Below are 144,179 nucleotides of genomic sequence, written 5' to 3' on the forward strand. Positions count from 1 at the left end.
TTTCTTTGATGTCTTAACCAGGTAAGGCAAACGATTTCAGTAGTATCAAATGGTTGGACAGCGGGAGCAGATCTGGAAAGCGGTTACAACTAACTTACTTTTTTTTTACCTACTTCAACTAAGAACTTACCTTTCTTAATTTTGAAGAATCTCGAGAAGATAAAACTAACTCCTGGCTGTTTCACTTCAGGACTTAAAGGTGCAAATTCTGTCAGTTTAGTTGGAGATTGTAAATTTCGGCTCATGTTAAGCTGTAGTTATTTTCAGCTCTGTACACTGAAAATAATAATAATATTAATATTAGCATTACAGAAAGCCACAAAAAAAAAAAAAAAAAAAATTAGAATTCAAATCGTAAATAGTACTATTTACGTTCTTGAATAAAATAACCTTATTTGACTTTTGATACAAATGTGAAAAGTATTATATTAGGTTTTATTATAACTAGTAGTCTAGAGTCATTAATATCTACCATTCTCTTAAAAAATCATTTTGCACGATCAATTTTATGCTGAAAACGAAGCCGTATTAAATATTATATAAATCTGAAATCATTTTATACAGATTTTTATTTTAAATATTTAGCTTAAACATCAGACAACATGATTTCACAATAAAGGATTACTGATAATTACTTGGAAACACCCTATTCTATCTGCATGGAAAGCAATCTAACTCAATGAATTGGAATCTTTACTTAATTGAAAAGTAAGTTCAAAAGTCTTTCAAATTAAATCTTAATTTTTTATTGACAATACACTTTCAATTCTTATTGAAGTTGCCTTTATTCAGATTTAACCTGGCTTCCTTCGTTCTTATATAACACGGTTAAAACATCTTCCTTTCAATATGAATTGTAGTTTACCTGATGAATTAAAACTTTTAGCTTCCTGTAAATACCAAGATAATTCTTGTAATATTTCGTGCACTAAGTTTCCAGTTAGTCTAGAATTTCTACAAATCATTTATTGGTACTGGAGAAATCATCATCTCCACGATTTGCCATTTTCTTACCGACAGTATGGCCAATTGTGTTAGATTGTTAAACACTTGTCTTCAGAATATAGTAATAGATTTTGTTGATGTTAGTGTTATAATTGACAAAAAGGTGGAATTTACTGTTAGTTATTTATTCAAACTCAAAGTTTAGGGAATTGCAGAAAAATTTCCAATTAACAAAACCCTACATTTTTTTAAAGCATTCATTTCTTTACATATAAATGAAATACCATTATTACTTGAATAGCTACAATTATAAATTGAATTTTATTACGCTTGACTAGGATGGGAATAATCCTTGGTATTAACCACCACTTTATATGGGTTTTAGTCATTTTGTACAGATAAACACTACGTGTGGTTTGACTGGTTTCACTATATACTTTCATATTACTGCATCTTTAAACGAACAGTTTAACGCCTTAAAAATTGTTATTACATTTATGACTTTTCCATTTTAACAAACTACGCTTGCCAGGAAAGGTTTGTTTTGTAACACCTTAAGGGGAAAGTTCTGAACACACGTCCCTGAATATAAGTTAGTAACTAGGTTGGTTCTTTCCTGTACCAAAGTTTAATATTTAATTCACATAGTATTGAGACAACAGGTCCCCCAATATAAGTTACTAACTAGGTTGGTTCCTTTCTGTACCAAAGTTTAATATTTAATCCACATAGTATTGCCGAGCAAGCGTCAGCGAGTGAGGGCAGGCTAGCCTCGCACGGCACGTTGTTTTCTGTCATTATTACAACTGAATGGGAAAAGTGGGACCTGTGTTCTAGAGCCTTGCCCACATAAAGTGTAAAAGCTGGAGAGAGGCAACCAGCACAGAATTAAACAGCCGGGGCTGGCGCTATTTGCTAGCATTATTATAATATAATACAGTACATCAATTAGAGTGTTCGATTGTTTGTTTGTTTACCAATTAAAGCTAACAATCCCTTTTCAGTACCTAGGCTTTAATGTGTTTAAATGTTCTTTTACCGGGAATCGAATCCATAATCATGTACACAAGGGTGCGCGCGCTTGCAAATAGACCAGCGAAACAGGTGTAAGTACAGTGCTACTCTTACGCTTTTTAGTTAGATGTGTGTCGCTTCATAACAGTTCCTTGCACATTCGTCTTCGTGATGTAATAAATAATTGGATAAACTTTATAATGCTCGTCCTAGTTGGTATCCTTACACAGACACGAGAAATTACACTCGATTAATTTTAACAGAATGCTTCCAAACATCCCTAAACCTAAGCTAACCCGACCCTACCTTACTCTATTCTGCACTATCCCACTCTATTATACCCTATTAAAGCAACCCTAAAAATAGATAATTTTTAAACTTTCATAATTCTTAAGCTATTTTTGGGAGGGGGGGTCGAAAGCAAGGCGGATGATCAACTTCGGAATAAGTGCCGTTTTTTAGTATATCTTTTACATTAAAAAAAAAAAAAAAGTCCTTAATTATGACACAGTGAGCCTGATAGGTTGAAATGAAAAATCAATACTTTTCCTTCAAATTCCTCATCATTATAACTTTACATCTGTACATGGCAGTACGGACGATTGAAGTTAATATACTGATTCTATTTCAACTTTATGCGATTCAGTTACTTGGTAAATTATTACCAATGATCGTTTCGCCTAAAGTTGTATGGGGTTTTCAATCTAGTCATACAATTTGCCTGAAGACACGGGTTAACTGCTGTATCGCCGGCCCAATTTTAGGAAATTTACCGGGTCAATTGGAGAATTTATTTAAGTTGATGAGGAAGAGTGAGTGAAAGTCAGGTAAGAGGAATAGTAAAAGTTCAGAAAAGGATTGTATTTGTTGGTTGTTTTTGATGTTGTAAGCGGCATTGTATGTGGAGGCGGATGGACTATTTCGCGGAGAGGTACACTTGTTTTACTGTAAGGATCCACAGATTGAAAAATGTACAGAAAAATTTGGGCAAGTCTTTAATTTGAATATTTCATGTCGAGAACAGAACCCAACCAATCCCTGTGGGGCTTCTAACCCATTCCTACTACTGCCCCTATTGCTCCTCCTACTACTACTACTTATACTATGGATCCGTATAGTAACACTGCACCCCTAATAACATAATCTAACGTCACTTAATGTAATAAAACCAAATATAACCAAACAAGTGCAGTATATTTTGGTCCATTTTTTCGATTTTCAAATTGGTCCGACGATACAGTAGTAATGCCGAAGAACTGACAGAATTAACATACATAATGTTATAAAATGCATGAAATGAGTAGCGGCTGCTATTCCATTCAGTGGTGCTGTACTGTTCTGCAATGACGGTATTCTGGCTAATGTCCAGAGATCAAAACACAATTATCAATCAAAACACCTCAAATTTGTGTCAGTGCGAACAGAATAAAAATATTAGAACCTCCAGTGAATATTACGTTTCTATATAAAAAATATGTAGTTCAAAATTTTAAATATACATTATTTATGCATGTGTTGATATAATTTTCTTCCACAATTAAAAGTACTGTTTGTCAAAGAGATGTGGGCTTCTGTATAGCCCGCTCCCCCCAGTTCTTTGTCACCGGAACTGTAAGAGTCACTACTACTACTACTACTGCTATTACTACTACTACTACTACTAGTACTACTACTACTATTACTACTACTTCGACTACTACTACTACTTATATCGAGAACAGAACCCAACCAACCCCTGCGGGGCTTCTAACCCGTTCCTACTACTACTACTACTACTACTACTACTACTACTACTACTTATACTAAAGCCTGCTTACCACAAGATTTACATCTTAAATCTTTATAACATGTGATTCCGATTCATTATGAACTAATATGAACCGTTAGAATAACTATGATTCGTTAAAAATCACTGGGGGGAGCGGGCTATACTCAATCCGAGATGTGAAACATTATTTTTCATACTAGTAAACAGAAATACATTATACTCCCTAACAACCACGTACATACGTATGTTTATAATGAAATAGAAATTTCAACCTGTAGGTGTGGTATATCGCAATTGGCAAGTATTTACTTTGGTTATTTCATTCGATTCTTCAATTAAAACACATGTGAACCTCAGATCATCTTCCCATAAAGAGTTACCCGTTATAAAGTTAGCTCGTCATTTCTGCGATTTGAGCAATTCTACTTACGAATTCGCAGCTAGAGCGTGTATTGTAAAGTTCACCCAAATAATTTTATTTGTACTTTCCAAATCTTGGCAACCTTATTAATTATTAGTGAGAAAACTAGTATCGTAATTGTGTTAATCAATAAGTTATTAATGTTATGATGAGATGTAATTTTATTAGTTCTCGAACAGTGAATTTTGATTTAGGTGACATTTCCGGTTCGCACATCAATAAAATATATGAAACAAGACACTGATGTACATTCAAAACTATTCTTCTCTCTTACATTTAAAAGTAGACGTACACACACACGCACACACCTCACTTCACAAGATACACTTTTATGAAGCAATTCATTGTGATCATTTATTTTATACTCGAAAATAGTTAATTTTTTCGTAGTATTAAATTATTCCCCCATTATTTTCATTATTCTGCTGGCTACATGAGTACGGGAGGAAGTCACGTGACACTACAGCTGATTAAGAGTTTTTAAAGAACATTACAGCCGAAAGCAGACTTCCCAGATTTCTCTCTGTGTTGTGCGAGTCATTCCGTACCAGTCATTTCAAATTCTGCTTGCAATAAAGCAACGCAAAAAGTCCTTATAATTAGCATTTACATGCTATGCTCATTATTGTAAACTATGGAAGTTCTTATTTGCGTTGACGCAAATCGTTAGGGAATATCTCCGCATGTCCCCCATCCGTAACAGTTTAAGCCAAAACTGTATTTTAGCTTGCGATACTATACATAGGAGTTATAGCATCGGAATATTATGCGTACCGCACATCAATGCCACGCAAAAATTATAATGTATATATATAACTGTTATACCGACTATAGCAACTAAATTGCAAAGTTTGCGTTCTATTGACGTGAACTGTTACTGAAAATGGATGCAAGAATCTGTTGGAAATGTAAGGGTTCTATAGAACAGCCTTTCCTAACCTGGAGTTCGTCGACCCCCAAGGGTACGCAAGACAATCTCGGGGGGCCCGTAAGCCAATTTGAGAAAGGCATACATACTAGTGAGAAATACACGATCGAATTACTAATAATTTGTGTGAGAATTGATTTTCGATCTACAAGAAGTTACCTATAGTCCATCGACATTCCATTTTTTCTGACAGTCAGAAACTTGTAGAGACTGATGTAGTGTTTGTAAATATCTTCAAACGAAAATCTTCTTTGACACAATAGGCGACGCGAAAAGGAAAGAGGGAGTGAGAAATTCTTGCTCGGCATTCTTTTAGTTGTCAAAAACTCTTGATTAAACTATTTTCTGTGGTCCAAACGTTTTCTTTATACACTGGATTTATTCATTTATATATTTGCAAGATCTTCAAGGTGTCCGGCCGTAGGTTTGAAACCCAGGGCCATCCGGTCACTGAGTAGGCATCATACTTCTCTAACATGATTATACCACTGGGAAGAAAAGTAAAAACACTTATATTTACACCCATATATATGGGGAAGAAATATAAATACTAACCATGTAGATTGCAAGTGGTCCTTCATACGTATTTTCAACTCTAAAGGGGCCGCAATGTGGAAAAGGTTGGAAAAGGCTGCTATAGACGAAATAGAAGGAGTTCGACTTTTTAAATTTGAGAACATATTGTAAAAGTTTACATATAATAATTTGCTTTCTACCACCTACGTTAAAGCAAAGTCTTATGTGAAAATTTTAAATGTAGTACTCATGTCTGAGTTGCGTGAGTCTTTTAGAGTTCAGTAGTTTTTCCTAATTTCACGAATAGAGAGACAGGCTTAAAATATGTTATTATATTAGTTATTGAAGCTCTTAACTATATGGAATATTTACCAGATAGAAACTCTAAAAATGACGAATCAAATTTGTTAGGATTATTTTTTTTTAACAAATTAGCTTCGTATTACCACAACTAATTTATATTGTAAATTTTATATCGTAAATTATCATGAAATAAACATAATTGACAAATCGAGCAATAGACTAACTAACTAACTCTATGCCCTATGGAACCCGGAGGTTCAATGCCGCGTTCACAAAAGCTCTCCACTGACTTCTATCCTTAGCTAACTGCATCTAGTTTCCACTTTGTATTCCAATCTCTGCGAGATCCATCTTAATATTGTCCTCCCATCTGCGCCTAGGTCTTCATAATGGTCGTTTCCGATTGGTCTCCCAGTTAAGACTTTGAAGGCATTTCTACTTTCTTCCATTCTAGCTACATGACCTGCCCACCTAAGCCTCCTAGACTTGACGACCCTAACAATGTTGGGTAAATTATGTAGTTCCTCGTTATGAAGTTTCCGCCATTCCCCATTCCGGTTCCTCTTGGGTCCGAATATTCGTCTCAGGATCTTGTTCTCAAATACTTTCAGCCTATGTTCTTCCCTCAGAGTAAGTGACCATGTTTCGCAACCATACAGAACAACAGGAATGATTATCGTTTTGTATGTTTTAAGCTTCAAATTCCTCGACAGAATTCGCGACGACAAGAGATTTTGAACCGAATAGTAACACCAATTCCCAGCTTTTAGTCGACATTTAATTTCTCCGTGAATATGATTTTCCTCTGTTAATATTGATCCTAGATATTTGAAAGTATCCACTTTATCAAAACTATTATTTAATATTTTAGCGCATCCATAATTTGCTGTATTACGGTCCCGACGCACTTCCATGTATTTAGTTTTCTCTGCATTTACTTCTAAACCCATGTCCCTGCAAGCGTTTAATAAGATCTCTGTATTTCTTTCTATTGTTCTCCTATCATCACCTATTAAATTTACATAATCAGCATATGCCATAACCTGGTGAATACCGTTCAACTCTAGGCCCCGGTTGCTATCTTTGATTTTCCTTATAGCGTATTCCAGAACAAAGTTAAATAATAATGGCGACAACGCATCTTCTTGTTTCAGGCCATTTTCGACGTGAAAGCTCGTGGACAAAAATTTTCCTACCCGGACTTTGCTTTGTGATTCATTTAAACATACCTTAATTAATCTAATTAGCTTTCTCGGTATTCCAAGTTCTGTAAGAACGTTGTATAATGTTTCTCTCCTAACCGAGTCGTACGCCTTTCTAAAATCAATAAATAGTTGATGTACCGGGGTATTGTATTCCCATTTTTTTTCGAGTATTTGGCGAATGGTAAATATTTGGTCGATAGTTGATCGATTTCGTCTAAATCCACACTGATAATCTCCAATAATTTCATCTGCGTATGGGGTCATCTTGCTAATAGAATATTTGAAAAGATTTTATAGGATGCTGACAGAAGAGAAATGCCTCGATAATTATTACAGTCAGTTTTGTCGCCTTTCTTGTGAATTGGAACAATGATTGATTCTTTCCACTCTTGTGGCAATTCTTCCTTGTTCCAGATAAGGAGAATGAGTTTGTGTATCTTGTTCTACAATTTTTCGCCTCCAGCTAAAATTAACTCAGCCGGAATTTCATCTACACCCGGAGATTTGTGTTCCTTTAATTTCTTTATAGTGGTTTCTACTTCTATTCGGTTGGGTTCTGGAATATACGGTTCTGCGGTGTGTATCTCCTTTTCTCCACGCACACTAGTTTTTGGTTGCGTGTTAAGCAAAACGTCAAAGAAATCTTTCCATCTATTTAAGATGCTATCCGTATCAGTGAGAACTGTACCGTCAGATTTCTTTAATATATAAGCATGAGGTTGATAGCCTTTCTTAAATTCGTTGATTCCCTTATACATGTCACGAATGTTTTTATTTTTATTATTATCTTCAAGTTCCTTAATTTTAGCTTTCAGAAAATCACGTTTCTTTGTTCTAAAAGTTTTGGAAGTTTCCCGCCTGATATCTGCGAAATTTTGTGTAGTTATTTCATTCGGAGTTTGTAGCCAGCGTAATTTTGCCTGTTTTCTCTTCTCTGCAAGTTTTATGCATTCCTGGTCGAACCATGGTTTGTTCCTACGTATTTCCGCGTGTCCCAAATTTTCTTTTGCTGAAATTTTAATACTATCCCTAATTTCAATCCAGATATCACCACTAGTGCACTCCGAATCTTCTAAGCCGAGAATCTATTTGAAACTTCAATCTGGTATTTCTCTCTTACCTGGCTCTCTTCTAATTTCTTTAAATTGAATCTCTCCGTTTTCGGACAATGAATATTACCTTTATTCAACGATAACCTCTCTCGTATTATCGCTGCTACCAGGTAGTGGTCAGTGTCACAATCAGCCCCTCTACACGACCGGACATCAATTATGCTAGATTGCCTTCGTCTATCTACTAAAACGTGATCAATTTGATTGTGTGTTTTTCCGTCTGGTGATGTCCAAGTGTATTTATGAACATAGCGATGTGGGAATTTTGTACTCTTCACGATTAGGTTTTTGGATGTATCAAAGTTCACGAGTCTAACACAGCTGTCATTACTTTCTTTATGTAGTCTTTCGTTCCCTATAATCGGTTTGAAAATGTCCTCTCGGCCTACCTTCGCATTGAAATCCCCTAATAGAATTTTCTTATGATATCGCGGGAGTTGGTCAAATATCCGTTTCACTTCTTCGTAAAAACTGTCTTTTATATCGTCATCCTTATCTTCAGTTGGGGCATGTACATTTAAAACAAGCGTACGCGCCTTTGGCGTGGGAGGCCCGAGTTCGATTCCCGGCGGGAGCTCATGTGGTTCGGATTCCACGTTAATCAGTAGGTCCACGTCTCATATAGCCTCGCTGCTGAACGGGACGTAAAACTCAAAATCAACTCAACTCAACATTTAAAACAATATTATCACACCACCGTCCCTTTAGAGTAATAAAAGAAAGTCTGTCAGTAACAAATTCAACCCGTTTAATTGCTGGTAGTATACGTTTATGTACGAGAAACCCTGTTCGTAACTGGTGATTTTTATTTCCTTCCCCGTAAAAGAACGTAAAATTTCCGGAATTCACAGTTCCATTTCCTTCCCACGTAACTTCCTGAACTCCTACTACGTCCATTCTGTATTTCTTTAACTCATTCGTTGCGGATTTTAACGCGCCTACCCTATGAAGACTCCTAATATTCCATGTTCCAAATCTCATGTCCATTTTCTTTTGCTGAGGTCGTGCCAAGTTATCAGTCCTTGTCCGAGGCTTTTGTGAATATTTCTGAATAAGTGTTTTTTTTTTTTTTTTTTTTTTCAGGATGAGGTTGTTAGCCCTACCCAAACCCCCAAGCTGGAGAACCACTCCTAGTCGGCTGTCCGCGACTGCTTATTCAGTATATTCGCAGCTAACCTCTATATCTAGAGGTCTTCTCCTCGATCCGCAACCTGAGGACGAGCCATGCCGTAGCTATTACCACATTTAAGATTCAAAAAGTAATTAAATTCTTCAGTTTTACGTTCTACGATTATGTCGCACAAGCTAGAAAAGACTGTAATAATGAGAATGAATGAAAGGGTGCAATGAAGAAAGTGGAAGGAAACTAGATAATCCTCACGCACACAATGTTTGTCCATAATTAAACTTACATAGCGCGAGCTGGGATTGAATTAGAGACCCATGTACCAGAGGTGAATGATCTACCACTGAGCCATCTCGGCTCCTATAGACATTGCAAATAAACAAGTTTGACAATCAAATAATAACAAATAATATTAGATTTTAGAAAATCTACACATAGGTTCAACACCGATGCTTTGTGAGATTTGGACTTACAGCTTAAGATGGTATGTAAACATCATGAGCTCGCAGGAGAAAGTAGGATTTTTGCTCCATTATTTAGTCAATATACATAGGTTTGAAACACATATCCAGTTATTTTCGTTAGAGTGATCCAAAGTCGAAAGGTTACATAGATTCAGGGTTCCATGAGTGTGTCTTAGGCAGGCAAAACATAAGCATTAAATAAAGGTACTAAGTGTTAGGAGGTGTATGCACCCAGTGGATGTGCGTATACATTATTATTATTTCCAAAGATCTTGTGGGGACACGGTGGCTTAGTGGTAGAGCATTTGCCTCTGGTATGTGGTATCCCTGGTTCGATCCCCGGTCAAGTAAGTACGTGGTGGACAACATCGTATCCGTGGGTTTTCCTGGGGTTCATTCCCTTAGCTTAAATGGCATAATTATGGGACGTTAAACTGAAAGATTTCGTTTCATTTGAAAGATCTTGTATCGTTTTTGCTATTGCACGTCACTATCGGACCTCTGTCAATAAATTTTCGGAGGATAGCGTTGTTCAGTTGTCATGCAAAACAAAATCACGAAGTTTTGTATGATAAATTTGGTTATCGCGTAGCAGCCATAGTGGAATTGATACTTAAAAGCGGTCTGAATGAAATGACAGTGTAAAGTTGATCGGTATTAGCAAGTTGTCTTTCTTACGTCTTTTAAGTGCACAACAGTTTTGTAAATATAACATAAGAAGGAATTTCACTATGGGAAAGAGAAAACGTTTCCGCAGCAAAGACCATAACTTCGCTGAAAAGAGGAGAAATAGGGTATGTTTTCACTGTTAAAGCATGTTAATTTACAACAGTTTTGTAATATTTTCTGTAGTTGTCATGATGATATTGTTCCTGCTTTGTTGATTTTATATAATGATAGAGATGTAGTAATCACTGGAGAATCCTGCACTAAAATCTTCGGTGATCTGTAAAGAATATTTATATTTTCCGCTAGTATTCACCAACATTACAAACAGGTGTATATGCCCTGGCTGGTATACGGCCATTGAAAATGTGGTAATAGTTAAGAACAGCTACTTCTCATCTCCCGTGCACGAGGATACATCTTACTGTTGCACTACCTAAACACCCTAAGTACAAGGGCAAGAACTCAGTCTATTACCTACTTTTTAACATCCTAGATAGTCAATGAATAATGCCTGAAAGTATGGCGTTTCTCGTCCTTCCCTAAATGGGAAGTGCGGCTCCTTAACTATAAACGAATTGGACATTACTGCTGTATCGCCGGACCACACAAATATCGAAAAATAATGAATAATGCGTGAAGGTGTAGGTTTGGCGCACCACTAGAAGTAATTGTTGAAAAATTGTAATTGTTTCACTAATTTACGTCTTATTGTTTCCTGAACGATTTGCGCTGGACGACATGAAAAATCTCACTTGACATAGATAAAATTCAAGAGGGCCACCAGAGAGAATTGTTGAAAATTTACAATTCTTTTTCCGTATGCGCTGTGAATACGGTTCCCGGATGTACGGAATGAGAACTACAGTGCAAAAACACAAATCAGCCTGTGCTAGGTGGCCATTTAAAAGCACGACTGCTATCTAACCGAGTCAAAGTAGGGTGAAGTTGGTTGGACAGTGCGGAGGTGCGTCCGAAGGGAGCAGGCGCGTCAGCGATGGTGCGTTACGCGTAAGCGTGGCCAGTGAAAAAGAAGTAGATTTTGCGAAATATGTGAGTTTCAATAGAATTTGTCATGGCTTTACGCTAGTAACGTTCCAGTTGTAAACCTAAAATACATCTTCTGTACATTGTGCAGAAATACACCGCCTATGAAAAATAACATGTAATAATCATCTTTCATATGCACTCGCTTATTTTTTTTCCTCCGTAAAGCACTGGTAATGGTTTTACACTAGTAACCCTACACTTGTAAACCTGAAATACCTGTACAGTTGTATTGCTTTGTATAAAATTTTGTCGCCCGCAGAAATATGTTCCTTATAAATATATCTTTTCATGAAAAATATTCAATTTCACTGTAAATCTGCCAAGTTGTGGTGCGCCAAAACTACACCAGCAGCGAATATTATTTATTTTTTCTCCGAAAATACTAGGTTGTGTCCCTGGCTCACTTGATATTTATTATTGTTCGAAATAATATTCTGGTGTGGACGTATAGTATAAAAACTAAATAACACACGAACCGAGTCAGGGCAGGAGTACAGCAAGAGGGCCTCAGCAGTAGCAAAGAATTGCGTCCGTATTGAGCAGGCACGTCAGCGGTGATGGGTATTCGCATAAATAGGGCCAGGGGAAAAACACTTTATATGTCATAAATTGCATGGCTTGTGTGTTGCACAGCTTTGGAGGAGATACTAAATGCCGGATGTCGGGGGGTCAATTCGGGGCATTTGCCCAAGGGCGCATCTCGTTGAGAGTATGTATCGTGCGCCATTTCAATGCAAGATTGGGAGGAAGGGGGTAGATGTACGTCTTTGCCCCGGGCACAATACTTCGTAGATTCGGCCCTGCTAATGGCATCTGAGAAGTTCCAAAATGCACCAAATTAGGTTAGATTAGTTTAGATTTTGTTAGATATTCTTTTCTATGGATTCAGTTCATATCCACACTTACGATAAACTGTTCGCCCGTTTAGTAGATCATGCCTTTCACATAATTCAGCAACTGATGCTCCTTGCTTTTGTATAACTCGATAAAACTCAAACATGATATGTCACAATCTTGTCATTTACTCACTATTTGCACACTGCCTCAATATATACTGCCGCTTATAACATCAAAAACAACTAACAACAAGAAGTATTTTCTTTACTCCAACTATTCCCCCTCATCTTACCTACACTCACCGTTCCTCACAAACCAAAATAAATTCTCCAATTCATCTTGTAAATTTTCAAAAATTGGTCCGTTGATACAGCAGTTAGCCCTTTCAGTTTGCCTAGATTATAACAGAATGAGATTGCGTTTTTCTTTTTTCCCCTCCCAACATCTCTCGATCAACAACTATGAGATCATATGTCATGCAAGTGAAAAAAATGCAGAATATGACCGCGAATCGAACTCGGATTAAGTACATTTGAAGTTTCGCGGACTGAGTCCGCCTAGCGTAGTCGCCAATGCTCTCGCCTTTGGTGCGACCGGTCCCGGGTTCCATTTCATTCGAGGCATTCAATTGGAAAGCTGTAACATCTTTCTCAGGCTAGCATCGTGCGTTTTTTATCCATAGTTTTCCTCATTTACACCAAGCAAATACTGGTATGGTACCGAACATACATAACTCGCTCGCCGAGGAATGTCATCCCTCATACGTCATGGGCTTATGCACATAGATGTCGGTGATGTCCAGAAACACGTATAAATAAATAAAACTAAAATATCTCTGATTAATCACCAACCTCTACATGGCTGTTCAGGATGCTGACTAGGTGGCATAGTGGTAAATGCACCAACATAGTAATACCATCCACATCAGATGATTGCAAGTGGCTCCGCGTAGCGTGGTCGCTAACGCTCTCGCCTTCGGTGCGAGCGTTCCCGGGTTCGATTCCCGGTGGGGCACTTGCGAAGGAAAGTGTAAAACGCTTTTTCAGGCCAGCCAACTCGAATGGGGTTTTCCTTATTCCCACCAGGCAAATGCAGGGGTGGTACCTAACTTTTAGGTCCCAGGCCGCTTCCTTCCTTTCCCAATCCTTTCTTCCTGCTCTTTCCCCGGATAGTGTGCTCGCCGAGGGACGTCATCCCTCAAAACGTGACGGGCACAATGGCCTTAGATGCCAAAATCCAGAAATCTAAGTCCTAAATCCTAAATCAGATGATTGCATCAGAATAGTCAATTGGGGACCTGGGTTCTATTCTCTGGCCTGTCTTTTTTTTATTTTATTTTATTTTTATTTTTTTTATTTTTATTTTTTTATTTTTATTATATATATTTTTTTTTTTACATTTTGTACATAATTGAATTAGGACATATAGAGGAATTTGTGTCATATTAATTCGATTATTTCCTGTATTTTATCTATAACAACACCAATAACATACAGATTAAGAATATGGACGCCACATTTTATATTTCTCTAAAATAATCTCTATTATAACTTTAAACAATATCTTAAAGCACTCTAGAATCATATTTTCCTTTCGCATGCTTGAACAATTGCGTACAGATTGATAATATGCCTGCAAACTAGGACTAGTCATGCGAGAGACACATCCATCAATTTGTGCTAGGGGTTACTACAAGCAAGACTTAGGTTAGTAAGTTAGATTAATACCAGTAAAATTTGTAAAAAGTAGCGCCCATTTTCTTAATCTGCACTAAAATTATAATATAGCAAAACAAAAAAAAACTTTATTTTATCAGTAAAGAAGTGCAGTTTCCTTCCATTACCGTTGTGTTAGTTTCCTGGCCTTCTACTATAAATATTATAATTAGCATACATTGCCCTGTTTTGACGTTGATTAAGACACGTATTGTTAGCATTTCTTGCTTCCAGTGCTGACAGATTCTTTTTCAATCTCATTCTTCTTCCCCAAAGTGCATCTGCATATCCTTCACAATACACTACACAAAGATTATCTTCAAATATACCAACTACTTTATACTGATGAATCATCAGAAGTTAATTTGGCGGCTCCTACAGAAGGAAGCGGGAAGGGGAGATGCGTGCCACGCAGGTATACAGTCGTTAATCATGATAAGCCTTTGCCTAAGAGAGAGAGAGGCTTAATTTTCAGATGTGTGTATTTATTAATTCTTTGTGCTTTAAAACTGAAGTGGCAGACACTTGTTATTAGGGTATACACTGTAAAATACGATTTTTTTCTTTCTTTCTTTTCTGGGATTCTTGGTTGGATCCCTGCTTGTGCCAAGTGAGCTTTGTGGTGGACAAACATCGTGTGCGTGGTTTTTCTCCCTCCCACTTTCTTTATTGCACCAATTTATTCATTTCTCATTATGACTATCTCTTTTAGCCTAACCGGTACAACTGTGGAACGTAATAGTTAAGGATTTCATTTTCTTCCTTCCTTCCTTATTTATTTATTTATTTTTCTCATTTTCAATTATGAACTGGAATTCAACTGCTAATTATCGGACTAATTAACTTTCATGACGGAAATACTCAACTTTGGATAATGAATATCTATTTATAGAAGCTATAGGGCTCATAATAAAACTGACTCACCTAGTTTTTCCTCCTTTATTTCTTTAATTTTGTTTCGTCTCGGGGAATGTCAACAGTATCATTTCTATTTTTATCACTGTTATCATTGCATTTACATTTCCTATTGTAAGCTTTGTTTTCTAAAGAACCATTAATGCAAAGTATTCACTGACTTAATTTCGGTTTTTGATTGCCCTTAATGATTGTTCCCTTATTTCCCGTCAGTTCACTGTTTACAAAAGCACTATTCACAATAATTTATGCGGAATTCTACAATATGCCTAGGCCTGGCTTTAATTTATACTTTATATAATTGTCCCTAATTTTATTTTTAGCAGGAAATTCAGAGGTAATTATTAAGGGCAATCAAAAATGGAAATTAAGTCACTTAATACTTTGCGTTAGTTGTTCTTGAAAGAAAACAAAACTTGCAATAAGAGACGTAAAAGTAAGAATTTTTATAATACGACAATAAAAGTGATGCTGATGACGTTTCCAAAGAGGAATCAAAAATTTAAAGCAATTAACACGGACGCTGATGACATTGATACCTATCCAGTTCTCTGGTATCTTTCTCGAGACAAACGTAACCTTGCGTAACACGCAAAGTACTTGACTTCACTTTTTTCTATACATAATTGAGTATTACACTAAAAATTTAAACTTTAACCTACCTTCGTACATTCATTAGTGTGTTCTTATTTTTATTTTCATTTGTGGATTGCGATCTTGAAATCAGAAATGATCAATACAGTCTTATTTGCGGTATTTTTTAATAGAGTTATCTACTTCAAAGTTAATTTTTCTCTCGTGTTTAAGTTTATATTAGATCGATGTAAAGAACATGTAGCTTCACAGTTTCGGCAAGTTAAATTCGAAAAATGTGCCAGTGGCGTGGCCCGTAAAACATTTTGTAAGATAATTCGATTTTATTTTTCTTTCAGAAAGAACAGAATGATAAAGCACCGGAAACACAGCGAATATCCTACGAAGACATTGTGAAAGAGAATGCAGATTTTGAAAACTATTACAAGGTAATATATATATTTTGTAATTTTGTTTTAATGACTAATAGAAGGTGTATTACTGATATTATAGAACAGTTGACTTATCTTCATACCACTGTTTTCTAATATCTATGCACTAAATTAGTAGTTTCAACACCTTTTGACTGACGACCGACACCCATGACATAGCGACATAATTGTTTGATTTTTAATTGTATAATACTATAAGCCTATAAGTTTATATAAAGAAGTGACTATGTAGTACTCAGCATTATTGCTGGCGCTCGAGACGTTGACTCCTATACTTTTTCTCTAAAATTTCGCGACACACTGTATGGGACTCCGCGATATATCAATGTGTCACGATACATCGGTTGGGAGGGGGCACGGTGGCTCAGTGGTAGAGCGTTCACCTCCGGTGCTTGGGGTCGTTGGTTCGATCCCAGCTCGCGCCGTGTGGACTTTGTGGTGGACAAACACCGTGCTCGTGGGTTTTCTTTTCACTCATTTCTCATCATCACCGTCTCCTGTAGCCTAACTGGCATAAACGTGGGACGTAAAACTCAAAGATTTCATTTTTACACCGGTTGGGAACCAGTACACTAAGTAATCTCAGTATCTCGATCGTCTCTGTAATCTTGCTTGCTGTCAGGTACTCCGCTTCACTGGAAATAGAATTATTACTCTATCCGTGTGATTTATTGCAGTATTCTATGGAAAAAACAAATGAGACTACAGATATTCTGTTTAAGATTTAAACTCAAATGCTTGCTTCTCCTAGACATATTGAGTTCTGAGGAGTTATCGTTCGAACGGCTTCCTCCACAATTTCGCGTGATTTTTTTTATCTGTTGTGTCCTCCTTGCTAGTCTAGTAGCTAGCACGTGCATCTTTGGCATAGTGGTACCGGTTTCGATTCCTGGTGGAAGAGCACAAGAGAATTGACTATACATTCACTTTTAGTAACCGCTCATCTCCTTTACCCTAAAGGGCATAACGTGGGACGTTAAGCTAAAAAAAATAAATTCATTTGTCCTGTACTGATGATGAGAGATCAGACATGTGATTTGAATATTGGCCTGGCTCAGTGGTAGAGTGTTTATCTGTGGTGCATGTGGGGTCCCTGGTTCTATCCCCGGCCAAGTAAGTTTGTGGTGGAATACATCGTGTCCGTGGATTTTCTCGGGTTACTCCCGTTTCCTCCCACCCATGACATAGCGACATAATTGTTTGATTCTCATTCCACCCATTGTTCCATTATTCACTTGCCTTAATCATCGTCTCCCTTAGCGTAATCGTGAAACGTTAAATTGAATTACTTCATTTCATTTAATTTTGAATATTCCCCACCATGAGTAATTTATTATTATTATTATTATTATTATTCCAGATTGGGCCTCGTTCTCCATTTCTGTTCCTTAATTGTGCAACTGTAGCCACTCACATCTATCATGGCATCATAATTAGAATGCCCCACCTGACCTTGAAAGCAAGGATACCACACATTGCTGTCTGTGACCATGAAAGCAGTGTTGCCAAAACTGCAATTAAAATTACACGAACATTATTCTCTGTGATACTCAAGCTTAGGAGTACGGGGACTTCTTGGATACCTTACCTAGTTGGCGGAAATTCGCCATTAATATGAGTCCGCAACAAGTTAGAAAATAGCAAGGTGTATATTTCAACGTAGTATTTTCTGTAAAAGCCCAAGTTGTTTACCTGAGTGGTGCGTCGTGATGTTTGAAAAAACAACTGCAATATTGAATGGAAGCAGTTCAAGAAATATCCCTGAAGTAATAGCATGCTTGACAATGTAAACAGAAATAAAGTCAACGAAGTATCGCAGTTTTTCAAACTTCACGATGCATCACTCGCGCAAACAAACCTTTGAAGTTTATTTATGAGAAAGCTCTTCAAATTAGTTTCATTGAGAATGTAATTTTATTTTTTATCTTATTTTTTTCTCTCCCTCCTAGGCGCAAAAAATCTGTCCAGAAGAAGAATGGGGTGAGTTTATGGATGCGTTGAGAAGAAGTCTTCCAGCAGCTTTTAGAATCACCGGTTACAAATCGCAAGCGAAAGCTGTGTTGAACATTGTCGAGGGTCAGTATTTCAAGGAGATCCTGGCTGGGGGAGGAGAGCAGAACGAAAGTGAAGATTTTCGACCTGTTTGTTTGCCGTGGTAAGTTCATATAAATTGTTTTCTTCCCAAAAATTTTAGCTGCGTTTAAGATCATAGTAAAAATAGTAAGTCATGATATAATAATTATATTTCTTCATCACAAAAGGTTATTTACTACAAGTTGAGAAAATTGAGTACCGTATCATCCTTCGCTAATCTATTCGTGTTGACGTAGGCGTTACAATCTTTAAGCCTACTATCATCCATCAGTTATGATTCTCCCTCCTCCCCTCCTCTTTTCTGTCTTTTTGTACAGTCCGCAGCAAAAAACCTGCAACATGAGCATGTAAGTTTATTGTGAGACGACGGAGTCTTTTATTCCAAAATAAGTATGCAGGGGAGGACACCGAGGTTTCTCCTGGCGTGATTCGTGCCACTTAGACGTTATGTTGATTCCCTGGGCTGTTAGGCGTAGTTTCACAATAAACTTACATGCTCATGTTGCAGGTTCTTTGCTGCGGACTGTACCATATTTTGTATCACACACCCAAACTACTCCTTTCTCTCAAACAATACCTGACTATCAGCTTGGATGATAGTGCAGTAGATATGACTAACGATTGCAAGACTTCTTTGTATTTATTTCGTTATTTTTCCTCATTGTTTCTTTAAGTCTAAATGGTGAAACTGTTAAAAATAATCTTTAATTTTACCTTTATATAAGTGGATTGAATAAATTTGACGAATAACTACTATATTTGTTCTATGATATGCAAAGAATGAAAATAATTGATCGACTGGACTGTGATTCGAACCCGGTCTCTGTCTTACCGTGTTGATGAATTAACCACTACACTACCGTCTCCGCTTCCTAAGCAGCATACATTCTATCACACTTCAAATCGGCGCTGAACTAATCAGACTACTTGGAGTTCGCATCTATAGAGGAATAGGTGTGATATAAAATTCACTATTTTGTCCATTTGTCATATATATTTGTTATATCTAAAAGATAAAAGACATCCTATCCTGATAAAGGTAATGTTTTAGCACAAAGTATTTTAAGGTTTTATCTCAGTGTTTTGTTTAAATATTAAATATGAATCATATAGCATCTCTTAGTAAATTACATTTATTCCAAGCCCTTGTCAAGTTCTTATATAATTATTATATTTGACGTTGCTAGTATAATTTGGGTTAATTCTGAGGTCATTCCTCATGAATTCCAAAGAAGTTATCCGGTTTAGAGTATTGTCCTCTTTTGATAACGAGTCAAACTAACAAAACGCATCTAACCAAGCTATTCTGTTCAGAAATCCAGAGCATAAGAAAAATCTACCAGAAACTAACGCTCAGCTTCTAAACTAGTGCTGAATGTACTGGTGATATGCAAGTGGTTAAATTTTTTCAAGCAGGCTGCTCGGCTATTGGATCTGTAAATGGGATTTTTTACCATTGTTGTTTGCTTCATAGTTAAATTAGGAAGATTGTAGGGTGGTACTTTGTAAATGCATGACTCTTTTCATATCTTTCTGCTGGGTATAAAAGTCAGCAATGAAGCACGGCACGTTATATTTAAAAAGAAAATCTAGAAAGCAGAAACCTGAGGACTTAAATTGTAATTACCGTCTTTGCCGGTGCATAAGATGAACTTTTTTTTTTTCTCCTTTAATAATAAATCCAAAAATAAAATGTGCCTTATACGCCAAAAGAGATTTTATAATTATTTTAGTTTCAATAAGTATTCCCGATTCTGTCTTGTTCAATGTCTTCCGGTTTCCTTACTGTACAAAACAGCGTTCTGACTGCACACAGTTTATTGATTTAGTAAATGTAGTTTGGATAGAATTGCATTATTTAGCGCTTCATGATCTCTGAATATACATGCGATTGTATGTTTAGTTGAGCATTATTAATCCCACATATTTTCTTGCTAAAATATCACGTTTTTTTTCTTTTAATATAATACGCAACGAAAATATTTTTTCCTGAAAATTGAATACAGGAAATAAGATCTTATACGTCGGCAAATAGGTATATATAATTTTGCCTTGTAGAGTAGTTATCTCTACAAGTTTATTCTGTGTCTATTGAGTGACAAGAATGTTATTCTCTTAATGTAAATGTTGATGTTGAGGAGCACCATGACATATTGTGCGTTAAGAATATAACGAGAGAAAATAAGAATTTGTAGTAAAATTGAAGATTAGAGGTGGGGAAAGTGCTTAACCAAGAGACGGAAACATGACATCTAAAGTCCTCCTAAATTTCCTAGACATGATTTATTTTGTTTCCAGTGGAGTCGTTCGTCCAAGAGTGATTTACCTACTATGTAGTGATTGGGTACTGCGATGAAACAAGTTAGCAATGAATTTTTTTCAGTTTGTCACACGATTATGCCTTTTGGGCTAAGCAAAACGATGATCAAAGCAAGTGAATAATAATAAAAAAATAGTGGAATGAGAATGTGCGAGGAAACTGGAGTACTCCGAGAAAACCCACGGACAGAATGTTGTTCACACTTACTTGCTAGGGAATCGAACCAGGGACCCCAAGCACCAGAGGTAAGCGCTCTGCCAGTGAGCCATCGTGTTCCCAAAATCACATTTTGAGAAGAAATTTTTTTCAGTAATAAGGGGAAAAAATTGTTTCTGAAACAATGAAAGGGGAACAGGTAACCTCTCAACTTTGAAATTACCGATTAAAAGAGTGACGCACCTGACAGGTACAGTCGGAAATTGATTTTCTCCTTTGAACGGAGAGGCAGGTGTGCTTCATTCTTTTAAAATAGATCCTTTTACACATTATGTCATACAACTACTGCCTATATTTTTTTATTGTATAGCGTTAATTTAATTGCAGGTATCCGGACAAGCTGGCTTGGCAGCTGCATTTGACAAGGAAAGACATACGTCGTTCTGAAGCATATTTTCGACTTCACAATTTTCTTATATCTGAAACTGAGAGCGGAAACATTAGTCGTCAAGAAACTGTCAGCATGATACCGCCCTTAGTATTAGATGTACAGTCACATCACAAGGTATCTGATGATGTTCATATTCTATCTATTCTTGTGGTTTGTTTAAGCTGTTGGTAATAAATATTGTTCTAACTTATGCAATTATAGTGTTCATTGCACACTGTTAGTGTTTGTGTATTATTATGGACGTTAATTATTAATTTATTTAGTGCTGTTACTCTAATTAAACTTCGGAAGTTATATCTTCAGCAATTATTAATTATGAGTTGAGTGTTCGAAGGAAAGTAAGAAAATAGTGTTTGTCAGTTTTACAAACTTGTATTCTAATGGAGTGGTCAAGCACTTTTTAATATGTAGAGAAGAAGGGAGGCACTGAATTCGTAACCTCAAGTAGCTTGGTAGGAGAACAACATCTCATTCGGAATATCGGCAATATTAATTATGAATATTCCCTCAAAGCATTCTCTGTAAGTACCATATTTATTTTATAATACTCCGTGCGCTCGCGTCCAAGTTGCTTCGAATTTTCCCATATTCGCTATGAAATGATCGTTAGAATTCGCTTGAGATCAGTCGAACCGTCTAGAGATCAGAAAAGCTAGATCAGTGGTGTCCAATTATAATGAGCCTGAGGGCCATAACCGTCTTTACTAGTAAAGTGGAGGGCCGCAGCTTAATAATAATAATAATAATAATAATAATAATAATAATAATAATAATAATAATAATAATAATAATAATATTATTATTATTATTTCGCTACAAAAGATAAATATAAAAAAGGTATTTGAAATATTACTTATCCAATCTGTGACAAATGAGGGTGACTAGCAGCGTTTACAAGGGCTGGAATATCTACATCCACTCCTATTGTTGCGAGCCGCAGGAGATGTAAAAGAAAAGAATCTCCAAGGCAGTTTCTGAACCGATTCTTCACAATTTTCATGGTGGTAAATGCACTTTTACACAAATAAGTACTATGAAACATCGATACTCTTTTCCAACCCAATTCAGTTTTTAGGGAAAGCTGTTGCCGTGGATGCCCGCGCCCTTTTTGTTGTACAGAAGCGCTAAATGGATGCGTTATTTTGAAAAAAGAGTGGGAACATTAAACAAATGAATAAATATAAATGAAAATACTATTAGTAATAAAACTTGTGAATCGTAAAAGCTTTGTGGGCCGTAGAAAACGGTTTGGCGGGCCGCAATTTGAACAGCGCTGAGCTAGATGTATGGTTCGTTCGGCTAGTAATAGAGCTTCAGTCGCTATCATTCGGAAAATGAAATGAAATCTTTCAGTTTAACGTCCCACGACTATGCCCTTTAGGCTAAGGGAGACTATGATTAAAGCAAGTGAATAATGATGGAATAATTTGTGGAATGATAACGTGGGAGGAAACGAGAGTACCGCGAGAAAACCCTGGGACAGGATGTTCTCCACCACAAACTTACTTGGCCGGGGATCGAACAAGGGACCCCCACGCACCAGAGGTAATCGCTCTACCACTGAGCCACCGTACCCCCCCTCCCCCTCTTTCCGCTATCGTTCGGTTCACTTCAATAATGTAATTCTTAATAAGCAAATACTGGACCTATTCTCCAACAACTATTTTAAGTGATAGTGTCAGCAACTTCTAAGCATCAGTGGTAGATCGCTCATTTTGGGTGCGAAGGGTCCCTGGTTCGATCTCTGGCCATTTGAATTTATGATGGACAATATTAAACTCTTGTGTCCATAAGCTTTCTTGGAGTTATTCTGCTTCCTGCTGTAAACATCTTATATAGATTAAACACACAACTTAATTCTTCTAGTACCTTCAGTCTTAATCTGTACCTTTCTGGAACACAGTTCACCATATCAATCGTAATCCACAATTACACTAATCGTGTTTCAACAATTCAATCTATATCTTCATAGTCTCTAACTTTATAATCTATCTTCATTTGCACATGCTCTCTCTCTTAACTGCGTAAGAGTCTGTGTGTTATTTGTAAGCACTTTGTGCTCTGTTCCCATATTCTACACTTCCCACGTTATTTTTCCACCAATTGTTTCAAAATCAGTCATTTTTAACCATCTGCTCTTTAGCCTCAAGGGTATAATGTTGCAGGTGAAACTAGACATTTCATTTAATTTCCCAAGATATTGTAGTTGACTGCAATTAGTGCCCACCCCTGAATCTTAGGTGCTCTAACCATTCAGACTACTCGTCTGCCTGCTCATTCCGATTTCTGCACTTTCCAGTAAGTAATGAAGAAAATCTAGAAATATTACAGCACTGATAAACATACTTACATAAACTGTTGCGTATATCTAGGCGTCGCTTCACGTAATTGACTTCTATGGGAGAATGATTTTTCTAAGGTTATTTCTACGTGGCTTAAGCTATTTAAGATTTTTTTTTTTCTAAATCTGGTCATCAGTAGTTTTGACAGCATGCAAAATTTGGTCAAAATCCATCAATAGTTTGGAAGGAAGAAGCTTGAAAAATATGTTGCGTTTCTCGGGGCTAATATCAGGAGTAGAGGTAGTAGATTTTCTTCGAACTTGTATACATATATACGTATTCAAAGAAAATAATAATTTGTTCTTGGAAGCAAAGATTCGTCGACTTTCAGGCACTAATTACAAAACCATACGGATGGAGCTAGGCACTTCTTCCAGTGCGAGTACTATATAGAAGGTGAAATATACGCCGTTCTGATACGTATTGTGAGGCTAGATGTAGCAGATTGCATTATTATTCTAAGGATAACCACAGTTAGCATCACAATTTCACCTGCCACATCTAGCCTGATAACTTTAGAACGTCATATATTTCACCTTGTATATCGTTATCGTACTGGAAGAAGTACCTAACTCCATGAGTTAGTGACTTCTACCTTAACGCCGACGACATATATTCATTCATTAACTAATGGCTTAATTGTGTCAAGTTTAGAGCCTGATTATTTCCTTTTCACATGAAAATTAATTAACTAGTATAACTTTAAGATTTTTTTTTTTTTTTTTTTGCCAATGCATTTTTAAAGGCATTAGACTTATAATTTAGAATGCTTTAACAAAATTTAGAATGTTTTTTTTATATATATGTATAGATAAACAAATTATGTATATTATGATTTAGAGTGAACAATCTATATAATCTATAATGATCTTCACATCTAGTGCAAATTATAACTAACTAGCAAAATGTTCGTTCTTCGCTCGGAAAGATGATGATTTATGGAAAATATTTGAGAAAGATATACACTTTTAAAAAAAAGAATTGTTGATTCAAGTCCAGTTTTACTGGTGTTACATAAACACTCATCCCCGTTTTCGTCTTTAGGGGACTCATTTCGTAAAACTCCATCTTATCAGCCTACGGTACGTAGGGAGTATATACATACAAAATTTCAAAATTCTACGCCTAGTAGTTTTGGAGATCTGAAGAACAGCAAGAAAACTTTCAAGATTCCTTGCCAGTAACAACAGAACGCTAATGACTATTATATCGTACTTAAAAAGGTTTCTTTTACAGATTCTGGACATGTGCGCTGCTCCAGGATCGAAAACGGCTCAGTTGATAGAATTACTTCACGCGGAAGAAGGAAAAGTTCCAGGTTAGTCTATTACTTGGCTATTTTCTATCTTTATAATGTTATTCTGGATATCTTCCGTTTGCAACTGTGTTTATATATACTATATATATATATATATATATATATATATATATATATATACAGAGTGTTACATAAGTGTGCCAATATTTTTGGAACATATTCTTCACATCAAAATGAGAATATCCATCTTTCAGAACCTCCGGTACTTGCACAATCATTTTTAGAGAGGCTGTTTGGGAGTACTTGATCACCCTCCACCCACCTCTCTAAAAATTGGTGTGCAAATACTGTAGCGTTCTTAAACATGGATATTTGGATAGCTCACGTAGACCTACCAGTTCCTCAGTGATGTCTTGATCCAACTACGATAGGTCCCATAGTAGTGAAGCTATGAACTTTTCAAGTTCACTTGTTTCATGTTTTCAGCACCCTATAACTCCGAAACTATCCACTTTTGAGCACAGGTCCATATGAACATTTTTTCTTATTTTGATGGGAGGAATATGTTCTCAAAATATTGTGAAATATTTATGTAACACCCTATATATATATATATATATATATATATATATATGTACTACTTAAATCTTGGATCGAGTATTTTCATCTTGTAATGCACCATCTTGAAGCAGTACAAGTGATAAATGTACAAGTTTTCTTTTAATTGTATCATTATGTTAATTGCTCTGATTATGGTATACAAAAAGTGAACCTGCACCTACTTTTATTGAAATACTATTTGTTTTATGTTCCAATTGCACTTACAATGTTTACATATTATTTCCAATATATAATTTTCTTCTGTATATTTGGCTATATAATTACTGGCAAGAATGAGTGTAAAACATTGCCATTGGGAATCTGAAATTAAAGAGAAAATACTTTTAAAAGAATGCACAAATATATATAATATGTTCACAATCGAAATGATTTGAAAGTAAATTAGATAAGTTTTGAGAGCGAAAATTAGCTTCTAAATGTAAAGTAGAAACCGCTGTTACCTATAAAGAAGTAAACAATACACAAATTGATATTTGAAGACATGACATAGCTGCTGAGGTAGCATAAGTTTAAGCTCATTTGAATTGAATTGAATTGAAAATGCCTTTATGATTATGTCCCTACTGCTACTGCTCAGAATATGAATCATTAAGTACCAACCCCCTGGTTAATCATATAACTTGATCTCTGCGCAGCTTCATGTCAATTATGAATTAAGCAACAGATAAGCAAATTTTTTGTTTAAATTTTAACTTTATTTCTTTGAGTTGAGTTGATTTTGAGTTTAGTTTCCCTTTCAGCAGCGTGGTTATGTGAGACGTGGATCTACTGATTAATTTCTAATCTGAATCACATGAGCTTCCACTGAGAATCGAACCTAGTTTTCCCACGCCACAGGCACGTACGCTAACTGCTTAGCCATGAAGAAGCTCTATATTGCTTCTTTCGAAGTCATATCATTCCTGCATTACACAGAAACATCCCTTTTGTCAGATGGATAATGAATCGTTTGTGGATGTGTTATTTACGTTGCCCTGACTAAAATACAAAAATACAACATACCCTGGTACAGTAGCTAATTTCAACGGAAGGGAATACAGATATAAATACTGTAAATGAAAAACGAAATATAAGTTATGCTACTAAGAATCTGCATACATAAATTATTGAGTTGAGTTTATTTTGAGTTTCTTTCAGCAGCTACGCTATATGATTCGGGATCTACTGATTAACGTGAAATCCGAACCACATGAGCTCCCGCCGGAAATTGAACCTTAATCTACGCCAAAGGCGCGTACGCTAACCGCTTAGCCACGAATGAGCTCATACATAAATTATGTCCGTAATTGCTAAGTAAATAGAAGCTCAATTAAATTTAATATAAATACTAGCTAAACCTGCGCTGTCTACTCAGCGCATCGTTCTGTTATGACCATGACTCTCCTTCTTACTGTCCATGTCTCCTTATTCACACAAGTAAAGGATAGGAGATTCACAAAGGAAGTGAATTGCTATCTATGGATGTTGGAGTGAGTTTGTACCAAATTTGTAGAAGTAACACGATATCAAGTGGAAATATTTTTTTTCTCCTAATAAATCCCTATTCGTTCTAGTATGCCTCATTGCGTCTCTTGAGGTCTTTAATGTTGCCAGCATGCAATAGGTTTTGCCATTCAGATTTAAGCAAAGCGCCGAGCAAAGCGTATGTTCGTCAACCCGCCATACGTACAGTAACTTCTCTACTGATTGCCTAACACCATAGTTTCGGCCTGCAACAATGCTAATCTTATGGGCTCAAAATTACCCATAAAATGTTGAATAGAACAATAACGACAAGGTTTTTGAAAATTTGAATGAGAACTGGAGAATCTACATAAAATTTGGAATTGGCCAGTGGAAACGGCACGTTTCTGGCACTTGTGGTTTTCGAGATCTCAGTGTCGAAAGGATGGCGGACAATATATAAACCTAAGATTTTAATATATAGGTGACAAATTCTGACATTAGAGTAATCATGTGTTCACATGATATATATAATTCTGTTCAAACTTCGTGTGTTGAGATAAATACTACAGAAAACGCAACCCATCTACAGTACAAGCAAGTATATTCTAGTCTAATTTACAAGGAAACTCTGTTCGCTACTCTACGAGACGGTACTGCTTGCAATTCCATACGGAAGTTTTTCACTTACTCTACTGCTACTCTAAAAAGCCTATGTAATAGTTATCGTACTTACTTAGAACGTTGAAAAATTAATATTAATAGTGAACTGCTTGGAGGTTACCTGAAAGAAGAAAGAAAGAAAGAATGCATTAATACGAAATTTATTATTATTTTGAACCATACAAACTCAATTTAATTTAAATTGTATACTTACCATAGTTTGGAGATAATTATTGATTACACAAGATATTCATTCTGTTGATTTATATAGCTGTTAGTGCTTTCGTGTGTGTAGTATTTCAGCTTCGGTGATGTTGTCTACTGTCATGCCTCTTGAACATTTTCCGTTGCCTGAACGTTTTCCCAAGGTTGAACCTTGGATAGCAATCTTGGGTCATTGTGTCGCCGAACTTTGCAGTTGTTGTATATAATATCGTGCGCGGTTGTGAGACACGGATAGATCCGTATATAATCGCTACTCGGTTACTTGTACGCGTCAGTTGTGGTGAAATCAACTTGCTGATAGGAGTGTAGGACATTCTAAGATTCAAAAATGAACTGGTTAGCATGTTTAATTTAAAGGAAAAAAATCCTCCCCCTCATACAAAAGTGCAAATTACAATGACATTTCAGAACCAATCAGACTATTTTGCTATCAGGTGAAGAAATTAAAAAGAAGGTTTAAATGTTAGTAAAAGCATATGCGATACTTATCCTAGCCTGCTAGATTAAAGATCATATATAGTCAGAACTGCATCTGAGTCTACAGTACGTGTTTCCTATGCGTGTGAACTAATTTTTCATTTTTAGGGTAGTCATATCTTAGATGCTTTAGCAAGTGTACTGTTTTCTTCATGTAGTTCTATAACTGTGTTCCAACTCTTGTCCAAATTGAATTTGGATTCTTGTCTTTTATAAAATGGATTTATTATTTTTTCCCTATTACTATCAGTCCGATTCTAGTCAAGCTTTCATTTCTTTACATCACTTTGTAAATGTTCGGACAGTTCGGAGATACTACTTTCTTTACTGCGGTCAAGACCGCAGTAGCTCAGTGATAAAGCAGTCACCTTTGATGTATGGGATCCCAGCTCGTACTAAGTGGGCTTTATGGTGGAAAAACATAGTGTGCGTGGATTTTGTCGGGGATTTTCCGTTTCCTTCCACTTTATACATTCCATTCATTCTCACTATCACTGTCTCCTTAAGCCTACATGGCATAACCGTAAGACGTAAAACGAAAGATTTCTTTTTATTTTCTTTACGGCTGTTATATTAAAGATTATGATAAGCAATCAATAACTGATTCGAGAATGCAGTTCACATAGTCTAAAACATTTAAGTAGAATTTTTAGTTAATTTGAAATAAATGTGGCCATGAAACTATTCAAAATCATTGAAAGGACTTAACTCAATATAAGGATTATTTTACAGAACTGTTATAGCGCAATGAACTATACCAGTTTGTTTGTACATTTAAGAAATTTCACATCTGAAAGAAATATTAATACAAGAAAGAAAGGAAAAAGAACGAACTAGAGACAGCAGTAAAGAACCCTACGTCTCAGGACTATCCCAACATTTAAAAGTCCATAACTGCCATGATATAAAATAAACGAAAATTTACTAAAATCGGATAGCGACATTCTATATATAGAACATGTTTTATTAAACAAAATTCATCCAAATTAAATTTGAACCAAGATTGGAACACACAGACTTATATGGAAAAATTCCATACACATATTAAGCGTAAGATATTGACAGCCATAAAAAGTGCACAACTAAAAACGTAATATAGATTATATCGCAACTCTGTCCGTATAACTTTTTTTTGAGTTAACGGGCCACCGTAAATGTCCTACGTGTTTTTAATAACATTTAAACCTATGACAACTCGATTGACTGGTACGTGATTGCATTTCACTTTCAAATGGCGAGTCTGATAAGGTTTTTAACTTAGGTAATAAATGCTATTCTAGCATTCAATTCCATTATGATAGTATGTTATTTCAAATAATGTTCTTTTCTTTCGTAGATGGTTTTGTAGTAGCTAATGATGTTGATAATAAGAGGTGCTACATGTTGGTTCATCAGGCAAAAAGACTGCAAAGCCCGTGCGTAGTAATCACGAACCATGACTCATCCGTTATGCCAAATTTTAATGTTACAAAAGAGGGTAAGTATAACTACATATTTTAAAAATGGCGTAGTTTTTACTTTTTTCTTTCTTTCTTTGTGGAAATTACAAGTTCGTTTTGTTGTTTTCGTGTTACAAGTGATTGAGTAATACTGTCGATAAGTTGCGATTTATATTGCTTAACAGATAGAGATGTAGGCACTTAGAATGTGAGAAACAGACGTAAATTTCAGGACAGATCGTAAAATTAAACAATATGCTACAGATTATCAAATTGGTACTAGGGCAGTCAAAAAGTTCCCGGAATGTTGTAGTTTTGGGATTTGTGATGCAATTACAGTGACCCTTGTACAGCATAGTCCTTAAATTGTCTGATTATGAATTTGACAAATCGCCGATCCAATGCCAAAACCGCGAACGTGCTAAATTTGATTTTGAGTTATAAGCATTTTAGTATTCAACTTACTCCGAAAAATCAGTATATAGACTTAGGTACATGTTTTAGGAATTGACGATAACTTCTAATATACGTACTCATATTTCACAAGTGGGACTTTGATATTGGGATCTGTGTGCCCCAAACAACATGAAACTGCACTTAGGTGAAAAATAGCAAAATTTGCACATTCGCGGTTTTGGCATCGGACCGACGAAATGTGAACAGGTCATAATAGGTAGTATACGAGTAGTGTAACTGGACGGAGGAGTGCGTGGTGATCAGTTGGTACAGATACCGTTAAGGACACAATGTATACGAGTAGTGTAACTGGACGGAGGAGTGCGTGGTGATCAGTTGGTACAGATACCGTTAAGGACACAATGTATACGAGTAGTGTAACTGGACGGAGGAGTGCGTGGTGATCAGTTGGTACAGATACCGTTAAGGACACAATGTATACGAGTAGTGTAACTGGACGGAGGAGTGCGTGGTGATCAGTTGGTACAGATACCGTTAAGGACACAATGTATACGAGTAGTGTAACTGGACGGAGGAGTGCGTGGTGATCAGTTGGTACAGATACCGTTAAGGACACAATGTATACGAGTAGTGTAACTGGACGGAGGAGTGCGTGGTGATCAGTTGGTACAGATACCGTTAAGGACACAATGTATACGAGTAGTGTAACTGGACGGAGGAGTGCGTGGTAATCACTTGGTGCAGATACCGTTAAGGACACAATGTGATCCATGATCTGTGGCACGACGTCACAGTTTAAGCAGCGCACATACATCAAGTGCATGTGCAAATTGGGTAAACCTGCTTCAGAGACTTTGATATAGCCTTAATAAAAACAGTTTACGGTGGCAATGCTTTACGGAAAAATTGACCTCAAAGGTGCCCGTTTCCCCACCGTAGAAGACGATCAAAACTAACGTGACGGCTGAACTGCGGAAGATACCAAAAGAGGAATTTCGTCTGTGTTTCCGTCAATGGTAGGAGCAGTTGAGCAGGGTGTGGGTGTTCTGAAGATGCCTACTTTGAAGGCGATTAAATAAATATGTACTTATATTGAGACAATGAAGGGCTGCAACAAAATTCCAAGAACTTTTTGACTGCTCTGGTATGTTGTAGCGCTTTTAATAATGAAAATCTATAGCTGTAAAAGTACAATTTCTAAATGTAAAATTAATTTTTCTTTATTTATTTATTTTTAAATAAAGCTATTAATATTGATACTTTCTTCGCGAAGGGAAGAACCTCGTCACTGTCGTCCCGATTAAACACTCCCAACAATCAATGTCTATCCGAATTTCCTCTGATTGCATTGAGATTTTGAATCTGTAAATTGAATATAGTGTGGTTGAAATGCGTTCCTTTCAACCTACGATGCTAATTCATGTAAACCATGCATTTATATTATGTTTACGCATAGTGAGGTGTTCGATAAACCTGTGATGCTAGGTGTGTTTTTTAAGTTCCTGATTTATTTCTTGAATCTAGCTTTTATATGGACTTGGTCATACCTATGTAAGTACTGTTTCATTCACATTTTATTTTTTTTGTTCCAAAGTAACTTTGGTGATCTGAAAAAAAAAAGAAAGAAAAGAAAAAAGTTTTAAATGTGTATGAAAGTTGGTATTCCGCTATCCTCTTCTTCTTCACGTACGGGGGCCGCGGTGGCTCAGTGGTAGAGCGTTCACCTCTGGTGCTTGGGGTTCCGCGTTCGATCCCAGCCTCCGCCAAGTGAACTTTGTGGTGAACAAACCGTGTGCGTGGGTTTCCTCGGGGTTCTCCTGTTTCTTCCCACTTTCTTCATTCCACCATTTCATTCATTACTCATCATCACCGTCTCCTTTAGCCTAACCGGCATAATCGTTGGACGTAAAACTTAAATATTTCATTTACATTTTTTTTCTTTACGTACGATTTTTCTGTTTTGATATCGTCCATTAATTGTAGTCGTCTTTGCCCCCGCCCTCTTTCCTGCCACCATATCCTGTGGCACATCCCTCTTGTTACAGTTCCTATTTAGTCAATGTCCCAACCAGTTCCTTTTCCTCTACTTAATATTTAAAATTGTTCTTTTTCCCCCTTCATTTCTAACACACTCTCATCCGTTTTCCGCTCGACCCAGCTAATTCTCTCCATTCTTCTCCACACCCACATTTTGAAAGCTTCCAGTCGTTTTTCATCATTTTTGCGTAATGTCCATGTTTCTAACCCATACAATACAATACTCCACACGAAGCATTTTATTCAAAGTCCCACAAAATAGTGTTTTCTTCCTCCTAAAGGCTTCTTTCACTGATTAGTTTCAGATTGTATAAGCTTAAAATTTTCCATTTTTCCAGTGTATTTATGTCAGTCATACTTTCACGTAAATTAAAAATTTGGTAGATTTTACTGCATTCCTTAAATCGACGTCTGTAGAAACTAATTTGTGGTCGTATGAATAAATTAATCCAAACATTGGAAATAACGAGTGACCTAGTTTCTTGTGAATGTATAATTTACCTAAAGACGTATATTTCTTATAGGTTGCAGGAACACACTTGTTTGTATTTCTGTGAAAAGTAAAATCTAAATATTAAGTTAAACTCAGTAATACGTCTAAATATTTATTAATGTTGAAATGTTCAATGGGAGCCCTCACCTTCTTAGCGGCTTATTTATTTACTTTTTTTTTTTTTTTTTTTTTTTTTTTTACATAAACAGAGTGCTATTTTTGTCGCATTTCATGGCTTCCATGATATAATTAACAACATTGCCATACGGTTTGTATATATCATTGCTATGTTATGACCCCCTCTGGCGAGTTAGTGAACAGATAAGTAGACCGCCGGTGATTTCTGAAATGAAAAGTGGCTTTGAAACCTAAAGAGAGTTACTTTTTATTTCATCACGCCTGCTTTGTAGGTGCGAATACAGGAAGTGGAAAAATGCACGATCCTATTGTCTACGTTGCAGAACACTTCTGACGGTTGAATTGTATTTATGTATGGTAAATGGATGAAAATGACTGATATAATCCAGCTATCAGAGGTGTTCTGTAGTTGTCCAAGTACAACAGAAGTTACAGCTCATATGATCTGAGCGGAAGAGTGATAGAATATTTGTGTTCAGTAAGTAGCGGACTGTAGCGTAGTGGTTAATGCATTAGCACACCAAGCCGGAGACCTAGATTCGAATTTTGGTGCAGTCATGCCCATGTTTTTACTGTATATCGGCTAATGGAAGAGAAATATTAAGAACGTTCATTGTAATCATGTACTTTGATTGGAATCTGACGTTCCTTTGCAGCACCGAGGCTATATGAGATGGTTTCTACTGCTTACAACTGGACACAAACCATTATTTCGTTTTTATCTAAGCCAAGCACCCTTACCGAGAATCGAACTCAGAATCATGCATGCAAAAGGTATGGGCGTTAGTCATTTGGCCATGAAGGGTCAGTGGATTAAATAATTGGAGACTGACATGGATTATAACAGGAAATTGCAAGTTTTCTCCTTATTAATGAAAAAGCATTGGTTACGGTGTACAAAGAATGTGAAATTGCTAAAAACATTCACCGAGTAGTGTTTTACATTCAGCTTTCCTCCAATATTTCTAATGGAAGATTCGCTCACTCATCCTCAGAGGCACACAATGGCTTAACCATTTTTGAAACACTATTATCTTTACATTGCTTTTTGTGTCTCAGAAGTGGTAATTATGAATATTGCGTTGATTTTATTTGATTCTTACGGTCACTTTTCTTTCTCAATAGTTATAGGTTGCTCTTATTAATGAAATTTGTTCTATACGCTTAATTACTCATTTTGAAGAGTGTAGAAAATCTGTTAATTAAGAGTTTGATTATATATTATTAAACTTTTGTTTTCCAGATGGCAGTCAAGGAATTCTGAAATTCGATAGAATTTTATGCGACGTTCCATGTTCTGGTGATGGAACATTGCGAAAGAATCCTGATGTATGGCAGAAATGGAATGCGGCGAATGGAAACAATCTGCATGGGTTAGTTCTTGATGTTGTTATTTAACTAAAATTAATTTATTCAGATATTTTCTAATTTTAAGTAAATTTTCAGATATTTTCTATGCCGGTCTATGACAGCAAATCTTACTTCCTGATTAGTGAAAGCAGTGATTTCGAAACTTTAATTTTTTGTTGTTGTCTGCTTTATTAATGGATTTGGTGTGATGCGCGCACAAGTAGCATTCAGCCAGCACTCACACGCGCATGTATAGCACACCTATATTTCATAAAGCTGAAGAATTTGTTTCTATTGTCATGTATAAAACTGAAGAAGAAGAAGAAACACTAAAAATGGCATGTTTGAGTTAGTATGTATTAAGATACCTGTGAACTAAATTTGTTTAACAATTTTAAATTCTTTGAAAATATAAGTAGTCATTCAAATGGACTAAATTATTATATCATTGGATTATTTCAAATTGAATAAATGAATTAGCACTAGTTGACCCAGATATTCTGTCTACTTCCTTAATGAGGATGGTCGTCTCTTTTGCATAAAAGAAGTTGTATTATTCTTTAAAAAAATTGAAAGGAATATTTATTTTCCGGCATTTTCAGTTAATTTCTTCATTATAGGTTAATAAATAGTTCAGTCAATATATTCTAAATATAATTTTCATTTCCATACCTATGAACAGTGACCTCTCTTGGGAAGTTAGTTCGTTGAAATATAATGTAAGGGAAGAAAGCTTTGTAAAGATTATACAGCTTGTTCCACGTAGGACTGTGCCAAATGGAAGTGGCATAACTTACAAAGATTTGTCGTCCAGATTTCTTAAACACATACTTTTTTTTTCCTTAAATACAAACGAAGAAGACTAACGGACTTCAACGTGTGCAATGTTAGTTGCCTGGCAAATGTCGAAACATAGTTCACCTCAATCCAAATGTTGTCAAGAATCTATGGTGTGAGTGGTGATCATTGGCTCAATGGTGGGCCATTTTACTGTGGGAATGTCCGTAATAGAAGTATTTTAGTTGTATAAACTCTAAACATACGCTCCACTTTCAATTGAAATTCAGTGGACAGTTTGGTAGCCAGTTATGTCAAGTTACGGTAGTTCGGTAACTAAAGTAAAAGAATAAAAATCTGTATGTGCAATTTCACTAAAAAATACAAACATCTCCTCAACTATATTTGTGTGATGTGTTACAAACTCGATTACTTCAATTTATATACATCGATTAAATATAGACGATCGGAAACCATAAAACCATAATTTACTAGTGCTTTTGTAAGTTTGTATGTATATATTTATAAATTTGTTAATCTTTTAATAGCATATTATCAATCAAATCTTTGTATTTTTATGAAATGTCGTACCTTTTTCAGGATCCAATATCGTATTGTGAAACGTGGGGCAGAGCTTCTTACTGTTGGAGGTCGATTAGTGTATTCCACTTGCTCTTTGAATCCATTAGAGGATGAAGCAGTAATGCATAGGCTCATGGTTGAAACTGAAGGTTTGTTTAATATATATATATATTTCTCCACATATATGAGTTTAATAGTAAGACTATCCATGGCTTTGGATTGATTATTTTAACAAAAGAAACACTGACCAAAGCTTAAAACCCACTTTATTTTAAATTATAACAGGGTGTCTACTGACCTGGAAAACCTTAAAAACCTGGAATTAGCCTGGAATTTACTTTCGGACCTGGAAAACCTGGAAATAGCCTGGAATTGGACGAGGAACCTGGAAGTTTTAAATTGTTTTTAAAATGTTTTTGGGATTGATATGGAATAAGTATATTTGTGTAAAATGCAAAAAGCTATATACTACAGCATAAGTTAAAAGCCAATAATAACTTATTCAGTGGAGACGTAGTTGAAAAAGACAGACAGACGTGAGCAGAGTGCAGGCGGTGAATGTTTTTGGAAAGTATGTTGAGGGTACAAGAAGAGACTGAATAAGATTTTGTTTGTTTGGCATGGTCATTGTGAATAACAGGTGACTACAAAAAGAGCTAAATTAGTCCCCGGTGGTGAGAGTAAGGTAATTGAAAAAGTTAAATTTCGTAATCTATTAAGTTTGTGTCTTACACTGAGGGGATAGTGGCATACAAGCCAGAAGCTTTCTTTGTAGTTGCTGCTTATTTGCATAGTATGAATCAAGCTTTGCTGCTTTGTGAAGACATTGGTTTACATGTTTCTGTAGCAAGAGTAGTAGACAGGTCTGGAACAACATTCCACTTATACTCCTGCGCCGAAGCTTTTTAACAGGAGTCCAAGCCCGCGGATGTCGCAGTGAACACCATTCCCGGTGGCCGAAAGGTGTATCACGGGAAAAAAGTAAAATTGCCCACATCTTAACAGAATCACTCTTTGTATTTAGGTTAACATTTTATTTTTCAGCCATTAAAATGGAGAAAAGTAAAACTAAATTCCAGGACTCGTGGAAAGGCCAGTGGAAATGGGTTATTAGGTACAACGATCCATTTAAAGCAAGTTGTAAACTCTGCAGAACTGATTTTGACATTTCAAATATGGGAGCTGGATCATTGAAATCTCATGAAAAGGGAAAGAAACATCAAATAGCTGTTAAAGCTCTTAATGCACAGTGTTCGATCGTAAAGTTCTCAAGCAATGTTAACAAGGAGCCTTCCTGTACAAAATATTTTACAGCGTCTTCCAGTTCAGCGACTGGCACATCATCTACTCCAGTTGTTCAGGTGAAAAATGAAAGCCCAGCAAAAACTATACCAAAGCTAACCTCCTGAAACATCAAACTCCTCTAAAGTAAAAGCCCACATCTCTGATGTACCGTTGCCTGCTAGATTAGGGTTCCTTCAGTCCGGATCTGTAGAATTAGAAGAATTCCTCACTAAGTACCAGACAGACAGTTCATTACTACCGTTTCTATGGAATGACCTAAACACGTTGATTCGTAGTTTAAGCCGCTTCGTGAAAGATGATGTCTTAAAAGTAGCTAAAGCTTAAAAAAAAACCTGGCCTCAATAGATGTTTTTGATAAGGACATCATAAAACCACTTAATTTAGTTGATGCTGGAATTTCTGCGGTTACATCGCTTAAAGGAGTGAAGGATGTTGATATATTGAACTTAAAGAAAGAATGCAGAATATTCTTACAAGAACTGTGTAAAAATCTTATGCTAAAATGTCCTTTAAAATACAGTGTAACAAGAGCCGCAAATTGCTTGTCTCCAGAAACTATGGCCAACGAAAATCTTCGTGAATCACGTATTACACTCGCCCTGGAGACATTTGTCGAGAAGGAGCAAATAACACCTGTAAATGCTGATATGGTGAAACAGGAATATTTAAAATTTTCTTCAGACCAAGACACAGCACGAAAACTGTCAAATTTCAGTTACAAAAATGACAGATTAGACGTTTTTCTCCATGATCTGTTAAGTAAAGGTGTCTCCAATGCGTTTAAAACATTCATGCATAAGATATGTGTACTTACGCAGCAGTGGAAAGGAGTTTCTCCATTAACAAAGAGTGCATTGTTGAAAATCTGCAAGAGGAGTGATTGATTGGCCAGAGAAGTGTGTTGGATGCTGTGCGTGTTGCTGGTGACACACGTAATATGAATATCACAAAGTGTATGATCCAGTATGTGAGAAATGCATCAAGCAGAAGAAATGAATATCTGAAAGACCGCGGTGAAAAAGAAGACAAAGCAGCTCGAGAAAAGAAAGATATTAAGAAGAAAATAAAAGAGTTGGAATTAAAGAAGAAAAGAATACTAACTGACGCCGAAGCAGAAGTAGATGCGTTGGAAGAACAGGCGAAAAAGTTAAAAGGGATGTTGGACTCTAGAAGTTAAATGTCAAAAACTGTTCACTGTGAAAGTTGTTTTCTATATTTGTTCATATAATGTGCGTGGTTCCATAACATTTTCAGTTTTTTAAACTTTCATGTTACAATACATTTTTAAATAAAATATAACCCATCCAAGAAGAATGTGCAGTAACGTTTAACAATATGGACTACTTCGCGTTAAGAAATTGTATTATATATGATCATTTTCTTTTTACTTCTGAACTTATATTAGTTTGACAAAAATGGCGGGAAAATAGCTTACTCACCGCTAAGTCCTATCAGTACTTAGCATAAAATACCACAAGAGTACTTTAAAGGGGAGTGCTTGTAGTAAAAATCTCTTGTGGTATTTTATCCCATAACTTAGCGGTGAGTAAGCTATTTTCCCGCCATTTTTGTCATTGTTCTTCAACACTCACGTGCTACTATTATAATAGTAGTTTATTTGAAGTAATGTTTTTGACGAAAATTTACTATTGTACAGGGTGAACCTTAACTAAACCGATAAACTTCGGGAGGTGATTCCCGAGCCCGAAACAAGAAAAAATGCCTCTAACTTTTCTCCACGGTACATAGTTTTGGAGCTACAAGGTGCCGAAAGTGTGGAAAAATGAACTTCTGAGGCCTATATTTCCAAACCTATCCAACGTAGAGAGTGCAGCTTAATATCTCTTTAAGAAAGTCTTATCTGTTCTGAACATATAATTTCCTTTGTGAGATTTTAAGCAGCACTCTGTACTTCGGATAATTTTGGAAATATAGGCGTCGGAAGTTCATTTTTCCGCACCTTATTGCTCAGAAACTATGCGCCCTGGAAAAGAGTTAAAGGGGATTTTTTTCTTGTTTGGGTGCCGAGAATCATTTCCCAAAGTTTGTCGGTTTAATTAAGGTTTACCCCTGTATAGTATTCCTACATTAAGATATTTAAAGCTACTGCACATTTTTCTCAATCGGCCTTCTGGTAGGAGATATTTTAATTAAACATTTTCTTGTGTAAAATGTTTTGAGAACCTACATTTCACTCAATTTTTTCTTTTCATCTTGTTACTTAAACAAACTGTCACTTGCCATATGCATTCTCTAATTATAACCAGTTTTTGTTAAGAACTATATAAAATTGCAGTAACTTATACGTGTTACAATAAATGTCAGTCTACTGAATAGACCTGGAAAAAAAGGAAAAATAAACCTTGAAAACCTTGATAAAACCTGGAATTTGAAAATGAACATTTAGTAGACACCCTGTATAATTTGTAACGGTTTCGGATATTTAACATATCCGTCTTCAGACACTATTGATAATAAATGAAAATACGGACATATATTTATTATCGATAGTGTGTGAAGAAGGATATGTTAGATATCCGAAACCGTTACAAATTATAATTTAAAATAAAGTGGGTTTTAAGCTTTGGTCAGTGTTTCTTTTGTTAATATATGAGTTTGATAAGGTAAGTTTGATTTCCGTATTTGCTTGTATTTGCTGTTTTCGAAATCTACTTACATTGTAAAATATTAAAGTTATCGATGTGTGTTGATATTTAAATATTGAATGACGTTTTATATATAAGTGATTTGAAAACGGATTAAGAAAGAATGTTCGTTATTCTGGATTAACTTTAAAGTAAAGTGATTGTCAGAAATGCATTTGTGCGAAGTAATTTAAAGAAAGCTTCTATGAAAATAAATTATCAACGCTCATTTCTTTCGTGCAAGTTGTCCTGGTTCGAGTCCCAGTTAGATACAGAGGTTTTGGTGGTGTCTGCGCATGAAGCAGTTTGGGAGGTAATTGAACTAAGAGGTATTGATCTCTAATCTAAAAAGTAGAATTTCGAGATTCAGAATGAGAGGCCAACGTACTGGAATCTTGAACAATCAGTGGGAAAAGAATTCCGTAAGTTCCTGTATTTAAGGCACTATCCTGGCATTCACGTTGTGCAGTGGTGTAATGCTAAATTTTAGTAGGAATATTCTCGACCGTTAAAGGAAAATACAATACGAGCCACTATAGTCCGCGTCACCCGAATTGGCGTGTGGTATCAGCCAATAAGCTCGCAGTGCGCTGTTACTAAACCTTCAGGGAGGAATCTAATCATTCATAATTGCCCACAAATATGAATAAAATTAATTATGAATGATTAGATTCCTCCCTGAATATTTAATAACAGCGCACTGCGAGCTTATTGGCTGATGCCACACGCCAATTCGGGTGACGCGGACTATAACACGCACTATACCCACTAATAAAACTACAGTACTTTACCTTCCCTCAATCATTATCTGTTCGTTGCTCTCCAAAGACAAACTATAATGTACTCCAATATTTGAATATATATATATAGCTTCAGCCTAAAAATACATGTTTTGCTGCAATTTCTAAGAACGAAATAGACGTAACCGATGAGCAAATGTTAGTGATTAGAATTCTTCAACTGAATTGAAATAAAATATTGAAGTTTTAACGCTCACAATTATGCCTGAGGTTAAAAAAGGGAACCCATTTTGATTAGTCGAGAGCAAGTGGCTACAATGTCTCTCATCAATGTATGCTTGCTACAATATTCCCCTTGGTGAATTTTCAAATTTGAAAATTTGCATATAACATTTACATTTATTGAAACATCTTTGGTAAATCCTTAATTATCAGTGGTTTCGCTAAAAATTTAGTTTTAATAAATGAACATTGATCACAAAGTTAGAATAAGAGAGGAAATCACAGAGGAGTGTGTAATTGGAAGGAAAGCTCGACAGGGATACTGTCTCTTGCCAACAATATTTAATGTCTATCTAGAAGAGATGGTGAAAAAGAACCTCCAAAATGAAGACGGTCTTAGTGATTTCAGTAGGAGGTAGAATGATTAGGTGTATACGCTTTGCAGACGGCGCTTGCTGCAGAATCTGAAGAGAAAATCACTAAGATGTTAGAAAACTTGAAGAGGGGCTGTGAAGAATATGGGATGAAAATAAATGTTAGAAAGACAAAAGCCATGGTGATTGGAACGAAGGAGTCGGTGTCAAATATAGAAATATGAGGGGAGAAAATAGAACAGGTGACTAGTTTTTGATATCGGATAGTATTATTAGTGATTATATGAAGTGTGAAGGTGAAATAAAAGCAAGGGTAGGAATGGTGAAAGAAGCTTTAGAAGTAAGAAAATACTATTTTGTGAGACCTTGAACGAAGAGTTGAGAAAAAGACTCATAAAGTGCTTCGTGTGGAGTATTGTGCTGTACGGGTGAGAAACATGGACATTACGCAAAAATGATGAAAAACGACTGAAAACCTTCAAAATGTGGGTGTGGTGAAGAATAGATAAAATTAGCTGGGTCGAGCGGAAGACGAATGAGACAGTGGGGAAGATGGTGGGAAAAAAAGAACAATTTTGAATATTTTTAAGGAGAGGAAGAGAAACTGATTGGGGCATTGGTTAAGGAACGGTATCATGAGGTTTGTTTTAGAGGGTAGTGGCAGGCAAGAGAAGGAGGGACGAAGGAGACTAGTATTAATGGATGATATCAAACAGAGAAATCGTACGTAAAAACAAATAGGTTAGTGGAAGACCGTAGAGCATGGAAGCTTCTCAGTTGCAACAAGTGACCTGCTATGGTAAAACACCTATGATGATAAGGAAAGTATACAATCTATTTATAGTGTATACCTGTATTCTCCGTAAAGTGAGTATACGCTTGACTATATATATAAACCCGCCGAATACTCGTTTATACCCTCTATTACGTTTCTGACCTAGTGGAACTGAGGGAAAAAAGGGGGAAACTCATTTGAACTCAGAATCTCCGATGCAGGGAATACTCATTGCACAGTTCTTGGTACGTCTAGGTGGCTGTATAACTCTTTCAACTGGAACTTACGTTTAGTCTAATATTTAAAATGTTTTCTTTTAGGGGCTGTGGAACTGGTGGATGTTACACATACTTTACCAGGGTTAAAGTACACAAGAGGACTTAGTCACTGGATCCTGATGTCCCGTGATATGGTTCCTTATTCATCGTTCAGCGAGGTTCCTGAGAAATGGAATACACAAATTCGACCTACGATGTTCCCTCCTTCCCCTGAAGAAGCTTCAAAATTCCATTTGGATCGATGGTAAGAATCTTATATGAGAATCTGCTTAAAGGAGCTTGATTCGTTAGTTACAATATATTTCACTATTGTTTTTAATCAATAACTTCATAGTTTTCTTTTTATTACTGCCAAAGACAAAACCTTATATATTGAAAAATTCAAAAGATGATAGTAATTAATGAAAATACAATCAGGATGTATGAAGAGTGCTCTTTTATTTAAACAAATACCAGTGTCAAGCGTACAGCCACGTGAAGGAGTGTGGTTTGTACGGCGTGATATTTTCTTGATAATAAAACTGGAAGAGTTGGTAGATTTCTATCAATACCGGGTCGGCTTTAGTAGAGATATTAAGAGTGGAGATGGAATATATTGTTGGGACAGGTAATGGATTGCAGAAAATAGTATCTCTTTATCTATTTTTGCTCTGATTTGTATAACTTTAAGTTTGAATCCAGGGTTAAGAGTGTGATGAATTTTTGTGTGTGCCCAATCTCAGACAATTTAATCATTTTATTTTAAAGGCTGCTGTTTCTTTGTGCATAGCGTAACTATTCGCTGTATGTTCTCGTAACATATATATATCAGCAGTAAAGCAGACGACAGAAGTCGACGGCCTTGGTCGTCGCCAGCAGCTAGCAACCAATCACAGTCCTGCCTGTAGTTACGTCAATCTGGTAGGTGGGACTCACGTGAGCAGCAGGGACAAAGGGTGTATATGCATGACGTAATAGTCACTTGGGCGCAGTGATGCCAATTGAAGGGAAATTTCCCTTGGCGCAGGGAAATTTTGAGTAAATTTTGGAGAAAAGGGAAAAAGGGAAATTGCTTGTAATCTCTCAATATTGCAGGGAAATTTGAACCTCTCTTCAATCATTTATAGATTGAATGTATTTACGTATCTGATTAATCGCATTAAAATTCAGTATATATTCAACGTCGTATTTATTCCAAACATAATCCGTTGCACACATTTCATATAAATTTTCACAAGTTATCTTGCTTTGCATTCGTTAATATTTATCAACATTACACATCGATCAACATATTCAGTTAAATTCGAAACATTACAACAATGCTTATTTAAAATCGTTTATCAAAATTAATCTTCCCATTGTTGAATTAAATGCAATGCAATAAGATGAAATATTTCTCAATTAAATTATCACTCCAACTATTATAACAGTTTGGTTTTCCCAATCAGAAGATATTTTTCCCAACCAGAAAATTGATTGTGAAGAGGATTAATCGATGTAAGAGAAGAAAATCTGCGTGTCGTGAATGTAAATATGTATATATGGACGAATATTGGGTCATTAGTAGGGCCCGGATAATTATGTACTAAAAACAATGAAAATATGTACATATATATGTACATAAAATCTCAATAATATGTAATAAAACCCTTCCAAAAGAGCAAAATATGTAAAATGAAAATACCAGCATTTTCTATTACGTTTTCTACATTTGATGTGGTAAATACAATATTTATTCAATTACAATGTTTACTACCGGTTACTTTTCAAGCATGATCTCCACAACATTAAGAAACAGAATGAGTTTCAAATTTTCAGTCAGAAAACTTATCTTGTTATCGCGTATAAAAGAGTTTCTATGCACTAAATGGTCGTTTCACTTCACAAAAGTCTTGCTGCATATTTATACTTTCAGAAATCATCCAAAGGTCGTTCAACTGTACATTACGGGAGAATTCTAGAACACTGGCCCGCCTACCTGTAGAACAGATAGTAACCTACCCTAACATAGCCTAACCTCTCTAATCTCTAATTAATCTTAATTAATATTATTTAGGAAGGAATTTTTACGAAAACTTTGTTTATGCCATTGTACATCTAATGGGCGTCCAGCGTTATAGAACCTTCCCGTACATTACACACTCAAAACATTTTAGTAAAAAATATCGTGAAGAAAAAAACATTCTCAATTAATCTTTTCACTATTTCAACAGTCGATCTCCGTAACAGTAAGGAACGAAAATGTGTTTCAAATTTTCAAACACAAAACCTCTCCTGTTATCACGCAACAGAGCTTTGTATTGACTGAACGATCGTTCAACATTTCACGAATTAATTGGTGCATACTTAAACTTGCACAAATCAGAAGGTGCGTATTCAATAGCCACGACATGGATTTAGCTTCACTTAACACTCCACTAATAGCATAGATTGTCTTATAGCCTGGATTTTTCTCCAAAACGAAAGCTATCTTCTTATTCACTGCATCCCCAACCGGTCCTTTCACACCTACCAGAGAAGCAACTGTTGAGCGAACAATTTCAAGATTGTCTGAAAGGCTAGATGATGATTTCTCCAAGGATTAAATAGTACTACTGAGACATAAAAAATTGCTCTGAATGTAGGAAATAGCATGCTTCATCTCAGTAGCGTAGCCAGGATGTGTTTGGGGGGGGGGGGGGCAAGTGCTGTTATAGGTACATATAGAAAAATTACAAACAAAAAATATATAAACATAAAAATATATAAAACATTGCAAACATCAAAGTACCAAAGTACATTGTCGGACCTCTTTGGGGGGAGCCGGCCCCTCCGGGCCCCCCTTCCCTACGCCACTGCTCATCTTCCCGTCATCAAACATTCGTTTCGCTATTTCTATAGAAGATGCATCTTCAGAATCAAAATATAACAATTGTTTCACTGCATCAAAGTTCGTAACAATAACACACAGCATCAATGCAGCTTCCCCACCTCGTTAGTACCGGTTGAGGAGGAAGAGGTAGTTCAGGGAAGAGTTCTTTAAATTTCTCAACTCTACTGGGAGCCTTCAAAAATACCTTCTTTGTATTTGAAATTAATACATCCACTTGTGAAAATCTAGAACGAACAAATTTTGCAACACGATGAAATGTGTGGGCAAGACAAGTTAGATGTAACAGCTTCGGATACAATACTTGCAAAGCTTCTTGCAGCTTTGCACATGTACGGTGCTGCATCAGTCACTAGAAGGAAGACATTGTTATGCTTGATACCATCAGGCCACAAAAGTCCCATAACATCATTAAAGAGTTTTGCAATGGCTTGATGGTTGCATCGCGGCAACAAATCACTAGTTAACAGGATAGGCTAGCTGACTTCATTATCTTTCAACAAATCTATTACAACATTACCAACATGTCGCCCCTCTTCATCAGTTGTTTCGTCAATTGACACCCAAATAGGACCATCATCGCTTTCCCCACGAATCGAGTTCATTGTTTCCACATATAAATCAGGCACGTAATGCTTTCTGATTGTAGATTCATCTGGAACTGTTTCGTGTGTGTATTGTTGCAGAAATTCACGAAGTACTGTATTGTTTAGTTTCAAAATAGGGGTATCAGTACACACCTTAGCACGACACAGATCACTTGAAAACTGAGACTTCCGTGGCCCTGGACTACTTTGAGCTTGAGATTCAGTTACTAGCAACTACTTTTGTGGTTTAGGTTTTGAAGCTCGGATCTGATGGCGTGATGTGGATATGTGTTGCACATCTTGGGAATGTTGAGCGCATGAGACACCCTTCTCACAAACCTAGCAATAAAGAACTTTTCCATGTGTGGAAAAATGCTCAAACTCTTCCGTGAAATGCTTAAGTCTTATTGACAACGGAGTTTTGTCCTTTGGCATCTTGGAAACAGGATTTGCTGACAGCACAGGAGATTAAATATTCAATAAAATAGCTCACACTTTCCCTACGGCGTGCGTTGTGGCGGCAGGCGCTTAACTTTAGTAAATCAAGAGTCAAGCCTTACCAATTGCGTGAATGCAAACTTCCCCATCTGATTTAATATTTTTCGCCGAAGGAAAATATTAGTGGGGCGAGTTTGCGACAAAAACACGATAGGCAATCGTAAAGCCGCGTCGCGATAGTAATTCGATTGAATTATTAATCTCACGTAAGGATGTGAGCGCTACTACCGCGACCGAGAGTGTACGATTGCTAATCAAATCAGGTTGTTTCCAACTCTCTCTACCAATCCGCCAAACTACGCTTCAATACTATTTTAAAAGGGTGAAACGCAGTGAAAAATAAATAAATAAGTAAATAAATAAAAATTAAAAATAAAGCAAGCACTTTAAATTCAAAGAGAGGTGAGTGTATTCTTCTTTTGAAAGTCTATTGTTGAACAGTTTTTGTACGAAAAATCCCTATAAAACATGAAAATACCAAGAAATATGTAAAATTATGTGCTCATGAGTAAAATATGTAATTATATGTACATAAATGTAAAATATGTAAATATATGTACTTTCAAATGGTTGTTTTTAGGGACTATGGGTCACAAATGACATTATTACCCTGATTTGGTATAAAAATATAACCCCTACAAAAATATGTAATTAAATAATTATCCGGGCCCTAGTCATTAGTATGTGTGTGTTTGTGTAAGTTTATAAATTTTCTGGTAACTGTGCGCACAGATTTAAAATTCTTAAGAATTCCGCATCTCTAAACTCTGTATTGTGCTTACGAACATTCCTCGTGTACAGCCAAAGACAATAGCAGCTAGAGTTTTCTTTGTAACTGTTCGTATTTGTTTCAGTAAATGTGGGAGTGCTGTTCTTAAGTAAGTACATACCAAATATATACTTAATATTTTCTTTGTACCTTAGGTTACATTAATATTAAAATCTATCATGATATCTAGGATAAAAATTAAATTTACATAATATTTATTTTATATTCTTTATGATTTATTTAGGCTGTCCGTCCTGACCGAGGTATTTATAGAGTTTTCCCGCAGTCACACCAGGCAAATGCAGATATTGCACCTTTAACATAGGTCCTACCCTACACCTTTCCATATTCTTCCCCCTCCTCTATCGCAACGCCTTAGATACCTAAACAACAAATCAAGTTCAAATTCTGCGTAAGCTCAAAGGAAGGCTGTCAGGTATCTGCTTGTATGTGGTTATAAGATTGGGGTGAGGGGGTGGAAGCGAAAACGATTAAAAATACGTTCACTAAATACAGTACTTGAACGGTTTGGATGAAGGGAAATTTTGTCCGGAAAAGGGAAATTCTGAAACTTGTGAAGGGAAAACGGCTCTGAAGGAATTGGCATCACTGCTTGGGCGCCGAACATGTAATTGAAAAAAGCTACATATTCACGCTGCTAGTAACAATGCCAAGTTAATTTCATCATTATCTGTATTCATTCATAATTTTGCCATCCATACCTTTTATTAACGTAAATTTGTTCTCCTGTAATAAAAAGAACTGTAAGTATATGGAAACTTGGGAAATATAATATTCTTTTCATGAATATCGGATGCACTTTATTTTGATCAGGTATCGTTGCCTCGTACAACTTCGTTGTGTCATGCATGATACAATACATTGATACATATTTTATTCTTCTTGTGTTCTTTTTCAGTTCAGATGATGCTGAAGATTTATCTTATTTGTGAATTCAAAGTTGTTGTTTGAATTTTTGCCCGTGTGTTGTTAGCGGTGAAAGAAGCTATTACTCTAGTGATTACTTGTTTTTTCGTTAATGCTCGAGCGAAATATTCGATCAACGACTACATAACTACTACTCTATATGGATTTCGGGGCCGCGGTGGCGCAGTGGTAGAGCGTTCACCTCTGGTGCTTGGGGTCACGGGTTCGATCCCAGCCCCCGCCAAGTGAACTTTGTGGTGGACAAACACCGTGTGCGTGGGTTTCCTCGGGGTTCACTTGTATCCTCCCGCTTTCTTCATTCCACCATTTCATTCATTACTCATTATCACCGTCTCTTTTAGCCTAACCGGCATAACCGTGGGACGTAAAACTCAAAGATTTCATTTCATTTCATTTTCTATTTGGATTTCTACCCTATGGATCGAACCCGGGACCCCAAGCACCAGAGGTGAACGCTCTACCACTAAGCCATCGCGGCCCTCTTCTACCCTATGGAGTAAACATCACAACAGAGATGGCATTATTCTTGGAACCCTTAATCGATTCGAAGAAATCACTTTACACTTTTTATCACTTTTGTTCTAAGTAGATCAATATTAAAATCAGAAGTTATATAGTGGATTTCTATCACGTTCAGTTTTAGTAAAGACTTAACGGTGGAAACAAAATGTATTCTTGGGACGCGTAATCGATTGCAGAGAACAGCATCTTGCTATTTGTTTTTGATCTATAGTGATAAATTTTGAAACCGGAAATGGTTTATTTCTTCTACATCCGGTTTCATTATCATCATCAACAACGAACTGGATTCCTGACTTTTGATCCCTCTATATCTTAGGCCAAACTGATGGTGATTCATTAACTAGTTCGTGAGATTTATGTATCTCGGACAGACGGACGGACAAATATACGTAAATATATAAAGGAGTTCCGGTAAACCAAACTGTTGAAAAGTGGTTAAGGAAGAACTAGTATACGAGGGAGGATCAGAAACTAAGGTTACATGGCCGATATTTTTGGAGTTTCGTTTGTTATAGAGGAATGAGGAGCGTGCGGTAATTTTAATACATAGAGTTGGCAACTGTGTAGAGTTTCAGCCACCCGCCACATACGGCGCTAGTTGTAGATAAACACAAATGGCGACTTGTTTCGAAAATTGGTCTCGCGCGAAGAAGTGCGCTCAGTTCTTCGATTTATATGGGCGAAACATGACCAACATGGATATTATGACAATATGGCCTTGTGTCCATCTTGAATAAAGAAAAACACAGCTTTCTTACAAGGCTGGCTAGAATATTTATTTTTTAAAAAAATAAACTAGAAAAGTAACGGTTTCGGAAGTATAGCACTTCCTTCCTCAGACTACACTCTCCAGACCACACTCTACGCCAGCCTTGTAAGAAAGCTGTGTTTTTCTTTATTCAGGGCGAAACATGTAACCGAGGCTGAAATTTACCGGGAGCTGGTAGAGGTTTACGGAGAGACTGAAATGGTGCAGAATAGTGTCGAAAGTTCGCGGCTGATAGACAAAACATCACCGACGAGGAGCTGGGACATCATCGACCACCCTCCCTCGCTCTAAGCGACTTTCATCTGCGCTCGCACTTGAAGAAGTATCTAAAGGCCCGTCGCTTTGCTTTAGACGAGGAGGTGAAACATTACGTGAAAACCTGGCTGAATACGCAAGGATAGGATTTTTACCAGGAGGAATCTTTAAACTCATCCCACGATGCGACAAGTGCCTCAACTAATGTGGAGACTATGTCGAAAAATAACCCAATTATGTACTGTTTGTTGCAAGGATGTTATAAAATAGAGGATCTGCCCATACAACAAAATCGTGAAGCCATTCGTTACAGCTTCGCCACACCTACTCTGCCCACTCCGCGCCACTAAGATCGCAATGTTTCGAGCTAACACTCATGGCGGAAGCGAGAGTAGCCAATCAGACGTGCCGGCTCAGACGATGCTCGATTGTTTTTCGGCTTCATTGAGTTCATATGATAAAGATACGTATGGGCAGATCCTCTATTTTATAACATCCTTGGTTTGTTGGCTGTATTGGTTATATGAAATAATATAGGCTAGGTAACCTTACTTTCTAATCACTCCACGTATAAAGGAGTTTCAGTAAACGAAACTGAATTAAGAAAGAACTGATATAGGTGTCTTATGTATCACATTTTGCCAAGACGTCATTTTTTGTTTCAGCATCCGTATTCTCCCTCACCAACAAGACACCGGCGGCTTTTTCGTGGCAGTTCTACAGAAAGTGAGGCCATTGCCCTGGGAGTCTACCGCCAAGACTAAAGATGGAGTAGGTGCCGCTGGTGCTAGCGTACCGACGCCGGCGACTGAAAATGTTGAAGCAGAACCAGAAAACGCTGAGGAATTCTTCATAGATCGTAGAGGAGATAGTCCGGCAAGGAAGAAAAGGAGGGTTCGTGGATATAGAGAAGATCCGTTTTTCTTCTTTGACGAAAATGAGCCTGTTTGGCCATCTATAAGGTTAGGAAAACAATGTTCATTTTATTTTAATTGGTCGTAATCAACGTCATTGTAACAGAATTATCTCTATGTGGATAAATGATTGGAGATCAGCAATATAAGTTCAGACATAATAGATCACATTGAGCCGAATATTTACACTAGAATAATAATAATAATAATAATAATAATAATAATAATAATAATAATAATAATAATAATAATAAAAGAGAGAGAGAAAGTACATGGCATGATCCTGTGTTCATCTCTTGTAGGCGACATAGTATGGTGAAGGAACGGCCTATACTGTAAGGGTTAATCCTGCAGTATGTTGAGGGAATGGCCTATATTGTGAAGGTTTATTCTGTAGTATGGCGAGGAAATGGCCTATATTGTGAGGGTTGATCCTGTACAGGGTTCATACACTACGTGGGAAACCTGAAAAACTCAGGGAAATAGATTTTGGAAGAAAAAATCCTGGATAATTCAGGGAAATCGATCATATCTAGTAAAAAAAAACCTGGAAATATCAGGGAAATTGAGTTCAATATTTTTGTATATTTTGAATGTATTCAAGCATGGAACTAAAGTATTTACTTATTAATTACCTTAATAGACTTCTCAACTTAATATTTTTCCCTTTAACCGATTCGGTACAATATTCATAAATGAATCTTTGTTGATATTTTGGGCGCACTAGTAACCTTTCCACTTTTTCTGAAAGCGATACTGACCTATAGAAGCAGTTCTTTAGAATTTCATCCTTGCAATCTCAGAATTGACTCCTATATTTCTAAGACAATAAGGTATTTCGTGGATGTTGCCAAATTTTTGCTGCTACCTATTTTTCAAAAATTTCCTTTTTGACTTTTGTGGTGTATCCGATGTATTAGCATTTTGTGCAGGTTCATAAAATCGTATTATTTTTCCTATGTTGAGAAATGACTCGTGAAAATTAAGCAGCGAATTTAAAACAGCTAGACAATTCTGTCCTCCAAAGCCAAAAGATCGTATCTATAATTTTGGGCAGAATTGAGTTAGTGACGTCAGCTAGGTCATATCAACGTAATACATCATCTGAAAAAGAGAGAACTTTAAATCTGCAAAATAGCAGAGCTATATGATATAAATTGTTTATCTGATATAGACGTTGTACCATAAGATGCTGGCTTGTTAGTAAACAGTAAATAACTATTTACTCAAAAGCATATTTTCTGTGGATACGACTTTTGTCTTTGGAGGGCAGAATTGTCTAGCTGTTTTAAGTTCGCTGCTTAATTTTCATCTCTTTGCAAGTATATTAACTTTGAATTATAGAAATGTCTGGCCAAAGATCAGTGGTTAGATCCAGCATTACATCCGTAGTGGACGCCTTGGTGGAAAAAGGTTAAAGTGGATGTGCATAGTACATTTTGCGGGGGATGCTTTAAAAGTTTTTCATTGAGTAACATGGGAGTACGGGCAATTAAAAGCCATGCAAAACGACCAGCACACAAACAAAGACTGGAGAGTTACAGTACAGTAAAAAATTCAAAGCAGTGTTTTGGATATGTTTAAGCCAGTTCAAAAACAAGAGGAGCAACCATCACGGAAGTCAACAGAAGAATTAAAACAACCATCTATAAAAGGCTTCGTTGAAAAAGATGAAGTGACATCTGCAGAAATATTGTGGGCAATGATACTTGTAGTGAACAGAGAATCGTACAATTCCTGTAAAAATGATAATATACTGTTTAAACAGATGTTCCCAGATAGTGTAATTGCTAATAAAACTCCAACTGATCAAAGTAGTATATATATTTTAAAATTATATATACTGCTTTGGTCAGTTGGAGTTTTGCACAGAATTTTAGAATAGGCCCTTTGAAGTGTAGTTATGTTATTTGTTACGGCCTCGCACCATACTTTAGAGACAGTGTTGTGATACAGAAAACGGGTGTCAGGATATTATAGTGTGCTTTGATGAAGCGTTAAATAAGGTAGCCCAGAAGGGGCAGATTGACATTCATGTGAGGTTTTGGAACGATACAAAGGAGAAAGTCCTCACGAGATATCTTACGTCAGTTTTTTTTTTAACCATGCTACAGATGAAGATCTCTTATCTAAGTTTAAGGAAGGACTTTCAAAAGTGCCTCTGAAGATGATTTTGCAAGTCAGTATGGACGGACCTTCTGTGAACTGGAAATTTCTGTCAAATCTAAAAGAAGAAATTCAGACTGATTCTATAGATCCACAGTTATTAGATTTAGGATCATGTAGGCTTCATGTAGTTCATGAGGCATTTCAAACAGCAATTGGTGCATGAATTCCTGTGTGAGGCGGCAATCGGATCATCTTCTGTGAGCTTTTCTAACAGCCACGGCTTCGTAGTCACCGTTGCACTTCCGTATTTCATTTCGTATCTCTTTGACAGTGTTCCAGGAACACAACAACTGTCTTGATTACTGAAGAATTTGGTTGGCCGGCATGAATCATCATGTTGCAGATAATTCTTTTCCAATATTCCGGTGGCTTCCACTCGTCCATTGCAATTCTGTTTGACTTTACAAGCTATATCTGAAACCAAAGCGAAATAATATGTGAGAATGCTGGCAATACCTTACGGCAACTCATATGTATATGCAATAAAACCACTTGTCAAATTTACCCCGAACACTCTGTATGTAAAAATAACATCTAACATTCTTTTATCATGTTTGCCATTCTTTATTATTAGCTTTTGTTCGATAGTCAACTATATATATAAAAAAACACTCAAATTTTAATTCGATTGATTCAGTTGTATCACACAAGTTCAATGAATCATCATTACTAACACATACATTATATAACAGATCTTTTAATAGTTTACAGTTTTTAAAGCTATTATATATCCAGCGATGAAATATTTGTTATAGACTAGCTTAGCGTAATTAATCATAATTTACAAAATTAAAGCACCATACTAATGTTTAAAAATGTATTTCTAATTAGGGATTTCTACAACATAGACTCTGCGCTGAATCCAACTCTCTTGTTGACACGATGCAAAGAAGGGAAGAAGAAGAATATATATTTTACTTCAGCAGCTGTTCGAGATATTGTCCTCAAAAATGAAGACAAAATAAAGGTAAGGACCGTATCTAGCGTAAAATTATCATCATCGTGAAGTGTTCAACACATATCCCTTTACTGCATTACAATAAAGCATTCAAGACTAGTATTCACCCATAGATGTGTATCTAGGTATTTGCCTTAGGCTCTGCTTTAAACGTATGAAAGATTTAAGAAGTATGAGTTGGTGTTTTTCACTTTTATCCACAGATGGAAGCAAATGAGAGAGCAAGTGAGCAGGTGAGAGGGATTAATAGGATACTCGTCTCAAGTTCAATCTCAGGTTGTGTGTGTGTTTGTGTTCTCGATTTCTTCTGTTTCTTCTTGCTTCCATTTGCAATAATCATCCATCGTCCTTGGTGTATAAGCCGTAACATAGGATGTTCAACTAAATACGAGGGTCATTTCATAAATAATGCACACTATGGCAACACTGCGGAGTGGATAATGAAATCAATTTCGTCAGTTGAAGCCCAGGTCTTGAGACAGGCGGATGTGTGCTTGTGCGCTCTGTAGTGAACACAGTGTGGCTGTGACAAGTGTTGGAAATGGAGGTGGCAGGTGTCTCCGGTAAGGTATCTTTTGAAGATCAGAGGTCGCACATAAAGATTAAAACTTTATGTGCCAAAAATCCCACAGAAATTCACAGTGCCTTACGTGAAGTTTGTGGTGACATAACAGCGAACCGTAGTACAGTTTCTCGTTGGGCTACTCTTTTCCGTAGTGGTCATGTGAGCATAAAGAATGATGCAAGACCAGGAAGGCCGATATTAACAACCGATGAAAGAAGTGTACGACTTGTGAGAGATGCAGTTGAACAAGATCGCCGTGTGACATGTGAGGAACTTTGTGACATCACATGGATTCCATCTGCGTCAGTATATTGAATTCTGACAAGTGATTACAGAAGAGAAAAATTTCTGTCCAACGGGTCCCGCACTTCTTGACTGCTGAGTAGAAGCAGACACGTCTGGACAATGCAGCGATGTTGAAACAATGATTCAACGTTATCGTATGCTCGTACAGTTCGGACATGAGTCCACCAGGCTACGACCTGTTCCAAAAGTTGAAACAACGTATGCATGGATGTCAGTTTCCATGTCTGGAAGGGCTTTCTGCAGCCGTTATCCGAACCATTCGACAGCTTCACACAGATGGCGTCCTTGATGTGATATAGAAACTAGCCGGACGTTGGGATTCCATCATTGCCACCCAGCCCCCGCCAAGTGAACTTTTGTGGTGGACAAACGCCGTGTGCGTGGGTTTCCTCGGGGTTCTCTCGTTTCCTCCCACTTCCTTCATTCCACCATTTCATTCATTACTCATCATCACCGTCTCCTTTAGCTTAACCGGCATAACCGTGTGACGTAAAACTCAAAGATTCCATTTCAGTTTTTCCGTCATTGCCAGGCAGGGAGATTATATTGAAGATCCGTAAAGAGATCCTCTCCAAACAATGAACGTGTAAGTCACAAAAGAAGTGTGCATTATTTATGAAATGACCCTCGTATTTCAAATCAGTTTAAAAGCAAATCAGAGTTCAGGCTTTTAGATTTATCAAATCGTACGTATTCAGTTTCCGTTTTCCAATAAGAAAGATAGATTTGACAATGCAAAAAATGGCAAACCACTTCAGGTACAACCAAAGTTATTTTATTTTGGAGCATAGTTACATTATGTTTTGAATAACACATCATGTAAGTGCACACGAGCGAATTCTGTGAATCCAATTTTGAATGACTCTGTGCAGTAACTCAGACCCAATATCACAAATTTCTGTCATAATTCAAGGATTCATGGCTTGTTTTCATAAAATTAATCTAAGAAAAGTTAAATCACAACTTGTAAGAGGCCAACTAAGAGTTGCATTTCTTAAAATGACCCTTGCACCAAATTTTCCTCGCAATACATTGATAGTGGCATTTGCAGTGTGACAAGTCTTGTTGAAAGCATATGTCTTCCAACTCAGTTTTATCTAAATTTGGCTACAACAACTGTGTTAACATCAAGCAGTACAGCCCACTGGTCACTGAAATCCCCTACGTGGCCCCTGGTGCCCGTTTCGATTCCCGGTCGGGACACTCGGTCGATAAAGTATAAATGCCTTTCCAGGCCAGCCATCCCGAGTGGGTTTTTTCTGTATTTTCCTCACTCACACCAGGCAAATGCCGGGATGGTATCTAACATACGTGTGTCCCAGGCTGCTTCCTTCCTCCCCTTTCCTCGGATAGTGTGATCACCGAGGGACATCATTCCTCATTACGTGACGGGCTAACATGGCCATAGCTGCCGAAAGCCCAGAAAACTATTTCTTAATCCTAATCCTGAATCTGCTGTGTCATTGCGAAAAAAAAATATATATATATGATCCGACGATGCTATGTCATGAACTACACTATGTTATGGGGATCTAAGCGCTTTTCGTAAATTTCTTCTGTATTGTGTTCACACCAGAAACGTCTATTGGGTTTGTTAACATGTCCACTTAACCAGAAATGAGCTTAATCTGAGAAGGTATATTTTATCTTTTAGTTGTCTGTTCCAAAATATCTGTTTGAAGTTGCTCTAAAGCCCAAGCAACAAGCTCATGACACTTGCAAGGATTCAGTGGCTTCAGTTCTTAGATCAACACAATCTTATACGGGTGTTTTTTTGTTTGCAAAATTCGTAATCTGCCGTTCTGCTAAGTCCTAATTCTTGAGCATCACGCCGAATCGATAAATTTGGCACGTCTGCAACCGTCTCTCCTTCCCCTTCTCTTTCTCCCTCTCTCTCGCTTTTTCTCTGCAGTCTGTGTTTGAAACGTAAGTTACAATAAATAAAACACGGATGGAACACCACAAAGTGATTTTGTTTAATTAGAACCTGCATTGCTTCAGTTATTTTAAAATAGGACAAGGGCGTAACTATACTTGGATTGAGAACATTAATATTTGTGTATTTCTACAGTAATACACAGCATTGTCCCAGAATTTGAACAACTTGGAATACGAACGAAAAATTCCAGCAAATTTCGCCTCGAAATATGAACGGGGGTCGCGGTAGCTCAGTGGTAAGAGTGTTCACCTCTGATGCGTAGGGTCCCTGGTTCGATCCCAGCTCGCACGAAGTGGACTTTGTGGTGGAGTTTTCTCATTGTTCTCCCGTTTTCCTTCTACTTTCTTCATTCCACCGTTTCATTAATTTCTCATTAGCACCGTCTCCTTTAGCCCACACGATATAATCGTGGGACGTAAAACTCAAAAGATTTCATTTCGAAATACGAACGCTAGTTTGGACTTCGAACAGCTAGCTTTTTTTGAAACGTTCTCCTACGCACCCATGCGCTTTGTCGTAGAATAATCAGGAGGAAAAGCATATTGTGTGATTTTCGCCGCTAATTTTATGCCTTTGTATCATGTGTTAATTTTCTTCTATAATGTATACACCATGGTCCTATGAAGTTCATTTTTATTCAAGTGTTGTTATTATTTTACTTTAAAATCCAGTGTATTTTAATGATAAAATCATTCGAGGTCGTGGGACCTAGGAACAGATTAATCCAGTTTTTATTATTGTAAAGAAAAAAGAAAAAGAAAAATGGTGTAACTCGAACAGGGTTCTGGGATGAATTAAGTTCATATTTCAGACGATTTAATTAATTGCAGTTGCTGTTTATTATTAGAATAAGGACGGAACCATATTTAAATTCCAGGATTAGTATTTGTATTACCGTATATTTATTGATGGTGGAAATGCAAGTAAATTTAATTAACCGCGATTTTAACCTATAGCGTACAGGGGGCCAAAGGCTAGAGTGCAGCAACTAGTGCGTGCACTACAAAGAAATCGGTGCGATGTTAAATCCATTATTTCCTCCCTGTATTGTTTATAAACAATGACGTAAGTAAGGGGGCAAACGGGGCTCGTGCCCCGGACACCGGTTTGAGGGGGCACAAAACTGGGCAAATATTTATTTTCACTATAATGCAGGGAAAGAAGTTTTAGCAAACTAAAGATCATAAAAAAATTACCTCAAAAACTTATCAGGACAACGATTCATCAACGTTAGGATCATATCCATCGAGCATAAGTTACCTTCAAATCAATCTTTTGAGGACATTGTGAAAACCTTTGCAACGAAAAGAGCCCGCAAAGTTAAATTTTAGTTCCAGATTTCTGTGTTTTCATTTAACTTCCATCGATTTAAGAAATTTGCAAAATGTCCCGAGTATAATACTCAAGACAACAGCTTGATTGTCGTAATGAAATATTTTATCCTAAAGCAACACTGTTGATACACATAAGCACATCCCGATATAATTCCAAAAACATTGTAATTTGCCGTTATTATGATAAGACTGTAAGAATATGTCAGGCATGCTACTCTCAGATTATTTGGCAATCAAATACTAATTAGTTTGGTGTTTTATCTTGTACTAAAAATTAAATTTTGTACTGCAATTATGAAATCAAGTTTTACCACTTGAAGAAAAAAATAGAATAAGAGAATTACTGTGTGATTCCAATATCAGGTATAATCGGGAAGCGTTTTGGTTTGGTTGGTCAGGCGGGGGGTGCGCTTCCCGACTATACCTGATATTGGAATCACACAGTAATTCTCTTATTCTATTTTTCTTGCACCGGGCGACAACTAGCCTAGTTGTGTCGCTGTATACTATGCTCATTAATCAATATCTGTTTGTCTATCAGATCAAGTTTGATTTTGGAGTGTGTTTTACACGTTGGAATGTGCATAATCACGACAGAATTGGTGAACCAGTTTTGATGAAAGCTTATACATACTTATTTCCGTGAAAGGTTTGATTTTACTTTGATGAATCAGTTTTCATGAGCTAAATTAGAATATACCAGAAACGCTGTTCCTATAGGATTCAATTTTCATAATATTTGTAGTCATCCCTGTGGCATATGGGATGTAAGCAGAAACCGTCATTTTACTTCCTTAATTTATTGTGTTCCTTTATCTGTAAATGGGAAAACAGCCCAAGTATTCTGAAACTCTCTCTCTGTCAATTGAAGTCAACGTATTTCTTATGGGAAAAAAAATCCACAAGTTGTAATTTACTCATGGGGGTGAGTTTTGTTCGGGCTAAGTTTTCCGAAAACATCTTATAATTTTGTCTGTATTTCATGAGAAAATGTTTCATTAATAACTGCAGCGTTAAAATGATTTGATTTAAGGAATTGGTGAGAAAGTTTAATGTGGTGACCCGTAAATTTTTAAACTTTTTTTTTAGCCATTTTAATTGAATTTAACTTTTTCACCACCACCCTATTTTCTATATAATTTTTATACTTTCTTACATATATTGTCATATTAAATTAAATTTTGAAAATGACATTGTCTGCTGTGATAGATTAAGTATTAAAAATACACTATTTTTTGTTTTGTTTTCAGTTGATTAACACTGGAATTAAGTGTTTTGTACGCTGTGATAACAAAGGAATAACCTGTGACTTCCGCCTAGCCCAAGAAGTAAGTTACTTTTTTTTAAATATTTACTTTAAATAAAAGTAAATAATGAAAATATATTGTTCAGTTACTGTCTGCTTATTTGAGTACATTTTGGAATTGATAATATTTTGATCTGCAGTTGTATAATGTAGTCACATCTTTGCTGTAAAAGTATGCTATTTTTTTTAAAAAGTAAACATTGGTAGAAATAATTACCTATCGTATGTAGTTATATAGGGTGATCCGTTTGGAATGTCACGAAATATGTACAAAACGTAAAACAGATGTATTTAGGAGTTTGTAATTTGGTATATTTATCTCCCTATATAAAAGACAAGTGAGTACCGTTTCACAGTGTGAAACTAAAACTTCCAAACTTTACCTAGGTACGAATTTAATGCTCAAACTTGAAGTAGTACATCTATAATTACTGATTGCAATAGAGGAATAAGTTCAAAGATAAAACTTGATCCTCGGACTGTGAATCCATTAAAAAAAAGTTGTTCACTGTACTTTACTCTTTTTATTCTATGGCAATAAAAGTTGAAACCGGAAGCAGTTAATTTGAACAACTTACGTTTCGAATAGAGGATTAAGGAAGGAAATAGAACCTGCTCTTGAAAAGCTGAATCGATTGCAAAAAAAAAAAAACAAAAAAAAAAACTCGATATCTCTCACAGCTTTTCCTCTACGCAAATCGGTATTCGAACCGGAAACAGTAGTAAATCTCAACCACTTCCATTTTCGGTTGAGCGTTGGAGGTTGTGATGTTACGTTCTCTTAACACATTGTAGAAAACCGCTTCTCATTAGATATTACCATTTTCGTTCTGTGGCGATAAAAAGTGTTGAAACCGAAAATGATTAATTTGAACCACTTCCAGTTTGAATAGATGATTAATAAAGATTGAATGTATTCTTGAGACAATGAATCTATTGCAAAAAACCGCATATTGATATATCTCACCGTTTTTGCTCTTTGGAAATCCGTATTGAAACCGGAAGTAATAGTAATTTTGGACCATTTCTGGTTTTGGTAGAGTGTTGTGGGTTGTGATTACATACTCACTTGAGACCCTAACTGGTTTGAAAAACGAATCTCACTGTCACCGTTTTCGTTCTATAGCGATACACGTTGAAACCGGAAATGACTAATCGGAACCACTTCCGGTTTGAATAGAAGATCAATGGAGGAAGTGGAATCTATTCTTGGGATGGTGAAACGATTGCAAAAAAGCACTTCTCAATATCTCACCGTTTTTGCTCTGATACATGTCGAAGACGGGCGGTCGAACAAGGCTGTTCTAACTATAAGACTTTCGACACTCATGCATATCTTAGTTTGGAAGTCTAAAAAAGTCCTGAGTGAGTGAGTGACTGATCAACACTCAGGCCAAACCGTTTACATAGAAACGTGAAATTTGAACTGCAAAGGATTTGTGGCGTTAGATTAAGTAATTCGACGAGAGGGGCCATAGGTGTGGAAATTAATATACTAAATTGTCCATATCTCGGAATCTCTGAAAATGAAAGATATGACATTTGGTATATGGACTTTTCATTTAAAAAGTTAAAACACATGTTTCAGCGTTTCTTGACATTTGACTAGAAGGGAAGGAATAGGGTGAGAAGGAAAAAGGGTAGGAATTTCAATTATTATAATAAAATGCCCATATCTTGGAATCTCTTAAGGTTAGGGAAATGAAATTCAGTAATTGGACTTCTCATTCAGAATTATAAATACGTGTTGATGCGTTATAATAAACTCCTCTTCACCACTCCTTTCGGGATAATGTTATGTGAACATACTGATACCACCCAAAATAACTCATGGCAATAGTAAACGTTGATGCTTTAGTTGTAAACCAATTAACGAGTTTGTTGATCCAGCTTGAAGATCATAAGACACGAATCAAAACACCGAGACTCGTCCGTGGAAGTTAAACGTCAGGTCAAACAGAAATTTTCCAAAACACTGGGACAAGTGTACTCTTATTTTTAATGAGAAGTTTGTATACAGTTTTATCTTTCTAACTTGACAAGCTTATGGTATACTGTGTTCTTGGCATAAAATTGTGAACTCCTTCTACCCCCCCCCCCCCTCCTGAGAGTACGCCTTTTAATGAAAGTAATATGATAAAAGTCTAAACTAAGCCACGATCAACTAATGTCACAAAAATCATCAAAATCGGTCCTGCAGTCTAGAAGGAGTTTCCCGACAAACATGATATATATTCATTTTTATCTATAAACTACCGTCAATTACCTGCTTTCCTGGGTTAAAATAAGAAACATTAGTATTATGTTTCGCTAGTCAGTCACTTTTTACTATTGCTGGAAGCGTTTTTTTGGTATCGGTCGTTTTTGACCATATATGTATCCCTTCCTCCTCCTCCAAGTTGCGGGCTGAATCTGAACTTAAACGGCATCGGAAGTATCATTGTTCATCTCAGCGACCTCGAAAATTATGGATTTGACACCAATATCGGTCATTTTCGATCACTTTTAAATATCTCCTCCCCTCTCCCTTCCTCCCCTAAGTTGCACCGTCAGAGGGAAATGATAAAACCATTCCAGGTCCGAACCTTATCTATGTTGAAAATTTGATCGAAATCGGTTGGGTGGTTCAAGAGTTAAGTCACAAACATAGTCACTTTCATTTTTATTTTTATAAATAAAATTTATTCCCTTATTTTTAATGAACGTATACACCGAGGTTCATCTTTCTAACTTGATGGACTGGTGGAATACTATATTTTTGGCATAAATTTTGAATCCTTCTACCCTCCTTAGGATGCGATCTTTAATCAAAGTAATGTGATATAAAAACGTAGCTCATGTCACAAGAAATCATGAAAACCGGTTCAGCGGTTTAGGAAGAAAATGAAATGAAATATTTCAGTTCAACATCCCACGCTTATACCCTTTAGGCTAAGGGAGACGACGGTTAAAGCAAGTAAATGATGGAAGAATTGGTGGAATGGAAAGTGGGAGGAAACGGGAGTAACCCGAGAAAACCCACAGACACGACGTTGTCCACCACAAACTTACTTGGCTGAGGATCGAACCAGAGTCCTTACGCATCAGTGGTAAGCAATATACCACTGGGCCACAGTGCTCCTCTCCAGCGATTTAGGAGAAGTGCGCGGACAAACATAGTTATATCCACTTTTATTTATATAGATTTACATACGAAGATCACAAGAGTTGTATAAAACTGAACTCCGTAAGCTATCATATCGGGTTGACAGGCTATGCCACGTAGCCTCGAGGATTTCAGGCGTGATTTGTATAAACTCCTCTGCGATTTTTCGTCACAGATCCATTTGTTTTTGATTATAAACTTGTGGCTTGACTTGATGTACATTATACCAAACTGTTAGGTCTGGTGAATGTGGAGGCCAGGAAATGGGTCTATCTTGTGCACATCACCAGTCGTTGAACTTTTCGTTGAAGAATTCCTGAATTCAGGAGTTCAGAAATTACTTAGGAAATCAATCTCTTATCCCTAAATCTGTCCTTGGTAATCGAAGTCTACCACAGTTTACATACAGTGCAGCCCACTTACAACGAACTCAGAAATAGTGAATTATTGGATATTACGAACATAAATGCAATCCCTGTCACACCGCCTATTTAAAACATGGAAGAAAAGACCGTATACTACGAAGTATTTTCCATAAAGACCGCTTATAGCGAAGTTTTCAGAACATGATCATGTTTTCTTTTCTTCTGCTCGTACATAACCAGGTACCGTAAATTGGGTTTTAATAGCTGTTGTCGCTGTGCAAGCCAGGCATGACTCACTCCCCCCCTTCCCGTTTGGATGACAGCAGAAATCACCCCGAGTGCAGATATTTCTGGCAACGTGCGTCCACAAGATTCGTTTCCGTTGATGAGGGAGAAGTGGAAAATGTGAAACAACCCGTGAGTTCCAAAGAAGCGATCCAAAGTTTGGAAAACTTGCAACGTTATCTTTTGGAACACAGCAACACGGTGGCGGACAATCCATTTTAGGCATTTGAGGAAGTGGAAGCGGTGGTGCTACGAACAGCGGCAACAGACATGGTTCAGAAAAAAAATTACATACTCCTTCAAGCGTGCTTGAACAGGTAGGAAGAACTGTAATGTGTACGATAGGCTAGATAACAACCCAATTAATCTTAAAGTTATCTTCAGATGTAATGCTATACTGCTGTATATTATTTTTTAAACGTATCTGCTTGTTATCTAACCCATTTTTTTCATAATTCAGTGAGTTTGTTTATAACGAAGTTCGAATATAAAGAACTCATTGTGTTGGCCCCTTGAAATTCGTTATAAATGTGCTGCACTGTACATCAGGAAGCTAAGTTCTTTCTCGTTTTTTTCTAATTAATTTGGTTTTATTATTTATTTATTTGGATGACAAAATGAATCTTAGATACCGTACTTCATGTTCTCCACTTGAGCTCGTTTGTAATTTCGTTATTCGTATAATAGGCGTTCAACCATGAGACAATTCTTGACATACCAGGAATTCAGTTTAAATGAAACGTTCAACTAAAAATCAGTAGCCCGATTCACACTGCCAGTCATCCTAACTGTAGATAGATAGATTCTGGCCAATTTTAATCCGAAAATTCTCACCAGTCTCTTTGTTAACGGTCTCAAGCCGGATGTATTTGGAGCTTTGCTAAAAAAGTAAATGAGAAAAATTACAGTAGAATGTAAATAGATAATTGATAGAAAGGAGGAAACAATCGACTTATTTTACACACCACAATCCTCTGTAGGTGCGAATTAAACAACTTGCAAAGAGTGAAAAAGTGGCTTAACTGGACGGGGACTCGAACCCGGAAATCACAACCATTAAAGGTGTTCTCAATATATGGACACTGGATTGTCCAAGCACAGCAGCTTAGGCTGTGGTACAAGCCATGTGGTCTGAGTAGAGTACACCGACTGCAAAAGTGGGAGAGGGTTTGGCTGTTCTGGGAAGCGGACTGGGTGGCGTAGTGGTTAATGCAAAGGCACGGTATGCCGGAGTTCCCGTCCAGTCAAGCCACTTTTTCACTCTTTGTAAGATAATTGATTCGCTTATTTTTTTTAAAATAAGGTATTTTCAAATTTTTTATGATAAAGTCATAGATTACTTCTGAAGAAAAAAACATGTTCACATTTGCATATAGTATTGTATTAACAGAGAATTTTTTAAGGTCAGTCAATTCCTCTGATTCACAAACTTGATAGCAGATTTATAAGTTTTGTTATTATGTGTAAAGAAATATTGTAAAAGTTCCTGTAGCATCGTTGTTAGTGTTAGTTATGTTAGGATATCCTTTTACACAAATCATTCATATATTTTCGTAGGGACTTGCAAGTATTCTGCCTTTTGTGAAGAGTCGGGTGATAACGGTGACGAAACAGGATCTCGTTATACTGCTAGCCAATGACGATGACGTGAAACCCCCTGAGATTGGTACTTTGGATAACAACACCCAGGAGCAACTGCAGAAGATAGGTAATTGTTTGTTTTGGTTGCAGGGATTGCGGTGGGTGGCTCCGTATGTGCGGGCGAGAAGACTTGAGCTGACACGACATGACGTTATCACCCTGTGTCACTACCCATCGCCCAATATGAATCGACTGAGTCAATTTTTGAAGCGTCAGCTTTATTGTATGCCAGGTAACATTTAGGCATTATTATTACAGAAAAAAGAGTTCTTGACGTTTCTTCCATTGTGTAAACTGTAGCATAGTCCCAAGGGAAGAGTGTCTATTAATGTCACATCCAGAGAAATTTTAATCTTTGTACTGTAATATTTCGAATGTTACAATCGGACATTCATCCTCAGAGCACATAATGGAGTAAGTCATTTTTTCACAATACGATCTTTCTTTTCGTCTCACTAGTGGACGTGTGAGAACATTAAAAATTTTATCGGCACTTGCGCTCACTTGCCTTTCCTAGTATGTCGTAGGTTCCTCTTATTGTTTTTACTATATACATAGTTCAAAACTGAACACCGATAAAGGAAGCCTTGATAGAAATTGGGACGGTATCGTTACCAATTTTCGCTTCCTTTCACAATGAGGAAGAAGCGACCAATTATACTAACACACACACACACACACAAAAAAAAAACTGCATTTATATTATTTAGATATATAGTACTACAGTACATAATATACTCTGAATACATGAAATAAAAAAAATTGAACTCTGGATGTGGACCCAAAAAAGTAGTGAGACATGGCTGCATTAAGCACATACTGATTTAACCAAGTTGTCTGTTGAGCGATCAGAACTACGTTCTGGATTAAGAAGTATTCATTTCGTAAAGAAAGCTGGACTATAAATTTATAAAACAAGGGTATCAGAAGAAAGGTTAGTACTACTTAGGACATATATATAGTTGTATATAGTAAAACAATAAGAGAAACTTATAATGTATTAAGAAAAGCAAATGACTATAAGTACCGATAAAATGTCCGTGATCTTGAATTTCACTGCTGGAACAAAAAATAAAGTGAAGGCTATGTTGTGAAAAATGACTTAAGCCATTGTGTGTCCCTGAGGATGAGTATCTAATTACAACATTCGAAATATTGGAAGAAGCATTGTCCGAGAAACGTTAGTAGGTGAGTAACTTTAAATATTACTAATATATTTTGGTACTTAGTTTTGGCAAGACATACAGGGTGTTTCAAAATGAATATCGGGGTTTTAAAGGTTTGTAGTATTTATTACAATTAACTTAAAGTTATAAACAATACATCAAATGAAAGAGCAACTCGGAACAGTTTTGTACGCATGCATGTGCATGCACTGTTTCCTCTGTCTGCCGTTAGAAGAGATTGGTTAACTACGTTGTACTCGACGGCTGAATTGGCCTCAAGAGCCCTAATGACAAGAGCTTGTTTCGCATAGCTTCCACGTTGACCAGATGTGCCTCCATGCGATTTTTACCTTTGGGGATTCATAAAGGATCATGAGCATGTGCCTCCGCTACCGAGAAAGAGGGCAGTTGTTGCAATAATTACTCCAACCACACTGATCAAGGTTTGGGAAGAACTCGCCTATCGACTCGATATGTGCCGGGGGGCGCGCTGGCTTAGTGGTAGAGCGTTCACCTCCGGTGCTTGTGGTCCCTGGTTCGATCCCAGCTCGCGCCGTGTGGACTTTGTGGTGGACAAACACCATGCTCGTGGGTTTTCTCGGGGTTCTCCCGTTTCCTCCCCGTTTCTTCATTTCACTCATCTCTTATTATCACCGTCTCCTTTAGCCTAACCGGCATAATTGTGGGACGTTAAAGTTAAAGATTTCATTTCATTTTCATTTTCGATATGTGCCGTGTGACGAATGGTGTTCACATTGAACACTTGTAGCAAAAACTATTTGAGTTGCTCTTTCATTTCATGTATTATTTATAATTGTACGTTAAATGTAATAAATAGTACAAGATCTTAAAACTCCGATATTCATTTTGAAACACTTTAAAATGAACGAAAGACATACGCAGCGAGTTTTCAATAAATTTGATATAAATGAACCACCTGGTTTTGACGTACTTGTGTGTAGGTGATCACTACCATTTAAGAAAGTAATTGTTGATTTTAGTTTTTTCTTTGAAGAGAATTAAGTTAAATAATATGTAAAGATCTTTGTGAAGCCGAAGCTGTCCGTTTAGTGTCTGAAACTCGATGGCAACAAATTTGGTGGCCGAAATTATGCTAGAAAATTGATAATCTATTAGGATTCCCAGAACACTTATAATTCTTTAACAAAATGTGCAAGATTTGGTCTTTTGTTAAAGTCAGCTTACTCATCTTTGTTGTGACTCCACGTAGCGTCGTCGCTAACGCTCTTGCCTTTGGTGCGAGCGATCCCGGATTCGATTTCCGGTGAGGACACTCGGTCGAAAAAGTTTAAAAGCTTTTCAAGCCTGCCATTCCGAGTGAAGTTTTCCTGGGTTTTTTCTCATTTCCACCAGGCAAATGCCGAGATGGTACCTAACATACAGATTCCAGGCCGCTTCCTTCATTTCCTTTCCTCCGATAGTGTGATCGCTGAGGCACGTCATACCTCAAAACGTGACGGGCTAATATGGCCATAGATACCGAAATCCCAGAAATCTAATCCCTAATCCCTTACTCTTCTTTGCTACATTTCAAGTTTATTAAACAGTCATTAATAGTCGAATTCTTGTTGCCTTACTATTAACATTTTCAAGACAAAGGTAAGATAGTACCTTGATATTCACTTTTGAGAGTATAAAATATAAGCACTTCCTCATTACGTGTTTTTAACAGTGTATCTTTTTTGGGGAAGGGAAAGTCTCTTCTTTTCTCTGTTTCTTCATTCCACCAATTCTTCCATTTTTACTTACTTTCATTAATTTTCGTCTCATTTAACCAAAGAATATAACTGTTGGACACTAAAGAGAAGATTTTTTAAGTTGCTTTCTCATTATAAATACTGACAATTGTAGCTTTCTGTGGCATAAAATAAGCAAATTGAAGTTTAACGTTCCACAATTGTACACCGACGCTAAGTAAGACGATGATGATAAGAAATGAGTATGGTAGAATGATGAAAGAGTGAGGAAACTCAAGAACCCACGCACACGGCGTTTGTTCACCACAAAGCCCACATGGCGGGAACTGGGATCAAACCAGGAACCCTACACTCCAGAGGTGAGCGTTCTACCACTGAGTTATCGCGGCTCATGTAAATTAATCTAGTTATTAGCATGCATTCAATTAATACCTGTGAAATAATTTGATACTATATTTTTTTTTCGTGTTTTAGATAGGGAAAAGGCCAGATTATCAAGCGCTGTCAGGAACTTAATGTCAATAATAAGTTACGCGATGTCCAAGGGTAAATTAACGTGTTATGTTTGTTACAAAATAACCGGAAAGCGTGGCAGAACGTGATCCACTGTTCAAATTGTGTGCGACAGGATATTTCTTTAGTCTGAACCTACAATGTTAAATGGAGGCTAGGTAGGTTACTTAACCTAATTCTTATTACATTTTATTCCGTGAAAATAAGATATCTCGTAAGAAGAATCTATTAACTAAAAATTTAGACAAAGGAAAAATTATCAGTTTAGAGTGCTGAAAATTACTCATGTTTGTCCTGTCGTTGTTGGTTGAGAGATGTATTCTGGGTGTTCTGAAGCATTTATCCATCACTCGACACTAAATAAAGTTGTTGCTCACTTGGATGTACAGAGTTCGAGAACCGCCTTGCGTAGTTTCTGTCCACTAACTGGTCTGGGATTAACAGATAGGCTGGAATCATCGTTTCTTCGTGTTCGGGTGCTATACCTTAGTCTTCAGTTTGATGTCTGTGAGGGTCAGTGGTTCAAACCTCGGTCATCACTGGAGCTGCATCGAAATGTGCACATTTGATTGTAAATGTGGGTCATCTCTCAAAAAAAGAAAATTTGATTCTTGTGTTTTTCTTTTGACATAACTCTATTAGTACTATGAAACAAAATTACTAGTCAATTATTTCGTTACAAGTTTTAGTTGATAACTAAAGAGACTTCTGTAAGCTTTTGTAAGCTCAATATTGTCTTGAATTTTTGATTAATAGTAAACACAAAAGTATAGTAAGAAACTAGATATTTATGTTAGATAGTATCGTGCGCAAATCGTTCAATGTATCATTGTTCATTTTCCATTACATTATGCTTATATAGTAAACGTTTATTGTTTTCAGCTACTGGGAGCTGTGTTTTGCATTACGAAGAGAAGAAGTACGGTGAACCTGAAAGTGATTGTTTGAAAATCGATCTTGTTGGCTGGAGAGGGACGACGTCTGTCAGAGCCTATGTTCCTAAGAACGAGAGAGTGCATTACTTACGACTGTGTGGAGCGGACATTTCTAAGTTTGGTAAGAGTATTGAACCGAATTTGAATTAAATGTGACGCATTAACAGTAATAAGTCAGTGAAGTTTTTAGTTTTTTTAATTTTTTTTAAGGCTATTTGAGATAATCTTGGAAAGATTTTCTCTTTTAATATGACGTAGTTCCGGGTTGAATTCCCATTGAGAGCACAGAATAACTCAGTGTGAACTTATCGTCATCATCTTCTCAAAAAGGGTAGTGGGTTCTATGTAGAAAGGCAGGAATAGTGGTACTGAGTGCATGGTCTTTCCAGCACCAGCATGTTAAATGTAGAATTCCCACTTCATGCGTATAACTGTACCGTACATTCGCTATCATAGGTATGTTGGTGACATCAGTAATACGAACAATGTAATACAGAGATTGATACATTTACATTGAGTAAAAGTCAATTAGAGAGCACGGTGGCTCAGTGGGAGAGCGTTCACCTCCGGTGCCTGGGGTCCCTGGTTCGATCCCAGCTCGCGCCGTGTGGACTTTGTGGTGGACAAACACCGTGCTCGTGGGTTTTCTCGGTGTTCTCCCGTTTCCTCCCACTTTCTTCATTCCACCATTTCACTCATCTCTCATCATCACCGTCTCCTTTAGTCTAACCGGCATAACCGTGGGACGTAAAACTTAAAGATTTCATTTCATTTTTTAAAAGTCAATTATGCAATTGTACCTCGCATGCGCAACCCATCTCCATGAGATTGCCACGAGACAAGCAACAATGTCTCTTAGTTAGTCACACAGTAGACCAGCTGTCGAGCGTAGTCCTATCCCATCGAAACTGAACAGATTTTGGGAGGGGTTCATTGTGGCCTTTTCCGACTCTTAAATTCACGGCATCGCGCATCGTAGAATTGCCTCAAGTGCGTACCTTTCGTGTAGGTCGTGCCACTGTGAATCGTATTTATACGGAAATATGCGGCACAGAGTCCTGGGCCCACAACACCGACGCGAGCAGCTAGAAACCGGCCTCCTGTAAAAAGAATCCCGCCGCTATTGCATGTGGTTCGGCGTATGGTGACCTCCCAAAATTTCCATACACTGCGTGCGATGCATCACATCGCAGGCGTCATTCAAAAGGATTTACGTCTCTCTGTTGTTCGCAAGAGCAGTGTGCGCACCTAAAATGTATCGTGTGACTGAACAAAAAAGGAACTGCACTAGGCTATATGAACGTCTCTTGCGGGTGATCGGTGGAAGTTTGTTACACTTGATCAGGCGTGGATTCACTTCACAGACTATGGTAAAGTTTGTGCCATTATATACAGATCTGTTGACGCCAATTACCGAAGCACGTTCTTCCCTCAGTGCACAGAGATTTTTCCAAAAGGGTTCATGATCGTGGTCGGTTTCTGGTACAGAGGCAAACTACATCTCCGAATGGTGGAGCAAAAGGTCAAAATCAATGTTGCGTACTACCAGATTCATGTCATGACTAAAATGTACACGCATGTTCAAAATTATTGTCGCATGCCTGTAAATATGTTGTTGTAGGAATATAATTTGATAATGAATTCGTCCGGTATTTCTTATAATGTTAGTATGTGCATAATCGGCAAAGACATGTATGTGCAAATTTCATGTCAAAAGGGCAGTAAATAAGAACAATAAAACGAAAATAAAACTTTCTTCTTCATTTACTAATATTTTGTTTTACTCAGTCTAATTTTCGTATTTATAATTCTTTGCCTATGAAATTTACCACAAATATACATTTCCCGATTATACACATACTATCAGTATTAAAAGTACCCTGGAAAATCATTATCAAATTGTATTCTTACAAGAAGACAGTTATAGATATGCGACAATCATTTTGGACATGAGTGTACCAGCATGAAATCCCAGCATTATACAGACAAGACGTGAACGTTGAATTGCACTAAGACAAAGCATCCAGCCACACGGCGATAACATCGCTGAAATTCTATCGCTGTATGGAACAGGAAACTGGAAGTTCAGCATTTACCTTCTCTGACATCCGTCAAGTGTCCAGATGCTAGTCTAATGAACTATTGTGCTTTCGGTCTTCTCAAGCGGCGCCTGTCCCATCGTCGAGTACGCACCATCTCCGGCCTGTGGAAAACCCGTAAAAAGAAGTGGGCTTAATACTCATTGTCTAACTGCAATGCAGTCTCCTGCAATGGAAACTCTGATGCCAGGTAATAGTCAATAGAGGTGGCTTACAGATCGAACACAACCGGTGGTGGAAACACGGCATTTCCTACGTAAGTGACGCATTCAAATTCGGCTCAATTGACATTTGCGACATTCTCCTGCTATCTTTTACGAGCTGTGTTCTACGAAAGAAAATGGGGGAGAGTAAATAAAATCAGTTCAACTCATAGTTGGTTGATGTTTCAGCTATTGAGTAAACAAATTAATCATTTTACGAGTTTCTTATATTCGCATCCGGAAATACGCTCATCGAAAGCACGCGCATTGGCTAGGTGTCCACGAAGGAGCATTTTAAATAAACTGAGTTTGGGTACCCACCCCACTAGTAATTGTCCGATAATCGACTTCTCTTGAAGGCGAGATAGTATGGTAAGGAATGACTTATACTGTGAAAATTGATCTTGCATGATGGTTTGTGAATCTGCCAGCTGCACTGGATTCAAACCCCAGTTGTAGTTCAGAACTTACGTTACTAATAGGTCCCATCTTTCATATCCTGGGTGTTGTATAAGCACGCAAAACACAAAATCTCAACCTTAATTCTACTTTTAAATGTAGCAAGCTTTGAATATTAGCAGGTGATGGTCTTGTTGCTTTGCTAGACATGAAATTATAACTACTAACTACACCCATCCTCTTTCCTTTTGGTATGCCTTCCCCTCCGTATAATGAGAAAAAAAAATAATAAAATAAGATACGGATGCCTGATTTCCAGTGGACAGTATGTTTGGTACTTCAAAGCCTGATAAGCTAAATTTCGTAGTCACTACCCAAAGTGAAATCTACTCTACTGATATTCGAACAAACCTGTGTTTTAGACTTACGGAACGTGTCGTCTAATATTCAGTCATCTTCGTAAGGCTACATTTATTACTTCGAGAGCCGTGTCGTAGGTAGGATTGCCAGATTTTTCAGAGAGAAAAAAGGAAGATATGTGGTAGTCGGAATTCAGATCTAACAGACATACAGGTACATGGTTCTACAGGGTGATTTATTTAAAACTCGCGGGTTTCATTTGGGTCTAGAATTTCTAACTGAAGTCCGATTTTCATGCGATTTTGGCAAATGATCAAGGAAGAATTGGAAATTTATGGGACTGGATTTGCTGGTTTAAATTCATCCGGGTATCATCCGCCATGCCTCAAGAAAAACAGCAAATATTCCACAGTGTACCTTACAATTGGAATGAGATGCGGTACGGTGTGGATATTTAGGTTTTCTTCGTTAGATGGCACCTTGCGAAAGTGAATAAGAAACAGGAAACTGGGCCGTTGTATTAGGAATTCTGATGTACAGTTCTGTGCCACTGAGGCTGTGGTGGCTCAGTGATAGAGCGTTCATCTCTGATGCTTGGGGTCCCTGGTTCGATCCCAGCCCCTGCCAAGTGAACTTTGTGATGGACAGACACCGTGTGCGTGGGTTTCCGCGGGGTTCTCCCGTTTCTTCATTTCATTCAAGTACCGTCTCCTTTACCCTAGCCAGCATAAGCGTGGGACGTAAAACTCAAAGATTTCATTTCTTTTTTTTTTTCTGTGCTACTGTCTATGATCGGGACACAATGAGAATAGAGTACTCTTTGGAGCAACACGAGTTTATCGTTAGAAGTTCTTGGAAAACGAAATTTGTTGTTGCTGTGCAAAGGGTATTTAGAAACAAACTTGCCTCGCGTTCTGCCCTAGACAGGAACATAATATGGTCGCTAGTGAATAAATTGGAAGAAACAGTATCGCTTTTGAGTAAGACAGGGAAACATCGGACCCCGCAGGCAGGTGTTGTGGAAGAAGTCAGTTATCGACTCCTTAGGTCGCCCGAGAAATCTCTCCGTCCTTTGCCACAAAAAAGCTGCTATAGCTATTCAACATGTGTTTTATGTGTGTTACCACTAATACTTAATTTGTATTCTCACCAACACTCGAGGGGCCGCGGTGGCTCTGGTAGAGCGTTCACCTCTGGTGCTTGGGGTCCCGGGTTCAAACCCTGCTCCCGCCAAGTGAACTTTGTGGTGGACAAACATTGTGTGCGTGGGTTTTCTCGTGGTTCTCCCATTTCCTCCCACTTTCTCTTCATTCCACCATTTCATTTATCTCTCACCATCACCGTCTCCTTTAGCCTAACCGGCATAATCGTGGGACGTAAAACTCAAAAATTTCATTTCATTCTTTTTCACCAACACTTGATTTGTATTCTGCAATTTCGCTTCAGAAATTCAAAACCTCATTCCAATTCTAAGGTAAGTAGTAGTAGTAGTAAAATAATATGAACTGGCTATATCTATATTCAGGAGATTTGAAGATGGTTCTGAGAAATTTAAGTGTTGTGGAAACAAATGGGAATTTTAAAGGCGTGGAGAATGGTATTTCTTTGGTGGAATGAAAAAAAAAAAAGAAAGAAAGTATTAGCAAAAGTTATGTAAAGGAGAAAGAGGAAAATGAACTGGATACAAGTGTGAGAAGACGCAATCTTATTAGGAAAACAAGTAGTAATAGTATCTAGTGTCCACTAAGTGAAGAAGTTTGGTTCAAAGTCATTAAGTTTCATTTTAGAGTTGTATACCACGGATATTAATATTTTGCATCCTGAGCATTATACTAACCTGCTCATCTCAACAGCACTGCGGATAGTCTATCAAGCAAGGATTATATGAATAATTACTTCTATATGAATACATGGGGAACCAATATATTTTATGTCCATATCTTTGAATAAACTGGGTGGATCACCTCCATCAACAAAATCGATTCTTAGCTTATGAACCTGTACATTCTGGTCAAAATTGATGGTGATCCTTCAAGGAGTTTTTGAGATTTTGTCTCCCGGACGAATAGAGTAAATATATAAAGGAGCGTTGGTAAACCAAACTCCTTAATTATTGTAGTTGCGTTAGAAGATAAGAGAGGAAGAACAATAATTTAATTGTGCAACTGTCGGACTGAGTTAAACAAGGTAGCTCTTATCAAAATAGAGAGATCAGGGGAAGTCCGTACTACATCAAAGCTTCTAAATTTATATAAATCATCTACTAGTGATATCCCAATATAGTGGGGCTGATGATGATATTTTTCTTTTCAATCTCAAGTTTCCTGTGTTCGTTCGTGTATCGTATGTATATTTAACATGTCTGTTTATACAGAAATTTTCGATAGACATGAAAAACTTATTCTTTTGAAACCTAAAGCATTACTTAGGGGGCGTTGATGAAATTGTTCCATATTGCGTGAAGAAATGTAAGGAATACATACCTATATCTTGAACACTCGCCTCTATGTATCCTAATTATATGATTTATACATGATATCTCCTATGTATTTCAGAGGGAAATCGTCCCCCTTCTGACAGTGGCGGACTGCAAATTTGCGTACTCCTATTTCCTTTTAAGTAGCTGATATATTGCAGACCCTTAAAAATATATTATTAAACTTGGGATAAAAATTAGTAAACTTGAAAATAATGAACGTTTTAGCTTGTTCGTAGATTCTATGATAATCGACAAGCTAGCAAGTTCATCATAAAGGGCATGGGTGCATAAGTGTAGTAAAATGGACCCCAGATGAATCTTGGGACAACAAGTGGGTGGTATGTAGGTACCCTTAAGATACATTAATCCCTCACGTTTCAAACCTCAACTCTGATTGGTTCATGATAGGGTTTAGTGGAACCTTAACACTTCATATTCAGGCTATTGATTCATATGAAATAAACACCAATATCAACAGTTTCACTGCGGCCTAAAATAGGGATAAAGACGCCATAGGCCATCAAATGGGATCTCATTGAGTTTGGTGCTTTCAGATGTGCTTTCTCATTCATTTACATAGCAAATATGCAAAAGCTACATCCATAGCTGTTCCTTTTGTAGTTGCTCCGTTATAGATGCGGTATGGTTGGTTTTGGTCAATTTTGACCATAGCGTACCCGCGATACAATTTTGAATATATATATCTAAAACCTATTTGTTCATAATTATGCTTGCAGACCATCATAGGTAAAAAGGAGCTCAAAATATTGCACCAAAAAATGTTTTAATGGGAGAAATGATGGGTGTGGGGAGCTGTTAAATTTTTCAAGTCGAAGCCCTTGTATAAACTTATACATACCTCCAAGTTCAAACAAATTCGATCGAGCCATTCCTCATGAACCAATCAGAGTTGAGGTGTGAAATATGAGGGATTAATGTATCTTGGGGGTACCTACGTACCATCCACTTGTCGTCCCAAGATTCATCTGGGTCCATTTCACTATACTTATCCACCCATACCCTTTATATTTTTAGGTTCACCTAACCATAATACAAATTGTTTCCTACAAACCTTATTGATTAAATTAAATAGTAATATAATTAATATATACATATTCAGCAATGAAAAATAAGAAGAATGATATGGCTAATAATATATATATGTAATCCGCCAGTTTTTTCTATTTACTGTTCCAAATTTCATAGTTGCCATCCAGGGGCGCCCGAAGAAATTTTCTAGAGGGTTTCCATCTCCGTGGTTGCTATATTATGTCTGGTATTTAATATACGTGGTTTACTATATTACGTATAAATTTTCGTGAGGCAGGGAGGGGCCCGGGCTCTATCCTGCCCTCCCCTTCGGGCGTCCATGTTTCTGCCTGTTTGGTAGACTTATTTTTTAGTGATTGTATGTGGTATTAGCGTAACATTGTTTTATATTGTTATACATAGTTGTTCATTATTTAATGCTGATATGAACAGACAATTTCAGTGGTGCAGGTTGCTTTTTGTTTTAGAAGGATCAATTTTTACATGTCTCCCGCAAATTTTGTATTAAAAGGCAGCGTAAGTTTTGAGAATGAGCTCTCCAGTTGTTAATATTTCGTGTTATAAATCAACCTTTTATGACATTCCTTCAGGAATGCGTCCAAAACCGTGTTACGATATGGAGAACGAATATCTTTTCCTCGAGGAGTGTATGACGAGGTGTACTCTAGATCAAGAGTAACAGGTATGGAGGCAAGATTTAAAGGTGAAGGCGTCCTCATGGGAAGGTTTGTATATGAACATTTTTCTTGTAGAGATGAAACAAATAGTAGTTGAGTTACCGCCGTAAGTTTATTTATTTATTTATTTTTTCAGTGTATTTTTCATGTTATTGCAGCTTGAAATGATGGCCGACATTAAAGTTCGACAATAATCTAATTAAATTAACTAAATTGAAAGATGGTTTTAGCAGGTAATGAGCCAGATGACTTCCCTTGAAAAGTTTACTTTTTTGGAAGATAGAACACTGGCCTCATCTCCAGGGTTAGTAGACTTAGGTATGGCTTCATCAGTGAGGCTTCAGTGTGTATGGATAATACAATCGGCCTTTAGCCCTGTATCTGATTGACAGAGCAACCTGAACCTCTGATTTGGGATGCTTTTGAAACCGTGAAATGAAATTAAATAAAATTCAGTTTTTTTTAACGCCATGATGATGCCCTTTATGCTAAGAGAGGCCAATGAATAATGAAAGCGAACGATTATGACAAAATGGTGGAATGTGTGTGTAGGAGGAAATGGAAGAACACCGCAAAAAACGACGCACACGATGTTTCCCACCACAAACACACACACGGCTTGGTTCGAACCCAAAACCCCTTACACCAGAGATGAACGCTGTACCATTGAATCACCGTACACTCATTTTCAAACGTTGTCATCATATGTTGAATGTGATAATTTAAGCACCTATCAATTTCGTTTCCACTTTTATTTTTACCAAAACTACTGCAAGAATCGAAAAAATACTAAAATTTCTGCGCGTAATTTTCAGCAAGTAAAAGTATTACTAAATTCACTAGTTATTGTTTTTGAGATAGGCTTCGTTCTTCTCACATATATCAACAACAATATCATTGTACAACACTGATCTTCAGTAACGAATCCGTGAATATCATACCAAAAATAAGATGAAGACCTGTAAGATCGAAGTGCATGTTACGCGCATGCGTAATACACGCAGGGTACATGAAGTCCTTATTATGAACCCCAGGGAAAGGAGACCTTTGGGTTAAAAAAAAAAAAAAAAGTGGTAGGATAATTGAAAGATGGGTATTAACAGTCTAGAGCGGATTGACTTGACACAAGGCCAGAATCCGGTGGAATAGTTTAGGTTCTGCAGCAATGGATCTTCGGGTTCTTGAAGCCATACAGTTGTTAAAGTAAGTTAATTCATGTGCTTGAGCAAGATTTATAACAGGCGTAAAATTTAAGTGCCATTCACATAACTGCCAAGTGTAGCATATACAGTACGTCGCAGAGCTCCTAAGCATAGCATACCGTGAGGTACGTAAAGATGTTCCATATTGTTGCGTACTTTTTCTTACATGTACACCGGTATCTATAGTCAAGACAATGCCACTGGTTGAATGATAACGCTTCCCAGACGATTGATTAAGAGAAGAACGTTCTGTGAAGTCTTGCTACATAGGAAACCATGAAATTGATACGTATGCTATGAAAATCTGAAATTTCAGTCACTTCCGGGGAAATAGAACTACTAGTGCGGCTGGTTTTAATTCTCACAGGTTGAAGAGGGAAATATGGTGGATTGTTTGCAAATGTGTTGCAAACCGTAGTGGACACTTGGAGCATGCTGTTATCACTTCTCTCATTTGTTCCTGATATTGTAACCACCCCGTGTAAGCTAAAAAAGGATTATGCAAAGTTGTGTCATGTCTCCTTTAACAACGAATGCTTCCTGACTGTAAAACGGATATATCACATCAAAGAAGTAGATTTAGTACATCCAATAAAGATGTGGCTCAACTGCAAAGTTATATCTGCTAGTATAAATGACAAACTTATGTAGGACTTGTGGATCGTGAACTAACACCTTGATACCTACTTAAATCCAAATATATTCAAATACACATAAGCAATTAACGAGTTGACATAGCCTCTACACACAAGTTACCCACTAGTGTTATCACCAATGTCATACATAACTCTTATCCAATATTGTCCATTGGAATTATTCAGGTTATAAACCAAAAAAAGTATATGAGATATATGCCAAAGTATGAAATCAAAAATTATAGTATTATAAAAGACTGCAAGTCAATATACTGAATCTAAGTTTAGTTCTTTCTACTATAAAAATGTAATTAGATTTATTCCCGATTCTACAAGAATAATGTAACGTATTTGTTGGAATTACCAGTCTCAGTGAAATATGGAAAGAGTACCAGTCTTTAAGCAGAGAAGAAACTTGTACAAAAGTTAATCAAATTACATAGTGTAAGTCCTTTTAATCTGATGCAAAAGTTTATCGCAGAATTAGAGTACGTTTGTATTATCTTGACACGCTTCCCGCCTAAAGGATTTATCTGTCTGCAACACGTCCTTGCCACGCCGCAGTTAAGTTGCGAGTTACAATACGCTAGAAAACAAAGCAAAACGCCACACCACTCACAAGTCACTGTAACACACTTGTTCGTATGTGGCAATTAAGCACTTCAAATACCCGCCAAACAGCAATGGCTTCATTTCATGGGCTGGCTGACAACTAACGTCACCTACACTATAAAGTCAATAAGACGCCTATTGCATTAAAACGTTCACGTGAGTGCTAACAGAAAGTACTTTAAAAGCCAACCAAGTGCACTGGCGGGAAGCGTGCCAAAATAAAACAAATCTACTCTAATATACACACCTTGGTCTTCGTGCAATAAGCAGTCTTGTTCTTCTTGAAGATCAAAAACACAATATCGACTTTGCCGGGCCCGGTGACATAGTCTTGTAATCTTTGTAGAAGGGAGGTAGTGTGATGGGTAACGGCCTATACTGTGAGAATTGATCTTGCATAATGGTTTATACACCCATCAATTGCTGGATTCAAACTGGTTATGATGCAACGCCAGCGTCGTATCCTTTATAATCTCGGTTCCATAAGGACGCAAAACAACTCAAAAACCAATATCATAGGTAATGAAGAGTTTCCAACTCGGTAGCAATCTGGGAAACACAAATTTCTCCCAAGCTGGCAATATTGCATTATTTACGACCTTGTAATAACCTACTACTACGTACTAATTATAAAACCCAAATTTCACAATTAATTGCTTACATACATTTGAAAATAATTGGATTCATGTAAAATATTGTACCGTTATTTTGATTCACGCAGAAAAGCAAAGCTAAGCGTCCGCTAGGTAACACTCATCTGGTAACCATCACTGTATGTTTGTTTTAATTCTTTCTTTGCCTTGATGGTTTATATTGTGTGTAGTGCTGTAGTATTTCCACAGTTAACATTATACATATTAAAATAATGTGTTTTTGATTTGTTAACAGAAATTAACAAGTTCAGGTTCCGAGAAGCGAGTGATAAGACTGAGGATTCAGAAACTAAAACTAGTGAAGTGGGTGAAAATTGTGAAGTTGATGAAAGGACTGAATCGTTAGGCGATGGAGAAAAGCCGTTATCAAGGACTGAACAAAATGGCTCCTCCGGCTGAGGATGTGGTGAACTTTATTGTTATTTTCACAGTGAATGTTCTCATCTGTTCACAGCCTACATTGAGTTATACGTTTTTTTAAAAGTCAGTTGACCAGTTCCTGTGTTTTGTTTCATATATTTTAATAAGAACAGGCTCGTAGGAACCTTCAAATTGTTTTTAAGAAAAAAAAAAAAACAGGAAAAAAAGGTAGCATTTATTTTTGTTTTTGTAACTTTGAAGGAGACGATGATGTAAATATTGTTACAACTGCAAAGGTTTAGTCTTGATATTCTGAATGAAGGATTCTTTTATGTGAACATGGGAACTATGTATTACGAAGTTTCATCAATAAAAGTTTAGAATTTTTTTTGTGTGTGTTTTCTTAATTTTATGTTATTACCAGTCTTCGGCTAGTTCTCCACTCATTGCAGATATTGTATGCGTTTCCAGTTCATGGTAATCCTGGATTCTCTCGTGTTGAACAACATACGCATTGCCGTAAGCGTCGGTGGACCACCGATGGGCAAATAGCGATATCTCGCCAAAAATTGGCGGCCCCGCAGCGACGGAGATGCGACGAAACGCCAATGAACCACAAAAATTACTCCCCAAACTATGTTAAATCGCCTAAGTGCGTAATTTGTTTACATTAAGGTGAGTCTAAAGTACTATTCATTTACTTCATTTACTTATGATGATAGTTAAATTACTAAGTTGACCTTCTATTTGAATACTACATTCATAAACCATGTTGAAGGTCACATCGCATTAGTTTGTCACATCGGCAGTGCTAAAACAAATGGTCAAACAAATTCCAGCATGAATTGCTTGGTTGTTGTCAAATACAAGAACTCAATTCTCGAATAGTAGCGAAAACTTGTTCCATTTAGTTAGTTATCACAGTTTTGATATGAAAACTAGTCGTCTTTGTCACAAATAAGTTTCTTATTATTGAAGGTGGAAACAAGTGTTTTTTTTTTTTTTTTTTTTTTTTTTTAACAGATGTAGAAGGAAAATCAAGAAATAAAGATAAAAGAGCTAGTTGCACTGGAATCGGAAACTGATATTATTGAGATTGAATCACGCTATTCAATTCTTTAAAAAGGATTACCATCTTTCCTCTGCAGTAGTGTTTATCTTTCACTAACATAATAGATTATTATGTAAAGAAAGAAAAACCGACACAACGAGGGTTATATTTGTAGTGTTTAGGCCTTTCTGAGTGCAAGTGCTCTTTCCCTCCCCTTCGTAGTTCATGACGATGTAGCATACGTGGCTTTTAAGATTTGTTCTTTCTCGAGGGGCAGGGGAATTTCCTATGGTAATTATAAATTTTGCTTCTCTGCGTAACGGTATTAAAATTCTTCTACTTCTTTAATAAAATGCAAAAGAAAATGGTTTTTCGCTGAAATTACCATTTACATTTATGCACAAACTTATATTTTTTTCAACAAACTTTGGGAATCCCCAGATTATTATTACTTTTTCGATTTGTTAATGTATAAATAAAAATAAATTTGCTCTTTAAACCTTATACAGGTAATGAAAATAAAGTATCTTGAAGTGGAATAATACCAATTCCTATAAGGGTATAAATTCAATGATACACAAAGATGTGTGTATATATATATAAAGGAACGACTGGACCGCGATTCGAACCGGGGTCTGTTTCCTAGGAGTCTGAGTGGTCAAGCATTAACTTCTAGAGTAATAAAACGTGTGGTTAGAGAATAGACTGGGTAGCGTAGTAGTTAACGCATCAGCACTGTAATCCGGAGACCTAGGTTCTTATTTCGATCCACTCGTTCATTTTACTCACTCCAGTATACTGTGTATCTCTTAAGTTCGATATATAATAATAAAAATCCCAAGTAATATTTTATATTTAAATTTATTAAGAAGCTTCTTTATCTACATTACACACAAATCTTTTTTTGTTTTCTTTTCTGAAAAATAAGTCAATAGTAATATCAACGTGCTTTTTTTTTTCTCTAGACAATTTGCTTTGTATGTAAAACAGTAACATTTAATAATTTTATTAAACTCTTCCTAAATTTCTGTCCATTTTTCAGTTAAAAACTTTTGTTTTCTTTTATTTTTTTTTTTAAATCCACGAACATTTGCCAACATTATATCACAATCCTGTTCTTCAATTAAAAATTTTTAAAAATGTTCATAATTTATTTCTAGGAAGCATTACATTCTAAGTTAATACTCTAATGAGGTAAGTAGAGATTGGATTGAAAAGTAATAAAGTATAAAATTGGGAAGTGTGATTGATTCGTTTCTCAGTTTTTCTTTAAAAGTATTATTACAGTGATGTAGTCGTGTTTATGGGCACACCATGCCAGTCTTACATAATTCTTGTCGTATTCTGTACAGTCATAGTATTTACAATATCCCCAAAAAATATAAATTTAATTTGTGCTTAAATAGATAAAGGACGTTGGGATTACGAACCTCAGATGCTCTTGCTCAAGAACTATAAATTTTGAGGCATCCTAAGAAAATATTTCAGGATACAGAAAAAAAAGCATCCATTTCCACCAAGAGTCTGACATACTAAAAATAATACAAAATTTACCATTTTTCTTTTGCTTGTTTTTCATAAGTGAAGGAGATAATGAAATGCAACTTATCACAGTCATATATAATGTTATTCTACAACAGAAAATAATGAAGTTTCAGTATTGCCATCCATAGAAATTATAATGTTGCAAGAATAACATTTCCTCCAAAATCTAAGTTAAGGCAGCGACTAGAGGAACGAAGTCAACTGTATTCATGACGTATCATTTTGTTTTGGTGTCCTGTGAACTACTTTTTAAATAATAGTTGTACTTACTTTGTAATAAACAAACTAGTTTTAACACACAGTTAATTGTTATTACAATTAAACAATAATGTCATTTAAAAAATAGTTCACAAGAAACCAAAACAACATGATACGTAATCAAATTCAGTTGAGTTCGTTCCTCTAGTCGCTCCCTTAACTTAGATTTTGGGAGAAATGTCATTCTGGAAACACTGTAATTTCTATGGATGGCAACACTGAAAATTCTTCAGATTCATATTTTCTGTTGTAGAATAACATTATCTATGATTGTGGTAAGTTGTATTTCATTATTTTGTTTCACTTGTGAAAAACAAGCAAAAGAAAAATGGTAAATTTTGTATTATTTTTAGTGTGTCAGGCACTTAACTTCTGAATAGCAGTTCATCGTGATCCAAATCGAGAAGTGTTGTTAGTAAAGTATCGGAAAAATTACGCATGTTAGGAGAAATTAAGTTCCCTAGGGACTAGTTTTTTATACCTAAGTTGACAAAAATTTTGGACGAATTTAAGTTTATTTGCTCAACAAGACTTTTTTTCTTCAAAAAATATTTTAAGAAACTTTTTAATGCTGTGAAGTATTTCATTGATGCCATTTTTATTTACCTAGATTATAGTTATTTCTTAACGATAGAGAGTTTCCCGGGATACTTCCGTTTCCTCCCACAATTTCATTTAATCATATCTTCTATCAGCATTCACTTGCCTTAATCATCTGTCTCTCTTAGCCTAACGGGCATAATCGTCGGACGTTAAACTAAAGGATTTGTTTTCGTTTTAATACGAGAGGAATTATCTGCATGAATTTCTTAAATTCTTATGCTACGTTTTTTTAAATAAAGTCTGAACTATCGTTTTTGTCTGCGACTTATGGTGTAGCAAAAATTTCTTAACATCAAGTGCTTATAACTAGAAGAGAATGATACAAAATAATAATTTGAACGTAATTTTACTAACAACGCTAAAGGAAAAATATTCAGGAAAAACACCTCGTTGAAAAAAAAAGAAGAAAAAAATCATGTGTACGGTTGGAAATGCCAATGCACAAATAAAATTTCTGTTGTAAAACCACGAACAATAAGCTGTACCCAAGATATCAGCATGAAATCAATATCAAAAAGAGACTTTCTACTGCTGTTCATGCATTGTAACCCTATTTCAAGGGGAAAAATTAGAAAGCTCCATGATTTAAAACGATTAGCGGATGGTTTTAGAACTACGATGGTTGGTATATTCCGGTTTTTATTCTAGAACATTTTCAAACAATTTAAGAACATAGCCATTATTTTTATTTTAGCTCTTGGTGCTAAATGGTTAAGAGTTCTTCTTTCCCAGCGAGAGATTCAGGATCGATCTCAACTTTAAACGGTGAGTCAACATCTCGTGGTTCCGGAGCCAATATAAGATGTTAAATTCTAATAAAGAATCGTAGATTTCGACAATTTTCTTTTATCCCCAAGGATAAAAAACGATTACCCTATACCCCAAATAAGCCAATTCTAACCAAGTTCATGTTTTCTGACCTAGTTGTTAGAAAAGTAATTGTCTTGTTACGGAACGTTAACCGTAACATTGGAATTTTTGTTTTTGTTTTAGTGGCGACCCAGCCAGGATTTTCTGGTTGGTTAAGAGGAGGAGAATCATTATATTAGAGTGAAATATTAGATCGGTATTTGCAATTTTGTTTTAGTCTGTTCATATATATATATTCTGTAAAATAATTTCTCAGGATCAAGAATAATAAAGGTGCATTCGGACCTATTTGCTATACTTAGGTATTTTGTGACTACATCACTGCTGTATTGTTATGGTTTTCACAACCCAAGAAAAATATTACATATATTTAAAGGTAGAGTAATCAACTAAACACATCATAGTATTAAATATAGTAATTTTGAAATCTTTTGAGAGAATTGTGTCAATCTTGTCTTATTTGTTACAGATTAGTTTCTTTATGTTAAGATGTTAAGTGTGTTCTGTTGCATTCATTTTGTTTGCATTAATTAGAAGTGAAACTATCATTTACTTCGCGATTTAATTGGTAAGGAAGAGATAATATATGCAGTCTTCTATTTATAAAGTCTTCTCGACAACAAAAATATATATATGTATATAATATAATGTATCTTCAAATATATGTACATGTATAACTTAATTTACACCTTAAACTGCCGATTCCTTCAACATTTATTTTATATACTTTACAACAAATATTTTTGTGTTAGACACATAACACAAAAAATTAGCAACAATACTTTTTATAAGCTCTGCTTATCACTGTTTGTATTGCTACACAAGAGGTAGGTAGTGTCAAGATTCACTTCAAGACTTGTTTCGTTCTCTGATAGATGTCATTCGATTCCTTCATGTGTATAACAATTTAGCACCAATTCATGTAATGGAAAAGATACTATGTGGAAGGTAAATAGGAAGACATTTTTTTGAATTGTTGGTTTTGACTTAAAACTGTACCGGCATTACGTGTGTCGTTGAAGAAAAGAAACACCTTATGCGAGGTGTGATCAGAAAAATGCGGTGAATAATTTTATTAGAAACAAAGTAATAAATTTACCTGGAATTTGATGTAATCTCCTTCAAAGTACTGTTCTTCACTATCCCAACGTTGAATCCATGACTAGAAGCGTTTCCAGAAGGCCGTTCAGCTGCTCTGTCGTGACCCTCTCAATATTAGAAATGGTGTCAAAACGTTTTCCTTTAAGCACAGTTTTAAATTTTGGGAAGAGCTAGAAGTCGCATGGTGCTATATCTGGAGAGCACAGCCAATATGGACAGACAGGAATATTTGTTCGTTCAAAAACTCGCGGATCAAAAGCAAGATGTGGCACGGCGAATTTTCGTGCTGAAAGAAAGCAATTTGCCTATTTAATCGGCGATTAAAATACTTTCCACGGACCCATACGACATGCTTATTCGTCAGAGATATATCTAATTTTCATTCGCCTGTTTGAACAAATCATTTGTGCCACTTTCTGCACGTTTTCATCTGTTTTTGACATCGAAGGACGTCTGGAGCGTTGCTCGTTTTCAATCGACTCTTTGTCGCTTTTGAATCACTCATACCAGTTGTAAACGATCTCCAATGCCATCGCTTCATTGCCATACACTGACTTGCACATTTCGTGAGCTTCTTTGGCACTTTTTTTTCAGCTTAGAACAAATCTTAATGTTCGCGCGATAGACACTCTTAACACATCCTCACTCTTCTGCCTCTGGAAGCCAAGTAACATGTCCCGACTCGTTCAAACTCGACACTGACTGTATTGAAATAGATACAATATCGGTAGATGGCACTGTGCGACTACATTCACCGTACTTTTTGATCACACCTTGTAATAGGAGAAACACAATTCACCTTGTAAACTTTAGTACGAGCTCGTATGAAATTTTGTGTCAAAATTTCTGTAATTGTTAGATGGAAGCACCATTGAGTGTCGATGAATTTTCTGTGGTCCTTTCTGACTTTAATGGCATTTATCAGTTATTGGGCATGTTACGCCCTATTATTTGAAAGAAAGGAGTGGAATGAATGTTACTAAAAGCCATTGATAGGTTTTTGACATCAATATCAATAGATATGAGTAATTCTAGATAGACACCCACAAAGTATCGAAACATCCTATCTATACCCCAGGCATCACACCCTATGATGGTTCTTATATTACCGGACGGATGTTCAAGTGGAGCGGACTGTGTTTCTTATTCCTGCACACAGTTCATTTGTCACTTGGGACCTTTTATTGTTGTCATATCAGGATGCTTAATCAAAGGATACAAATAGTCCCCAAGTAGAAGCTGATTTCCATTCTTAAAAGCCTTGGAACCATAACCATTTTTAGCCGTGTTTATATACATTATAATAGGAAGGAAGGAAACATTGCAGTTAGTGAATGATATTAAATAAGACTTATTTTTACAACAAGACGAAAACATTGGTGTGAGGACTAGTGTAGTTATTGACTTGTCAATGATAATGGTGATGAGACACTCAGAAATACATTTACCATTCCTTCTATAATTATCTTTCAGCGATGCTGAAACATTTGTTAATTACCAGACTTTCTTTAAAGTAATATATCGTACGTCACATAAAGCAGGGTAGAATTACATTTAGAGAGAGACGTTTCTAGCTTCAGTACGAAAACAGTTTAAGCAAAATTTGCCTCTATTGTGTAGTTATCTTAAATTGACGTATTTTGAAGTGATTCTTCAGTGTTAAAACTTGTTAATGGTTAATAATTTTAAAATCCAAATCTTAGACCCACGAACAACACAATATAACCAGGATTTTTAAAACGTGATTTGTATATATGTGCGAATTGAAGTATTAAGTATAATAAAATCCACTGTTTCTAAAACATCAATATAAGAATAGTTTCGTTTACCAAGGAAACGAGATTTTTGCTTTAAAAGTTCACTACTTTTCTGAACTTGAAAGTGCATTTCTTTTCATAGATTGCTTTTAACAAAATAGCGTTCCAAACCAGAGGCTGTGTGTCGGGAAGGTCGTACAATGCCTCGTCGTTGAATGCAGTAGCAATTCCAGCAATTCTCGTCTTTGATGTTGAAAGCAGGGGCGTCATTTAGGGGGGGCAGGAGGGGGCAATCCCCCCCCCAAGAGTTTGAGGAATACATATACTTTAATAGATTGCCTACTAATATACTAGCACAAAACGTGAAAGTCTTATGTCGGTGGTGCTCTTGCCCCCCCCCCAAGCAAAGTCTGAAATGACGCCCCTGGTTGAAAGTATTATGACATATCACGGCTGCTGATTTCTTCTGTGACATTGGTGTTCATGTTGAACGGAACAAAATGCAACCTCAATGATGTAAATATTGAATTGGTCTCCAGTGGACAATACACAACAATGTACAGGGTCCCAAATGTCGCATTATATTACGGACCGAGAAAAACAAACTTTTATCCTTGGCTATGGCAGATCTGATAGCCATATTCCAAACACTGGCGTACGAATGTGGGGTGGTTGCGGAGCGAGCAGTGTCACCAAGAAGACTTCGATATCGTCTGGTAGAGCAGGACATAACTGCACGGCGCTCATTGTTGCATATCACTTTTGATTGCACAGCATAGCCGTGTACGGGTACAATGCTGCCAACATCGTGCATGGAGAGCCGAATTGCACAATATCCTCTTCGACGAATCCCGCTTCTGCGTGCAGTATTGTGATTACCATATCCGTGTCTGGCGGTATCGTGGAAATAGGTTGGACAACGCCTATATTCTGCATCACTACAATGAGTAGGTACTGGGCATTCTGGTATGACGGTCATTGAATTCGTGCTTCCTTGCGTCAAATACGCATTAATGCCACATCGATGAGGAGCCAGCGGTACATCAATGAGGTGTTGGACCTAATTGAATCCTTTTACTGTAGGTTTCCTGGGTACAATGTTTCACTGCTCTCCTGGCCGCTGTTTGCGTGATCTCTTGCCGATTGAATACGCATGTTTCCTGATTACGCATGGCTTGTCATACTTCAGAACGAGATCCTCTCTCTGCCTCCTCGTGTCACAACCGTTCTGGACGCCTATTGTGGACCCCTCTGGACTTCTTGCTAGGCTGTCGTGCCCCTATCACATCGCACAGACGGGTGAAAGTAATCATTCTACACTTTTACCTCAGAATATCTGTTTGCCACATTTGAGGTTACCACCTCTTCTCCCTAATGTTGCATTTCTAATGTTCAGCAGTGTAGTAGACAATCTAAAGTATCTATGAAACAAATTAAGTACTGAATTTGAGATATTGCTTATTCCAGTGTAATTTGATACCGTTCATAGAAGTGGTAGTTTGTAAGAAAAATGTCCCAATATAATCGTAGTCTCAACTTTCTGTTCATGTAAATTCCAATAATCAAACTAATGACCTTCCAAGTACCATTATTAGCATTAAGGATAACTCCAAAACCAAAACGTCTACACACTTTTTAGTGATCTAACTTTCAAAAAATCAAGAAAACCCTTAAAAACCTAGAAATTTGATTAAAATCTTATATTAAAAACTATTGAACTTCGAAAATTCACTATAATCAAAATAATTATTAGACCCAATGAAGCCAGGCCACATAAATTATTTCCTTCTTTGTCGTAAGTTAGTTTACGTCGCTACTGACCACAAATCTAAACCTGTACATTAGGGGAGAGGGGGAACTCATTAAAAATTTCCTGATCCAGTTGTAGTTAATGTAGAATACTGAAATTCTCCCTGTGTATGGATAAAAATCTCTATAGGATATGAGAAAAATTAATCTTTTAACTCCTAACATACAGGTACTAAAGTAAAATAAAGTGTAAAGATGGATCCAATTGAAGCCCGAGCGGTGTTCAAGTTTCTATACTTTAGGATATGAGAAAAATTTCATGTTTAACTCTTAATATGCAGGTACTAAAGTAAAATTCATAGGTGTCCGTATCCTTCAAGACAACGCTCCAGGTCACACTCGCAATCTGTCCAGACTAAGGATGGCCAATTCCGGAATTTTTATTTTCCGGAACCCGGAAAGTAAAATCTGAAAAAGTCTGGAATTCGGAAAATTCCGGATTTTGGAAAAATTCCGATTTTGGAAAATATTCGAAATTAGGAAATATTCCGATGTCTAAAAAATTCCGAAATTTTCTAAATTTCGATTTTTCCGAAATCCGGAAAGTGAAATTTCCGATTCCAGAAAATAAATTTTCCGGATTCGGAAAATTTTGACCATCCCTAGTCCAGACAGAAGGACAATCCTGTAGATGTGAAATCCTTCTTCATCCTCATAATCTTCTGACCTTGCACCATCTAATTTCACTTCTTTTTCTAGTATGAAGTCACAACTTCTGGAGCATTCTGCGGACTTCTACAAGCAAGGTCTATACAAATGCATAAACTGATAGAAAAAGTATGTAGCCATTACAGGTTCCACATAGAGAAGGACCAGTGTTTGTACTAAATTTCGTTTATGTAAGTCATAGGTAAGTGGGTCAGGGAAAATCTTTAATAAACACCCCATTTAGGTCTCCAGAACACCATAAACAGTGGCGGATCTTGAGAGAAGTAACATCAGTAAAAATTAAGTTTTTTATCGCTTTAAACTAAGGGAAGAAAACTTAATTCTTATTCAAGCCTTGTAAAGCGTTAGGTGGGTTTTCTTCCCTTGGTTGGAATTGATTCCAACGAGAACAAGGAGTCAAATTACGCCGAAATAAATAATATCTCAATTGGACGCCATTGTGTTTTTCCTTCCGAATTTGCTAAAGCCGTCAAATGTAGCAAATGAATAGCTAAAAACATTTATATTGTTTATATGCAGAAAGGAAGGATTTATGTTAATTAATATGATGTCAATTTTATATGGAATACTTCCTGTTAACATTTTTTTAAAAATTATTAGAACCTATGTGAATCTTGACACCACGTAAGTCTGTTCATAGGTACTGAAATGGCTGCTGATATATTTGTAGGTGTTTGTAAGGGAAGGAATACCTGTCTTTTGTATATATATATTAGATATTCAGGATACTTAAAAACTGTAGATCACATTGATTTTCTATACACATTTTGGGTTTTTCGTTTTTGTTTTACACACACAGATAATATGAATTAGATGTTCTATTTCCTTTTTTTTTCTTCATTCGATGTAATTTAGTGGGAGATGGATTAGTAGGCAGCTTGTATCGAAGCAGAAGATACACCCACTGAAGACGATGATTTTGGTACGCCTTCGGTGCCCTCGGATGGATGTTTTGAGCCTGCAAAAACAAAATTAATCTCTGATAATAATTACAAAGCGCTAAAATAAAGGACATCTAACAGTAAACAACTACTTACTGCAATAACAGTGATAAAATCTTCAGGAATCATGCGTGAATATTATTTATTTATTTATTTATTTATTTATTTATTTATTTTTGTCCTTTTAAAAGCATTCGAGCCACTATAAGGTACTGATTGGAATTTGTTTATTTAAATTTACACACTAATATACGAGAATGATTCAGAAAGTAATGCTTACGAGCCCACTACTTGGCCAATAGTACTGCAAACATTCTGAACTATTTATCATTAATGCACTGATGTTTAAGTTATATAATGTTACTCGTTTCATCTTCCTATCTCTTCTCGTTTCAGAGTAATGGAGCAATTCATGGCATCGAGTGGTGACGTCTGGTTGAAACAGCGGGTTGTCATTGAATTTCTGACTGCGGAGGATTGTACGCCCAGAAATATTCATTACCGGCGACGAGTCGCGGATACACCATTACGACCCGGAAACGAAGCGTCAGTCTATGGAGTACCGCCACACGTCCTCTCGTCGGCCAAAATATTCAGTTGCCCCATCTGCTGGCAAAGTGTTGTTGACATTCTGCCTCATCCTGCCTATAGTCCGGGTTTAGCGCTCTGCGACTTTTGGCTTCTTCCAAAACTTCAGGATCACCTCCTCAAGTCTTCGCCGACGACATGATCATTTAAATCAATCTTACTTTCCTTCTTGCCAAGGGCGACGATTTCTCTGTAAATTGGAGGGGAGGGGGAGGCTTTCAGATGCAGAAGGTATATATATGAGGATTTTAAGACAAATTGCATTCAAATTATGCCAAATATTGTATATTCATAAATACAATAGGGGGTCCACATGAGCTTTTTTGGGGGCGGCCCCCAGGATCGGCGCCCTTGCTTCTTGCCCATACCCAAGAGTCAAATAATCATTTAAATCAGTCTGAGTTTCTTTCTTATCCATTCCCAAATCTACTTTGGCATACTCTCAAATTTATTAAAGGTACGTTAAAGAAAAAGGCTTAGGACTGAAAAATCCAATTTTAGAATTCAGCTGTAATAACAAAAGTTTAGGGAAGTTTTGAGACATGACCTAGGATCATTTCTTTCAGGGCTGGCATAACTGCCATTTCGAAATTCAGCCTAGATCAATCAAATATTCAGCAGAGATCTTAAGTGGTTATAGCCCAAATGTATTTCTATTCAGATAGATGGGGCCGTAAGAGGAAGTGTTATTGCAATGAGTAAATTCAGAATTTAGGAGTCTGGAGGAAATTATATTCGAAATAAAATTGTGTATCTAGATTGGACAATATCCAACAAACGAGATTCTAAAGAATACACGCTGAATAAAGCTAGTACAGGTTAGAATTGGAAAGCAAATATTTTGCAACACTAAAACTATGTATATATTAAAATGCTAGGTTTATACGTTTTTGGTCAAGAAAAGTTTATAAGTTTGTGTCCATTTCTTTTGACAATGGTATCTCGGAAATCACAAGTTTTAGAAAGATGTCGTTTTCACTGATCGATTGCAAATTTTGTGTAGATTGTCCAGTTCTAATTGAATATATATTTTTTAAAAAATGACCGTTATTTCTTTATTACATTTTTTAGGGGTACACTGGAAGTATTGAAATTTTAAAAAGTAAAAGCATCATATCCTACTAGTTATATATTCTAACACCACACATTTGTACAGGGGTTAGTATATCTCCGGCGTTTGTTTTATGGACAAATGATAATGAAAAACTAAGAGTAACCATTTCTTCAGTCTAAGATGACTCTTTATTGTTTGGAGTGTTTTGCCCAATGAACATCATATATCATTGACATTATAATTAATTGTGTGCGTAATGTATTTGCTTACGTGTCAGAACCATCATACCTATCCCGTAGATTTTTATACTTATCAGACTTTCATACTAGAAGCACAAGATCACAAGATAATTTCTTGCTCTCCATACCCAGTCATAATTCTGATTCATACTCAAAATCCTTCACAGTAAGTACTACACGCCTCTGGAACAGTTTACCTCAATTAATACCCAACGTTTCCACAGTTGCCAAATTTTAAAAAATCTGTAAATTCCCTTTTCTTAAGTACATATTAGGATATTGGTAGCACATGAGACATCTTCGTTTTACCAGATTATTAATAACCCACATATGAACACACAATCAATAGGTAACCTATGTTAATTTGTACTGCTTATATATTCATACTTCTAGTACCGCTATATGCAATATGCAATTTAGGTTTCTCCATGTTATTTTGTTTCCTTTATTGTATATTATTTTCAATTTTTGTTTTGAAGTGTTTAACTATTTTTTTTTTACTTAAGTAGTATATTCTTTTTTTTATGTGGTTCAGTACTTTTCTTTTGTAATTGTTAATATTTTCTATGTATTGGTACTTTTTTTTATTTTTTTAAAATGTATGCACGTGGTTAAGTGCTCGGAGAAGGCTGCAGAGCCTTAACTTCGCCACGTAAAAGAAGTCATAAATAAATAAAATAAATAAATACTGCATGCAAGAAAAAAGAAAACACTGATCATACATGAGTTAGAAGCTCCAACCGGAAGTAGGCTCAAACCTTGCAGAGAGTATGAGATATTAAAAAAATAATCGAAAAATCTCCCCTTTATGATACCCCATTCCAATTTTTATCAAAACGCCCTTCACTTGTGTCTGTAAAGGGACATGTACAGATGTGAGAAATGACAAGGAGATCCATGCTCATATGTGAATGATGCGCTGTGTAGAGAGCACAGGTTCAACTAGTATATATTATTGTCAGTTTTATATTTAAAGAAAAAAAGTCTTAAACAACATTTGAAAGATGTAACAACTTACTGTTCTTAAGATGTTTTTTCCTCGGATGATTGGCACACGGTCTGGGCCCCATGAGATGCTTTCGCCATCCTTCTTCCCAAGGAGGGACATTTTGGTGACACAAAGGGCAGTGGTTGACTGACGAAGACGACTGGGTAGCTGAATATAGAAATATGCAAAACACCTAATTAGAGATAAATTCGTTTTTTCTATCAGTGGCGGCTAGTGTTAGTGTTGCAGCGTTGCGCAACGACCAAAGTATTTCAAGAAAAAAATATTATTATCAATAGTAATAAAGAACAAAAAAAAAACCTTTTTAATACTTGCATATATACACTTTAAATAACATATTTTTTACTTCGGTAACTGTCCGTTCCGTTAATCCGTTTTAAAAAGCGAAAAATAATCCGTCACAGAGTCTCTAATTTACATTGTGTTGCAGCGAGCATGCAACGACCAGATTCCTTCAGCGCGGCAATTGGAGCAAATGTTAAGTCTCCTTTCCCCTATCTCAGAAGTTAAAGGGGCTGGTCGTTGCAGTGCTTCTGCAACACAGCACGGTTTCCAGTGAACGAGAAGGTTTTTCACGCTAAATAAGATTTCTGAATTTTCTTTCACTAGCAATTAACAAATGGAATTTGTTTTTATGCATTCATATTTTTAAATTACGGGACCATACTGAAACAAATCAATATAATGACAATTAAAAAAGTGATTGCAAAATTACAAAATAAGAAAGAAAATATCTAGTAGAGAAGAAAACAAATGAAAGTAGACCCGCATTTACAAGTTAATTCTTAGCTTATATGATAATGAAGGCTTCTTCTACAGTAATTTGTGAATCAAATATTAATAAGTCTGTATGTAGAATCGCTCCCCTCCCCCCCTCTGTATTTTAGTATAAACATTTCTTTTATAAAATAAGTATGTTTTATACCCTTGATAATTTCCGCATAAAACTGTATGATGGGGAACGCCACATTGAATTTGGGACTAGTTAGCAATGCTCAGGGGCGTAGCCACGAGGGGGTCCACCGGGTCCGGACCTCCCAAAAATTTCGAAACTTGACTAACATTTGTAGACTTTCTTAATAAACTATACTTTTTTTAACACAGAAACGATTGATGTATGCTAAATATTTTATTTTACGCCTCATCATGTACTCTTCTTTTCTTATAAAAATAATCGTTCTATCATTTTTTCTAAAAATATAGGTGACAGTAAGTAAGAATTAGCTACTTATCGTCTTTTCGAGTGCAGTATAAGACAGGTTCCATATTATGTAGACGTATTGGACCCTCAAATACTTTGGGCCCCTTCCAGTTAACATTTCTGGGTGTAGAACTGGCAGTGCTGTTTGTTTTGATGTTTTTTGATTGTTTTGGCTTCTGTTACATGCTGATCCTTCATCTGGCGGGTTTCGAGGTTTTCTTTCCAGAACATATCACATTGGTAAGCATTGTTTCGCCTCATGTGGAAGTATATTGTGTTCATCGTGCATTGCGTAACAAGCAAGACGGATGATTTGGAATGTAGTTTTTTCTTTTACGCAAATGTGTGTGTGTTGATGTATGAATATGTGACATTCGGAATTCATATACCAGTACCTGTTTTGTATCAGCTGGTTTGGTTTTTAATCATTAGGTTTAATTTTATTGTGTGTGCTTTAATTCTGTAAATAACCTACAAATTCTGAATGAATTGTATACCATGACTTCTGTAAATAACTTACAAAAAACATTGACCAGCTTTCAACTGAGGAAAAATTTGCAATTAAGGCTTAGACAAAATAAGCAAAGGGTAATTCAGGAGAGTGTTCGAAAAAAAAATCCAGTTTAAATTTACAGGATATCTTATGCAGTAGTGTTGTTTGCACCAGATACATTTCCTCAATTTATTTTAAATTTTGCTGGATAAACTGTGAATAAAGTGTGTTCAATGTACATTATTTTATAACACTAATCTCTGCTACAGACTCTCTTCAGTCAACGCTGAAGAGGAATTCGGATCACTGTCAAGGACTGAGTTTGCTAGAATGAATCGTTCGCAATAATCTAGAAAAAAATATTTAGTGAATATTTAATAAGCTTTGAAATTAATATTAGCAGTACCTGTGGCGTCAGCAAAAGACGAAAAGTTTTTTTCCACATGAGAAAGACAAGGAATTGAATGTCCAAAGAAAGGTTATCACGATTGGTTATGCTTTCCATCGAAAAAGACCTGACAATAAGTATACCAGAGTTCAACCAGCATGTATTAGACAGATTTGCTCCAATCAAAGAGAAGAGAATGAATTTACTAATTAATTAAGGTGATTAATCGGATAAAATGTTCTGCTTTTTTATTTTTAAAAAACAGAATTTTATTTAATTTAACATGTCACATAGCATTTGCATCTAAAATTATGCTGATTAGTCAATGAATCAACTTTATATCTTCTGTCTCTTATCGTTCGTACTGCAACACCCGAAACCATAATCCACCGGCCGCCACTGTTTTCTATACAATTAATATTAATTACAATATTTAGAAAATAACATTGAATTGCTTAAAGGTTTCTAGCCTAACATTTTATGGATTACCAATGCTGTTAAGAAAAATGCCATAGAAAAAAAAATCAATTTCAAACATGGAGATGAAAATTTTTATTGATAACATTAGAACAAAGAAAAATTTGTACAAATATTACAATAGAAACAAACATAAATGAAATATGTGAGTTTAACGTCCCACGATTATGGCTGTTAGGCTAAGGGAGACAATGATTAAAGCAAGTGAATGGTCATGGAAGAATTGGTGGAATGAAAAAGTGGGAGGAAACGGAAGTACCGCGAGCAAACCCACGGACACAATGTTGTCCACCACAAACTTACTTGGCCGGGATTAAACCAGGGACTTACACACCAGAGGTAAGCGCACTGAGCTACCGCGCCCCCAATAGAAACAAACAGATAGTTTAAATAATGGAAATACGCATGTACAGTAACTTGCAATCTTTGTGAGTTAGTATCACTTAACATTGTTGGACTGCAACTGTTTGGTATTAGTGATGTGTTGGGTTACAATAAGTAGTATGCGAGTTAGTGTAGTACGGATTCGTATCTGCAATAGACCAATCGTTGATAATGCAAATTGAGAGGCCTTTTTAGGGGTCGTCCACATATTACGTAACGCCGCCAAGGAGGAAGAGATTCGGCCTTGCAATACGAAGTGTGACAAGGGGGTAACAGGAGGTTTAGGTCTTCGTTACGTAACGCATGGTTTTTTGCTGTAATTTTTATTTTTATTCTCAGATTTATATACAATCTTTGAAACAATTTTATTCATTTTTTTCTTTTTTATAAATAAACTAGCAGAATGCCTGTTCCTCACACGGGAAAATGCGTTTCAAATTGGACATAAAGGGCACCAAAACTGTCGCGAATCAACTTAAGAACCCCAAGAACTATGAATTCGAAGCTAATATCGATATGTCACCATCCCCCCCTTATGAGTACTAATAGGTGATAAATTTTAATTTAAACGGCATCGAAAGTGTTACTGTTCATCTCAGCGACTCCAAAAACTATGGACTCGACAATAATATCGGTGATTTTCGAACATGCCATCCCTAGCCTTCCCCCAAGTTGCGGGACTGAATTTGGATTTAAACGGTATCGAAAGCTTAACTGTCTATCTCGGCGACCCCGAAAACTATGGATTTGACACTAACACCGGTCATTTTCGATTATATTTATATATATCTTCTTTCCCCAAGTTGCACCTTCAAAGTGAAATGATAAAGTACGTCCCAGGCCAGAACTTCATCCATGATGAAAATTTGATCGAGATCGGTCGGGTGGTTAAGAGTTATTAAGTTACAGATATAGTCAGTTTCATTTTTATATATAAAGAAATATTTCTGTTATGGAAAATTGCGAACTATAGCCTATATAATTTGAATCATACAGAAGGGATTCGAAGACGCACTAGACAACAGCATGACTGGCGACGAACCCTGCGTGTATTACAATACAATAAAGCTCCGTTTTGAGGATATTGTAGGAATGGATTTACGGAACACGCTTTTTTTTCTGGAGTTAGTTGTTAGTGGTCGTAACCACCGGTTGAAAATGATCTCGTGTTCCCTCTCGTATCGATATTTCTGAGATTATTATCTAAAACCTTTGATTTGAATCATCATCACTCCTTTCTTCTACTCGTAAGGTCTTTCGCATGTGAAACAGAAATTCTTTTTCGTGAATTAATATTTTCTGCGATGGAACGATTCACGATTTGCTGATCAAAATAAGAAATGAAAAACCTAATTCGTAGGATATTCATCTCATATTATTTTTTTTATTTGAATATTTCTGAAGAAATCGAATGTACTCACATTCTCGCACTGATTTAGGACAAGAAGAATTTGAAAAGGGATAAACTGAAGTTAAAAGTCCAAAGAAAATGCTCGAAAGCTTGTTCACAAATGATATGTCCCTACTCCTTCACGTGTACAGACACTTCAATTTGTGGTCGACGAGGAAGAGAGCTTTGCATCGTCAACACTAGTGAATTTCAAATGTACGAAGCATCCTGGATTGCTGAAAAAGAGGTCGATGTTAGTTCTTTAGATCCTGTTTCACCTGCATCTTCCGGTAGAATTTCCTCCTTGTCATCATCGGTGACCTAAAAGGATGGATGCGATCTCCTTGGGAAAACGACAGTATGCAATGTTGAAGAATTAGAACTGGTTAATTAAGCAACCTTATGGGGTTAAAATATTATAACGGTTCTACCATTTTCTAATACGTACGTTGATTTATTGTCGAAAACACTACACATATATTCAGAATAGAAGAATTCTGTAATAAAAAGTTCTACCGTTAAAAATAGTGTTTTAATGTAATAACCCCCAAAATAAGCAAAATTGGTGAAAAAACAAAAATCAAAAAGTGTTACATAACGAAGGGGGAAGGGGTTCGGCTTTGCATTACGAAGTGTGACAAGGGGAAGGGACGGGGTAAAAATTGGTCAAAAATAGCGTTACGTAATATGTGGACGGAATTGCGGAATTAGCTGGAGACAGTGTATCCAAACAGTGTTTCTTTCAGAAAATATTTGTATAGTGTTTCATGTATTACAGAAAACATGTAATACTCTAAAACTACGTATTAACAAAGTCTACAGCTAATTATCTTACATTTTTCTGAATATTACTTCTTACACGCACAGAAAGTACAAGTGATTAGTTTTAATTAGTATGATGCTTAATACCAATGCTAATATTACTACTATAGTATAATGTCGTTGGCTCGTTGGCTTCCCGCGAAAAGTTGTAATGACGTTTATGGGGAGTGGTCAACTTGGTTACTTGTGGTTCGCTGAGCGTAGTAGACGGTTGATGGTGATTGGCTACCCTCTTACTACACCCCCAGTGAGGAGCAGATCCAAGCGCGGGAAGCCAACGGCGTTATACCTTCTGGACTATAATAATAATAATCAATTTTGTTCTGCCACACAAAGATATGACATAGTTATTTCGGAATACTTACGAACACAGGCAAGTGATTTTAAATGATCGTTGTAAGATTCCAACGGAATGGCTTCAGTGCATTTTGAGCATTTTGTATACTGAGATCTGGCATCACATTCACCTAAAAAGGAAAAAAAAAAGTTCAATACATACACAGACATGTTCAGAAATGCCGATCACCCATCTCTCAAAGACCCTGCCGTGTTACCCGAACCAAGTATGTACTAGGTATTGTAAAATATGCAAACAAATATGATAATTTGCTTTTAGCAATGCTTTATGATGGTATCACTGTGTAGCATTTAAACTACATAAATCTCTCATGCCATTAAGCTTAACAAAATAACAAGAACCGTCGCCTAACTCCATTTCAAATTACGAAAGAATACACTTTTTGGAGTACAACTAAGAAAATGTAGCTAAGGAAAGATGACCAGTTATAATAAATAACTACGTTCACATTACGTGATAAAACGAAGAATATGTCAGTATTGTCACACTCACAAAAGACGTAGAGCGAATTTTTGCACTAAGCTTTACGTCATTTCAGTTATTATGCTGGTAGGCCGTGAATTCGTTCTGCCTCCCCTTTGGCATAAGTATTTTTATCCATTATAAACACACTCCGCCTTATGCAGAGTCGTTTTGACGTATGATTAGTGTCATATTAAAGGCCTGACTACTGCAGAAAATATATGTTAGTCGAACTCTGTAGTATGGCACTAATCATGCTCCAGAACGACTCTGCATAAGGCCCACTATGTCTAAGTTCGTACATATATTTTAACTATTACACGTATTAGCGATAACTTCAAGAAATATACACCAATCTCAAACTGTAAATCACTATATTTGATAAGAAATGATTGATTTTACATCACAGTTCGCTCACACACTTATTATAAGACATTTCCCTCTACAAAATGCTCGAGCACTGCTGCCCTGATTACAAGGAATAGATAAAAATATACAACGTTGTCGTTGTACCATTCATTTCATTATCACACCTTGTGTATTTCTAAACTTGTCTTTTACTTTAGAGAACGTATACATGGGACGTGATGTATATTGGGTAATTAAATTTATTTCACACCCTACCAATCCTATGTAAGTTAGGAGTTGGGGAGATTTGCATTCCACTTTCTCCTTTCTTGATAAAGGGGAAATAATGTTCTTAGGAGCAACCAATGGCGTATTTAAGGGGGGCTTTCGGGCTTAAGCCCCCCTCCGAAATTTTATTTACTATATTAAAGTAAATGAAATATCTTGCAGAATTTTCAATTTCTAGGACTGAAGTTAACGAAGCCCCCCCCTCCGGAAACAAAATAGTAAATACGCCACTGGAAGCAACTATCTGCTCTGTGAGCACCACAGAGCACTATTAGAGAGGAATAATCACTACTTCACTTCAGTAATTTGCACGATAGAGGGCGCTTGTTGACATGTTTCTCAATGCGTATGCGAGGGTGTCTCATTCTAACCAGCGCGGTTTTATTTAATATACAGGTCTACCAATAACCGAACTTTTCAGACACACCTTTATTTATTTATTTTTTAAAAAAATCTTGTTGAGTTTTTCTTTCATGTAACATAAGTTGCGTGTTATTTGAATAAATAAACGTGAGCTATTAATTAACTTTGAAATCGAAAAGACACTTACAATAGCTCTGTATTTTATTATTTGTTGTGAAGTACAGATATTCTCGTTTTTCAACATATTTACTTCCTTCTATTTTATTTTTGACATAAGTTTTTTTTCTTATTTACTTACCAATCAAATGATCCGTCAAACTGGCAATTTCAACTACTTGTTTACAGTGCGAACATCGAGTTAACATTGGACAAGACTTCCAGTAGTGGATGTTGAGTCCTTCTTCTGTAAAAGAACTGTCCTTTGTGAAGCAGAAGATGCACATCCTATGGAAAACAAAAGATTTACAACGTTCTTTTTTGTAGTTGTTTTCTGTAGATATAAATTACTCCTTAAAACACATATTGAAATATCAAGGATATCAACAGAGATTTAAATGTTGGGTACTGATTGAAGATAGAACTGAGCATCGCAGGTGATTCTTACATAAAGAAGTTTGTTGTTCTGTAACTGTATAAGAGAACAACAAAATGTAATGTAATTACATATTTTTTTTAAAGATATTCATTTTACATTCTTAGCCCTTTAAACTACAAGTTCATGTATGTTCAAGAGAGATAAGTTATCATACGAGGGAGGGCCGAAAATATTCGGATTTTCCTGACAAAAAGCATGGACTAGAGAATAGGGCGCTTGCATCGTCTGTGACTACGTCCTTCATTGCACGTCAGGCTTCCACGTGACGATTCCTTTGCTCTTCGCTGAGAGGTCTGGGCACAAACTTAGCAGCCACTTGTCGTGCAAAATGCTCTGAATAGAGCTACAGGATAACCCGGATAATTCTTCGAGTTGGTCGATTGCTGTGCGTTGATCTTCTCTGATGAGATTACGGATTTTGGCGATGTTGTCTTCGGCTCCCGCACTTGAAGGACAACTGGAACTATGCTAATCTTAATGGCCATTTCTTCCCTTTTCAACCGAGCAAACCATTCGTACACTTGCGTTTTACTGAGAACATGTTTTTTGTGAGCTGTTTGCATCATCACAACAGTTTCTGCTGTGTTCTTGCCAAGTAAAAACACAATTTCACAGTCGAACGTTGTTCGTGAGAATCTGGCATTTCTTCGTGTCACAAGTGCACCATAGACACACAAACAGAACTGCCAGAAAAAACACACGCGTCATTGACGCCACTTGACATACTAACGCAGAAGAGGTCCTCCCAGGGGATACGGACAAAATCTCGCGGCCGAAACATCGCCGCCCAAAACCTCGCGGGACAAAATCTCGCCGGGCCAAAACCTCGCGTGGCCACAACCTCGCCGCTCAAAACCTCACGTGGCCAAAACCTCGCCGCCCAAAATCTCGCCGGGCCAAAACCTCGCCACCCAAAACATCGCGTGGCCAAAACCTCGCCGCGAATGAAACTTTTCTTTAAAATTTACCCAATGAGTTTCTTAATATGCAATTTCACATTACAAATAATAATAATAATAATAATAATAATAATAATAATAATAATAATAATAATAATAATAATAATAATAATAATAATAATAATAATAATAATAATAATAATATACAAAACGTCGTGTACGTGGGCTTTCTCGGGTTATTCCCGTTTCCTCCCACTTTCTTTATTCGATCATTTCCTTCATCCTGGTCATCTACGTCTCCTTTAACCTACAGGGCATAATCAAGGGACGTAAAAACTCATATATTATTTCATACTTTCATAAATATTATTAGATTTTTGTTAAAATTTTAAGTTTTTGGATGTTCCAAAGTTCACGAAACTAACCCCGTTAGTTGTCATTAGTTTCCTTATGCAGACTTTCTTTCCCTATAACCAGTTTAAAAACGTCCTGTCGCCCTACCTTCACATTGAAATCCTCTAATACAGAAATAGAATTTTCATATGGTATCCCGGGACTTGGTCAAATACCCGTGATACTTCTTCTGAAACAGGGTCTTTTATACCGTCATCCTTATCATCTGTTGGAACATTTACATTTTGGTCAGGCGATATTTTGGGCGTAGGTTTTGGCCCGGCGAGATTTTGGCCCGCGACGTTTTGGGCGGCGAGGTTTCAGCCAGGCGAGATTTTGTCCCGCGAAGTTTTGGGCGGCGAGGTTTTGGCCAGGCGAGATTTTGTCCCGCGAAGTTTTGGGCGGCGAGGTTTTGGCCAGGCGAGGTTTCGGCCCGGCGAGGTTTCGGCCCGGCGAGATTTGGGGCCGCGAGGTTTTGGTCCGCGAGGTTGTCGCCGCGAGGTTTTGTACCCAAACCCCTCCCGGAGCGCCTCAGCGGTGCAACCTCATACTAGAAGTACACGACACGCAGGGGTACGATTCCGGTTATTTTTGGGTCTCCCTTCGTATACCGAATCGGAAATAAATTACTAAATATGCTCGTAGTCATAGTACTGTCTTAAGTCTCTCTACATTTTGAGAAGTTGTTAAACATGTCATAGCTTTGTATTATTAAAAAAAAAAAATAAATAAAATTAACGCACTCTTTTTTTAATTTATGTTCCCCCACATACATATTGTTTATTGTATGTATTACCACGTGTTACAGAAGAAGTATCTAAAAACAAATACGTCCAAACATTACAGACGACGTGTCGAAATTTTATGTTTTCATAAATAGGAAAATGATTAATAAATACACTGAGATAAGTTTACTGAGAACTGGATTTACCATTGCAATTCAAACAAGCAAGAAACAAATAAAGATTGAGAGAGAGAGAGAGAGAAACGACTAATGAATGAGTGAACACTTAAGCTTTACTTCAACATAGCAAAGCTTATTTTAAATTTTTAAAGCTAATATGATTTCGGCATTTTAATTTACTACCAGCATGCCGTATTGGCTCATACCGGTGATCAGGTTCGTATTTAGGTAAGTGCTATTCTGTGCTCAAGCACAGGGCGGCAGAATTTAGGGGGCGGCAAAATTTTGGAATTCTTTTTAAGATTCATAATAAAGTAATATTTAAAACTAGCAACCCGCAGAGTCCCGCGCAAGAGCGAGAAAATATGTTAATGTATTTATTTCGCTCTAATTACAGTAGTTACTAATTAGCTAGCATATCTGATTATTTTTAAAAAGTCATCCCTCTCACCCCCACCCCAAGGAGCGAGGTTGAACTTGAACGTCATAAAAATCTTATCTTCCAGTTATCTTTCTTAGTTTCGACTTCGAAATCGCTCTTGTCTTACTTATAACAATCACTATTATTAATAACACCAATACACCGTTAAACTTAGCGACCTCGAAAACTATGAATTCAACACTAATATCTGTCGTTTTCGATTATTTTTTAAAATCTCACCCCTTCCTGGGGAGTAGAGTATGACCTTGAAGTTGAATTTAATTAAAAGTTCACTATTCATCTCAGGGACCCCAAAAACTATGAATTCAACTCTAATATTGGCCGTTTTCAGGGGGGAATCATTTAGAGCACAGGGGCGCACAATATATAAATACGGGCCTGCCGGTGATATGCCACCCTTAATTGTTTACACCTTTTAAGTTCAGCAAATCGTGAAGAAATATTCTAAAAGATAATCAAATGAAATAATCATAATATCAAATAATCATTAAGTTTGTAAACATAAAGCACCATAATAAACATATAGAAGCTCATTAAAAAAAAAAAAAAAGAAACAAATTACTAGTCAGAACAAATGTTTTGTTCTGTTGAAATGTGTTACTGGATGTTCATTAACAATTAGAAGGTGTAATCAAATAGTACGGTGAATGTAGTTGCACAGTGCCACCTATCGACGTTGTATCCATTTCAACTAGTAAGCCACGTAGCCTAAACCTTTGGTACAATTTGAACGAGTTGTGACATGTTAGTTGGCTTCCAGAGACAGAAGAGTGAGGACGTGATAAGGGTGTCTGTTGCGTGAACATTAAGTTTCGTTCTAAGCTGCAAAAAAGTGTCAAAGAAGCTAACGAACTGTTAAAATCAAAGTATGACGATGAAGCGATGGTATTGAAGACTGTTTACAAATGGTATGAGGGATCCAAAAGTAGCAAGGAGTAGGTTGAGAACGAGCAACTATCGAGACGTTCTTCGACGTCAAAAACAGATTAAAATGTGCAAAAAAAAAGAAAGAAAAGAAAAGAAAAGAAAAAAAAAGAAAAAGGCACAAATAATTTGTTCAAACAGGCGAATGACTATTCGAGGGCTTTCCAAAGAACTAAACATCTCGTACGAGTCCGTGAAAAGCATTTTAACCGCCGATTAGATGGGCAAATGGCTCCCTTCTTCACCACGAAAACGTGCCGTGCCAAATCTTGCTTTTGATCTGCGAGTTTTTGGCCCCGGGAAAAGTGTTCCTGCCTGTCCACATCCACCTTATTCGCCAGATTTAGTATCATGCGACTTCTGGCTCCTCCCAAAAATTAAAACTGTTTTTAAAGGAAAACGTTTTGACACCATTCCTGGCATTGAGAGAAACACGACAGAGCAGCTGAACGCCCTTCCAAAAGAAGCCTTCCAGAAATGCTTCCAGTCAGGGATTTAACGTTGGAATAAGTGCATTGCTCGCCAAGGATGGTACTTTGAAGGAGATTAAATCAAATTCCATGTAAGCTTATTATTTTGTTTGTAATCAAATTATTCACTGTACTTTTTGATCACACTTCGTAAATGTGCTTCCTATCTAAATTAAACTATTTAACAATATACATATATAAAATAGCATGTGGATTGTCAACTCTTCTCACAAATTGTTTAAGAGTATAAATTCTCAAACAGTTTAAATTGGACAATAGGAAAAGAACTATTAAATTTTATTAATTACCCAGCCCGACGTCCCATCAGAACAAAACAAACGTTCTCATTTATTATTATAGTTATACAATTTTCATTATTATTGAGAATGATGGTAGGTACAAATGTTTCCCGATCTTCGGTCATTGGAGAAGTTACAGAAAGTGTGCCGTACTCACCCAATATGTTGGTACTTTAGGTAATTGTAAAGGCTGTGTAATAGGCTATCTTAAATAGAATATCAAAGTGTATATTATCCATTTCACATATACTTCGTGTAAAACCATAAACAACACCTAAAATAAAAGAAATGTTGACTAACTTGTCATCTTCGAGTCCATCTTGATTGGAGTTGTCCCCTTGGTCGCTAGGAGATGTGAGAACACTGGTTGAAGTAGAGCTGCTGGTTGTATGAGCAGGGGATGGCGTCCCTCCCCCTGATTTAGAACTTCCATGTTTTTTATTGGCTAATTTATTCTTTTGAAGAATCTCTTTCTTTCTCTGAAAGAATAAAAATAAACATACAGAGTGTTCCAAAATAGTGTTTTCATTCTTTCAACATTACTAGAGAAAGTATTAACCGGTTGCGTTCCAGGTATATTTTTTCTATGTGCATGCTGTAATACCAGGTTTTCATTTACTGTTAAAAGACTGTCAAGAATTGCATTGTGGAACATTTGGACTGAAAAAGGGAAATTTGATGTTCTGAAGGGATTTTATGCTGCTTCAGGTTGGCAACACTGACCGGAAATTACAGACAAGTTTTCTTCTTTTTCTGATCTCGAAATACGATATCGAAGTTGCCAACTGTTTATCGTCAAAACAAACACATGGCTCCCTTAGGCCTGCCATCTACTGAGACAACACTTTTTTTTGTCTTTTCTGTCAGTAAGGTGCTGTCATCTAAGGAGAAATAGTAGAACTAAGTCTTGCTTTGCATCCACTAACAAATTTTATCATCTCCAGGATTATTACAAGTCTTAATAAGGAATACGTTTTCATAACATACCCATGGATGTCACTAGTATTTTGCAATGGAATATTTTACATCCACATGCATGTCATTGGAAGGCAAGGGGTTAAAGACGACTTGGATGACTGGAAAAGTGGAAACGTGTATAAGGTGCAAAGACGGTGTGATACAAAATTTGATATTCCGCTACCACTACGTGCAAGAATTTCGAGATTAAATGACATATTTAAGACGCAAGGAACTGGATGTATGGTGAGAAGAAAACGGCATGAAGAGAATTGCAAAAAGAGTGTGGAGGCAGCGGATATACCAGCGATTTTTTTTCTGCCGCGTATTCAGAGCTAGCTGATTACGGAAAACACTACCTTTCACTCATACATTGATTCTAACTAGCAGAAATTTGGAATTGAATTTCGGTCTGTTACTCGTGCGCTTAAAACAATGACTGCCATGTTTGTACGTCATCTGTCGGTTCAGGGAAAATTGTTTGCGCCGCTCAGTAGGGAAATTATTTACAGAAAGATACGATACACGTTTTTCAAGTATCCACGACGTTGTTAATAAAACGAAGAATAAAAAATAATAGGACTTAAGATTTCTTTGAAAAGTAAATTATTTGTCTGTTTGTTTACAATTGATTATTTGAATATACTTGGTATCTAAGAACACAGTTATAGTGTACTAATTTGCAATATTATGCAACAAAGTATCTAACGTGTATACTGAAGTATTACTCAGCGATAAAGTCAATACAGTGCGTTTCCCTAACCACTTAAATATGTAATTAGTGTTTCCTTCCTTACCAGTACAACACAGTTAGTGTCAACATACGTACTTATCCAAGTTTTACAATTCTTTTAAGAATTGGAATGTGTGCTACACGTAGAAGCACACGAAGTGTCCGCGACGTTGCCAATAAAATTAACAAAATAATAAAATAATAAAATAACTGTAGTGACTGTAATTTTATTTAGTACCTTTATGTAAATGGGCATTGTTTGCAGCCTGAGTTAGGTAGCGTACGCGCCTTTGGCGCGGGAGACCCGGGTTCGATTCCCGGCGGGAACTCATGTGTTTCGGATTCCACGTTAATCAGCAGGTCCCCCGCCTCATATAGCCTCGCTGCTGAAAGGACGTTAAAATCAAAATCAACTCAACTCAACTCAGTCTGAGTTAGGCCCAATAAACTAATTAATGTCCTCACGTGTGGCTCACCAACCAACTTTACGAAGAGAAGAAAAATCAACGATATAAAAGCACAGTGATTTGATAATCGAGTGCTAATTTTTGGTATGCAAATTCGTCGTAGACTCGATAGTTATGTATTTAGAGGTGAGCCCGAGGAAATTTACCAATGAGAAAACATTTACGCAAGTAAAAATAATCTAAATTTTCTACTGAATTCAATACTACGACGCACAAACTTAAGGTGATAATCATATCTATGAGCTTCCTTGGAATTCTTCAGTATTATTATCAAACTACTTTACACATTATCAATATTATTTCACTATAATGCTTTCGCGCTTATCGTCGTTTTCTTTAGGAAATGGAACATACTCGTAAGCTGTTTATATTACACGACATAGGCAACTACGACTGAAATGAATACGTGACCATCGCCACTGGACGTTGGCGCAGTGGCAGAGAATTGCATTGTCTGATGAATCCCGATATCTTCATCATGACGATGGGAGGGTGCGAATCCGTCGTGTTCCAAGGTAACAGCTCCTTGACGCCTGTACTACGGGACGGAGACGAGCAGGTGGCGACTTAATTTTGCTCTGAGGAACATTCACATGAGCATCCATATGTCTAGTGGAGCTCGAGGAAGGCACCGTGACGGCCGAGGCGTATCGCACACTGCTTGCAGACTACGTAACCCTTTCATGACGACCATGTTTCCCAACGGTAGTGGCATTTTTCGACAAGATAATGCAGCATGTCACAAGGCCAGGAGTGTGAAGGAGCGGTTCGAAGAACACAGTGGCGAATTCCAAGTGATGTGCTGGCCTCCCAACTCTTCGGATCTGAACCCAATTGAACACATCTGGGATGTGATTGAATGTGACATCAGAGCGCATCGCCCCCTCCCCGGAATTTACATGTATTAGGTGACCTGTGTGTGCACATGTGGTGCCAACTCTCTCCAGCGACCTATCGAGGATCATTGCGTCCATGCGAAGACGCGTCGCTGTTGTTATCCGTGCCGAAAATGGACATACTGACAAATAGGTAGGTAGTTTTAATGTTTTGGCTGATGTGTGCGTATATTTTGTCTCGACTCGAATTTCGAGACGAATCGAGACAGAATCTGTCGAGTAGAGACAGAATCATATTTTCGAGTCGAGACATTTTCTCGAGACGAGTCGAGACAGGCTTCAATCTCGACTTTATTCGACTCGTGCGCATCCCTACCGGGGACGCTACAGAATAGTGTGCACGCTAAAAAGTAAAGTGATTTTATATTCTTTATAAAAGTAGGGACAAGATGTCCTGCCTAAATTTATTGTAATACTAAACCTTTTAAAATAATTACAGTTACAATAGTTAATCTTGATAACTAAAAATAAATCTTCAAGTATCAAAAACAATAAATACAATAAATATAACTGTACACAAAAACAGTAAATATGAATATAATCATCGGTTTGATTTTAAGTTTGTAATTGTTGTAGTGATTATTCCCATGATACTAGTATTATAGAAATGTAATAAATTAGATAAGTTTTCATCTAAAGGTTTTACCGATAATTAACATGAAACTAGCGATCTTTAACCCTCTTCCTTTCCAGCTGTATTTTTCCTATGTTTGTACTGTGATACCGATATCATTTATTGTTAAAAGACTGTCTAGACCGTTATATGGGACATAATTATTGTGTGCGACTGAGTAGAGCATTCACATTACTAATAAAAACAGTTATTTGCATTGTGGAACATTTGGACTGAAAAGGGGAAATTTTGATGTTCTGAAGGGATTTTATGCTGCTTCAGGTTGGCAACACTGACCAAAGATCGATTTTTTTTTCTTTCTTCCGATCTCGAAGTTGCTAATTGTTTATCGTCAAAACAAACACATGAGTGTTGTAATTGTATGCTCCCTTAGACCTGCCATCTACTGAGACAACACAATTTTTTGTCTTTTCTATCAGTAAGGTGCTGTCATCTAAGGAGAAATAGTAGAACTAAGTCTTGCCTTGCATCCACTAACAAATTTCATCATCTCCAGGATTATTACGATCCTTAATAAACACACAAAACACATGGCTGTCACTGGTATGTAAGGGGTTAACCAATATTTTAAACATACCTACTCAAAAAGACTCAAGAATAGAATGAGTAAACAATTCACATGATAAAGTTCCCCTGCTTAGTCCAACACTAAACATATATGTATGATGGACCTGCAAGGGCTAAAATACATTTCTGAAGGATTGTTGGTTGATATTTAGTCCAGAGTTCCGTAATGAGCGTATTTTGTGGTAGATTGTTTTCAACAATACGCTTACAGGGCGGCTATTTGAAGCGATCGCAACGCGTTTTTATTGCTCATGCGTACGCTTGGAATACGCTGACCATGTATTTAAATGTGGATGGCTAATCACAAACGCGAAAGCGATAAAAGCGCGGAGAAAACGTCAGCTCGAGCGTATTTGGTGTGTTTCGGAACAATAAATCGCCTGCCGTTTAAAAGATGTCAAAAGGAAGAGAGAAAAAAGGAAAGACATGTTGCCAGGCAAGGGGATTTTTTTTTTTTTTTTTAGCAAGAAACAGCTGTTTTGAAGATGCTTTGTGCAGAGTACTGGGACTCTGCTATTATAGACCTGGACTTGGCAAAAAAGACCTGGAAACCCCGACTGGTTCAGAGTATGATTTGTAACTCTGGCAAAAGTAAAGTTACCAAAAGAGCTACCTCGGTCGCGTTCGCTCTAGGGGATAACGCTTCGAAAACGCATTCTCAGCTGAGTAGCCACAGACTTAGAAGTATTTACTTGAATATACTTTGTGATATCTTGCGTATCTTAAAAAATGAATACTTACCTGTATATCAATACGATCAAACTCTTGGAAGAGATGCCTGTAGAGGAGATTCCTCCTGGTGATGTCATCATCAGGGGGTAACTGTTTCCTCACAAGTCTTGGATTAACGTGATACACATGAACGAGGATTCTCTCGGATACTTTTCTCACTGGCTCGGAAGGATGATGCAGCCCAGAGGAACCAAATTCACTTAACACACGGCACGTCATCCCACTGAAACACAGAATATTCAGGATTGTCTGTAAGATTTATACGATTTTCCATTTCATTCTTGATAGAAAAAGAATAGAACATTTCTTTATATGTATTTTCTGCTTACTTGTAATGTAGAAGCTTGGTTTCAATACAACAACTTGATTTTGATACTAATTTTACGGATACTAATATTGAATAAAGTTTCAATATGGCTGTGTCGTCAACTTGAATGCTTGAGATGTGACTCAGTTGTAAATAAGGTACTTTCGGAATCGGGGCGACGCCCGTTATAAACATAGAGAAATAAAAATGAGAATTCTTTAAAAAAAATAGAAGAGTTGGTAAAGGGTTTTAGGTGAAAGGTTGGAGACGAATAAATGCTTGGAAAATGAAATGAAATCTTTTAAGTTTTACGTCCCACGTTTATGCTGGTTAGGCTAAAGGAGACGGTGATGATGAGAAATGAATGAAATGGTAGAATGAAGAAAGTGGGAGGAAACGGGAGAACCCAGATAAAACCCACGAGCATGGTGTTTGTCCACCACAAAGTCCACACGGCGCGAGCTGGGATCGAACCAGGGACCCCAAACACTGGAGGTGAACGCTCTACCACTGAGCCACCGCACCCCTTCAAAAAATGCTTGGAATCATAGTATCTGTCCACACTCTATACTTCGACTGAGTTCTTTGTCATCTTCCTGATGATTAGTGCTGGCTGAATCTCTGTTTTGCCTTAAACGTTCAGAACTTCAAAAGGTCTAAATAATTAGCCTAAAAGTAATTGTATCTTAGACTCGCGTTATAGCTCGTAAGCCGATCGTAACGCTGACAAATAGTTAGCGAGAACGATTGTCTGTCTAACTCACGACTGACTTTTTTAACCACTGAGCTAATCTCTCTTGATAGACTTGATTGCTTGTCTAAAAGCCTCCGACCGATTGTAACTGTCGGCAACAAATCTCCCGGCTAACTCCTAGTTTCCGGATTTTCCTGGGCTTTCAAAGTAAAATTTTCTAGTGTTGTTGCTGAGTTGGGCCTCGTGTTGACAAGCAATCGACGTCAGAGATGGTTGGCGGGAAAAGAACTTTTTCAGCTGTATTAATAAAATGTACACTGTCACAATTAACATTACATAATATAAACAAACACCTTTTTAATTATGTTCTGTTCTGAAATCATTAAAATATGGAAAAAAAAACATAATATGAATCTTCAGACTAAAATGAATTTTATTACTGTCTGTTTTCCCGTGTGTTGTTATTCTCAATTCTAGCAAACAGCTTTATGCAATTGCAAAGAAAAATTATCAGTCTTACAAAAATTGTCAACTGCCTTGCGATGTGTAAAATTTTCTCGGTTTTTTAATAAATCGATAATTTAATAGGTGTGTGACCCAAAAATGAAATGAAATCTGTAAGTTTTACGTCCCACGATTATGACGGTTAGGCTAAAGAAGACGGTGATGATGAGAGATGAGTGAAATGAAGAAAGTTGGAGGAAACGGGAGAACCCCGAGAAAACACACAAACACGGTGTTTGTCCACCACAAAGTCCACACGGCGCGAACTGGGATCGAACCAGGAACCCCAAGCACTGGAGGTGAACGCTCTACCACTGAGCCACCGCGCCCCCTAGGTGTGTGACCAATACAATCAATAAACACCGATATCTTCACACTAATATGAGTACATATTTATTCATTTAAGGAAATTCCAGACACACACACACACACACACACACACACATATATATATATATATATATATATATATATATATATATATATATATATATATATATATATATATATATATATATATATATATATATATATATATATATATATATATATATATATAAAGGCATATTCCAGATAATAAGGAGATTCCTAATATGAATCGTCCATTAGTACAACACTGGAAAAGCAGGAAATACATATAATAAACATAAATGTTAAGAAGAGAAAGGAAGGGAAATTCGAATTAAGAAAACTAGTAAGTATAGAAGTCGAAAGCGAGAACGTACTCGTAATACAGGTAACTAGCTCTAGACTTCCAAACTATTCTATGCATAAGTATCAGAGCAAGACACACTCATTTTCATCTTGCAGCCACGAGTCACTAGATTTCTTTAAAAAAAAAAAAAAACCCGCAAATAAACAATTTTTGGAACGACAATTGTTTATGCGAATATTTTAAAGTCAACAATGGGTACATTAATATTTGTTCTGTTCTTTGAACAGGTTTAGATTAATGCCCAGCATTTCCTCCTTTATGGAATTGACATAAAAAAATGTTACGCAATCGATCGAATTCACTCTATAAAAACGGCCAGATTATACTTTCAAGACTCCTCTGAGACTTAAATCACGTATGCTGGTTCCTAAGAACTTGAAATATGTAAATAAAGAATAAATATACCTTTGTTTTTCAGTGGATATTCCTTGTTTTATGATAAGCTGTTCAACCATCTCAACACGGCTTAATGCAAGTCTTGGATGGGTTGTATTTGTAAGTGGCTTGGTGAGGTTAGAAGTTATTACATGAAGATCTCTGAAAAAGAAATTAAAACAATATACATATGAAACAATACATTACGGATACAATCACATAGCACCATTATTACTCAAAAAGTATTATGATTTACAACTAATTGAAAATAGTATTATAAATATTAACACTTTAACAAAGGATAAAATGAAACAATGTCTCATTTCTTTTGTTTTGTGCGTACTGAAGATGGGGTGCTCAGAGAACAACGGAATCAAGTTCAAGTACCGAAGTTGTGATAAAAAGAGAGACATAAAGTTTGTATGGAGCGCTTATGAGAAAAAAAGAAACATCAAGTTTGTACAGAACGCTTATGAGAAAAAGAGACATAAAATTTGTACGGAACGCTTGTGAGAAAGACAAAGTTTGTACGGAACACTTTTGAGAAAATATACATAAAGTTTGTACGGAACGCTTATGATCAAAAGTATAGAACCTTATGAGAAAAAGAGATAAATTTTGTGCGGAACGCTTATGAGAAAAAGAGAGAAAGTTTGTTCGGAAAGCTTATGAGAAAAAGAGACAAAGTGTACAAAACGCTTATGAGTAAAAGAAACTAAAGTTTGTACAGAACGATTATGAGAGAAAGAGGTATAAAGTTTGTACGGAACGCTTATAAGAAAAAGAAACATCAAGTTTGTACAGAACGCTTATGAGAAAAAGAGACATAAAATTTGTACGGAACGCTTGTGAGAAAGACAAAGTTTGTACGGAACACTTATGAGAAAATATACATAAAGTTTGTACGGAACGCTTATGAGAGAAAAACATAAAGTTTGTACGGAACCTTATGAGAAAAAGACAAAGTTTGTACGGAACGCTTACGTAGATGGAAAAAGTTAACATTTTTTGACGTTATGAGAGTTATTTCCAGTGTTTGGACATAAATATTCTAAACTCTTAAAGGAGTTTGAGGTAGAGATCTTAAAGATGAAAGAAGTTTAAAATAACCAAAATGAAATCTTTCAGTTTAACGTCCCATGATTATGCCTGTTAGGCTAAGGAAGACGGATAATTAAGGCAAATGAATGATGATGGAAGAATTGGTGGTATGAAAAAGTGGGAGGAAACAGGAGCACCCCGAGAAAACCCATGGACACAATGTATTGTCCAGCACAAACTTACTTGCCCGGGGATCGAATCAGGGACCTCATACACCGGAGGTAAGCACCTAACCACTCACTGAGTCATTGTGCCCCTCAAAATAACCAAAAATGTAGACTTGGTTACCTTGTGCACTAAACACGTCATATGTTTATTGTGTCCAAGAAAATTTCTCATTAGACAAATAAACTCTTAAGTTTGAAAAATAAAATTTAATCAATAGTAACGAATTGTTTTATTTATTAAATAAGTTAATAATTCTTTTGCATTTACTTACTATCATACTTAAATAATTTATACAATAAATGAATGCAAAGCAGGTAATTTACATCACATTCAGCTTTAAATTGCATTTACAAAAATTTTACTATAAAAAAACTCTGGAATTTAAAGCTCTATAAGGATTATTATTATCGTAAATCTAACCTAAGGTTTTACTATATTCTAACAAGTAAGCCCAAGGTTATGTAATCTAATTTCTTACAAGAGTAAACATTCATAATATGTATTTGAAGATTTGAAAAAATGAAATGAAATCTTAAGTTTTACGTTCCACGATTATGCCGGTTAAACTAAAGGAGACCGTGATGATCTCCTGATCCCAGTAATAAATGAAATCGTGGAATGAAGAAAGAGGGAGGAAACGGTAGAACCCTCAGAAAAACCCACGAGCACGGTGTTTGTCCACCACAAAGTCCACACGGCGTGAGCTGGGATCGAACCAGTGACCCCAAGCACCGGGGCTGAACGCTCTATCACTGAGCCACCGCGCCCCCTTGAAGATTTGTTTCAAATTGTTACGTAATACATAAATAGTAAGCTGGTGGAGCTGAAAATTTCTTACTCTCTAACCAAGAAGAAATTAAAAAATAAAATCCTTTAAATAACGTCCCACGGTTAATGAATATAAAATATTTAGTGTCCCGTGTTCGCAGGCAGATGAATAACTATGGAAGAATTTGTGAGTAAAGGAGGAAATGGGAAAAAACCCTAGATAACCCACTAAAACGATATTGCCTATTACAAACTAACATAGCTTAAGGTCAATCAAGCATCTCTCGCATTAGACGTGAGTGCTCTACCACTGAGCCACCGTGACCTATACTTCCTAATCAAAATGTTTGGGTTTCGATCTTGATACTAACCTTCGCTTAGAATGACTCCTTGACAAGTTGGTCAATCATCGTTTTTTCGTATTTAGAATATGTGAAATGTACGTCGATTTATTATTATTATTATTATTATTATTATTATTATTATTATTATTATTATTATTATTATTATTATTATTATTATTATTATTATTATTATTATTATATTACTGATATTACTGAATGCTCAATATGGTTTGATGTGAGTCCATTAGTCAAGGTAGATAGGTTTCACCCACCTTTTGTATTCGAATGGCAGGTTGACGAAAAGTTAAATTTCTTAAATGCAGATACAGCTCAAGCTCAAGGTGAGTTATATGACTATGTAAGAGCTGACTTTTATCAATTATACGAGGACATTAAAAATGAGATGAAAGTAGATAGGTTTTCAGGAAATGTAAATAACAGTACGGTATTATTGCAAGATTGTTTGGAAAATATATTGAAAGCAAATGTACCGAGAAAGCATATTATACAAAAGAAGAAATACAAAGCTCCTTGGATTACTAAAGAGTTAAAAGCATTAATTAATAAAAAAACAAAATATTTTGTAAAATTTAAGAAAACTGGTAATTTAGTCATTTATGAAAAATTTTCGGTTTTAAGAAAAAATGTTAAAAGAATGTACAATAAACTTAAAAAATGTTATTTTGAGCAATTGGAGAATAGTATTTGTACCAACAAAGTGTATTTTTGGAATAACTTTAAAAAGTCTCAAGACAAAACTGTACCAAATAGAATTTTGTTCAATGGTACCACCATTACAGGGACAAAGCAAATTGCTGAAATTTTTAAAGATGTATTTTACAATAATTTTAATTTAAAAGTTAATACCCTAGATTGTGCTGTAGTTAGTAATCTGAACAGCAATAATATAACGATTCCAGTAATATGTGAAAATGATGTTACTGAAGTAATAGGCAAACTTCGGCCATTAGCATCTTCAGGACCTGGGAGCTTTCCAAATTATATCCTTAAAGCATGTTCGAAAGAAATAGCCCCAGTCTTGTCAAAAATATACAATACCTCATTAAGAACAGGGTCATTCCCATCTAAATGGAAACATGTACATGTGGTACCGGTTTACAAGAATAATGACAAGTTAAATCCGAACAACTACAGGCCGATAACCTTATTGAACATATTTTCTAAAATTTTTGAAACCATCATTCACAAACACTTGTTTTTTAATGTAAAAAATATATTGCAAAAATCACAGCATGGCTTTTATAAAGGGAAATCAGTTGTAACCAATCTCTGTGAAATAACGGATTTTATCTACTATGCAATGAAAAGTAGATCACAAACTGATGTCATATACATTGACATGAGTAAAGCTTTTGATTCAGTTGACCATAGATTGCTGTTAAAAAAACTGTCAAATACAGGTGTAACACCCTTGTACCTGAATTTTTTTGAAAGCTATTTGACTGGTAGAACATACCAAATTAAAATTGGAAATGTCATGTCAGATTCAGCCAGTATTAGTAACGGTGTTCCTCAAGGTTCTCCTCTGGGCCCATTACTTTTCTCTATTTTTATTAATGACTTACCAACAGTCTTAAATCATTCAAAGGTTTTACTTTATGCTGATGACATTAAGCTTTTTAGTGTAGTAAATAATATTGAGGACAACGATAGGCTACAAGATGACTTAAATAGAATCATTATGTGGTGCAAGGATAACGGTATGAGTATCAATTGTCTGAAAACTAAGTGCATGACCTACAGTAACAAATCGCAATACTATGTAAGTCAATACGAAATACAAGGTACTGTAATACAGAAAGTTGACACAATAAAGGATTTAGGTGTAACATTTGTCAGGTCACTAAGCTTTGGTGATCATATACAAAATGTATGTAATGAAGCAAGAAAAATAATTGGTTACCTGTTTAATCAATGGCCTGCTTTCTGTCAATCAAATACATATGTACTCTTATATAAATTACTGGTAAGGTCGAAACTAGAATATGCATCAGTGACTTGGAACAGCCTAACAAAAACTCTCGTAAACAAACTCGAGATGGTGCAAAAGTGTTTTATTAGAATACTTTGTTTTAAGTTAGGACTTGACTATTATTCTAGCACGTATGAACATTGGATAACGTATTTTAATTTGGAACGACTGGCTGACAGGAGAAAATTGATTGAATCTGTATTTGTAAGAAAGTTACTTGACAACCAATATACCTCAGACTATATTTTTAAAAATGTTGATTTTAAAGTTCCAACATATGGTACAAGGGCAAAAATTTTATTGCAACCGCATAATAGAAAACATATTTTAATCTGTAGGATTTTAGAAAGCTATAATGAATGCATATCTTAAAATATGACTTTATTTTAGAATTTTAAATATACGTAACTTAGTACTTTTTATTTTTATTTTATTTTATTTTATTACTTTTAATTTTTGACACTTCTTTGTTTTAATAATTGACGTACACTACACTGTCAATGTTTTTATTATTAATAATTAATGATATAGATGTAATCATAATTTTATCACTAGTATTATATATTCATTGCTAAAATAATGTAGAATAAGACAAAGTGCTGTATTTTAGCTGTTCTCAGCACGTAAAATAAAGTTTATTATTATTATTATTATTATTATTATTATTATTATTATTATTATTATTATTATTATTATTATTATTATTATTATTATTATTATTATTAGCATTTTGCCTTTTTGCAGGTCCTGGTACTAATGAGTTTTTTTTCAAGTTTTGGGCCTGGAAATGTTTCTTCCACGTTTCTCTATCAAGCTTCCTCTTTTAACTCGTAACATTTTCTTCTGTTTTTCAAATCATCAATCACTTGTGTTCTTCTCCTTCCTATTCGTCTCTTTTCTTCCAACTTTCCTTCTATTTCAGTAAGTAGAGGACAATTTCTTCGCAAGATGTGTTCAATCCAATTGGCCGTTCTACGAAGGTTGATGGCTAGAAGCTTCCTATTCTCTTCTGTCCGTTTTAAAACATCTTCATTTGTTACATTCTCTGTCTATTTTATCTTCTCCATCTTCCTCCAACACCACATTTCAAAGTTCTCTAAATATTTCTTCTCTAACTTTCCTAATATCCAAGTCTATGAACCATACGGCAAAATACTGTATAAGTTAAGAGATATTTTGTTGTTGTTGTTGTTAAATGCTTTTTTCACTTTACTTCCTTTTGTTTTGAAAGAAAAGGACTCGTTTTGTAATAGATTTAACGTCCTGTATCCAGTATCATAACATTTACTTGTATTGGTATTTAAAGACACTAAAATCATGAGTTTCATTTCAGAAGATATTTTCCTTCAAAGCTGTAACAGGATACCAGACACGTGCTCAAAAATAAAACCACCAATTTGGCTATTCAACAGAAACAAAGTAATTGAAATGAAGCATGATTTATGAAATGGCTGTCATTGCTGTTGCTGTCACCCGACCATATCCTGCTGACTACGCAGCTCTGCTTAGCACGTAAGTTAAAAGGGTTGCATAACCAATAGGTGTTGAAGTACGTAATGTGATTTAGAGAGAACGCATTATATGCTTATATGCAAGTCGGAGAAGTTTATTAAAATATCAAAATAAAACTTTATCAGAGACACTCTGCTTACATTTTTTTTAAAAATTGGTTATTTGAAGAGCTTTTATAAGGCTATCAGGACCAAATATGTTTTTCCCACCACAAAAGTTATTTTAAGAAACTTTCGCGATTGTGCACCAAGGCTAAGGGAGACAGTGATGATAAGATGGATGATAACGGTGGAATGAATAAAATGGCAGTAAACAGGAGAACCCCGAGAAAACCTACGAACGCCGTGTTTGTCCATCACAAACCCACATTTATTAATGCAATACATTCACATTTAAAATTGATATTTAATAACATATTATTTTGTTACATTCCAAGATAAATTTCTTTAATCAAGTCATATCACGTATAGATAGACTAATGCTTCTTGTTATGAGTTTTCACGTCGTATTACTATTAAGATGCTGTATTACTAAATTCCAACACAGTGTGTTCAATAAGGTGCAGGACTACCTCGAAATAACATGCTTAACGATTCCAGAAAAAATTATTACCTCGTTAGTTTTCTACGTACATCCCTTCCCTGCTACACACTCTCAGAACTGTCATAGACACTCTGGAATGCCCTAGAAAAGTCGTACACTGGAATTCTGTTTAGCACTGCCGTCAGATTTGTTCGAATCAATGTAACATCTTCAAAACGCTCCTTTCTCTGAGGGCAGATATGAGCTTAGGGAAGAGCATGACTTTCACTGAGGCTAAATCGGGCGAATATAGGGGGTCGAAAATGCGAGTTTTCGAATATCTTTTTCTAATATAGTGTGAAAAAGTTGCGAATTCTCATGCTATTGAGAAAATCCTAATTAGACTGTAGAAATCTAATTCTAATATTACTACGTATACATTCTAATAGAAGTCGAAAAGCTTAATCTTTTTGAATTTGACCGTTAAAGCATTAGTTGATGATTTTAGTCATTGTTTTCAAATTTTAGGTTCTTTACGCGAAGTGAAGATAACATATAGGATTTTTTCAATGTTTCTCCTTTATTAGCATGCGAATACGTAACTTTTCCATACTATTAGAATTCGATATTCGAAAATTTGTTTTTTTCGGCCCAGCCTCTCGTTAATAGTCTGTGGCCCTTCTTTTGGTCAAAAACCGACACACAACCTAGACCACACAAGTTTTCTTGTGCTTCAGGTTTTAGCCATAGAAAGGTCGTTGTGCATGAAAACCCTCCCTATTCGTCTGATTTGGCTTCAGTGGGCTTCGTGCTTTTTCCTAATCACATATTTGCCGCCAAGAGGGAGTATTTAGAATCTATTCAAGTGAATGTCACGGCGGTGCTGAAGAACTTCAATTGGAGACATTCCAAGAGCTTTCCAGAGACTCTACGTCCAGTCCCATTCAAGGGATCGTGACGGCGGTGCAAAACAGCATTCCAGTGAACGACATTCGTAGGACGTTTCAGAACCTCTACGACCAGTCTCATTCAAGCGACAGTGACTGGAGTTCTAAACAGCACTCTAGTGGACGAATTTTCCTATGGCGTTCGAGAGCCTCTACAACCAGTCCCGTTCAAGTAAACGTGATGGCAATGCAGAACAGCATTCCAGTGGACGACTTTTATAGGGTGTTCCAGACTCTTTACAACCGGTTCCATTCAAGCAAACGTGATTGCGGTGCTCAACAGCGTTCCAATGGATGACTTTCATAGGGCGTTCCCAGTGGCGTATTTACGATTTAGTTTCGGGAGGGGCTTTGCTAACTTTCGGGGGGGGCTTTGCCTGAAAATATGAAAATTCTGCAAGATATTTCATATACTTTACTATAGTAAGTAAGATTTCGGGGGGGCTTAAGCCCGGAAGCCCCTCCTAAATACGCCACTTGGCGTTCCAAACCCTCTACAACCGGTCCCATTCAAGCAAACGTGACGGCGGTGCTGAACAGAATTCCAGTGAACGACTTTCCTAGGGCGTTCCAGAGCCTCTACACTCGGTCCTATTCAAGCGACTGTGACGGCAATGCTGAACAGCATTCCAGTGGTTAACTTTCCTAGAGTGTTTTGAGGCTCCACGACCAGCTCCAGGAGTGTGTAACCCGGGAAGGGATATATGTATAAAACTAACGTGGTAATAAATTTTCCTTGAATCGTTAAGTACTCGAGGTAGTCCTGGAACTTATTGAACGCACTGCTGTGCTTGTGTTACACTTTGGTGAGCTATCCTAAATATAATATGGAGATACTAGTGTAGAACTCTAAAATATACTGTATACATTTGTCATTGGATATTAACCAGTTGTTGGATCAAGATGCTGCGTGTAGGAAACTCGCGCCGCGGTGTGTATTGAGTTACAGTTGGAAACTCCTTGGATAAGAGATTTTTGTAGGGCTGGAAGAAAAAATGGGAAGACAATATAAAATTATCTCTGCTAAAGACAGTAAAGAGGATTACGCGAAATGTACACTATCGGATATGAACAGCCGCCATTAAATCACCGTTACCCATATCTTAACGGAATCACTGTATTAGAGAATTCGGCCTAGAGATTCGCCCTATCTACCTATTGTAAAGGAATAGAATTCAGAAGTTCCTTTCATTCAAGATTTATCGTATGAAGTAAAGGTCAACGTACTTACTAACAGAACAAGCTTATAAGGCCAACTGGCGTGATCCTAGTAAGACCTTGGGGAACTACAGAGTATATGAGTTCCCACTTAGTAATTGAACAGAATTTGTCGCGATGCACCTGAGTTTATTAACTATGAGATGTTTTTTCTTTTCCTTTTTTTTTAATAAGTACCGTTTTGAAATTCTGCCACCAAAGCACTGCGATCTGCATCCTGCCCGTGAGTGTTGTGTATCTACATCTGTTGACAAGCCATAGACGCCATTAAGGAAACATTTGACCGTGTTTACGTTTGTTTGTAAGTAGATAAAATGCCTTCGCCGATTGAGAATCCCATTGACTGTGAAATGCGCGCTGTGATTCGTTTTCTTAGTGCTAAAGGCGTGAGAGCGGCTAACATTCTTCGCCAGATTAGTGAAGTGTATGAAGAAGCGATTATGAGCGATAACAAATAACAAGAAAAAGTAAAGCGTCTGTTCTTTTTAACTTTTTCAACTTTCTGCGACAAGTCTTCAGCGACGACAGAAGGTCGCCAAATTCGTTCCTTATCACGAACATTCGTGTGGCCATATTTAAAAGCTCTATCCCATTCCTATATCATCCCATCACTCATAATGTTTTCTCCATACACTTCACTACTCTGGGGATGAATTTCAGCCGCTTCCACGCCTTTAGTACTATGAAAACGAATCACAGCGAGTATTTCACAATCCGCGGAGGCATTTTAACTGCTCACAAACAATCGTAAACACGATCGAATGTTTCCGAAATGGAGTCAGTGGTCTGGCAGCAGATTAGAGGTCTGCACGGGCCGGAATTTTTTGCCCGAGCCCAGCCGGGCCCGTGAATTTACAATGTGAGGCCTGACCTGAGTCCGAAATATGTTTTAGCATTTAGACCCGAGCCCGGCCCGAGCTCGTGTGATAATCAAATGAGCCCGAAATAAGCCCGAATTACAGAAACTTTATAATTATTGCAGAATTGTATTTTTATTTACAGCAATTAAAGGTTTAATTTTGCAGTTGTGCTTTAAAGCTTTCTAGAAAGAACGGTGCCATATATATTGTTGTACAGTATATTTACAAAGTTAGGCCCTAAAATGCCCGAGAAAAATGGTTGTATATTTAAAAATTTACGGCCTGAGCCCGTACAGACCTCTACAGCAGATGTAAAAACACAACACGCATGTGCAGGATGCCGAACGCAGCGATGCCGAACTTCAAAATGATATCTCGTAGTTGTGTCCTATAATGTTAAACATTCGCAGTTGAATTTCTCTCAGTTGATCTGAGCCAACACACGCATCTTTGCTACATGAGGTCTTAGGTTTGATTGGCTGTGGGAGAGCATTGAATGCATATGGTGCTTCGAACTCCACCTTAAACTGTAGGTCTCGTATAGCCCCAGCGCTGAAAAACGGATTCTAATACACAAAACGAAAACAAGTTCATAGTTGAACAGGTAGCATTTTTGCTCGTAATCGGAAGGACTTATTTTCGAATCTGGTAGCCGGTAATTTGGCTGTTTTTTTTTTTGTTAGCTTTATTCCTTAGATTTTTACCATTTGTATGCTATGATGATACCCCTCAATATAAGCTCTATCTGACCTTCTAACAAAATTCCCACCTTCCTTTACGAACTTTCCTAGTGAAGTTGGTTTTAGCGGGATATGGAACTTTGATAACAGACAGATAAATTTATCCTTCTACTAGTAAAATACCCGTTCTTCGTACAAGGAGAATACGTTTCATTTTGGACATAAAAGGCTAAATTTAGATTTAAATGGCATCAGAAATGTCACTATTCATCTCAGCGACTCCAAAACCTAAGGATTCGACACTAATATAAGTTATTTTTGATCATTTTTATATCTCTCCCATCCCCCCTCCTCTAAGTTGCATCGTCAAAGTGAAATGATAAAAACATCCCAGGCCCGAAATTCATCTATGTGTGGCAAATTTGATCGAGATCGACCTCGTAGTTTAAGAGTTAAGTTTTGTTTATTTTATATATCCTACCCCTACGTTGTACCGTCAAAGTGAAATGACAAAAACTGTCTCTGCTCCAAATCTTATCTATGTTGAAAATTTGACCGAGATTGGTCGGCTGGTTCAAGAGTTACTAAGTCACAAACATAGTCACTTTCATAATATACATAGACTAATGCATTAGAAATATGTAGTTACAAAATTAACAACTCCATCCCTATCACACTCATTTTTTTAAAAAATCTTGTTATGGATTGATAACTTGCTGAGGAAATTTTGTTAACTATATTTATGAAGAATTGATCATAAAATCCGTGTAATATATTTATTACTGTACAAACAGTATTATCTTTAACCCACTTAGTTACTTAAGGTAAGTAACATCTTTTGATCATGAAACTAATATCACGAAGAATCATATTTCTATATGTATATATAACAGAGTTGTTAGTTGGTTGCTACGGGAGATATAAAAGAGCTCGTGAGCTCCTGGCGCCGCTGAAAGCAACAAAAGCCTACGGGAGATGAAGGACGACGTCATCCGTTGTGAAATGTTCTCCCACCAATTATGCTTTCAGCGAAAGCACACACACACACACGGCGCACCAGAGCAGAGCAGTGACGTCGGTTCTTTACTTTCTCTCTTTTTTACTTTTTCTTTTCTTCTGCACCCGATTATAAAAGAACTTTCAAATAGGTGAAGGAAAAAAGAAGAAGAGAAAAACAAGTGAAGATCGATTTAATGTTCGTTGCTGCAGCGAAGCATATCCGTCGAAAAGATGAAGAGAATGAGATAAAGTCTGTTTGCAGTTAGAGGAGACATTAGATATTTCCTTAGCATCGCCCTTTATTCCCTCTTTCCATTTATTATGCCTATCTTTTCTTTTTTTCCTCCTTTAGGGATTCATTTTCCTTAAGAAAATTCCCTTCTTGGCTTAATTTAGCAGAGCAAGAGAAAAATTGAAAAGTCAATCCTCTGACACTGCATCTAAATCTTAAACGTGTTTTCTTCTCCGAATCTACAACTGACTTTTGCTTACATCTATTCTCGACAACCAAGCGTCGTGGCGGAGTTCTGGTGCCCAGTAAAAGCTTCCGGGATACAAAAGGTACAACTTTGCCTTTTAAGCTTTAGAAGTGCTTAAATATTCATGAATCATTTTTTTTTTTTTAGATTCAGAAAGGAAAAATAGTAAAATGATTGTCTATATGTTCGATAAAATAAAACTTTGGCTCCAATAATACCTATAGTAAACAACATTTTTAATGTTTTCACTTTTTTTTTTTTTTTTTTTTTTTTTTTTAAGGAACATTGCCATTGATTGTATAGAAGTCTCGCTCGAAACGTTTCTACTTTCTTTCAAACGAACGCCACCACTGATTTTAGACCTCTAATACCCTCGCTCGAAACATTTCCACTTTCTTTAAAAGGAACGACACCATTGATTTTAGACCTCTAATAGCCTCGCTCGAAATATTTCCACTTTCTTTGAAAAGAACGCCACCCCTGATTGTAGATGTATAGTAGCCTCGATCGAAACATGTCCACTTTCTTTGAAAAGAACGCCACCACTGATTTTAGACCTCTAATACCCTCGCTCGAAACATTTCCACTTTCTTTAAAAGGAACGACACCATTGATTTTAGACCTCTAATAGCCTCGCTCGAAATATTTCCACTTTCTTTGAAAAGAACGCCACCCCTGATTGTAGATGTATAGACCTCGATCGAAAGGTTTCCGCTCTGTTTTAAAGAAAGGTGCTATTGATTGTATAGTAGCCTTGCTCGAAACATTTCAGCTCTCGCTAAAACAATCATAGTATCTGGCAAATTCGATTCAATGTTCCAGTATATTGTTTCCATTAAAAGTGAGAGCTCCTCCGTGGCTAAGCGGTTAGCGTATGTGCCCTTGGCGCGGGAGACCCGGGTTCGATTCTCGGCGGGAGCTCATGTGGTTAGGATTCCACGTTAATCAATAGGTCCACGTCTCACATAGACTCGCTGCTAAACTGAAATTCAACTCAACTCCATTAAAAGTGATTTGGCTTGATGATGATGCACATAAACAAATCACTCAGTCATTGACCGGAGCAGTGAATGGGAACAATAGACAATCGACAATTAACTACTAACAATAAATTTACAATATATACACATCCTCTAGAATGTACATTCATTTTTGGATCAGTTTAGGTGGAAAATAAAATTAAATCAATCCAAACCTGACCATAACTTTAATATTGAACGAAAGCTAATGGTCCATAAATCACTCTAATATCTACTTGATATGTAAACATTACAATCAACTTAATTAAACATTACCATAAAATAAACTTATTCTAACGACAACAGTAATAATTTTTGCTAATTAAAAACACGAATTAAAGAAATATATATGCATATACATATATATATATATATATATATATATATATATATATATATATATATATATATATATATATATATACAGGGTGGGCCATTTTAATTAATCCACGGAAATATCTGAAAAATGATAAAACATAGAAGAAATTTTTGAAATACACGTTATATATTGCTAAGGGGGAAAACCAATTCCGCCAAAAGTACCCCTCCCCGCCCCCCCTAAATGGGGTAACGGGGGGTAACTTTGAAATGTCAAATGGGAACATGGGTCGAGTAATACCTTGTTCGAAAGGTCTTGGAAAACTAAGTAACGCTGTACCAAAAGATATCTCATATTGTGCACCGGTTTCAAAATGGACGCCATAATATGGTTCGGAAACTCCAGTACCCGTAGTGTGAAAACCATGGAAGGTAAATGAATGGAACAAAATTGAAATACGTAAATATCATAGGGCATATCGAACGGTGTGGTCCCTGTGATCCTAGTGGCCTCCCTAAAGGGGTCTTGGGGCTAACTTCAAAATTTCAAATAGTAACATGAGTCGAGTGGTACCTCGTTCGATAAATCTTGCAAAATCTAACATATTGCAGGAGAAAACGATTGATGTGAAATGGCAGTGTTCTCAAAAGGTCGTCGAAACATAGTATCCGTGTCAGAGAAAAGGTTTAGTACCCGTAGTATGAAAGCGATTGGAGATAAATCAACAAAAGAAAAACTGGAGTAGCTAACTGACGTAAGGCACATCGAGAGGTGTTGTCGGGGTGACTCCAAGGGCCAACTGAAAGGTATCCGGGGCCAACTTGAAAATTTCAAATAGCAGCTTGAAGCGAGTAACATCACGTTACATAGACAAATTAATATCAAACAGCTTTTGTAAGAAAATTTTCGACATGAGACACCGTTTTCAAAATGATCGCAAAGACATGTTGACTGTGTTTAAGAAAACGTCTAGTGCCCATAGTATGAATACGGTTAGACATAAATGAAAATAACGAAAATTAAATAGGAAAACCACGGAGGCGTTCCAAGGCTCGAGAATAATACAACAGAGATAAAAATATTAGAGTAAAATTGCCATAATGTATAGAGAGAAATCCAAGTCCTGCAAAACAATCTCTCCCTGCGCTCTGTATGTAAGTGGGATGGAAAGTAAAGTGAAAGTTCAAACGAGAACTCTACTTTAATTCGTAAATTAAGTCTAACCTTACAAATAGGTATGGTGTGGTTGAAATATTTGTTTGTAAGGATGACGCTGTAGTGACTAAAAAAAGAGAAACTTTTATGCAATGCGTGCTGGTTATTCAGAAAACATTTCGGGGATATACGTACACACCGTTTCGTCCCTCAAGCTCACAATATGACATGAATGCTAATAGTTAATCAAAATGTAACTGTGGCCATCCGCGTTAACTTAATGCATCAATTCTCTATGCATGAAGTCTGCCTTCCAAACAGCATTGGGTAGGTCAAGCGTACGCCCGAACCGTTGTCCGGTCGGACATTGAAATTTTGAAGTTAGCTCACAAGACCCCTTCAGGGAGGCCACTGGGATCACAGGGATTACATCATTCGATATGCCTTATGATATTTAATTATTTCAATTTTGTTCCATTCATTTACCTTCCATGGTTTTCATACTACGGGTACTGGAGTTTCCGAACCATATCATGGCGGCCATTTTGAAACTGGTGCACAATATGAGATATCTTTTGGTACAGCGTTACTTAGTTTTCCAAGACCTTTCGAACAAGGTATTACTCGACCCATGTTCCCATTTGACATTTCAAAGTTACCCCCCGTTACCCCCATTTAGGGGGGGCGGGGAGGGGTACTTTTGGTGGAATTGGTTTTCCCCCTTAGCAATATATAACGTGTACTTCAAAAATTTCTTCTATGTTTTATCATTTTTCAGATATTTCCGTGGATTAATTAAAATGGCCCACCCAGTATATATATATATATATATATATATATATATATATATGTGTGTGTGTGTGTGTGTGTGTGTGTGTGCGTGTGTGTGTGTTTATCATTATTGGCAGGTCAGTTGCTGCGATAGAGAAATTTCCATGCTGTTCGGTCTTCCGCTAACCGTTTCATCTTCACGTACGATTTTTCTGTTTTGATATCGTCCATTACTTGTAGTCTCCTTCGACCTCTCCCTCTTTTCCCTGCCACCATACCCTCTAGCACGTCCCTCATGATATAGTTCCTTCTTATCGAATGTCCCAAACAGCTTCCCTTCCTCTTCTTTATAATATCTAAAACTGTTCTTTTTTCCCTCACCATTTCTAACACCCTCTCATTCGTTTCCCGCTCGACTCGGCTAATTCTATCTATTCTTCTCCACACCCAAATTTCGAAAGCTTCGTAATGTTCATGTATCTATCCATACAGTACCATATGAAGCATTTTATGAGTCTTTTTCTCAACTCTATATTCAAGGTCCTACAAAATTGTATCTTCCTCTTTCTAAAGACTTCTTGATATATATATTCACTGAAAAGTTGAATTCACCATTCACTCATAATTTTAAAAAATCGGATCTAGAAATCCGCAAGTCCTGGACGTAGTCTTCTATTTCACCGATAAATCTACTCTTACCTCTATCCTGGGTGTTTGTATCGTAACTTACTTTACGGTACGTTGATATAGGAATGCTGTCGAATCCATCACGCACAATTATGATAGTTGTCAAACAAAATAAACGAGCAAATTTAACCCTAAGACTGCAGCTTCATGGAAAATTTATGATGAAATTTATTACTAGACAAAGCGGAGCCAAATGGTTTTTGTTTCGTGTTTTTTAATCACCTAGGAGTTGCAATACTAGATTTGAACTACGTTACTAATTACGAAAACCCTTCAAAATAATGAGTTACAAGGGTTTCCTATTTTAAAAAGCCTTCTTTTTAAAGATTAAAAAAAATATTTAGTAGTTGGTTACTTATTTCGCGTGCTACCATTAGAACACCAATAAAAATACTATTAAATATAAGTGAATTTCTATATATTGTAGCCTATTAGATTACCTTGAATGAATATCTATGGGAAAAAAATGAAATGAAATTTTTAAGTTTTGCGTCCCACGTTTATGCCGGCTAGGCTAAAGGAGACGGTGATGATGAGAAATGAATGAAATGGTGGAATGAAGACGGTGTGAGGAAACGGGAAAACCCACGCATACGGTGTTTGTCCACCATAAAGCTCATTTGGCACGAGCTGGGATCGAATCAGGGACTCCATTCACTAGCAGCGAACGCTCTACCACTTTTTTCTTAAAGGTCAACCAATCATACCTCAGTTTTCTGAGCAGCCGGATTTTCTCGTATATATACACAAGGTTTCTTTAACCTTTACCGAATTCGACAGGATCACGAACACATGCATATCCAGGTCAGTTAAAATTCCAAAGGCTCTCCCACCGGGAATCGAACCCAGGACCCCCTACACCAAAGGCGGACATGCTAGCCACTAGACCAGCGGAGAAGGCACACCATTGAGCCTCCGCGGCCCTGAATCCTATCTATGGAATATGCTAGTTTATCAAACTGAGGTCTATGGAATAACCTAGGTAAACCTGGGTAACTATTCTGGAAATAATCTATGTAATCTTGATTTAATTACAAGGAATGCCCTGGAATATTATTTTTAAAGATATACATTTTTTCTGTAAAAATGGTAGTGTGTACACAAAAGGTGTCATGGCACAAAGTGCGTCTGAAATATCTGAACCAGTTACCAAACGAAATGGAAAATTTATACAAGAAAAACCGGTTTTAATCAAGTTCGCATTCAAGGACAGGGTATTATTGGAAACCATAACTAGTGAGTTAATACGACTGCTTTTGACAGGGTACATATTAGTAACAGAATTCTAGAGGTACGTCAAGGAACATGGCGAAATGGACACCCGTGATAATGGCTTGATGTCCTGTAATTTCCCTTCATCAACAAACGTTAAAAAATTGGTTATGAAGGTTACATAAACAAGTAAATATTGTGAATATAAATTGCATTAATTCCATACCATTCTTGAAGTATAAAGTGTGTAGAAACCAAAAGGAAAGACTTAATCTTACTTACCTGACTTCTTGGCAATCTGCCATACTGAGAATGGTTTGGACGGCCATGTTGTGGACACGTGGCGTATTGTCGCCGGATTTGGTTAAGAGTTCAGGAAGGAGCCGATCTACGCAGCGAGACACCTCAGCAGATGATACCCTAGAATCAATAACAAAAGTTTATTTTCACACTCAGTAAGCCAAAATCATGATAAGGTATTAGCAACCTCAATAATGGCCCTAGCGATTATATTTATGTTACATACATTAAGATAAAAGGGAATCAAATGAAAAATGTTTAGCACTCCTGGTAAGAGCAGTAGATGAGTCATGATTGTATTACTCTAGTGGAATGTATCAGGCGCACACCCAGAAGTTTTTGTTGGAAAGCATCCAGGCTTTGGGAGGATCCAACACTACAAGCCGTCTATGTAGTATTGAACGAGTATTATTCTGTACCCGAAAAGACGATAAGTAATTGTAAAATACTTCCACTTATATTTTCAGATGTTGTAATGTTATTAGGATCACGCTAGTGGGCCTTATAAGATTGTAATGTTATTAGGATCACGCTAGTAGGTCTTATAAGATTGTCATATTATTAGAATCACGCTAGTAGGCTTTATAACATCGTAATGTTATTAGGATCCAGATAGTGAGGATTATAAAATTGTAATGTTATTAGGATCACGCTAGTAGCTCTTATAAGATTGTTATGCTATTAAGATAATACTAGTAGGTCTTATAAAATTGTAATGTTATTTGGATCACGCTAGTGGGCCTTATAAGATTGTAATGTTATTAGGATCACGCTAGTAGCTCTTATAAGATTGTTATGCTATTAAGATAATGCTAGTAGGTCTTATAAAATTGTAATGTTATTAGGATCACGCTAGTAGGTCTTATAAGATTGTCATATTATTAGAATCACGCTAGTAGGCTTTATAACATCGTAATGTTATTAGGATCCAGATAGAGAGGATTATAAAATTGTAATGTTATTAGGATCTCACTAGTAGGCCTTATAAGATTATAATGTTATTGGGATCACGCTAGTGAGCCTTATAAGATTGTGATGATATTAGGATCATGCTATTGGGCCTTATAACATTGTAATGTTATTAGGCTCAGGCAAATGGGTCTTATAAGATTGTAATGTTATTAGGATCACGCTAATGGATCTTACAAGTTTGTAATGTTATTAGGATCACGCTAGTGGGCCTTATAAGATTGTGATGTTATTAAGATCATCCTAGTAGTCCTTATAAGATTGTAATGTTATTAGGATCACGCTAATGGGTTGTATATTTTAATGTTAGTCCATATTTTACTCCACATGATAACTCTTGAACGAAAGCGAATTTTGAATTCTGTTCTTTTGCCATAGATAGCTAGTTAGAGCAAGTTCCGGCCGAGTTCGTTAATGTAGTCAATCCACTAACATCTTCGCTAGTAATAACGGTGATTTTAACATTTTATATCGTTAACAATCCGTAATATCCTTTAGCTTCTATTCTACCTGTAAAGTAGCAAAGAATTGTTGGTTGCCTATTATATGTAGCTTTTCTTACTACGAAAAGTTCAGTATGCTTTACTATAAGATCACGCTAATGGATCTGCGATGGTAGCATGTAAAGGGCGTCCCATAAAGAACGGACCTTTTGAATGCATAATAACATATAAATTTTTTGATGAAATTAAGTAATTTACATATTACATATTTTTGCAACGTATGCTACCTGTGATTATGTATGAGATGTGATATCATTCAAATGCCCTCCGTGACTCTGCAGGTACATTCTCGTTCTATCGAAGACATTTTCCATAACTTTTCGGCACACTTGCACCTCCAGTTATGAAATTACACGCTGAATCTTGGCCTTGAGCTATGACGTGGTTTGTACGTACGCCTGAGATTTCAAATGTCCCCCACAAAAATAAATAACACGATGTCAAATCACAAGCTCTAAGTAGCCAACGCACGTCAGGAGAAATTACCCGGCCAAGGACTCTCTCTCGTAACAAGTCTATACAGTTCCTACCCGTACATAAAACAGATGAAGAAGATGATGCGCTGTTCGGCGCTCTGTGGCTACTAACCACAAAGACAACAGATGAAAAAATCGTATAACGTTCAGTGCTGCCAACTTAATAGAACAAAAATGGCGGGCATTTCAAAAGTTGCCTTCTTTATGAGACACCCTCTATATCATTCTCGTGATCCCTTTACTGTCTTTACCTGAGTGTGTTTTCATGACAATATCCTGTCGTGTCATCTTGTCTATACATATGACAGCCAGGCTTGTGTTGACAAATTTATTAAAAAAACCCAAGGGATCTGAAAACAATATTTTATAGGTGAAATCAAATAAGGAAAAGGGAAGCTTTTCTTCTTTTCTTACCTTCTCGTGGGAACAAACTCTGTAAAGAAGGCCCTGATGACTTCCGCTGCAAGGCTGTAAACAGCAAACACTTTGTCTTTAAGGGCTCGGTGAAGAAGAAACACCGTGGCTCGAGCTATCTTGTTGGCTGAGTGACGTTGTTGTTCGGATTCACTGACCGAAGGACTGTTCTTCAACTCCTCAATTAACATCTTAAGACCTTCTTCTTTGTCCGCGTACTGTTTCGAATAGAATTTCTCCACCTACGTGCAACAAACAAGAATTCCCTCACTGACATGACTGAATTCGTAAATAATGTAACATAAAAAAAAACAAAGCTAACATTTACGAACACAGAATAAAATATAACGAATCTATAAATATGAGTACCGGTAAATCCATTGACTCCCTCATTAACATATCTCCGAAATTATCACCGTAGAGCATTGAATGTTCTCCTTGTACTCTAGGCTACATAGGTAAAACTTAGTTTTGCGAAATACGACCCTTAACGGGGAGAACTTTTTTTTTTTTTTTTTTTTTTAATATTCACCAGATCTTGAAATCTACAAGGAGTAAAATATCGGAATTTTCTGTAAATATGCTCCTCCCAGTCTAGGCTATACAAACGTAAGAGGGGCGTTTGACGTTGCTTGACCGCTAGGTTCGGTTCACTGATAAAGTTAAACTTGTTGGATGGGTTAGAACTGAAAAGCAACCTACCATAGATACTATACCTCCAAAAGTATGTTAACACAGTGTGGAGCACAGGGGCGTCATTTCGGACTCCAGGTGGGGCTATTGTTCCCCTGAGTTTGAGATTTATATTGTAAGGTTTGATACCCTTACCCGTAAACAATTCATACTTCATTCACAACCACGTGCTATTGTGTATAAACATTATTACCAGCAGACGATAGAAAGAGAACTGGCAAATCACGAAGTTGGTTCGGAAGAAAACCGAAGGCGGACAACCCACTCCTCACAAACCTCACTTTCAGAGGACAGCCGTAAAAGAGGTCCATAAGTTGACAGAAGTATGTCAACAACTGATCATTAACCTACCAACACCTCAGTCCGGGGGCCGCAATGGACTATGAAGCTTCCCTCTAAGTTTGGAGGCTGCAGCAAGCGAAATAGATATCCCAATAATCACCTTCCTCAAAAGGCTGCAATGAGCAAAAGAGATATCCTAATAACCACCTTCCTCTCGAGGCTGCAGTGAGCCAAAGAGATATTCTAATAACCACCTTTCTCCCGAGGCTGCAATGAGCAAAAGAGATTTCCTAATAACCACCTTCCTCCCGAGGCTGCAATGAGCAAAAGAGATTTCCTAATAACCACCTTCCTCCCGAGGCTGCAATGAGCAAAAGAGATTTCCTAATAATTCCCTTCCTCCCGAGGCTGCAATGAGCAAAAGAGATATTCTAATAACCACCTTCCTCCCGAGGCTGCAATGAGCAAAAGAGATATCCTAATAACCACCTTCCTCCCGAGGCTGCAATGAGCAAAAGAGATATTCTATTAACCACCCTCCTTCCGAGGCTGCAATGAGCAAAAGAGATATTCTAATAACCACTTTCCTCCCGAGGCTGCAATGAGCAAAACAGATATCCTAATAACCACCTTCCTCCCGAGGCTGCAATGAGCAAAAGAGATATTCTAATAACCACCTTCCTCCCGAGGCTGCAGTGAGCCAAAGATATCCTTATAACCACCTTGTTCTCGAGGTTGCAGTGAGCCAAAGAGATATCCTAAGAACCACCTTAATCCCGACGCTGCAATACGCAACGGAGGAATCCTGTAACTGTCTCCCGAGGTCGCAGTGGACAAAAAACCTGCTCATTGCAATTAATACCATCGATTTAACCTAATTCCATTTTTAACTCGGAAATATACCTCTTCCAGCTTTTGTTACAAGAAATTGAGTTTCGATTTTCAGTTGGAGCTTATGTCGTTCGAACTTTACGTTAACGTCTCATATGACCTGAGTATTAAAAAGAAAGGTTAAACACCAAAGAAGCAAAATATTAAAGAGTTCTCGAAATTTAGGAACATTACTTTATATTATAATCAGTTTTTAATTATTTTTTTAAATAATTGCATTGCAAAATTTCTTTTCTTTTTAAAAAGGAAAAGTGAAACACTTTGTGAAAATTTTGAGGTTTCTTCCTTATTTTCTATTTTTCTTTTCTTTTTTCTTTTTCTTTTTTTTTAATAATTGACGTATTTGTTCGTAAACGCTCTGCAACTCTATGCTCTCTTCCGGGCTTAATGCCATATGTACTTTTGGTATATTTACGAGTAATCCCAAGTTTGTTTCCAGATAAGAATGCATTCAAAAAAATTTAAGTAGATTTTTCTTTGTGTCTTCCACACTGTATTAGAGTTTGGTAAAGCTCCTACTATAATGTATGATATAAATATTGGGAGAAAAATTCTGCGTTTACTTACAATTGTGGTACCGAAGACAGCGATAGGAAGTGTGGCCTGTTTCTTTTCTCTGTCACTGAGCCGAGAACATCCTTCCTCTGCTTCCTGGAATTCCCTCAGGAGTTCATCTGCACGCTGACTGCAATACCAAAAGACAAATTGAATCAACACGCAACAAAACACATAACATAAAACAAAGGCAAAGTGGACATTTATTTAGGAGCTACGTTTTTCACTGTTTTTTTTCTCTCTCAAGGGAAACATTCACTAGGAATCTGTACGGAAAAGATGTGTTCTTTCTTCACATACAATAAAATTACTGCATTATTATATAAGTAATATAAAAAAGAAAATATTTACTTACAATAATGGATCGAAAATAAGCGAACTTTTTATCCGACTTTCGAACTAAGCTACGGCTTAATTTGCGACTAGGGATGCGTTCGAGTCGAGTCGAGACAGAATTTTCCTGGCAAAATTCGAGTCGAGACACACCTCTTCCAATAGAAAAATATATATTTTTCGAGTCGAGACATCATTTTTACAGCACATTTTCGAGTCGAGACAGTCTCAAATCTTGTCTCGTGCGCATCTCTATTTGCGACCTTTAAAAAATTACTTTTACGACATTTCCTCATATTGTAGGCTCTTTTAAAGGACACTGATTTGTCATTTTGAATTGTTGCTTCTTACAATTCCCACCTTTTCACATCACAAGAGATCTTATAAACAGGTTTACCAAATTTCTGGATACAAAAATACAGACATTTTGGATTTTACTGAAAATTGTTGAAGTCATGTACGAGAAAACTACAGGAAAGCCTCGATTATTCGCAGAATTGGATGGCAAGGGCACCACGGTGCCGTGTCGTGACAAAACGCTGTAACTTTGGCGGAGCAGTTTTGCGAAAATGAACCGTAAAGTTTTCATCAGAAAATGTGATCTGTATCGTGTAGAACCAGCGTAACTAGGCAATAATGGTCAACCAATCAATTTTCACCAAATTTAATCACACAACATGCATTTACGTAACATTACATGTAAAAACGTGTTTCCAAAGTCAAGACACACTGGTTCTACACGATACAGATCACATTTTCTGATGAAAACTTTACGGCTCATTTTCGCACAACTGTTCCGCCAAAGTTACAGCGTTTTGTCACGACACGGCAGCACGGGTAGCGTAAATCGCAGACAACCTGCAAAAGGACTAAAAATGATGTGCAAACACGAAACAAATATTCCTGTTCCTGTTTCTTACGAATTCTCGTTTTTCATACCTTACAACAATCGGCTTCTGCTGATCAGAGTAGAGTTGCATTTGGAAATGTGCACTACTCGTATTGTTGGAAATATTGTTTTTTTATAATGCTATTTATATTTATGTTTTAGAACATACAGTACTTACTTGCATGCAGAGTTTCAGTCCGCAGCGACTACTTATGAAAATAATTGAGCAGGACTACAGCAAAGTTAATTTCTTTTTTTTTTCCTTTTTTTTTTCGCGACACTCGCGGATAAAGATTAATATTGAAATTAAAATTCTGTTGTCATAAAATCAGGGACAGGTAGACTAATCTGTTTATGCTATTTAAACACACATGGCATCAAAATCCATTTTCTTTTTTTTTTTTCTTTTTTGTAATCTTAAATATTTGGTTCACTACAAGTTATGGTTTTAATGGACCTCTTACGGGGGCTGAGGAACAAGGGCACCGATTCTGGGAGTCGGGGGGCCCGGGTCCCCCGAAAGCCCATGTGGGCTCCCATGTATTTTTATGAATATGTATTTTTATTTGTTATATGTAATGTTGTATGTATTTTTTATGAATGCCCCCCCCCAAAGTTACAGAGAAATTGGCTTCGTTGCTGAGAAACCTCTGTGATTGGTTTTTCAAGCCAAGGCTTCTTGTTCGGCGATCGAAATAACATACATTGTGTTTTTCCGAGAGTTTTCTTGTCCGGCGACAGTTTATTAAGGTATTTTTTCCTCCTTGCTCACAATTCTCTGTACCGTTCGTAAACCTACACCACAGACCATTGCGATGCTCTCACAGAGACTCTATTTAGTAAATTTTCATGTATCTTTAAAATTAAACAGTACAAAATTACCGCTATTTTCCTTAATGAGCGCATAATTAGTGCATTGATAAAGAAATATTAAATAATTAATCTATTCTTCGAGTGCAAAACAAAAGTACGGATACCTTTTTTCACTTTTTAAGTGTACGATACGGACACGGACAGAAATCTTACAATGCAAACTGTCCGTACAAAAGTGCTCTCTGTATAATATGGTGTAAGTTGAATGACATTTAATATGATCATATTTTCGATAAATTGTGAAACATTAACAATACTTGAGAAGCAGGCCCGTATCCAGGGGGGCAGGGGGCTGGGCACCCCAAACTTTGGTTGCCCCCCCTAAAAGTTTTACGGTAGGCTTGCAAATGAACTATAATATGGTGATGAAGTATAATATGATTGGGTCGGGCCCCCCTAAATTTTTGGGCTGGCTACAGGCCTGTTAAGAAGTATTTTAAATAAAGCACTCATGAAAGATATTTAAACGGAGGAAATTCCAAAACTTTCTAATATATCCAGATAAATTGATCTAAGCAAGCAACATTGGTTTAAACTCACGCAGAAAATCCACTCAATCTTCGACTTCTTACTTAGCTACTGTTGAGCACTACAGTAACACTGCACTAGTGCGGCTTGATCTTGAAACTCCTACCACGACCAATACATTTACGCACTGTACCTGAATGGAAGAAGTTTTATTTCGTATTGAATGTGTCTACTGATCTGCACATGCGTCTCCGTTAGTAGGAATAACAAGATGGTGACTATGTGGAAAAGGCTTTTCTCATAAGGGATTTCTGCCGGAAATACTCTGTGACTATGGTGCAAAGATAGTTTTGTTCATATTTTCGAAAGGACTTATCGATCGGAGCATCTAGTGTAAGGAGTTTTAGAAAACGAGTAAGTGTTTGTGTAAAGAAAAAAATGGCGGCAGGTCTCACGTATCCGAAAAGAATATCAGAAAGACCTTGCGACGAAACTTTCATAAGGACGGTGAACTTCTGATCATGAGATTAGGGATGCGCTCGAGTCGAGACATGTCTCGAATCTCGACTCGACTCGACTCGAATTCGAGTCGAGATTCGAGTCGAGACACTCTTTGTAAAATTCGAGACGAGTCGAGACAAACGTATTTCTCGACTCGAATTTTCGAGTCGAGTCGATACAGCTGATAAAAATCTCGACTCGACTCGAATGTCTCGAAAATCTTTCTATAATTTTTAATATTATTTTGAAGAAAGTACTCGCTCAGAAACACTCGGCACGAGAATTGCGGAAACTGCAGGACTTGTCAGGTGTTCGAGGAGTGCTGTGGTGATTGTCTTCAACAAGTGGCGAAACCAAGAGGAAAAGACGTCCAAATGTCGAGGAGTTGGGCGCCCCCTACTTCATTAAGGATGTGGAGAATAAGAACGAGGACAGAAAAAGAGAAAGAGAACGAAAACAGAAAAAGAACGAAAATTTAGATGGCTCACTGACCGTTGGGAATTATCCCTTAGTTGAAGCGATGGTTGGAGTAATAAAACCAGTTAGTATTTCCGCTGTTGTATTGTTGATTTCACATAAATGTTCAAAAATAAGCAAAACGTGACTCTGCACAAGATGTTTACTTACCCATAGTTTTATTATTGTCAACTGAACCCTGAGTGTCTGGGATGTTTCTGTCTCTTCTCACTTTACAACTTGAGAGGGGAGGGGGTATTATCATCAGGGTACCACTAGTAGTACACCGCTAAAAGAAATGCTTTAGTGCTGCGTCGGAAGCGGCATGTTTTGTATATATTTCTTAAAATGTTATCCATTCATAAAGTATAAATTCCCCCTCCCTCCCCTCATTCTGTTTCCAATACAGAGAACCGACTCTTTAAATGAAGAACGAACCCTGAACCTTCCCGAAAATGCTAAAATGATTGATGTGTACAAATAACAAATCTGTGGATGAATCAGAAAATGCAGATACATGAGAAGATGCTTGATGCAGTGCAGTCCAACACATATAAAGAGATTTGAAGTGTTCATATTTGTGTATGTGTACGTGTGTATGTGCTTGTTTCTGAGTATTTATATGCGCGTCTGTCTTGTAATTGTTATATTAATATCCACTGGATTAAGTGAAAGTATAAAATGGATTTGATGACTGCCAAATTGACGTCACATTGGTAAGTCATTATTTTTTAATATTTAGTAATATTAAATTAGATTATAGTTTAGCGTCGTTTTTAGGAGCAAAGCTCTACAAGACGTGAACGTACAGTTTAATGTTGGATTTGAAACACATGAGCTCCTACCATGAATCAAACCTCGTTCGAGAAAGGCGCATCGCTAACAACATAGCAACGGGGAGCTAAACATTTAGTAATATGTATATTAAGTTGTAAAATTATATTCGTTTAATTTTCACTAATATAATCTTCACAATGTAAAGCATTCGCTAGACACGTTATCTTGTTTAAAAACAAAAAGCCTATCTCTTATGTTTCCGTCTCGGGGTTGGACTGCGAAATGATAGAAATCCGAAAGAGATGTTTTTAATATATTTTGCACAGTAGATCTGCTCCTTCATAATCTCCGTGTTTGATAAGAATGAACCTCCCTGGCTCACGAAAATGTATACGTAATATAACAAACCATGCACATTAAATGCCAGACTAATATAGAAACATTGAAGATGCCCCCCTAGAAAATTTTCTTCGGCTGTCCATGTCTGGAGGTAGGCACGTACACAATTTCGCAACTCAGTGGATACGATGTGGATGTATTCAAAGTCCACTGATTTGCCCATCAAATTTAAATTTTATAAAAATATTATCAGTGAATACTAACCTGAGGAGAACTATTTTTTTTAATTCGATCGCAAAAGTAGTTTTTTTTTTTTTTTTTTTTTGTTCACCAGGTCTCGGTAATCGTCCGGTACGAAAACTGAAGTTTGTACAAGTGTTTCCCCAGCAATTTTTTTTTGAGAAAGGGGTCCTTCAGGAGCGTTATTTATGGGGTAATTCCTGCGTTTGTTATATACATATATAGATGTAAATATAGATATACTGTATACAGTGGTGCCCACCCTCCCCTTATGTCCATGACGCACCCCCCCAATTGTCTATCCGTAGGTGTTCTTCCATGAAAAAATCTTTTCGATTAATTTTACCCCCCATCAAACATATTTATATAGATTTTTACCCCCCCAAATATTTCAATGACGCAGTTTGCGTCATAGCCCCCCCTTGTGGGCACCCCTGCTGTATATATATAAAGATAAGTAGGAGCGGGTCTTTAAAATTAGTTCGGAAAGATAATATGAAAATCTGGTATAATTTGCAAGAATCTATCTAGTCTAATATAAATAAAATAAACAGTTTGTTTGTGTGCTTGTCTGTCTGTATGCGGCCTGGGGACCAGACGAGTGGACCGAGAGTTACCAGATTTTGGTCAGGGGTACCTTGGCCTAGGCCCGAGATCAAGACGAAAAGTTGTTTTCAAATTTCGAACCAGGGGAGTCTCAGGGGGAGGCGTTTACCGGAACCGGCTTGGGAACCAGACAAATTGACCGAGAGTTACCAAATTTTAGTCACGAATACCTTGGTCCAGGCTCCAGACCAGAGTTAAACGATTTTGTCAAAATTCGAATCAGGGGGGTCTCAGGGGTTGTTTACCGGGACATGTAAAAGTAGTAGAAAATAACAGATATTAGTGTTGAATTCATAGTTTTCGCGGTCGCTGAAATCAATGGTAAAACTCCGATCGCATTAACTTCCAAATTCATGCTATGTGGCACCGGGTCGAGGGTCAACGGGAAGGGGGAGTTGAGATATCGAGACATATAAAAGGAATCCACAATGACCGATATTAGTGTCAAATCCATAGTTTTCGCGGTCTCTGAGATCAATAGTGACACTTCCATTAGCGATGATTTGCAAATTCAGCTACAATCGCATGTGGGCCGGGAGTCAGCGGGGGGGGGGGATATATACCGAGAGATGTAAAAGTAATCCAAAATGACCGATATTAGTGTCAAATCCATAGTTTTCGCGGTTGCTGAGATGAATGGTGACACTTTCATTAGTGATCACTTGCAAATTCAGCTACCATTGTATGTGGGCCTGGAAAAAAATGAAATGAAATCTTTAAGTTTTACGTCCCATGGTTATGCCGGGTAGGCTAAAGGAGACGGTGATGATGAGTGATGAATGAAATGGTGGAATGAAGAAAGTGGGAGGAAACGGGAGAATCCCGAGAAAACCCACGCACACGGTGTTTCTCCACCACAAAGTTCACTTGGCGGGGGCTGGGATCGAACCCAGAACCCCAAGCACCAGAGGTGAACGCTCTACCACTGAGCCACCGCGGCCCCAATATGTGGGCCGGGAGTCAGCGGGGGTAGGGATACTGAAACATGTGAAAGTAATACAAAATGACCGATATTAGTGTCAAAACCATAGTTTTCGCGGTCGCTGAGAAGAATGGTGACACTTCCATTAGCGATGATTTGCAAATTCAGCTAGCGGACCGAGAATCAGCGGGGGGGGGAGATATACCGAGACATGTAAAAGTAATCCAAGATGATCGATTTAGTCTCAGATCCATAGTTTTCGCGGTCGCGGAAATGAGGGTAATACTTCCACAGGCCTTGACTTCCATGCGAAAAATGGGTATATTTATCTAATACATACATATAAATATATATATGTATATTGGTCAAAAAAATTAGGGAATCAGATGAAAACACATGTATAACTTCTTACGAATAATGTGAAAACACTGTATCTTGTCCAGTTCAGATTAAAATCATGAAGGCCCAACATGCAAACGAACCGTTTGAAACATCTGTGCACGTGATCAGTGACGTGGCGCTAAGAGATATCATTTTGTAGTGTGGCGCTGCCAACACATTCCAACTCCAGGATACCTTTGTTCTCATTGTGTTTAGTGCGTCACAAATCTACGTAGTGAAATTGCGCAACAACGTGATTTGCCAGAATCATTCGTATGGCGAGCTATCGGCAGGTTGGAAGCTGGTCAGTCACAGCGTGAGGTGGCACATGCCATAGGAGTGGCACAAAGTGTGATTTCCCGATTGTGGAATCGATTTCAAACAACTTGAAGTGTTCGAAGAAGACAAGGACAGGGCCGTCCACTAGCAACCAAAGCCAGAGACGATCGTTATCTCTTGTTAACAGCCTGTCGAAACCGGCGTCAGAATACAACTCTGCTCCCGCAAGCCTTCCGAACAACAACATGACGCACAATATGCACTCAAACGGTCCGGAATCGCCTTCGAGAAGGTGGTCTCTACGCACGTAGGCCTATGGTATGTGTCCCATTAATTGCACGACACCGTGTTGATCGAAGAGCGTAGGCAGAGGAACATCGTGGGTTGGTACGCAATGAATGGGGCAATGTTTTGTTCTCTGACGAGTCTCGATTCAGTGTGGAGCCTGATAATCGACGTGTTTTCATCTGGAGAGATTGTGGAATGTGGAATCCCATGTTTGTGCGAGAAAGATCCCAGTATCATGGTGGTGGACTGATGGTGTGGGCAGGAATCAGCATTGGTGAGCGTACTGAGCTCCACATCATCCGAAATGGCTCTTTGACGGCTCTCAGATATAGGGATGAGATCATGAAAACTCTTGTTCTTCCTTATGCTGGTGCCATTGGTGATTCGTTCCTTTTCATGGATGACAATACTCGTCCTCACAGAGCTCGGTTAGTGGATGAGATGCTGGATGCTGAGGGTATCGCTCGGATGAAGTGGCCAGCATGCTCTCCGGATCTCATTCCAATTAAGCATGTCTGGGATATGCATGGCAGACGAATTGCCGCTAGGCCAGTAAATCCAACAACCATTCTAGAGCTGGAAGTCGCTCTTCTGGATGAGTGGCACAACATTCCCCAAGAACTCATCGATAATCTGATCGAATCCATGCCACGCAGGTGCGAGGCTCTGTTGGCTATTTGAAGTGATCATATGACATATTAAGGAACAATCAGTGTTGTTGCCTTGCCTGTTTGTGAGCAGTTCGAGAGGTACACACATAACTGTCTTGTGTCATGAGCCATGTGATCAAGGTTTTCCGATCCCCAACACTAGTATGTGCCCCATTTTTCCAGTGTATCTTAAAGCATTCCTTCTTGTATGATATATATGAGTCAAACACAAGCTTATTCATACACTATCTTAAGGTCTTGTGTGATGTTTCAGCTGAACCCCTAATTTTTTTGAGCATTATATACAGTATAGTGGCGGATCCAGGATATGATCAAGGGAGGGGCTAAACCATAGTTTGCAGTTTTATCCAGTGTAAAGCAGGATTGAAGCCCATTTTATGCAGTGTATACTTGAGTGTGAAGAGAGGGGGGGCGATAGCCCCCTTGGATCCGCCTCTGTGTATATATATGTATATATATCTCGAAAATGGCCTCGAATCCATACTCGCTGAGATGAACAGAAGATGCCGTTTAAACCCACAAATTCAGCCCCATTAGTACTCTAAGGGGGATGGTGACATGTAAAGATAATTGAAAATTATCGGTATTAATGTCAAATTCATAGTTTTGGGGCTCCACAACTTCATTGGTGACAGTTTTGGTGCCCTTTGCGTCCAAAATGAAACGTATTCTCCCCGTACGAAGAACGGATATTCTGCTAGTCTGTAATAATAACTAACGGAAGTTTCACTTAATATATTTCTCGCTGCTCAAATTTACTCACTTGTGCAATATATGTGTGTAAAGTAGAATTAAAACCTGTTGCTTTAAGTATTTTTTCGTTAGCGAAATACATTGTATATATAGTAGGACGTCGATAATCCTAACGTCAAAAATCCGAACGCGGTCCCTAGAAGCTTTTTACATTTTGTCTTAACGCTAGCGAGAAAAAAACAATAGCGTGTCCATCGACGTTATGTGAAGTCAGTGTTTTTACAAAAGTTCATTTATATGTAATTGTTCGTCATGTATTTTTATTTTTATTTTTTCTTAGGCCTATAAGTTTTAAGTGTGACTTACAAGAACAGTGTTATTTAGAGTACAAGCAGGTTCTTCAGAAACATTAAATGTAAGTAGCCTTACGTACGGTATTGTAATTACTGTATGTACTGAATAACCACTGTATCGATAGAAGAACATACCGTACAGTATATGTAAGCCTAAATGGCATTTTCTTGGTCATTTTCGAAAATCCGAACAATTTGAAAATCCGAACTACCTGTGGTCCCAATTAGTTCGAATTTTCGACTTCCCACTGTATATGTTGCAGACATGTTACAGCAAGTAAGATTACTAGCATCAGGCCAACAAATAGTTTTTAAACTATATTTTCCTGTTTTTGCCAATATTTCCGAACAAATGATTTTTTTCTAATGGTTTCAAAATTTCCAGAATTTTACATAGAACTATGAAGATATCTCTATGAAATATGTTTGATTTAACATATTAACTAAAATGATTCTGTGATTAACAAAAATGATGATTCTGATAATACCCAAATTTTCCGTTTTTTCCCCAGCTCGGGAAAACCGTAAAAAAACTGTTTCTTTAACCCAAAATTTATGTTTTTTTCACAGACCTTCACAACACTAGTCTGAATACACAGTGCACCGAACACTCCTAACGATGGCGAATGTTAACACCACGACATCGGCAACTACAACTGAAATGAACACGTTACCATCGCCACTAGAGCTTGGCACAATGGCAGAGCGTTGCATTATCTGATGAATCCCGATATCATCTTCATCATGACGATGTGAGGGTGCGAATCCGTCGTGTTCCAAGGGAACAGCTCCTTGACGTCTGTACTGGGGGGCGGAGACAAACTGGCTGCGGCTTAATTATTATCTGGGGAACATTCAGGTGAGCATCCATGTGTCTATTGGAGCTCGAGCAAGGCACCATGAGGACCGAGGCATCGCACGCTGCTTGCAGACTACGTACATCCCTTCATAACGGCCATGTTTCTCATCGCTAGTGGCATTTTTCGACAAGATAATGCACCATGTCACAAGGCCAGGAGTGTGATGGAGTGGTTCGAGGAACACATGAGCGAGTTCCAAGTGATGTGCTGGCCCCCAAACTCTCCGGATCTGAACCCAACCGATCACATCTGGGATGTGATTGAACGTGACCTGAGGGAGCATCACCCCCTCCCCGGAATTTACGGGAATTAGATGACCTGTGTGTGCATATGTGGTGCCAACTCTCTCCAGCGACCCACCGAGAAACATTGCGACCATGCCAAGACGCGTTGCCATTGTTATTCGTGCCAAAAGGTGGACATACTAACAATTAGGTAGGTAGTCATAATCGTCTGGGTGATGTGTGTGTGTATATTTTAACTCGTATATTTTGTCTCGACTCGAATTTCGAGACGTCTCGACTCGAATTCGAGACAGAGACTGTCGAGTCGAGACACGAGTCGAGACAGCAACATATTTTCGAGTCGAGACACGAGTCGAGACAACATTTTCTCGAGTCGA

At 36.9% G+C, this 144,179-nt stretch overlaps 2 protein-coding genes and 1 long non-coding RNA gene across 6 annotated transcripts in view; 1 reads left to right on the forward strand and 2 right to left on the reverse strand.

Annotated features, from left to right (window-relative positions):
• The window catches only part of LOC145670960 (uncharacterized), a 7,759-nt gene extending 3,080 nt beyond the window's left edge, over window positions 1-4,679 (reverse strand). The window contains exons 1-2 of one of the 2 annotated variants that reach the window (XR_014128424.1): window positions 4,423-4,679; window positions 131-276 (exon numbers count right to left, since the gene is read on the reverse strand). This is a non-coding gene — a long non-coding RNA (uncharacterized LOC145670960). The remainder of the gene's footprint in view (window positions 1-130; window positions 277-4,422) is intronic. The other variant, XR_014128423.1, reaches the window with a different exon arrangement.
• Window positions 4,680-10,357: 5,678 nt separating this feature from the next.
• Window positions 10,358-79,204, forward strand: Nsun2 (tRNA (cytosine(34)-C(5))-methyltransferase Nsun2). 3 transcript variants are annotated; one of them, XM_081739613.1, is made up of 16 exons: window positions 10,358-10,596; window positions 15,918-16,007; window positions 17,960-18,165; window positions 20,968-21,145; window positions 24,610-24,691; window positions 29,397-29,537; window positions 33,828-33,957; window positions 35,312-35,442; window positions 41,675-41,876; window positions 49,494-49,790; window positions 52,743-52,878; window positions 58,264-58,341; window positions 63,672-63,822; window positions 68,035-68,208; window positions 75,268-75,402; window positions 78,692-78,828. In XM_081739613.1, the coding sequence occupies exons 1-15, from the start codon at window positions 10,534-10,536 to the stop codon at window positions 75,354-75,356; spliced, it is 2,148 nt and encodes a 715-aa protein (XP_081595739.1). In that variant the 5' UTR covers window positions 10,358-10,533; the 3' UTR covers window positions 75,357-75,402; window positions 78,692-78,828. The 3 variants fall into 3 exon arrangements, with proteins under 3 accessions (XP_081595739.1, XP_081595731.1, XP_081595721.1); XM_081739605.1 differs by lacking the exons at window positions 63,672-63,822; window positions 75,268-75,402 and adding an exon at window positions 63,846-63,987 and having other exon boundaries at window positions 78,692-79,204; XM_081739595.1 differs by lacking the exon at window positions 75,268-75,402 and having other exon boundaries at window positions 10,360-10,596; window positions 78,692-79,204.
• Window positions 79,205-85,606: 6,402 nt separating this feature from the next.
• The window catches only part of LOC145670990 (centrosomal protein of 104 kDa), a 279,449-nt gene continuing 220,876 nt past the window's right edge, over window positions 85,607-144,179 (reverse strand). Inside the window, exons 8-17 of the mRNA XM_081739624.1 lie at window positions 133,641-133,758; window positions 131,208-131,449; window positions 128,828-128,965; window positions 111,822-111,953; window positions 109,206-109,419; window positions 104,511-104,689; window positions 99,583-99,728; window positions 97,831-97,932; window positions 92,320-92,457; window positions 85,607-89,437 (exon numbers count right to left, since the gene is read on the reverse strand). Coding sequence (XP_081595750.1) covers window positions 89,346-89,437; window positions 92,320-92,457; window positions 97,831-97,932; window positions 99,583-99,728; window positions 104,511-104,689; window positions 109,206-109,419; window positions 111,822-111,953; window positions 128,828-128,965; window positions 131,208-131,449; window positions 133,641-133,758 — 1,501 coding nt within the window. The 3' untranslated portion in view covers window positions 85,607-89,345. The remainder of the gene's footprint in view (window positions 89,438-92,319; window positions 92,458-97,830; window positions 97,933-99,582; window positions 99,729-104,510; window positions 104,690-109,205; window positions 109,420-111,821; window positions 111,954-128,827; window positions 128,966-131,207; window positions 131,450-133,640; window positions 133,759-144,179) is intronic.

The sequence above is a fragment of the Thermobia domestica genome, chromosome 2 (assembly GCF_964235325.1).
Source record: "Thermobia domestica chromosome 2, izTheDome1.hap1.1, whole genome shotgun sequence".
In the NCBI taxonomy this organism is placed as follows: domain Eukaryota; kingdom Metazoa; phylum Arthropoda; class Insecta; order Zygentoma; family Lepismatidae; genus Thermobia; species Thermobia domestica.

Coding starts and splice junctions, on each gene's coding strand:
- Nsun2 (XM_081739595.1), top strand. CDS start 10,534: ATGGGAAAGAGAAAACGTTTCCGCAGCAAAGACCATAACTTCGCTGAA. Junction 33,958..35,311: donor AATGGAAACAATCTGCATGG/GTTAGTTCTTGA, acceptor TACCTTTTTCAG/GATCCAATATCGTATTGTGA. Junction 52,879..58,263: donor AAAATGAAGACAAAATAAAG/GTAAGGACCGTA, acceptor TTTTGTTTTCAG/TTGATTAACACTGGAATTAA.